General features: G+C 38.2%; 1 protein-coding gene across 12 annotated transcripts; it reads right to left on the bottom strand.

Annotated features, from left to right (window-relative positions):
* Window positions 1-33,045: 33,045 nt before the first annotated feature.
* Window positions 33,046-106,719, bottom strand: LOC125399186 (solute carrier organic anion transporter family member 1A5-like). Of its 12 annotated transcripts, none has more exons than XM_087903986.1 (16): window positions 106,615-106,719; window positions 96,188-96,368; window positions 94,690-94,795; window positions 90,575-90,716; window positions 85,267-85,399; window positions 79,788-79,894; window positions 75,825-75,971; window positions 71,638-71,736; window positions 68,998-69,216; window positions 60,187-60,351; window positions 56,079-56,280; window positions 53,867-54,032; window positions 48,941-49,113; window positions 38,667-38,731; window positions 37,508-37,625; window positions 33,046-34,427 (listed from the first exon to the last, which is right to left on the bottom strand). In XM_087903986.1, exons 3-16 carry the CDS (start codon window positions 94,747-94,749, stop codon window positions 34,208-34,210), a joined length of 2,016 nt encoding a protein of 671 aa, XP_087760112.1. In that variant the 5' UTR covers window positions 94,750-94,795; window positions 96,188-96,368; window positions 106,615-106,719; the 3' UTR covers window positions 33,046-34,207. The 12 variants fall into 12 exon arrangements, with proteins under 12 accessions (XP_087760112.1, XP_087760113.1, XP_087760115.1 ...); XM_087903987.1 differs by having other exon boundaries at window positions 94,690-94,798; window positions 96,192-96,368; XM_087903989.1 differs by lacking the exon at window positions 96,188-96,368 and having other exon boundaries at window positions 68,998-69,097; window positions 69,182-69,216; window positions 106,611-106,715.
* Window positions 106,720-144,179: the final 37,460 nt, after the last annotated feature.

Raw genomic sequence — 144,179 nt, 5'->3', positions numbered from 1 at the left:
AAGCTATTCAATAAGAAGCTAGAGCTAATAGGTCAAGCAGTCATTTAATTAATACAGTTTCTGTGTGTTTATTTTGGGAGGCTGGGCAGTCAGGAAACAAACAAGTGGCCTTACTACAACAAATTTCTCTTTGTATATTTTGCTGTCCTGGATCTCACTATGTACACCAGGCCAGCCTCAAACTTACAGAGACCTACATGCATCTACCTCCCAAGTGCTGGGATTAAAGGCTTATGCCACCACTGCCTGGTCCATAAGACTGACCAGGGAGGTTGCTTTACTCTCTGATCTTCAGGCAAACCTAATTTATTAATAAACAAATAAAATATCACTACATTTTCCATTTTGTCTAATATAAAGAAGAATAGTATAACTAATATAAGAAAAACTAGATACAATAAGTACAGTAACTCTATACAATAAATACAGACAATAAATACATCAACAATATCTAGCCCATTTGCCTTTGACAAATTCAAATAAAATACTCCATATCTATCCTATCTTGGTGAGTCCAAAGTCTTATGCCTAATTTATTTTCTATCATAACTTTCTTTCTGTGTCATATAAACAAGGAAAACTATATGTAGTCTTCAACTCAGAGACCCATGAAAGAAATGGACAGACCACTCAGTTTCTCTGTCTACAAATGAAATCAGAATCTATAGTTCTTAAAATACAGGTAAGAAAGTAGAATTTATGACAAATGCCAAAAGAATTTATTGTGGGAAAAACAGTCACAAAGGCATAAAAGTTAAAAAGAAAGTTAAAGGCCTTGTCAGAAAGGGAAAGGGCTGAGATGCACAGGCTGGAGTCCATAAGGTCAGTAAACCACCACCGGAAGCTAAGAAAGCCCTGGCATTTCTTCCTTATCAACAATACCAGTCTCACACAAATATTTCCCAATAACCCAACCTAAAAGTCTTATGAACAGGGATACTTAGTCTTCACTCTGGGATACAGGCTGGACAGAGCATGGGAGAGAATGGATGTGTATCCAGATGAACACTAATAAAAAAAATAATAACCCTCACTGCCAAATAAATATGCTTAATTCATATTATAAAATGGGCACACAAGTAAAAGTCAACCAATGGTAACTACTTGCTGCTGCAGACTAGACGTAAGTATTTTGCTGTTCTAACTGGATCAGGAGACAGTTCCTTGAATATTTTAGCAGTTCTCACTTCCTATACTCACATCTCTGAGCCACACTAAACCCAAGATTTGCCATCAAGTCAACTGAATCTTTTATTGACTAGAATGCATGAATTTATGCCTTTTCCATCACTACAAAAAGAGCCAGAGTCACCAGATCTCCAAAGACCATGCTGTGTTCACAAAAAAAGGCCAACTACTTGTAGGTATACTGACAGGAAATCCACTTGTCAACAGAGACAAGCTACCACATTATGAAAAGCCAGCTTATTTAGTGCTCAAAGTGACATTTTGTACTCCATGTGTGATGTGTTTTTCAGTTGAGTGACAACACATAAATAAAGTTTAAAAGTTCCTGAAGAACTGTTTCTACATTGCAAGATGCAAATATGATCTCATTTAGATAATAGATTATCCTGATAAACCTGAATATCATGGGAAATTATAGGTAATAAATAATAAACATTCACCTGAAATACTCTTCACAAATTTTAAGCATCACTCTGGAAAATTTGCCACATCAGTATATTATTCAAGTCTCATAACGCCCCATGACATGAGTACCATTAGCCAAAATTTAAAAGTACAGAGGAGTCAAACAGTTGTCTAAGGTCATATATGTCATAAGTGACAAAGTCAATTTGTCCCTTCTCAAGTATATGTGTCATTGTGTAAAATCTAAACCTTAATCTTCTGAATGGATTTACAAAAGAATTTGCTTTAACTCTCCATTGTTAATTTCCATACTGTTTGTGTAAGTATTATTGGAATTATTTCATAGTGAAAAATTGTAGATAAGATAGAGGTAATACTTAGTAGCACTTGCTGGTTGGCTAGAAAAATGGACATTAGACCCTAGCATCCGTATCAGGTAGCAATCAAACCACTGGAACTCTAGCAAGGGATACCAAAATACCAAGTACTGGCTGTAATTTCATCAAGAATATTCATGTGGATCCCAGCTTCTATCCAGAGGGCCTTCGGAGTGGTGAGTTGATTCCGGTCCCCGCGGGCCCAGCGAGGGGGAGCTAGGACTCTCCCCGACCCCATAGACTCCCAGGTCAGCCTGCTCTGCTGGCTCCACCCTGCTAGCTTCCCCGCCAGCCATCCCAGCTTCCATCCAGAGGGCCTTCGGAGTGGTGAGTTGAATCGGGCCCGCGACAGGGGCCCGGCGAGGGGAAGCTAGGACTCTCCCCGACCCCATAGACGCCCAGGTCAGCCTGCTCTGCTGGCTCCACCCTGCTAGCTTCCCCGCCAGCCATCCCAGCTTCTATCCAGAGGGCCTTCGGAGTGGTGAGTTGATTCGGGTCCCCGCGGGCCCAGCGAGAGGGAGCTAGGACTCTCCCGGACCCCATAGACTCCCAGGTCAGCCTGCTCTGCTGGCTCCACCCTGCTAGCTTCCCCGCCAGCCATCCCAGCTTCCATCCAGAGGGCCTTCGGAGTGGTGAGTTGATTCGAGCCCTCGCGGGCCCAGCGAGGGGGAGCTAGGACTCTCCCCGACCCCATAGACTCCCAGGTCAGCCTGCTCTGCTGGCTCCACCCTGCTAGCTTCCCCGCCAGCCATCCCAGCTTCTATCCAGAGGGCCTTCGGAGTGGTGAGTTGATTCGGGTCCCCGCGGGTCCAGCGAGGGGGAGCTAGGACTCTCCCCGACCCCATAGACTCCCAGGTCAGCCTGCAGTGCTGTTTCCACCCTGCTAGGCTCTCCCACCTGCCATCCCAGCTTCCATCCAGGTACAAATTTCTATATTTCTCCCCTCCCACTGAGCCCATAAAATTTCCCCAGCTCAGCTGCCTTGCACACGGGCCTGCTCTATAGGGGCATCCCGGAAAGAGGCAGTGCCTGTGGTTCAATACCCTGCTTGGGGAAAGGTAGGCATTCTATCAGTGAACTCCCTGCCCAACAAGGGAACCTGACCCGATACCAGAAGTTCCAATAGAGAGCATTTGATCGAAGAGATGGGCAGACGCCAAGGCAAGACCTCCTCCAACAATCTGAAAAACCACATGAAAATATCAGATCCCAATGACCCTACAACAGAAGGATTTGAACACTCTAACCCAGATGAAGTGGAAAAAGGTGCCATTATGAAAGCAATAGAGTCCCTTAAACAGGATATGAATAACTCCCTTAAGGAACTGGTCGAGAAGTATAACAAAAAGTTTGAAGAAATGAGTATAGAAATGGATGAGAAATATAACAAAAAGTTTGAAGAAATAAGTAAATCCGTGAGTGATACCCTGAGAAACCAAGAAAAAACAATCAAACAAGTAAAGGAAACAGTCCAAGAATTGAAAACTGAAATGGAGGCAATGAAGAAAACACAAAACGAGAACCGGCTGGATATGGAAAACCTAGGTAAACGAGCGGAGACTACAGAATCAAGCATAACCAATAGAATACAAGAGATAGAAGAACGAATCTCAGATTCTGAAGATACCATAGAGAAAATAAATGCTCTGGTCAGAGAAAACGGCAAATCCAACAAATTCTCTTCACAAAACATTCAGGAAATCTGGGACACAATAAAAAAACCAAATCTAAGAATAATAGGGATTGAAGAAGGAGAAGAACTGCAGATCAAAGGCCCAGAAAATATATTCAACAAAATTATAGAAGAAAACTTTCCCAACCTAAAGAACGATATTCCTATGAAGGTTCAAGAAGCATACAGAACACCGAATAGATTGGATCAGAAAAAAACATCCCCGCGCCATATAATAATCAAAACACAAAACATAAATATTAAAGAAAAAATTTTAAGAGCTGCAAAGGAAAAAGGTCAAGTAACTTATAAAGGTAAACCTATCAGGCTTACACCGGATTTCTCTATGGAAACCATGAAAGCCAGAAGATCCTGGATAGAGGTACTGCAGAAACTAAGAGACCATGGATGCAAACCCAGACTACTATACCCAGCCAAGCTATTGTTCACTATCAACGGAGAAAACAAAATATTCAAGGATAAAAACAAATTTAAACAATACGTAGCTACTAATCCAGCCTTACAGAGAATATTAGAAGGAAAATCACTACCAAAGGAATCCAACATTCCCAACACGATCTACAATAACTCGAACATCTAGCGACCATTCACAAGCACAAATCAAAGAAGAAAAACACATACACTCTACTACTTAAAAAAAAAATGACCGGAGTCAACAACCACTGGTCATTAATATCACTTAATATCAATGGACTCAATTCACCTATAAAGAGGCACAGACTTAGAGATTGGATACGAAAACAGGATCCAACATTCTGCTGTTTACAAGAAACACACCTCAACCACAAAGACAGACACTTACTCAGAGTAAAGGGTTGGGAAAAGGTTTTCCAAGCAAATGGACCTAAGAAACAAGCGGGCGTGGCCATTCTAATATCTAACAAAATCGACTTCAAACTAAAATCAATCAGAAGAAATGGAGATGGACATTTCATACTCATAACTGGAACAATTCATCAGGAGGAAGTCTCAATCCTGAATATCTATGCTCCTAATATAAAGGCACCCACATATGTAAAAGAAACTCTTCTAGAACTCAAGGCGGTCATCAAACCACACACATTAATAGTAGGAGACTTCAACACTCCTCTCTCACCAATGGACAGGTCAATCAGACAGAAACCAAACAGAGAATTGAGAGACCTATTGGAGGTATTGAATCAAATGGACTTAACAGACATCTATAGAACACTCCACCCAAATAGGAAAGAATATACCTTTTTCTCTGCAGCTCATGGAACCTTCTCGAAAATTGACCACATACTCGGTAACAAAGCAAACTTCCACAGATACAGAAAAATATTAGTAACTACCTGTGTCTTGTCAGATCACCATGGACTAAAATTAGAATTCAACAACAATGCTCCCCCCAGGAAGCCAACAAACTCATGGAAACTGAACAGTCAACTACTAAATCACCCCTGGGTCAAGGAAGAAATAAAGAAAGAAATTAATCTCTTCCTTGAATTTAATGAAAACAAAGACACAACATACTCAAACCTATGGGACACTATGAAAGCAGTGCTAAGAGGAAAGTTCATAGCACTAAGTGCCCAATTAAAGAAAGCGGAGAAAGCACACATTGGAGACTTAACAGCACACTTGAAAGATCTAGAAAAAAAAGAAGCTGATTCACCCAGGAGGTCTAGAAGACTGGAAATAATCAAACTGAGGGCTGAAATCAACAAAATAGAAACAGAGAAAACAATCCAAAGAATCAATGAATCAAAAAGCTGGTTCTTGGAGAAAATCAACAAGATTAACAAACCCCTATCCAAGTTAATCAAACGGCAGAGAGAGAACATGCAAATTAATAAGATCAGAAATGAAAAGGGGGACATAACCACAGACACAGAGGAAATTCAGAGAATCATTAGATCTTAGTATGAAAGTTTATATGCCACAAAGTTGGAAAATGTAAAAGAAATGGACATTTTCTTAGATAAATACCATATACCAAAGTTGAACCAAGAACAGGTGAACAATCTAAATAGACCTGTTAGTCGCGAAGAGTTAGAAGCTGTTATCAAAAATCTCCCTACCAAAAAAAGCTCAGGACCAGATGGTTTCAATGCAGAATTCTACCAGAACTTCCAGGAAGAGCTAATACCTATACTCCTTAACGTATTCCACAATATAGAAACAGAAGAGTCACTGCCTAACTCCTTTTATGAAGCTACAGTTACCCTAATACCAAAACCACACAAAGACACAACCAAGAAAGAGAATTACAGGCCAATCTCACTCATGAACATCGACGCGAAAATTCTCAATAAAATACTGGCAAACCGAATCCAAGAGCACATTAGAAAAATTATCCATTATGATCAAGTCGGCTTCATTCCAGAGATGCAGGGCTGGTTCAACATACGCAAATCTATCAATGTAATCCATCATATAAATAAACTGAAAGAAAAAAACCATATGATCATCTCACTAGATGCTGAAAAAGCATTTGACAAAATTCAACACCCATTTATGATAAAGGTGTTGGAGAGAATGGGGATACAAGGATCATACCTAAATATAATAAAAGCAATATACACCAAGCCGACAGCTAACATCAAACTGAATGGAGAGAAACTCAAAGCATTTCCACTAAAATCAGGAACGCGACAAGGCTGTCCACTCTCTCCATACCTCTTCAATATAGTGCTTGAAGTTCTAGCAATAGCAATAAGACAACATAAGGGGATCAAGGGGATTCGAATTGGAAAGGATGAAGTTAAACTTTCGTTATTCGCTGACGATATGAGTACATAAGCGACTCCAAAAACTCTACCAAAGAACTCCTACAGCTGATAAACACCTTTAGTAACGTGGCAGGATACAAGATCAAGTCCAAAAAATCAGTGGCCCTCCTATACACAAAGGATAAAGAAGCAGAGAGGGAAATCAGAGAAGCATCACCTTTCATGATAGCCACAAATAGCATAAAATATCTTGGGGTTACTCTAACCAAGGAAGTGAAAGACCTATTTGACAAAAACTTTAAGTCTTTGAAGAAAGAAATTGAGGAGGATACCAGAAAATGGAAAGACCTCCCCTGCTCTTGGATTGGGAGAATCAACATAGTAAAAATGGCAATTCTACCAAAAGCAATCTATAGATTCAATGCAATCCCCATCAAAATCCCATCAAACTTCTTCACAGACCTTGAGAGAACAATAATCAAGTTTATATGGCAAAACAAAAAACCCAGGATAGCCAAAACAATCTTATACAATAAAAGAACTTCTGGAGGCATTACCATCCCTGACTTCAAACTCTATTATAGAGCTACAGTATTGAAAACAGCTTGGTATTGGCATAAGAACAGAGAAGTCGACCTATGGAATCGAATAGAAGACCCAGATATTAACCCACAAACTTATGAACACCTAATTTTCGACAAGGGAGCTAAAGGTATACAATGGAAGAAGGAAAGCATCTTTAACAAATGGTGCTGGCATAACTGGATGTCAACCTGTAAAAAAATGAAAGTAGATCCATATCTATCACCATGCACAAAAATCAAGTCCAAATGGATTAAAGTCATCAACATTAATCCGTCCACTTTGAACCTGATAGAAGAGAAAGTGGGAAGTAGTCTACAAGATTTAGGCACAGGAGGCCTCTTCCTAAGTAGGACCCCAGCAGCACAGACAATAAGAGAAACAATGAATAAATGGGATCTACTGAAACTGGGAAGCTTCTGTAAAGCAAAGGACACTGTCAGTAGGACAAAAAGAATGCCTTCTGACTGGGAGAAGATCTTCACCAACCCCTCATCAGACAAAGGTCTGATCTCCAAAATATACAAAGAACTCAAGAAACTAGGCACTAAAACTCTAATTAACCCAATTAAAAAATGGGGTACTGAACTTAACAGAGAATTCACAACAGATGAACTTCGAATGGCCAGAAGACACTTAAGGTCATGCTCAACCTCCTTAGCGATCAGGGAAATGCAAGTCAAAACCACTTTGAGATACCATCTTACACCTGTCAGAATAGCTAAAGTCAAAAACACCAACGATAGCCTATGCTGGAGAGGATGTGGGGTGAGGGGAACACTCATCCATTGTTGGTGGGAATGCAAACTCGTGCAGCCACTGTGGAAATCAGTGTGGCGGTTTCTCAGGAAACTGGGAGTCAACCTCCCTCAGGACCCAGCAATACCACTCTTGGGAATATACCCTAAAGATTCCCTAACATACTACAAAAGCATTTGTTCAACTATGTTCATAGCTGCACTATTTGTAATAGCCAGAACATGGAAACAACTTAGGTGCCCCTCAATAGAAGAATGGTTAAAAAAGGTGTGGAACATATATACATTAGAGTTTTACTCGGCGGTTAAAAACAATGACATCTTGAATTTTGCATGCAAATGGATGGAGATAGAAAACGCTTTACTGAGTGAGGTAAGCCAGACCCAAAAAGAGGAACACGGTATGTATTCACTCATAAGTGGATTCTAACCATAATTAAAGGTCTTTGAGCCTATTATTCGTGATCCTAAAGAAGCTAAATAAGAAGATGAACCTGATGAAGATTATTTAGCTATCCACCAGGAGGTAGGAAATAGACAAGAGTCCCAGGTAACCTCGGGTGCATGGGGGGGTGGGAGGGTCGATGGAGGGGGAGAGGGCTAGAGAGAAGGGAGTAGGGGAGGAACGGGGAAAGCTTGGTGGCCGGGGATGGGGGGGGGGGAAGGAGGTAGGATGAATATGGGATCAGGGAACAATATATTTCAACTAAGGGAGCCATTTTAGGGTTTACAGGAGACTTGATTATATATGGGATCCCAGGTCCAAGGAGAAATCCCCCAGATTGCTCTCTGGACAGAGGAGAGGGTGCCTGAATCGGCCGTGGCCCATGACCATACTGATGTATATTTTGCTTATCACCATAGATCCTTCGTCTGGCGAAGGACGGCTATGCAGTCGGAGGCCCACATTGGAGCAACGGATTGAGCCCCCCGAGGTCCGGAGGGGGAGCGGAAGGAGGAGGAACATGAAAGACGAAATCAGTACTGCGAGGGATGCTATCACCCACTGATACAAGGGAACGGATCTGATGAGAATTTACCAGGGCCAGTCGGACTGGGACTGAACGAGGACGTGATCTAGCCAGATTCTCGGAATTTGGCCGGATTCTCTGACTGTGGCTGGCCCGGGGTCTTTCTGAAAAGCCATTGACTATGACACTGGGACCTGTTTCCTCTGCATATGCTGGATTTTGGGGATCCAGTCTGTTTGGACGCTCGCCTTCCTGGACCTGGAGGGAGGGGGAGGGAGCTGGAGCTTCCCACAGGGCAGGAAACCCTGACTGCCCTGGGGGACGGAGGGGAAGGAGGGGGGAGTGGGGGGAGTGGGAGGGTGTTGGGAGGGGGGGCGGAAATGGAAACTTTTATAATTTAATAAAATTTACAAAAAAAAAAGAATATTCATGTGGCTTTTATAATAATGTCTTTTCCTCATCTTTGGTTGTATGTACGTATATGTGTTCATGTATGTGCACATGTGTATGTGTACATATAAACATATCTTTGTGTTTGTACATGTATGTGTGGTGCATGTGCATGCGTGAATGTATGTGCTTGTGTGTGTACATAGGAGCATGCATCTGTTTCTTAGCACACAAATATGAACACATGCAAATGTACACACCCATTTATACTGGTATACATGTGAAGGTCAGAGGATAACCTTGGGTATTATTCCTCACATGTCACTTGGTTGAGACAGGGATCCTCTTTGCTGCTCCCTTCTGAGGTTAACCTGTTTGTGAGCTTTTGAGATTTCTTCTAGCTCTTTCTCCCATCTCTCTGTGGGAATGCTATGATTTCAAACACATCCAGCTATACTTGGGTTCTGGGGATCTGAACTCAGATCATTATACTTTCATGGCAAGCACACTGCTCTCTAAGCAGTTGCCCCAGCTTCTCATCTTAGAGCTGCTTGCAGCATAGGCTCATGTGATATATTGTAAACTCCATCATCAGAGCTGGTTTTCTTCTGGAAAATATGTTCTGTTGCTAAAACATTGTTACTAGAGGGTACCCATCCTCCAGAGCTCCACTGTGGATCACAGTGGGAACAAATATCTCTGTCCCTCTCCATTTTGCAATTACCACAGTTTTGAGATTCCTTAATACATTACTAATTGGGGGGCATTTGTACTCAGATATCCCTGGTGATGATTTTCTCTGCTGTTAACATAATAAGTAGACTCTAATGCATCTGAGTTCAGATGATAAATGCATTGCATGTCATGAATGCATGATGTGTATAAGAGTACTGTTGATTAATTTTACATTTGTGAAATCTTTCCTCATGTTTAATTACAAGATATTTGGTGCAAGAGAATTGTCTGTATTCTGTCAATCATGTATTTTAATAAAACGCTGATTGGCCAGGCAAGAAGTATAGGTGGGTCAACCAGACAGGAAGTAGAGGCGGGGTGATGAGAACAGGAATATTCTGGGAAGCAGGAAGCTCCCTCAGCCACTTCTGCCCAGATCACTGAAGAAGCAACATGTGAGCTGACAGCTGAAAAAGGTACCAAGCCATATGGCTAACATAGATCAGAATAACAGTTAATATAAACTACAAGAGTTAACAAGAAGCCTGAGCTAATGGGCCAATCAGTTTTATAATCTTATGGAGTCCTCTGCATAATTTTCTTTGGGGCTTGCTGGTTGTGGGGTACTGGGCGAGACAGATACCCCATCAAGCCGGCCCCTCATGTTACAGATATTCGATCAGCAGAAGCAACAGTCTCTTCTCAATGCATCATCAACACATATTCCAAGTCCAAAATACAATGGCTTCTTTATAGTTTTTTTAAACTATTATTCTAAGAACAATTTTAATCTTTGACACTGTGTTTAGATTGTTATCTTTGGTAGTTTCTTTGGATAATGACCAGTTTCTTGGTTTTATTTGTGAAGAGGGGAATTTTTGACCATTTACAGAGAACATGATGGGGCTGAGAGATGGTTTATTTGTTAAGAGCACTTGCTGCTTTTCCAAGAATACACATCAGCTGGTTCAGAACCACCTGTAACTCCATTTCCAGAGGATCTAATACCTGCTTCTAGCCTCCACTGGCACCAACACTCATGTTGCAGACACATATACTTACATTAAAAAAATTTTATTTAAAATTTTCTAAGAATGGCAGCTATTCAAAATACCTCTCAATAAAAATGTGTCTAAAGTCCCATCATGTTAAGGTTCTCATTACATAGAGTAGAAATGCTATGGAAATAATGCCTTCCCAATGTACCCAAATACATGATGCTTATTTGTCCCACTATTGGTGAAGTGGACTTTGGTTATGTGGTCCATGTGTATCTTCCAGTTCTCTTAGTATCACGGTATTTCTCCATTTTAATCATAGGACATTTGTGTGGACATCTATAGATCACACAGTCTCTTGTCTATACATAATTCACCAGTTTTAACATCCAGTAACAATTTAAAACTTCATTATTTGTGTTAAGTGCAGCAGCTGCTTTTCTGTGTTAGGATAGAGTTTCCCTTCTTCCTCAATATTTAGTAATTCAAATCATAATGAACTTACAGAGTTTTATTCTACAAAATGGGTTACAGTCTACTCCCTTGATCACTGCATTAATTACCTTTTCTGTTTCTGAGACAAACTATCTGACAGAATGTTGTGGAATATTACTTTAACCATGTAAAGGCGTGTTGCCTTTGTTTAACTATGTAAGCATGTGTTCTTTTGCCTACCTAAAGTGCCTGATTTGCCTAATAAAAATCTAAACTGCCAATAACTAGACAACAGAGGGATAGGCATGGCTGGCAGGAAGAGAGAATAAGTAGGAGGAGTAATCTAAGCAACGAAGTATAGAATGGGGAAAAAGAGGCAGATATACCCTGGCTCAACCAGTCAGTCAGACATGGAGGAAAGAGGTAAGTAGGATATACAGAATGAAGGAACAATAAAATGCCCCAAGGCAAAAAGTAAATGAAAAACAGGATAATATAAGTTATAAGAGATAGTTGGAAACACATACAATAAGGCCAAGAATTTATAATTAATAATAAGTCTCCATGCCATTATTTGAGTGCTAGCAGTTCTAGAAAGCCTGCTACATTTGACACTGAACATGTAGTACAAATTTCCACATAGGTCCTGAGAAAGCTGTAAAAGAAAGAAAAAAATGTGTGTTTCTTCCTTAAGAGGTTCTGTCATACTGCAGCTGCCACATTAAATAGAAACAGTGAGCTAAGTAAAAGTAGCTGCCATAGATGAGCATCAACTTTCCAGAGCTGGAGTAGTTGCATGTAACTCCTACTTATAAGCACCTCCCAGTTGAATGCAACACACTAACAGGGTAGAGTCAGCCACCATCACAAAGCTGCACAGCTAAGGTTGGGTTCACACAGTTAGAAGAGGTTAAATACATGCAGTAAAGGCCTGTGAAGATTAAAAAAGAAAACTCTAAAGATGTTATAGTGTGTTTAAAAATGTACGGTATTAAGAAAGAAAAGAAAATGGGTATGGACAATCACAGGAAACAATAGTTTAAAAAGGCAGGGGGAAGGGAATTGGGGGGAGTGGGAGTGAAAGGGGAAGAAGGGAGGAGGTGGAAATTATATATATATATATATATTAAAGAAGAACTAAGAAAATTAAGTCTTTAAAAACAAAGCACAAAGCAATGTAGCCAGGTGGTGGTGGTGCACATCTTTAATCCCAGCACTCAGGAGGGAGGCAGAGGCAGACAGATCTCTATGAGTTTGAGGCCACAGCCTGGTCTAAAAGTGCTAGTTCCAGGACAGGCACCAAAGCTACAGAGAAACCTTGTCTTGAAAAAAAACAAAAACACAAAAAGGAAAAGAAAAAGAAAAAGAAAAAGTAGTATAAAGGAGAAAAGCTGCATAAAGACAGGGGTCTGGATCCTGTATAGTGTAGTGTAACTGTCGATTTTCGAGTGCTAATGTGTAAATGCGAGCTATTCAGAGACAAAGAATTGTAAAAGGAACTTCTGATTTAAATCTGCCTGGATACCTTAGGAATGTCTTAACTTTAAAATGAAAATTCAGAAAATGTATTTTGTTAGGAGAGTTTCCATAGGAAACCAAAGGCTGTGAATTCCTTCAAGGTTAATAGAGATCAGGCTTGGGTGAGGGAGATTGCCTGAAAATCTTGACTATAGACAACAAAAAATAAATCAGGAAAAACTACAAGACAAAGACATATATACTGATACCTCTGCATGGGAACAGTTCTGAGACTGCACTACAAATATTACAACTAGTATTCCCAGGACTTAACTATTGTTTTAGAGTCCCCTGGAGATGCTGTAACCCACAGACAACAGGAAGTAGTCTAGAGAGCACAACATTCATAAGAGGTGGGGTGAGTGGCTTTTGTTCTCATTCAGTGGGTTATAGATGTTTGTCATTATTTAGCAGGGATACATAATATGGGATAAAAAGACAAGTATTAACATCAAATATTTTACATTGGTATGTATTTTGTATATTGATACAAATTTAAAGTTATATTTGTTATACTGTATGTATGTTTCTACTTTTGTTTGGGGTATTGTGCTTATGTAACTCATTCATTTAAAAATGTATTATATAATTAAGAAATTCAAGTTAGCAATAAGTCATCTGTAATAATCAAACTTGTTGTACTATTAGGTATGTTTTCTAGGTTAAACAGCTATATTTTGACAGATATATGATCTTCTAATGCTTCAGAGACCTATAGATATGGTATTTAAAATATTTAAGAACCTAAGGGTTTACAGGACAGTTAGAAGTGTCTTCTCCTGGAACCACCAATCTACTTCATAAAAGGATGATGGAGGAGGGGCATCTGTTTATGTGTTACTTTCATTGGTTAATAAAGAAACTGCCTTGGCCCTTTGATAGGACAGAAAATTAGGTAGGTGGAGTAAACAGAACAGAATTCTGGGAAGAAGGCAATGAGGCAGATGCCATAGCTCTCCTCTCCAAGATGGACACAGGTTAAGAATCCTCCCGGTAAGCCACCACCTCATGGTGCTACACAGATTATTAGAAATGAGTTAATCAAGATGTGAGAGTTAGCCAATAAGAGGCTGAAACTAATGGGCCAAGCAATGTTTAAAAGAATACAGTTTCTGTGTAATTATTTCGGGGGTAAGCTAGCTGGGATTCAGGCAGGAATGCAGCCCGCTCCTTCCTTTTACAAAAGGATGATGGGCATCAAAAAAAAAACTCTATATGGACTGATGTCGTAGTCCCCTCTGTGTGCTGTGATTACCCTTAATGAATAAAGAAACTGCTTTGGACCTATAGCAAGACAGAACTTAGGCAGACAGGGAAAAATAAACAAAATGCTAGGAGAAAGAAGGGCAGAGCCAGAGGGATGCCAGGGAGCTGCTACCAGAGTCAGACATGCCAAAACTTTAGCTGGTAAGCCACAGCCATGTGGAAACACACAGACTAATAGAAATTGGTTAAATTAGGGATGCAAGAGTAAGCCAATAAGAAATTACAGCTAATGGGCCAAGCAGTGATTTAATTAATGCAATTTCTCTGTGATTATTTCAGTTCTGGGTGGCTAGGACAAACAAGCAGCTCCTCCCACTAAAATGGAATTTTCTTTAATGGTGAAAAAAACTATCCTTTTGCGCAAAACCCTGTCCTTGCCTAGGTTAATGACAGTATTTCATCCAAACTGGATAAGTAGGACACAAAGTAAAAAGATAGTGGAGCTTTTCCGAGAAAAGGTAGGAGAGTTTTTCAAAATATCTGCTTCATAGAAGAGCCTGGCAAATATGCTAGGCCTGTGTACCAAAGATGAGTGCCCCAATATTGCAAAGGAAACTTGGATGACTCCCCATGCAACCAGATGCCTCTGTCATTTCTATGGTTTCAGAAGAGGTGTGTACTGTACTTTCAGTTTACTCAGGCAATGTTTTATTCAGATAATAAAGCATAAATTTTTAGGTATAGGGTACAATGTATACTCCTGTGCAGTTCACAGTCCTCTCAAAGTATAGAACATTTACCTCCTGACAGAAAGGATTATCATAGACAATATGTGTTTGAATGCTTATATCATTTGACACTTTAGTTCAGATTTAAATAATATGTAAGAATGAATTATCTTATCACTTTAAAAAAGCAAAAGTAACCTAAGAATGACAGAATACGGAATTATGATCTGAGTTTGATCCCCAGAACTCACATAACTGTGAAAGGAGAGAATTCACTCCAAATAGTTGCCCCTCAGCACACACGCACACACACATACACACAAACACACACACACACACACACACACACATTTATATACATTCATTTTCCCTGTGCATTACACATCATGTAACACACACTGCACTGCATACCACACATTGTACATATCGGTGCCATCAAATACAATAAATAGAATAATTTTTAAAAAAAGGTATAACACAGTAAAAAGCACACATTCAATTTTACAGAAAAGAGTAAAATGCTGAGGAAGAGTCAAGTTCTTAGACAATGCACCTTAAAATATTTATATTCTTTGGTCCTCATGGACGTGACTGTTAGCCTGTTTTTAATATTTATCTTCCTTCATGCCAATCTACACTAAAATAGTCTTTTCTGCATTACAAAAAATATTTCTTATTTATTATCAAATTTGTGTAACTTTTAAAGACTTGGCTTACTTCAATATCTGCCTTATCATCAATACATATGATGGAAATATAAAACAGGGCTGAATTATTATTGCCACATCTACCAAGAAGTATGTGACCTCTCTGAGTTCATTGAAGTAAACCTGAACTTGTGTCTGACATTTTGCCACATTTTTAAACAATTCTTTGCCAAGGATAGGGCTTATCAGTGTTTGCCATTGCCTTGGCATTTGATTCTGTTTATTCCCTCTGAGAACTTTGACCTCTGACTGATTGCTTCTGTGTTCACTCAAATATAGCAAAGGAAAAGTATATTTTAACTTATTGCTTGATGTTGTTTTAATTGTTTTTTTTTTGGTCATGTTTTCCTATTTGCATTTGTCCAGAACTTTAGCTAGATTGAGTTCAATAAAACACTGCTCTTCCATTTAGTAGAAAAATGGAGATTCTTATATCCCCACAGTCAGAAGCACACATGGATAGTTTACTATTTATCTCTTTCAACTTTTAGTAAGACATGACACATATATACATTTCTTTAATGGTTCATATGCCTAGTGATTATAGTGGGCTATGTTCTTGTAGTGGCTATGTCAAAGAAAGAAAAGGTGTGGGCTACAAAGATGAGTTAGTGCTTAAGAGTTTACCTGTGCTTGCAGAGGACACATGTTCAGTTCCCAATGCAACAATTCATAAATCAAATGGCAAAGAGAGAACATGCAAATTAATAATATCAGAAATGAAAAGGGGGACATAACCACAGACACAGAGGAAATTCAGAGAATCATTAGGTCTTACTACAAAAGCCTGTATGCCACAAAACTGGAAAATGTAAAAGAAACAGACATTTTTTTTAGATAAGTACCATATACCAAAGTTGAACCAAGAACAGGTGAACAATCTAAATAGACCTGTTAATCACGAAGAATTAGAAGCTGTTATCTGAAATCTCCCTACCAAAAAAAGCCCAGGACCAGATGGTTTCAATGCAGAATTCTACCAGAACTTCCAGGAAGAGCTAATACCTATACTCCTTAATGTATTCCACAGCATAGAAACAGAAGAGTCATTGCCAAACTCCTTTAATGAAGCTATAGTTACTCTGATACCAAAGCCACACAAAGACACAACCAAGAAAGAGAATTACAGGCCAATCTCACTCATGAACATCGACGCGAAAATTCTCAATAAAATACTGGCAAACAGAATCCAAGAACACATTAGAAAAATTATCCATTATGATCAAATAGGCTTCATCCCAGAGATGCAGGGCTGGTTCAACATACGCAAATCTATCAATGTAATTCATCATATAAATAAACTGAAAGAAAAAACCATATGATCATTTCATTGGATGCTGAAAAAGCATTTGACAAAATTCAACACCCATTTATGATAAAGGTGTTGGAGAGAATGGGGATACAAGGATCATACCTAAATATAATAAAAGCAATATACAGCAAGCCAACAGCTAACATCAAATTGAATGGAGAGAAACTCAAAGCCTTTCCACTAAAATCAGGAACACGACAAGGCTGTCCACTCTCTCCATACCTCTTCAATATAGTGCTTGAAGTTCTAGCAAGAGCAATAAGACAACATAAAGGGATTAAGGAGATACGAATTGGAAAGGATGAAGTTAAACTTTCGTTATTTGCAGACAATATGATAGTGTACATAAGCAACCCCAAAAACTCTACCAAAGAACTCCTACAGCTGATAAACACCTTTAGTAATGTGGCAGGATACAAGATCAACTCCAAAAAATCGGTTGCCCTCCTATACACAAAGGATAAAGAAGCAGAGAGGGAAATCAGATAAATAATATTTTTTAAAAGAACACTAAGGAAAAACCAAAGAAATTTTGTATTAAACAGATGTAGTAGAACATGCATATAGCTATAATTCTTTTATTTAAGGGAACAAAGAGATGTACAGAAGTCAAAGTGATCAAGGTATCATGGACTGCCCAAGTAAAATAAAATACTAACCATAATTACAATGAAGATTAAATATGCAAATGAGTGAGGAATAAGTAAATTCAACTGATTTTCTAGACTGATAATATGGATTAGGGGTGTTTTCAAAAATGATAACCAAGAGCTGAAAATGAGCAGGAAGTGTTTTGTTGACTGGAAAGGAGAACACAAATACAGGTGTCACCTCAAACCACAAGCTGACAATTTTGCTTTAAAATATACATACAGTGTGAAAAAAAATCTTTACCTGGACCATTAAGAAAATTTTAGATATGGATGGTGAAGTCAACACTTAATGCACAATGGAAAGAATAATTAAAGTAGTTTTAATTAAAAAAAACGAAAACCTCAGGTATGTTGACTGAGGTTTCCGTCCTATATGGTACCATAGCCATTCAGTCCCAAAGAAACACACAGAGGCCTACATTTTTATAAACTAGTTGACCTATTAATTCATGCTTTTTATTAATTAACTCTTACATTAACCCACAGTTCTTGTCTGTGTTTGTCATGTGGCTTGGTACCTCCTCTCAGTGAGACATTCTCATCTTGCTTCCTCTGGGTCTGGGTGATGATTGTAAATTGAAACTTTCCTCATCCTAGAATTCTCCTAGTCTGGTCACCCCACCTATACTTCCTACCTGGCTACTGGACAATCAGTGTTTCAGTAAACTAATACAGTGACATATCTTCACAGGATACAAGGCCATTGTACCTCAGTACTTGCCTTTCTTTTATTTTTTTTAAGCAAGAACTCTGAAATTAATCTCCTTTGTTTAGCTTTTTACCTGACCATTATCCATATAAACTTGTAACCAACACTCTAAACAAAGACAAACATCTATAATCCATTTTGGGGGAGTGTGGGCATAGTTTTATAGGCTACTTCCTGCTGATTAGGAGTGCTAATTTAGGATTATGATCAAGTATTGATTGGAATATTGCTGTGGGAGGTCCTTCTGTCTATGTGTTGATTTCATTGGTTAATATAGAAACTGTCCTGGCCTGTCGATAGGGCAGAACTTAGGTAGGTGGAAAGATGGAACTGAATTCTGGGAGAAAGAAGGGAGAGCCAGGGAGACACCATGGATCCACCACCAGAGTAAGACATGCTGCTGAAACTAAGCTGGCAAGTTACTGCAACATGATGATGCACAGATTAATAGAAATGGGTTAAACTAGGATGTAAGAGTTAGCCAATAAGAAGTTTGAGCTAATAGGCCAAGCAGTGTTTTAATTAATGGAGTTTCTGTGTGATTATTTAGTTCTGGGTGGCCAGGACAAACAAACATCCCTCTTCTTGCAACAATTGGTGCCAACATGATGGACTAAATCCACTTAAAAACCCGAGAAAGCTTAATTCTAGGCACAAAAATATAGAGCTGTTTGCTGTTTGCTGGCTACATGCTGCAGTTCCTTTGAGAGAGATGTTCTTGTTCCAGCCATTGCAGAAAAAAAAAGCCACAGCCATTTTAAAATGCCAGCTTTCTGGGCCAGGCTGCCAGCACAGCCTCTGATTCTTTCAGGCAGAAGGTCTGGCTACAAAGCATTTGATTTTGGTTTGTGAGTAGAGTTCTCTGGCTTGCTTGATGACAACATGGACTCACTGTGTGCCTGGAAGTGGGGCAGTGCCCCACTCAAAACTCAGAGGCACAAGAAGCTCAGAGGCCAAGAGGCTCCACCATTGCTGGACTGGGCAGGGCAGGCAAACACTACCATATTTGACCTAACAATGAAGTAGCTTAAGGATTTAAGAAGTACTTAGCATTTAAGAAGTGATCCTGGACAGTAAAGAATTACAGATTCACAATATAACACATTCAGGCATAAAAGACCTCTAAATGGGTTACAGTGTTGGATAAATGTATGTAGACTTGGAAGAGAGAAGAAAAAGAGTATAGAGAGTCATAAAATAAAATCAATGCTTTTTTTTTAAAAAAAGGGCACAGCATTTAAAGAGACACAGTACAGATAGTCATAGGTTAAAAAAAGTAAAGAATAATAAGCTACATAAAGATGGAAAAATTCACAGAGAGTCTATATCATGTATATTATTGTGTTTTATTTGAAGTTTTTGATTGTGAATGAGCTAAGAACAGAGAGACATTTCATTGTATGGGCTGCTAAGCTAAACCAGCATGTATATTGTAAAGGTATCTTGACTTCAGAATTTGTGTCTAAGGATGTGGTGCTTTGGAAAAGGGGTTCTTCTTTTGTTTTCACAGAAGATGAGAACCTATGGATTGCTTATTGACCAAAATGATTTCATGGGACAAGACCTCCTGAAAGATTGCTGGAAACATCCCCAAATATCACTTCACCCAACTGCTGACTGAGATGAACCTAGTATACAGAATACCCCATGAAAGACCTGATTTATAGCACCCCCAAACAGCATGAAGAGGTATGGACAAATCTATGCCCATATACCCAAATATTGTTTGTAAATATTTGTTTACATTTAAAGGGAGATATGATATAGATATGAATAATTTGCATTGGTATGGATCTTGGTTTATTGATACAAATTTAAGGTCAAATTTGTTATAAGTATATTTCTGCTCTTGATTAAGGTATTGTGATTGTGTAATTTATTTAAAAATGTAATGTATAACTAAGAGATATAGACTAATAGATAATCCTCTATATAATTGACAAGTTTGTATTTATATTTGTTAAGTTTGTATTTGTTAGTTAGATTTTCTAGATATACCCAGAAGTATTTCAGATGGGTAGGGATTCTTCAAATCTTTCAGAGACCTTCAGAATATGACACTTAAAATGTTTATGAATTTAGGACTTTTCATGACAATGAGATACATCTACTCCTAGCAGCAACAATCTACCTCAAGAGGAAGATGGGCATCAAAGAGACTCCTTATGAAGTCGGTTAACCATTTGAGCAAGAAACAGCTCTTGCCTGGACTGTTGCATAAAATGGACATACAGGACCTACAGAGTAATAGCTGCTGAACTTTCTTAAAGGTGAGACAATCCTTTGGGGTTCCTGCTTCATGAAAGAGTATGCAAGATATTCTGCAGAACACAGAAGAAAGTGACTGACAAACTGCCAATATATGGGGAACCGTTTCTGAGATTTCCTGCTTCATGGAAAAGTCTGCTAGATACTATAGGGATGTAGGCTGAAGATGGATGTCCCAATGGTACAGGAGAACTTTGGGTGACTGTCCAGGCAGTGAGATGTCTCTATCAATTCTAGAGTTTTGGAAGTTGTTTATAATGCATTTTCTGTTTACTTAGGTAATATTATATTCTTCTGGAGTCTTTGATGGAATTGAAGAATTTATAGTTATAGTTTTCCTTAATTGTGGTAAAAGATAAAGTAGATATAAATATTGTAACTGCAATTCTTGCTTGATTACTGTTTTGTTATATGTAATTTTACTATATCAAAACATTCCTTTTTCTTTAAACAGAAAATGGGAAATTGTGTGTGGTCCTTCTGTCTATGTGTTGTTTCATTGGTTAATGAATAAAGTAAGTGCCCAGGCCTGTTGATAGGGCAGAACTATTTAGGCAGTAAGATGGAACTGAATTCTGGGAGAAAGAAGGCAGATCCAGGGAGATACCATGGATCCATTGCCAGAGAAAGACATGCTGCCAACACTTAGCTGGTAAACCACGACCACATGGAAATACACAGATTAACAGAAATGGATTAAACTAAGATGTAAGTTAGTCAATAAGAAATTAGAGCTAATGGGTCAAACAGTGTTTTGATTAATAGAGTTTCTGTGTGATTATTTCATTTCTGAGAGGCTGGGATGAACAAGTAGCCCTCTCCTAGCAACAGAATATTCAGTGAGGCTTGATCATCTCAACCAGCACTCTCGAGGCTTTTCTGGATATAGAACTCAGAGAAAACTACTACAGAGGTTCTCTTAAATGTTGGATCATCTGGGCCATCTGCTGCTCTTGGAGATTTTTCAGGGGATCTTCCTTGATCCAATCTAATTTTTCTTAATTCTCATTTCCTGTAGAAATGAAAACAAAGCCTCTTCTCCAAAGTAACACATCTTTTTGCTTAAATTTTGCAGTCAAGGCATTTTCAAAATATATATGTTGAATTAATCCAGCAGCATTTACAATCAAATATATGTTAGCAGCTGTTGTTTCTTTCTCAGTCATTAAACAATTCTAGGACAACACAATGACATTCAGTATCTAGATTCTGTGTTTATTTTACATCTGTACATGGCTTTATTTTAAACTCTATTTCTTTTTTATTTATTTTTATTTTTCTTTTTGAGATAAGGTTTCTTTGTGTATCTTTGGCTGTCTTAAAACTCACACTGTAGACTAGGCATCTCTTGAACTCTTAGAGAACTATTTGCCTCTGCCTCCCAAGTTCTCGGATTAAAGATGTATGCCACCAAACCCATCTACTCTCTTTCTTGCTTTTTTAAGGTCTTTATCCCTTTTCTTTTTTCCCCAGAGTCTACATATATTTTTAAACATACTGTAAACCATCTAAAAGTTTTTTTGTCTGAATTATTTAAGTATATCTTTTATTCTGACCACATCAGTTTTTAATTTGCTAAGCAATGTGGCTAGGATTAAAGTCATGGTCTGATGGCTGGATCTATCCCATTCCTTAGATTTCTGAGAGTTCAGCTTCATGGTAGAGGTACTTGCAGGGGCCATGTTTATGGTCACAACTCTGTGAAGTTTCATTATTCCTGCCATCACCAAGAAGCATGATGTTGGCTATTCATCAACAGCATTTTAGTGTTTTGTGATATAAAGTGCATCAAGTTTTTTGTAGCTAAAGCTGTATCAGAAAGCCTCCCTTAAATGAGTCATGCTTGCTTCTAGCAAAAAGAGCTCACCCAAGAAAATGCTGCTATCAAGATGCCATGCTTAATTCTGTCCTTCTATGCTTAGAATTACTTATTGAGTCTTTTCAGGTTTTATCTGGATGTAGTACCCCACATTGGGATCTGGAGCCCATGTGAATCTCAATTCCCCTCCTACTGGGACATGTCTAAAAAGCCCAAAAGATCTGTGGCCTAGAATGTCTCCCATTATGTAATATGGAGGAGGTGCAGCAGGCTGTGTCCCACTGCCCATCTAGCTTAATCCCTGAAATAATCTCACAGAAATCTATATCAATCAAATTGCTGTCTGGCCCATAAACTCTTAAAATTTGTTGTAACCCATTTCTATTAAATCTGCATATCACTGATGTAGGAGTGTCTTCTCTTTTGTGTTGATTTCATTGGTTAAATAAAGAAACCACCTTGTATTTTTGATAGGGCAGAAAAGTAGATAGGTAGAGTAAACAGAACAGAATGCTGGGAGACCAAAGCAGAGTCATGCAGATGCCATGAATCTCCAGCCCGAGAAGGACATAGGTTAGAATCTTCCTGGTAAGCCACAACCCCGTGGTGATATACAGATTACAAGATATGGGTTAAAGCAAGATGTGAGAGTCAGCAAAGAAGAGAATAGATATAATGGGCCAGGCAGTGTTTAAATGAATACAATTTGTCTGTTGTTATTTCAGGGTATAAGCCAGCTAGCCAGGCAGCTGGGAGTCAGGTGGTGGAAAGCAGCCTGCTGCTCCTTTTACAAGTGGCTGCCCAATGTGGTAACTAACTCCATGTAAAACCTAAGAGGGCTTAAAAAGGAATTCTAGACACAAATACAGAGTTTAACACAGCTTTTTGCTGTTTTCTGGTCAGGAGCGACAGAGAAATTTCCCTAACTCAGCAGCCTTCACAGAGAAAAAGGCTGCGCAGTTTCAAAAAGCAGCTTCCTGGGCCCTGCCATCAGTGCAAATCTGGGTATGGTGTAATCATGGGTCCTGATGTTTGTGTGTCTGCTTGGGATAAGGAAGAAAGTACTCTGAGACCATGCCAATGGCTCAACGCTCCTCGCCCACACCTGGGCAGATGGTGGGATCAGGCTTAGACAGGCAGGATGTCTGCATGGCAGATTTCTGCAGTCATACAGAGAGATTATTCCAGGCTGTGCTGTGCTCTGCATGTCCGATTTGGCTGTAACTTGGATGAAAAGAGTTTCTGTGCTCAGTCTCAGAGTTAAAGTGTTGAGTGTGGCTCCTACCTGGAGAATCCAGAGCTAGCAGAAAATGGTACGTCCTCCATTTGAAAACTGGAGAGAGGTGGAACAAACATCCAGAGCAGCTTGCAGCTCTACAGCTCAGAGACGCAACTGATTCAGTCACAAGCAGCCCTGCCACATTGGACTGGGTGGGGCAAGCCCACAGTACCTGTTTTTGACCTAGGAATGTTACAGCTTAGATTCTTAAGTGCTCAGATTTAAAAGCACAAATCAAAAATGTTCCTGGACAGTAAATAAGTTACAGGCAACACAATAGGACAGATTTAGACATAAAAACCTCTAAATGGGTCATAGTGTTAGACATAAGTAGACTTGGGAGAGAGAAGAGAAAGAATATAAAGAATAAAGTTAATGCTTTAAAAGGGGGTAAAGTCTTTAAAGAGACAGTACAGATAGTTATAGATTAAAAGAAATAAAGAAATATAAGCCACATAAAAATGGAAAATTCACAGAGTCTGAATTCTATATATTGCATTTTCTTTGAATTTTTTTGACTGCGAAGGAGCTAAATACAGAGAGACATTTTATTGTATAGTCTGCTAAAATAATCCAACATGTATATTATAAAGATATCTTGACTTCAGAATTTGGGTCTAAGGATGCAATGCTTTGGAAAAGAGGTTCTTTTGTTTTCACAGAGGATAAGACCCTGTGGATTCCTTCTATCCCAATATGGTATGATAGACCATGTACTCCTGAAAGGTTGCTGTGAACACCCTCAAAAAATTACTTCACTCAACTGTTGACTGAGAGGAACCTAGCACACAGGTTATAATATGAAAGACCTGATTAACAGTGCCCCTATACAGCAGGAAGAAGTTTGGAGAGAAATAACTACAACCATATTCCCAGATATTGATTATAAATGCTCTTTTATACTTAAAGGGGATATGATATATATTATATATTTATATATGATATATATTATATATGACATAAATTGTATATATTCATATACATATGAATAATTTGCATTGGTATAGATTTTCCTTTATTGATAGAACTATAAGGTCAATTTTGTTATATGTATATGTATTTCTGATCTTGATTAAAGTATTGTGATTGTGTAGTACATTTTAAAAATATAATGTATAATTAGGAAATATTGGTTGTTAATGGATAATTATTAATAATAGTCAAGCTTATAGTCATGTTAGTTAGATTTTCTAGATATATAGAGATATATTTCAGTTAGATAGGCATTCTTCATATCTTTCAAAGACTACAGAATATGGCATTTAATATTTTAAAGACTTAGGGCTGTTCATGACAGTGAGACACATCTGGTCCTGGCAGCACCAATCTACTTCAAAAGGAAGATGGGCATTGAAGAGGCTCCTTATGGAGTTGGTTAGCCATTTGGGCTAGAAACTTCTCTTGCCTGGACTGTTGCATAAACTGGACACAAAGAACCCATAGAGAGAGGACTGCTGAACTTGCCTAAAGGTGAGATGTTTCTTCAGGGTTCCTGATTCATGAAAGAATCTGTGAGACATTCTACAGGACACAGAAAAAGTGACTGAACAGTATTTTAAAGATCCTGGTTCATAGAAAAGTCTGTTGGATACTTTGGGCTTGTAAGCAAAAGATGGATGCCCCAACAGTACAGAGGAACTTTGGGTGACTATCCAGGCAGCGAGATGTCTCTATCATTTCTAGAGTTTTGGGATTTGCTTACTTCTTATTTACTTTGGTAATATAATATCCTTCTGGAGTCTTTGATAGAGTTGAAGAATGGTTAGTTATAGTTATAGTTTTCCTTAATATGATAAAAGATAAAATGAATATAAATATTGTAACTGTAATTCTTACTTGATAACTGTTTTCTTATATGTAATTTTACTATGTTAAAGTTAAAGCCTTCCTTTCTGTTTAAACAGAAAAAGGGGAAATGATATAGAAGTGTCTTCTCTTTTGTGTTAATTTCATTGGTTAAATAAAGAAACCACCTTGGATTTTTGATAGGGCAGAAAATTAGATAGGTGGAGTAGATAGAACAGAATGCTGAGAGAAAGAAGCAGAGTCAGGCAGATGCCATGAAGCTGCAGCCTGAGATGAATGTAGGTTAGAATCTTCCTGGTAAGCCACAACCCCATGGTGATACACAGGTTACAAGACATGGGTTAAAGCAAGATGTGAGAGTTAGTTAGGAAGAGGATAGATATAATGGTCCAGGCAGTGTTTAAATGAATACAATTTATGTGTTGTTATTTTGGCATATAAGCTAGCTAGCCAGGTGGCTGGGAGCCGGGTGGTGGAAGCAGCCTGCTGTTCCTTTTACGTATTACCACATGACTGTGGCTTACTGGTAAGAGTATAACCTATGTCCATCTCAGTCAGATAATTCATGGCATCTGCCACACTGCCCTTCTTCCCAGCATCCTGTTCTGTCTACTCCACCCACCTAAGGACTGCCCTATCAAATGGCCAAGACAGTCTCTTTATTCAACCAATGAAAGCAACACACAAACAGAAGAACCTCCTTGTAGGGAGCCGTCCTGAGAAATCGCCATTACAAGATGGCACCGGCGTTCCTGCAGCTTGGAGGTAATCAAGTCCTTATTTGGTATTGCTGCGTGGGGCTGAGCGCCCTTTGCCTGCACATGCGCAATTGAGCCTTGTCACTGACCAATCCCAAGGCTCTGGGCATCAGTAGACTTGTATTTACCAATCAGGGAGGTACCCGAGTCCCCTCACCCTATTTAAGCAGATGCCACTTGACTCTTGCTCTCTCTCACTTTCTCTTTCTCTTCTTGTTCTCTTTTGTTTCTTGCTCTCTCTCGCTTCCTGCTCTCCCTTTAACCAAGAGGCTCCAATAAAGTGTGATGTGAGAAGAATCCTCGACTCGTGGTCATTCTTCCTTGCTGGTCAAGGGGTTCGCCACACCTCCTATACCAACACCCCTGCCCTCCTGACTTGTTTTCACCTACTAAGCAGTTTTCTGTTTATTTTTTGTTTTTTGGGTTTTTTTGTTTTTGTTTTTGTTTTTGTCAAAGCAATGACTTGTCAATATTCCAGCCTGGCCCCTGCTTCCCCTACCCTGCTGCTTTCGTTGCAGTGAAGTGACTTGTACAGCTTCTGGTTTGTGTTCCCTGCTCTTGTACTCTGGGTTTCTTGATATTCTGACAAACAAAAGACTCTCTCTCTGTACAGGATTGCCTCACTTGCTCTTAATTTGTGAAGCAAAGCATATATTTCAGTCTTTAAGCAAGCTCCAAAGAAGGACCAAGTGGAACTACTCGCACCCCTGTTGATCATTTCTCTTTACCACTGGTCATGTTTCTCAGCTATGCAACTGCAACATGCTGGCCAATAAATATTATTACACCTGTAATAATTTACTGACATCTCATAACAGAAGTAACATTATTTGATTAATAAATAAATCAATAAATTTGAAAGTTATATAATTGCAGATAATATTATTATCTAGGGGTTTAGTAATCTTTTTGATTATACTATGTATGGCATTCTGCAAGTGTAGATGGTTTTTCTGTTATATCCATTTTTAGGTATTGGGACTTAGCTTTGATTTTCATAATGTATGCTTAAGAAAATGGTTTGATAACAGAGCCAAAAATGAGGCACTTTTAGAAATGATACAGTCTTTACAGACTAACAGTGACCAGCTAGCTGACAGAATTAATACTATCAAAAATAAAAAAATTAGCTGAAAAATTAATACCATTAAAAATGGTAATATTAATTTGACAAACAAAATTCAATCCATGTCAAAGGGTGCTGAGAAATTATTTGAAAGAATTCATACTGTTGAATAATCATTTGTTCATATCAATATCATATCAAATAATAACTTGTTGATAATCAAAATCTGTTAAAATGTTATGATAGGTTAGCAGATAGAGTATAACTCCAGGAAGGCAATCATCATGCCATCCGAATAATATCCAAGAATAACAAGCTAACCTTAATGGTTAAGCTACATACCTTTGGGATTACATGTGTAGAATGAAAACCAGGGGTTATGTGAGTCAATGAGACCACTAGAGTTATATATAGGTCAAGGGATTTGGGATTTATAAAAGACAGTCGTGATAAAATTTTAAATGATTGAGAAAATTATAGGAACTGATGAGCAGTAAGAAGAGGTACAAGGATTTAATTTAGCCTTGTTAGTACATGTCAGAGGCAGAGATGATTTACCCAGGCATTTAGCATCCTACCCTGTAGTCACCTCTGAAAAACCATCAAGTTCTATAAATGCCCAAAAGGATCCAAGAAATGTTGATGAAAATCTACAGGTATGAACAATCTAAAAAAAAAAAAATTAAGCACGCAGTTGTATCTTATGACTTGCATTCACCATTTGTTAGAAAATGGTAATGATATGGGCTTCTGGCAATAAGGCTATTGTAGGTACCCAGATCTTTTTCCCTTTTCTTCCTTGGCATTTTGCAGGGCTGTTTGACCTCTGGACCCTGGAGATTCTGCACTAGCACTGGCTTGAGGGTAGCTTAGAAAGAACTTGGCTGTCTTTGTTATGGTAATTCCACCTGTAAACAAGGTTGCAGCTATGGGCCCTACATGCCTCCCATGCCTGCCTCCCCTGTAGCTGATTCTGCCTGAGGCGCTGGGAATGTATCAATCTATTCTACTGCTCCTGATAGGAGGGGGCCATGCCCTTTTGAACCCTCTTGCCTCCTGGTATAAATACCCAACTTGAGTTTAATAAAGGGTTTTTTTACTCTTTGGCAAGCAAGCAGGTCTCTTGTGTTTGTCTGTTTAAACCCTTAGGACAATCGTCCATTCTCGTGGCCCTGGTTCAGGAAAGCGTGCTCCTTGATTAGGCCTGGGTATCCACAGAAAGTGAGGAGGCTTACAGGCTACCCCATATAATTGGTTTTAACTAGTTTCAGTTTTCCTGAAGATGGCCACAACTACTGTGCTAATACTATTGTTGAGAAGACACAAACATTTTAGAACAATGGGGAAAAGCAAAAGGATTTGAGGCTTCCCATGATCAAATTCTTGAAGGGGTCAGTTATGCTGACCCACAGGATGGAACTTTTTACAATGAACACATCTTGCCACACAGCAGTCTTAAATGCTTTTAACAGGATTCAAGAACCAGGAAAAATAATTGAATTGTATATTAGGGCTAAACAAAACCAAAAATAACCTTTTAGTGACTTTTTACAAAGAAAAAATAAGGTTGTATACATTGGAGTAACAGACCTAGAATCTAGGTGACTACTTATTGAATCTCTACTTTTGAAATTGCCAAAATAGAGTGGAAAAAGATACTTGGACCTTTAAAAGTTAGATCAGCAACAATGGATGAATGGATTCTGCATACAATGAACATTGAGACATTTGACTATAATACTGAGACTTGGATAATATTTATTTTCAAAGTTATAAGGAGATATCAAAATGCCAAATGCTTTAATTTTGGTAGAACAGGAGATCTGAGAAGAGGTTGTAGAAAAGGAATTCCTAGAAATAATGCCTACTTTGAAAATAACAAAGATAGAATGTGTCAGTCTTTTAGACTATGCAGAAGATGTGGCAAAGGCCTAAATTGGCCCAATGAATGTAGTTAAACAAAAGGCAGACAAGGCAACCTGATATCATCAAGGAAATCTTTGAAAGACCTCTCGAGTCTTTCATGTCAAACATGGTCCAGTCATTTCCGGTTACTGTGGAGAACATTTCTCACTAGCAAAATTAAAAATCCAGTGCCTGCTGCAAAAAAACCACACTGTTCTAGATGATAGGATAGATATGGGGTATGAATCAAAACTCCAGTAGGAAATAGGAAATATATGTTTGGCAAAATTCTATAAATGATCAAAGACCAAAGCTAACAATGCATATACATAACATTGTAATTGAAAGATTATTGGACATAGGTGTGGGAAGCATGCTGTTCTTTTCTTTGAAAGAAAATACTCATGTAGTAGCAAGTGGGGTACCTTGTTTGTCCCAACCACCTGGTTAGCTTATACCCAAAATAACCACACAGAAACTGTATTCATTTAAACACTGCCTGGCCAATTATCTCTAGCCTCTTATTGGCTGACTCTCACATATCAGTTTAATTCATCTCCATGAATGTGGATTGTCACTTGACTGTGGCTTACCGGCATGAGTCTAACCAGTGTCCATCTTGGGCAGGAGAACCATATCATCTGCCACACTGCCCTTCTTCCCAGAATCCTGTTCTGTCTTCCCTCTCTACCTGAGTTCTGCCCTATCAACTAGGTCAAGACAGTTTCTTTAATAACCAATACACACAAATACACAAGGACCTTCTATACCATTTCCCCCTTTCTGTTTAAACAAAAAAGGCTTTAACTTTAACAGTAAAATTACATATAACAAAAGAGTTATGAAGCAAGAATTATAGTTACAATATTTATGTCTACTTTATCTTTTATCATAACAAAGAAAAACTATAACTATAACTCTCTATCTATTCTTCAAATCTATCTAAGACTCCAGAAGGATATAATATTACCTAGTAAACAGGAAGTACATTGTAAGCAACTTCCAAAACTCTAGAAATGACAGAGACATCTTGCTACCTGGACAGTAGCCAAAGTTCTTCTGAACCATTGGGGCATCCATCTTCAGCCTACAAGTCCATAGTATCTTGCAGACATTTCCATGAAGCAGGAAATTTTAAAGACAGTTCAGTCCCTTTTTTCTGTGTCCTGTAGAGTGTCTTGCATTCTTTCATGAAACAGGAACCTAGAGGGATCATCTCTCCTTTAGGCAAATTTAGCACTCATCTCTCTGTGGGTTCTTTGTGCCCAGTTTATGCAACAGTTCAGGCAAGGGCAGTTTCTAGCCCAAATGGCTAACCAACTCCATAAGGAGCCTCTTAATGCCCATCTTCCTTTTGAAGTAGCTGTTGCTGCCAGGAGCAGACATTTCCCATTGTCATGAAAAACCCTAAGTTATTAAAACATTTTAAATGTCATATTCTGTAGTCTTTGAAAGATATGAAGAATGCCTATCTAATTGAAATATATCCCTATATATTTAGAAAATCCAATTAACATGGCTATAAGCTTGACTATTACTGATGATTATCCATTAACAACCTATAGTTCCTAATTATACATTACATTTTTAAATGAACTACATAATCACAGTACCTTAATCAAGATTAGAAATACATATATATATATAACAAAATTGACCTTATATTTCTATCAATAAAGGAAAATCTACACCAAAGCAAATTATTCATATCTATACCATATTCCCCTTTAAATGTAAAAGAACATTTATAAACAATATTTGGGATTATGGCCATAGTTATTTCTCTCCAAACTTCTTCCTGCTGTATGGCGGCACTGTTAATCATGTCTTTTATGGTATATCATGTGTGCTAGGTTAATCTCAGTCTACATTTGAGTGAAGTAATTTTCTGAGGGTGTTTACTACAACCTTTCAGGAGTGCATGGCCTATCAAAACATTTTGGTATAGAACCAATCTACAGGGTCTCATCCTCTGTGAAAACAAAAGAACCTCTTTTCCAAAGCATCATATCCTTAGACCCAAATTCTGAAGTCAAGATAGCTTTATAATATACATGTTGGATTAGCTTAACAGCCCATACAATGAAAAGTTTCTCTGTTCTTAGCTTCTTCGCAGTCAAAAAATTCAAAGAAAACACAAAAATATATAGAATCCAGACTCTGTGAATTTTCCATTTTTATGTGGCTTATTTTTCTTTATTTTTCTAATCTATGATTCTCTGTGCACTGTCTCTTGAATGACTTTATCTGTTTTTTGAAGCATTAACTTTATTTTATGACTCTATATACTCTTTTAGTTTTGTCTCCTAAGACTACTTACTTAATCTAACACTATGATTCATTTAAACGTCTTTAACATCTGAATCTGTCTTATTGCATTGTCTTTAATTTTCTTCTTAAATTGGGCATCCAAATGTGTGACTGTTCACTCACTTCTTAAATATTTTCAGTATTGGATCAAGCTGTGTTTCAAAGTTCCTCTGAGATTGCAGGAGGATAGGCAGGTTTGGTGGCAGGGTGTGGCTAGTAGGCTGGATAAGTTTACGATTTGGGGCAGGCTGGAAGAAGGGAACTCTTTGCTGGCTAGTTAGGAAAGCCAAGGGAGTTAGGGGAGGGGTCTGTAGTTTTGTCTCACTAGGGAGGACCTAGAGAGTGGAGCTTCCCACTGTGTGGGTGTTCACTCACTTCTTAAGTCCCCCCATTATTGGAGCAAGTTGTGTTTCAGAGTTTCACCAAGGTTGTAGGAGGAGATGAAGCTAAGACACTTTTTAAGACATTCAGGTTGATGTACTGTACCAGTTTCTTTCAATCCATGTCTCTCAGCAACTGACTTATCACTTACCTTCTCCTAATGCTGCCATCAGGTAACTTACAGTCAGATCACACATTTTTTATATCCATATAAGCAAAAGCAAAATCTGTCACACAGTGCTTGACTGATTAGTTTCTTTCTGCCAAGGCCTGTATGAGACTGCCAAAACCCACCACCCACTGCATAGCTTAGCTCATATCAGATGTCAGCCAGCTCCATCATGAATGCCATATAGATATTTGAGCATTTCATGTTGGTATACCATTTGTAGCTTTAAGTTTCTCATTCTATCCAGTCCCACAGTCACTTTTAAAATAACCACTCTGAGGCTCAATAATAATTGCAAACTGTTTGGTCCATTAGCTCAAGCTTATTATTAACTAGTTCTTACAAATTAAATAAATCCATTTCTATTTTCCCATATTTTACCATGAGTCTCCTGGTTTGTTGTCTCACATCTTACTTCTGTGGGGGCTGCTGGTATATCCCAGACTCCACCTTCCTTTTCCTTTATCTTTACTTGGATTTCCCCCAGCTATTGACCAAATCAGATCTTTATTAACCAATGGTAATAAAGCATATTCACACAATACAGAAGGACATACCACATCAGGTAATGGAAGCATCAAGGAAGAGGTACAGAGGGAGGAAGTTTGGTGGAAAACATGGGGAAGAGATCCTAGGCCCTTTGCTCCTTACATACATCTCTGTTTGATTCCCAGTTGAAGTGATGCCAACAAATTCCTTTCTACGATTTACCTCCCCAATGTGCTGCATAGACACAGCTCCAAACAGCAGGGCCAAGAGACCTAAGACCTCTGAGAGAATGAACAACATAAGCCTTTCTTTCATGGAAATGGATTGGCCTCAGTTCAAGTAATGAAACTGTAAACTGTAAACTTAACTTTGAGGGAACGACTGGTTCCTTCAAAGAGTTGTAAGATTGTGCCTTCCTTTATTCTTCTCTCGCATGTAGATATTCTCACTGTATATAAACAAACACACTATATTGACCTCCACTCCTCAACTTTCCTAATTTCAACCTCATTGGGTTTAGGGATTAACTCACTTGTTCAACAAAAGCACAAAGCAGAGAGTGAACAGAAAGTAGACAATGCTTTTAACTCTCAACATCCAGCTCAAGAATGCACTTCCTTCATTAAGGATGGACCCCTAGTTACTCACTCACAGTTATCAACTGAAATGCCGATGTCTAATTGTTTGAGCCTAGGATGGACATTTCTCCCTCAAAATACCACAACTTTATTTTGTTTTTAATCTGTACTTTCAATATTGTTAATTCCTGTTTCATAAAATAAGTCACTCTTTAAACATTTATAAATTTCTTTCATCTTTTTATTAATTTATTTATTTATAGGTGGAGCATGTACACCAGAGTACAGGAGTAGATGACATAGGACAACTTTCAAGTCATGGTTCTCTCTTTTCACCACGTGGATTTCTGGGATCAAACCCATCTTGTTAGGTTTTGTGGCAAACATTTCTTTCCACTGAACCATCTAACTGATCTAAGAATGATCTCTAAGACTATTTTGAAAATAAATGTGTCTAAGGACACATTTGTAAAATGAATTCTGGGTCTAAGGGGCCACCTGAATATGAGATACTAGTCTTTTAAGAACATCTGATACTGCATCCAGCCTTTATTTATTTCATTATCAGTAATTTGCTCTACTTCAATGTTGAACCCAGAACCTCACACATACTAGACAATCACTGTACCACTGACACACAACCCCTTCTCTATGAAGACCTATGAAAGTACAGGCTTCCTCAAATTCTTCCTTTTAAGAGTAAGTTTTATGAACAGCTTTGAAATGCTAGGAAAAAATGTTCCAAATATCTTTGCTTCATGATTTTTAAAAAATATGATTAAAATTTTCAGTGCTCTAAGTTGTCAAATATGTGACATGTGTAATGAAACAGGAGATTGATAGCAACAGATGACATTTAATAAGAAGTCTAATTTTAGAAGCATCATACCTAGAATAAAAAAGAGAATTAAGAACTCCTAGCTAGACAAAGAAGTATGCTAATATTTTGCATATAGAAATGATAAATTTGAACAAATAATTTCAATGTAACATAACCAAGATGAAAATGTTTCACTCTAAATAAATATAACATCAAAGCATAATTCCATGAAATTTAATAGTGTTTGGACATGGGAAAGTCTTAAGGCTCTTTGCAGATATGTAAGAAAGGTGCACTTGCTCTGATTGAGTTAAAGAGAAAATGCTGTTTGACAATGAAGGCAGCTCTGAAGTTCATTGTGGTGGGGTCACCATAGTCTTCCCTGGGAAAATGTTAAGTGTCACTCTAATGCTTCTGAAATATAAGTAAATATTTTTATCATGATTAAAAATAAATTTGGGTTCCTCAAGCACAAGAAAATAGCTTCCACAGTACTTCCCATAATTCAAAAGAACCATATGCACACTGTTCATGCTCTTTTGCAGGTCAATAGAAATCTCATTACAGCCTCGTTTTCAGTTCTCTGTCGTTATCAGATTCAGGACTTCTCTGCATATCCATATACTCGCTTTTCTTCTCTGTGAGCTTCATCTCTGTAAACTCAGTCTCTGAAGAGTCAGTTTCCTCAGGGAGTTGGAACTTCCTCAAAAGTATCAGAATACAGATTGTTGGGAGGAAGCTTGATCCTCTTAGTGCTGCTGGCAACCCAATGAAAATACTCCTATAGAAAACAACTAATCTGCATTAAACTTAATATGATCAGTGAAATATAATTTTGTATACTCTTACAGATCATTTATTCTTCAAATAAAAACATTAGGCGATTATTTTGTCCATGTACTTTATAAAAGTTACCTTACTCAGTTATTAATACTTTTAATTTTAACATTTTGTTAAAATGTTAAAAAAAACAACATAAAAGTTTGAATGTATTTCTTCAGTTTGGTGATGCCTAGTTTCCTTGACTAAACTTGACTGGATTTAGGATCATTATTGAAAGACATCTCTTGATGCCCTATGAGGATGATTTTTTATAAATGTGTAGCTGAGGATGAAGTTCCTTATACCATGGACTGGGCTTGTAGCCCTCAACACTTCCTGTCAGAGACAGTAACATGACCAGCCTCCTAGTCAAACCATGTCTGCAATTACCTCACACTAAGTCACTATGCTTTCCCTGCCATTATTGCCTGTTTTCTTAAATATTGAAAAAATAATATCCCTGTTAGTTTAAGAGAGATCTTCTGTCTTGTTTGCTCAGAGTTTGATCACACATAAACAAAAAAATGAAAAAGTCACTTTTCAAGGTTTCTCTCCTACTAAGTATTTGTATGTGTGTTATACATGGAAATTTTTGTATAACTAAAATATGTCCTATTAGTCACTTTATACATTAATAGCTTCAAATTGTTAATTTTCATGCATAATTTTGCATGTATAAAGATCAATTTATTTTTTTATTGTTTAACTATATGAATGTGTTGGGTCTCCCTGTGTGCATTTGTCCAGGAGTCTTGGATGCCTTGCAGTTGGAGTAACAGGAAGTTTTGAGCTGCATAATGTGGGTTATGGGAAATGAACTCATGTGTTTTGCAAGAACAATATGTGCTCTTATCCCATAAGCTATATCTTTATCCCCAAATTCTTTTCATTTGCTGAACATATTCAGTTTAAGCATGAAGACTATGGATGCTTCCTAAAATAAATGAGGTAATTTTCCTTTTCACCATTTCTGAGAATAACTTTTATACTATCATAAGCATTTTTCTTTATAAACTTGATGAAATATACATTAAGATTTCTAGACTTCATGTGGATTAAAAATAGGCATTTTATATGTATATTTCTAAACAACTATGAAAATATTCTTTCATATTCTCAACATATTTGTAGGAAAATCTGGTGTGATGGATAGTGTTGTCAACTTAATACAATCTAGAATCTCCTGAGAAGGAAGTTTCAGTGAAAGTCTGTGTGGATTTTGTTGACCTGTGAATAGAGTCATGGTATGGGATCATTGTTTAGACAGGATACCCGGGACCACAAAAAAATTGAGACATTAATCTTACCTACTTCTGCAGTGTTGAAACATAAAAATAGTATATATGTGTAGATGCCAAAGACTTCAGATATAACAATTCAGAAATATTTTTCAAAAGAGATAATAGATTTAAAAGTATCAGTTTATGTTTCTTTCACTTTTTTGAAAGACCCTAATAAATATCAACTTAAAGGTAAAAGGAGTTAATTTAGTTCACAAATATAGGTTATACATCACTATTATGGGATACCAAGGCAAAGGAACTGTAATCCACACAGATACACTGACAAAAATAGTTGAGATCTTCCACACTCTTAGGGTGGATACACTGGCCTGAGAATGGCTGTCAGCTGATTACAGTATGAAGACATAAGTCACAAACAGTCCCACACCAGTTTGGAATTATGATTAATAGAATGGTTATTTATTCAAAGGGAAAAAACTTACAGATTACCGTCCTGGACAACAGCCCCTCTGCGCTATCAGGAAAGGAGTCTATGAGCCAGAAGTGGAGCTGGAAGCCAGAGAGAGAATGGCGGATAGCCGCTGCTTTTTTAAAGAGAGCGAGAGAGACCATGCCCCTATGGGCTGGTATCTCAGCAGCTATTGGCTGAAGGAGCAGAAGGAGCTCCCACAGCACCTCTCCCTTTTGTTTAAGTAAGAAAGTTCTAAGTCTACTATGAAATTATATACAATAAGTACAAACTTATGAAATTATATACAATAAGTACAAATATCCCATTCTAACTAGCTTAATTCTTGTATAATACATAACTTGGCCAAGTCGTGAGAGGAAAGTAACTACATTTATATAATCTTCAACCCCATTGAAGATCTGAGAAGGGGAAGAATGTTACCGGAGTAATTGGAAAGTGCAGTCAAACAATTTCCAGAACATGCAACATATCACAGAGACAACTGGCTACCTGGGCAAACACCCAAAGTCATGTTTGCAGCATTGAAGCAACCAACTTTGGCTAAGGCCTAACATAACTGACATACCATTTCCAAAGGCAAGAAACTTTTAAAAACTATCTTATCCTGTATTGGCAGGATGTGACAGTAATGTTTTATCCACTTATGGATACTCTGTATCTGGGCGCCAGATGAAGGCATAAGTCACAAACAATACCACACCAGTTTGGAATTATGATTAATAGAATGGTTATTTATTCAAAGGGGAAAAACTTATAGATTACCGTCCTGGACTACAGCCCCTCTGCGTGATCAGGAAAGAAGTCTAGAAACCAGAAGTGGAGCCAGAAGCCAGAAGCCAGAGAGAGAATGGAGGACAGCCACTGCTTTTTTTAAAGAGAGAGAGACCATGTCCCAATGGATTGGTATCTCAGCAGCCTTTGGCTGAAGGAGCAGAAGGAACTCCCGCAGCACATCGAGAGAATGTTGAGCACCAAAGACACTCCACCTGGAGCCTTTCTTCTTATCAGAACTGGCCTTTGAGTAAAGAAATGTCCATACCTCAACTACTGACAGAGTTACAAAGTATCCCCTACTGCTTCAGAGTGTCCACATAGATACCCTGTTCCCTTTTGAAAGTATTCAGAAGGGTTAGGTTAGAAGCCCACTCACATTTATATGAATCGACTACTTTAGGAATAATTGGAATATCAAAATACATAAATAGGATGGTATACCATTCACGTGCATTCTAAAAATGAAAAAAGTATCATCTTACCACTCAAAATGTTAGATATGAATAGAAACTTTTGTACTAAAATCATATGTCACAAAATTATTATTACCTGAAGTAATTTATATCATACATCCTGCAAGCCCCTGGCTTCCCACATTTCTGATTTCCCCAGTGTAAACAGGTTCTGTCTATCAAGGCACCAAAGTAAATAGGAGCTGGAATGCCCGCTGGAAATAAATGAGAAAGAAAAACAGTTTATTTAAAATGAGAAAGCAAAGAGAAATATGTTATTTGAAAGTATTCTGTTTCCCTATTTAAAAAATAAAAATAATTAATAAAAGTCTCTATGCTTACTTTTAGGAATTATCAGTTATTGTAAAATTTTTACATCAAAAAATTAAAATTATGTATAAAATGTTAAAGACGTAATCAATGAATTCATGATTATGAACCTCATTTATTTTCTGAAATGTCTTTTTCAGTTTTCTCTACATCTACCTAACAAAACTGTTTTTTTCTTATACTATTATTGAAGTTGCTGAAAGATGAAAAATGTAATTAAGGTCAAATAAGTTCTTTAAAGACAAGGGGAAACATTTTTCATCTCTGAAGTTACTTCATCCTCAGACAAATTAACAGTAGCCATTTCTAACCACAGGGGCTTCAAAATGAAAATCAGAGTAACATGGGCAGAACACACCTATGTTAAAGATGCCATGAGGTCTTTGGAGCTCCCTTGAGGTGGATAGCTGGGATAGTACAGATCCAGAGACAAATTTCCTTTTTCTCTCCTTTTTTTGTCATTTATTGTTCCCTCCCTGTGTCTGACCATATATCCATTTTCTATCACATGATGAAGCCTTTGTGGATATGTTAACTGGATGCTATTCTCCACTTACCCAAACACTAAGGATGCTGTCAAACAGCATCTGAGACTGCAGTAGGGAATTCCTTTCTATGCTGTCACCAACCTTCTGGACATCCCCCTAGATGTGTTTGAGAAGCTCCTTATTCATGACTCCTGATATTCTCCAACTATAAACATCACTAACAGTCATCATGTTGAAACTTGATACTTAGACGGTCTAAATCTCTGTTGCCTTCATGGTGATTCTTGTTTGATTCCAAATTAAAGCCTTTTATTCCCTTTAGGATGAGTGTTCTGTTTTGACTTAACAATATATTTGCTGTCTGTTTTCTTCAGAAAAATTTAATTGGTTTACTAAGCATTTGATATTGATCTAATATGTTGAGAAAATTGTTCATACCAAATACTCTTATGAAAAATGCATGTAATCCAACTCCAAGTGACTTCTCTTCAGACTTGATACACCTGAAAAATCATACTCATATAAATAAAAGTACATCATGCAAACAAATATCTGTCCTAGCATCCTTTCAATGACAATTATAATTCATGAACCTAAGGGTTAAGCTTATAAGCATGAAGAAAGACCATGCAGCTCTATCTCTGTTAAGCATGCACAAAGGGAGGAGAGTAATGACTGCTGATAGCTCTCCTGTGACATCCACACATCTGATTCTGGGTGAAACCCTTTAACAGTTGGACACTGACTGCAAACCTAGTTAACCTAGGTTACCATGGTGACCACCATGCAGTACCCTTATACCCAAATCAATGGATACAAACCTTTAAGACCACAAACCAAATAAATCTTGTTTTCTCTTAAGTTGTTTGGCAGGATTTTGTCTTGATGATGAAAAAAAAACTAACACATGTTATATAAAAATTCAAGATATAGTAAAAACAATCCCACAGATAAACAGAGAAAGACTTCATTATGTAGGCTGTGACATTAAGATAAGGCTTTTGTTATATGGAGGTAAAAATATTAGATACTTGTCTTTCCTGTCCCACCCACAAAATTAGATAAGTTGGTTTTGAGAATTACATATAGAGAGGAAGCTTATAAAGCAGATATGATAAAATCTGAAAAATATTCTTATAAATTACGAACACAGAAGTCCTTCTAAACTGCTGTCTTTCCTCATCAAATACACCTTTGTGTATGAAATGCAGATGCTAGGATTTCATTTTGGAAGTGATTCCGTGGAAGAATTCAAGAAAACATAACAGAAGAGTAACAATAGTGTACAAATATTAGTACTATGCCAGATATTATTTACATTGCAAAATGGAGCAAAGAAGTATGAAAAATTTTATTTGAGTAGACATTAACCCCATTACATCAAGAAGCCACACATTAGGGTATACAAGATTGCTCAGTGGGTACCATCAAGATTGTAAAACCGAGTTCAATAACAGAAATCAATATAGTGGCAAGAGAACCAACTCCTGCAAGGTATACTCTCATTTCAACATGCATGGCATGTCATAGCATACAAACACACACATGCACAAATACATAAATATACACACATGCAAAGAGAGAGACCAAAAATGTTTTTTAAAAAATCATACACTGAAGCATCAATGGGAGCCAGGCATTGGTGACCCACACTTTAATCCCAGCACTCACTCAGGAGGAAGAGGCAGGCGGATCTTTGTTAGTTTGAGGCCAGCCTGGTCACAAGAGATAGTTCCAAACAGGATCAAAAGCTACAGAGAAACCCTGTCTCAAAAAACCAACACACACACACACACACACACACACACACACACACACACACACACCAATGAGACACAGTTTATAATCCATTTGAAGAGTCAACTTGAGAAATGAGGGCTATAGAAAAAGTGAGTGGGACATGAAAGTGAGAACCGGGAATGTTTTTAGAAGATCCAACAGGATAGTTCAGCTACCAATATTCCCTTTACCTAGGGCCATCCTCCTCTATGAAAATACTTATCCTTATCAACTGAGCATGATACTTTAGAACAGAGGCACCTGGAGTATTGAGGAAGAATGGAGACACTGTGCAGCCACATCAGCTGAATCAGCCTGAAACATGATGGGGTGACAGGTGCCACAGCCAAATCTCGCTCACTAGCAACAATAAGTCTATAAAACTAGTAATATTTGGTGCATTTATCTGTCTATGAACTAAAACAAGTCATATACCACATCTCCACTTGTGTGAATATAAAAACATGACATCTCACCATGGAAAATGAATATATAAGAACATATATCTAGCCTATTTCAGTGAGTGCTATGGTGGGTAGAATTAGAGGGAAAGAAGAACCATATCAAGTGGCTCTACCCTGCTAAGTTCTCCCGCCTGTCATCCCAGCTTCCATCCAGGTACAAATTCCTGTATTTCTCCCTTCCCCCTGGGGCCATAAAATTTCCCCAGCTCAGCTGCCTTGCGTGCTGGGCCAGGGCTGTAGGCACATCCCGCAGGAGGCAGTTCCTGTGTCTTAAAACCCTCCCTGAGGACAGGTGGGCCCAGTGTCAGCTCAGCGACATTCCTGACCAGCAAGGGGCCCTGACTTCTAGCAGAGGGCCATCGGAGGGGTGAGTTTGCTTCTGGCCCGCGGCAGGGCAGGGTCCCGGCGAGGAGGAGCTTGGACTTTCCCCGACCCCATAGACTCCCAGGTCACCCTGCAGTGCTAGCTCTACCCTGCTAAGCTCTCCTGCCTGCCATCCCAGCTTCCATCCAGAGGGCCATCGGAGGGGTGAGTTTGCTTCTGGCCCGCAGCAGGGCAGGGGCCTGGCGAGGAGGAACTCGGACTTTCCCCGACCCCATAGACTCCCAGGTCACCATGCAGTGCTAGCTCTACCCTGCTAAGCTCTCCTGCCTGCCATCCCAGCTTCCATCCAGGTACAAATTCCTATATTTCTCCCTTCCCTCTGGGGCCATAAAATTTCCCCAGCTCAGCTGCCTTGCCTGCTGGGCCTGGACTGTAGGTGCATCCCGGAAGTAGGGAGTGTCTGTGCTTCAATAGCCTGCTGGAGGAAAGGTGGGCACTCTGTCAGTGAAGTCCCTGCCCAACAAGGGAACCTGACCCAGTACCAGAAGATCCAATAGAGAGCATTTGAAGGAAGAGATGGGCAGACGCCAAGGCAAGACCTCCTCCAACAATCTGAAAAACAGCATGAAAACACCAGATCCCAACGACTCTACAATAGAAGGACTTGAACACCTTAATCCAGAAGAAGTGGAAAAAAGTGCCATTATGAAAGCAATAGAGTCCCTTAAACAGGATATGAATAACTCCCTTAAAGAATTGGATGAGAAGTATAACAAAAAGTTTAAAGAAATGAGTATAGAAATGGATGAGAAGTATAACAAAAAGTTTGAAGAAATAAGTAAATCCGTGAGTGATACCCTGAGAAACCAAGAAAAAACAATCAAACAGGTAAAGGAAACAGTTCAAGAATTGAAAACGGAAATGGAGGCAATGAAGGAAACATAAACCAAGAACCGGCTGGATATGGAAAACTCAGGTAAATGAAAAGAGACTACAGAATCAAGCATAACCAATAGAATACATGAGATAGAAGAACGAATCTCAGATTCTGAAGATACCATAGAGAAAATAAACGCTCTGGTCAGAGAAAACGGCAAATCCAACAAATTCTCTTCACAAAACATTCAAGAAATCTGGGACACAATAAAAAAACCAAATCTAAAAATAATAGGGATTGAAGAAGGAGAAGAACTGCAGATCAAAGGCACAGAAAATATATTCAACAAAATTATAGAAGAAAACTTTCCCAATCTAAAGAACGATATTCCTATGAAAGTTCAAGAAGCATACAGAACACCGAATAGACTGGATCAAAAAAAATCCCCTCGCCATATAATAATCAAAACACAAAACATACAGACTAAAGAAAGAATATTAAGAGCTGCAAAGGAAAAAGGTCTAGTAACTTATAAAGGTAAACTTATCAGGCTTACACTGGACTTCTCTATGGAAACCATGAAAGCCAGAAGGTAGAGGTACTGCAGAAACTAAGAGACCATGGATGCAAGCCCAGACTACTATACCCAGCCAAGCTATCGTTCACTATCAACGGAGAAAACAAAATATTCCAGGATAAAAATAAATTTAAACAATTCGTAGCCACAAATCCAACCTAACAGAAAGTAATAGAAGGAAAATTGCAACCCAAGGAATCCAACATTCCCAACACTGCCTACAATAACCCAGACATCTACTGACCCTTCACAACCACAACTCAAAGAATAGAAACACACAAACTCTACTACACACACACACACACACACACACACACACACACACACACACACAAAATAATAACCGGAGTCAACAACCACTGGTCATTTGGTCATTAATATCACTTAATATCAATGGACTCAACTCACCTATAAAAAGGCACAGACTAAGAGATTGGATACAAAAACAGTTGGAAAATGTAAAAGAAATGGATTGGTTTTTATATAAATACCATTTACCGAAGTTAAATCAAGACCAGGTGAACAATCTGTTAGTCGTGAAGAATTAGAAGCTGTTATCAAAAACCTCCCGACCAAAAAAAGGTTTTCCAAGCAAACGGACCTGATAAACAAGCGGGTGTGGCCATTCTAATATCTAACAAAATTGACTTCAAACTAAAATCAATCAGAAGAGATGGAGATGGACATTTCATACTCATAACAGGAACAATTCATCAGGAGGAAGTCTAAATCCTGAATATCTATGCCCCTAATATAAAAGCACCCACTTATGTAAAAAAAACTTTTAGAACTCAAGGCAGTCATCAAACCACACACACTAATAGTAGGAAACTTCAACACACCTCTCTCACCAATGGACAGATCAACCAAACAGAAACTCAACAGAGAAATAAGAGAATTACTAGAGATAATGAATCAAATGGACTTAACAGATATCTATAGAACATTTCACCCAAATAGGAAAGAATATACCTTCTTCTTTGCAGCTCATGGAACCTTCTCGAAAATTGACCACATACTCGGTAACAAAGCGAACTTCCACAGATACAAAAAAATATTAGTAACCACCTGTGTCTTGCCGGATCACCACGGAATAAAGTTAGAATTCAATAACAATTCGAACACCAGAGAGCCTACAAATGCGTGGAAGTTGAACAGTCAACTACTGAATCATCACTGGGTCAAGGAAGAAATAAAGAAAGAAATTAAAGTCTTCTTTGAATTTAATGAAAATAAAGACACAACATACTCAAACCTATGGGACACAATGAAAGCAGTGCTAAGATGAAAGTTCATAGCACTAAGTGCCCAATTAAAGAAAATGGAGAAAGCACATATTGGAGACTTAACAGCACACCTGAAAGCTCTGGAAAAAAAAGAAGTAGACTCTCCCAGGAGGAGTAGAAGGCTGGAAATAATCAAACTGAGGGCTGAAATCAACAAAATAGAAACACGGAAACCAATCCAAAAAATCAACGAAACAAAAAGTTGGTTCTTGGAGAAAATCAACAAGATTGACAAACCCCTAACCAAACTAATCAAAAGGCAGAGAGAGAACACTCAAATTAATAAGATCAGAAATGAAAAGGGGGACATAACAACAGACACAGAGGAAATTCAGAGAATCATTAGATCTCACTACGAAAGTTTATATGCCACAAAGTTGGAAAATGTACAAGAAATGGATTGGTTTTTAGATAAATACCATTTACCAAAGTTAAATCAAGACAAGGTGAACAGTCTAAATAGACCTGTTAGTCGCAAAGAATTAGAAGCTGTTATCAAAAACCTCCCAACCAAAAACAGCCCAGGGCCAGATGGTTTCAATGCAGTATTCTACCAGAACTTCCAAGAAGAGCTGATACCTATACTCCTTAATGTATTCTACAATATAGAAACAGAAGAGTCATTGCCAAACTCTTTTTATGAAGCTACAGGTACCCTGATACCAAAACCACATAAAGACACAACCAAGAAAGAGAATTACAGGCCAATCTCACTCATGAACATTGACCAAAAATTCTCAACAAAATCCTGGCAAACCGATTCCAAGAACACATTAGAAAAATTATCCATTATGATCAAGTAGGCTTCATTCTAGAGATGCAGGGCTGGTTCAACATATGCAAATCTATCAGTGTAATCATCATATAAATAAACTGAAAGAAAAAACCATATGATCATCTCATTAGATGCTGAAAAAGCATTTGACAAAATCCAACATCCCTTTATGATAAAGGTGTTGAAGAGATTGGGGATACAAGGACCACACCTAAATATATTAAAAGCTATTTACAGCAAGACGACAGCTAACATCAAACTGAACGGAGAGAAACTCAAAGCCATTCAATTGAAATCAGGAACAAGACAAGGCTGTCCACTCTCCCCATACCTCTTCAATATAGTGCTAGAAGTTCTAGCAATAGCAATATGACAACATAAGGGGATGAAGGGGATTCGAATTGTAAAAGGAAGAAGTTAAACTCTCGTTATTTGCAGACGATATGATAGTGTACATGAGCGACCCCAAAAACTCTACCAAAGAACTCCTACAGCTGATAAACACCTTTAGTAACGTGGTAGGATACAAGATCAACTCCAAAAAAATCAGTTGCCCTCCTATACACAAAGGATAAAGAAGCAGGGGGGAAATCAGAGAAACTTCACCTTTCACGATAGCCACAAATAGCATAAAATATCTTGGGATAACTCTGACCAAGGAAGTGAAAGACCTATTTGACAAGAACTTTAAGTCTTTGAAGGAAGAAATTGAGGAGGATACCAGAAAATGGAAAGATCTCCCTTGCTCTTGGATTGGGAGGATCAACATAGTAAAAAATGGCAGTTCTACCAAAAGCAATCTATAGAGTCAATGCAATCCCCATCAAAATCCCATCAAACTTCTTCACAGACCTTGAGAGAATAATAATTAATTTTATATGGAAAAACAAAAAACCCAGGATAGCCAAAACAATCTTATATAACAAAGGAACTTCTGGAGGTATAACCATCCCTGACTTCAAACTGTATTACAGAGCTACAGTATTGAAAACAGCTTGGTACTGGCATAAGAACAGAGAAGTCGACCTATGGAATTGAATAGAAGACCCGGATATTAACCCACAAACCTATGAACACTTGATTTTCGACAAGGGGGCTAAAGGTATGCAATGGAAGAAGGAAAGCATCTTTAAAAAATCGTGCTGGCATAACTGGATGTCAACCTGTAGAAGAATGAAAGTAGATTCATATCTATCAACATGCACAAAAATCAAGTCCAAATGGATTAAAGACCTCAACATTAATCTGACCACTTTGAACCAGATAGAAGAGAAAGTGGGAAGTGTCTACAAGATGTGTCCTACAAGGCACAGGAGACCACTTCCTAGGTAGAACCCCAGTAGCACAGACAATAAGAGAATCAATGAATATATGGGACCTCCTGAAACTGAGAGGCTTCTGTAAAGCAAAGGACACCATCAGTAAGACAAAAAGGCTACCTTTTGACTGGGAGAAGATCTTCACCAACCCCTCATCAGATAAAGGCCTGATCTCCAAAATATACAAAGAACTCAAGAAACTAGACACTAAAACTCTAATTAACCCAATTAAAAAATGGGGTGCTGATCTGAACAGAGAATTCTCAACAGAAGAACTTCGAATGGCCAAAAGACACTTAAGGTCATGCTCAACATCCTTAGCGATCAGGGAAATGCAAATCAAAACAACTATGAGATACCATTTTACACTGGTCAGATTAGCTAAAGTCAAAAACACCAATGATAGCTTATGATGGAGAGGATGTGGAGAGAGGGGAACTCTCATCCATTGTTGGTGGGAATGCAAACTTGTGCAGCCACTGTGGAAATCAGTGTGGCGGTTTCTCAGGAAACTGGGAGTCAACCTCCCTCAAGACTCAGCAATTCCACTCTTGGGAATATACCCAAGAGATGCCCTATCATACCACAAAAGCATTTGTTCAACTATGTTCATAGCAGCACTATTTGTAATAGCCAGAACCTGAAAACAATCTAGGTGCCCCTCAATAGAAGAATGGTTAAAGAAGGTATGGAACATATATACATTAGAGTTTTACTCAGCGGTAAAAAACAATGACATCTTGAATTTTGCATGCAAATGGATGGACATAGAAAACGCTTTACTGAGTGAGGTAAGCCAGACCCAAAAAGAGGAATATGGTATGTATTCACTCATAAGTGGATTCTAACCATAATTAAAGGTCTTTGAGCCTATTATTCGTGATCCTAGAGAAGCTAAATAAGAAGGTGAACCTGAAGAAAATCATGTAGTTATCCTCCTGGAGATTGGAAATAAACAAGAGTCCCAGGTAACCTCGGGTGCATGGTGGGGGAGGGTTGATGAAAGGGGAGAGGGTTAGAGAGAAGGAAGTAGGGGAGGAATGGGGAAAGCTCGGGGGACTGGGATGGGGGGGGAGGGAGGAAGGATGGATATGAGATCAGGGAAGAATATATCTCAACTAAGGGAGTCATTTTAGGGTTTACAAGTGACTTGATTATAAATGGGATCCCAGGTCCAAGAAGAGATCCCCAGATTGTTCTCTGGACAGAGGAGAGGGTGCCTGAACCGGCCTTGGCCCATAACCATACTGATGAATATTTTGCTTATCACCATAGAACCTTCATCTGGTGATGGATAGAGATAGAGACAGAGACCCACATTGGAACACTGGACTTAACTCCCTAGGTCCAAACGAGAAGCAGAAGGAAAGAGAAAGTAAGCAAAGAAGGCAAGACCAGAGGGAACCTTCATCCGACGATGGATGGCGATACAGACAGAGACCCACATTGGAGCACCGGACTGAGCCCCCCAAGGTCCAAATGAGGAGTAGAAGGAGGAAGAACATGAAAAAGGAAATCAGGAACGCGAGGGGTGCGATCACCCACTGATACAAGGGGACTGATCTAATGAGAGTTCACCAAGGCCAGTAGGACTGGGACTGAACGAGCACGTGATCCAGCCAGATTCTCTGAATGTGGCCATATTCTCTGAATGTGGCTGGCGTGGGGTCTTTCTGAAAAGCCATTGACAATGACTCTGGGACTTGTTTCCTCTGCATATACTGGATTTTTGGGATCCAGTCTGTTTGGATACTCACCTTCCTGGACCTGGAGGGAGGGGGGAGGAACTTGAACTTCCCACAGGGCAGGAAACCCTGACTGCTCTTAGGGATGGAGAGGGATGAGGAGAGGGAGCCGGGGGAGTGGGAGGGTGTTGGGAGGAGGGGCGGAAATGGAAACTTTTATAATTTAATAAACTTTGAAAAAAATAAGAGGAACCATATCAAAGAGTGGAAAGTTAGAGGAGAGGGGGAAGGGAGAAAATCAAGGAAGAGGAGAAGAGAGAAGACCAGAAGAGAGGAGGAGAGGACAGGAGAGCAGAGGAGAGGAATGAAGAAGAGAGGAGAGGAGAGGCATCATGAGAGAAGAGGAACGAAGTGAGGGAAAAGTAATGGGAAAGGAATTTGGAAAAGGAAGAGAAGGAGGAGGGGAGGGGATGAAAAGGGAATGTGGACAAGGAAACAGAAAAGTATAGTTTCCCATAAGGGGAAATTGAGAACATTGGTCCATTCTATTGGGAAAAAATATTTTGAATGACATATTGTACTTAACAACTTTGCTTCTGAATTCTATTGAGACAAGAAAACGGTTACAGTCTCCCCATTGTTGGTGTCTATTAAGTTTGCTAGACTAGTAAGAACATGTGGAAGAAGAAAATAACTTGAAACTTGACTTTCAGCTTCCTCACTTTATATTAGAGATTAGAGTATCTGCTTTTATATTCTTATATCTTCTCATTAGAGAGTATCTACTACTGTATTCATGTGCCTCTTGGTCAGATAATATTATTGAATTTATGTTTTTTACAAAGACAGATTGAGTTCAGGATGTCAAGGGAGCCTGGTCACTTTTACACATAGAGTTTTACATATTGCCAGTCACTTAGCTGAGCAAAGGAAATGGGTGGAGGTAAATACTATCTTCCTCCAAAACAAGATGTCCCTTAATTTAGGCTCAAGACATAAAGGGAGAAAATAGAAAAGGACCAGAAGAAAAATTTCAGCAAACTTTACTCTTAATGTATCAATGCTATTTTTGTATTAAGAGTCTTGATAAAGGTAACTCAAAACATTGAAGTTCTGGGAACCATTACTCCAAGGGTCTTTCTTTGGAAAACAAATTTTAATAAATGAACAAAAAAAATCTAAATGGCTTTGGTAGGGTATTCTTTGTGTAAATGTGCTTGCCACAAAGGCTTGATGACCTAAGTTCAACAACCAGAACCCAGAGATGTATAAGAAAAAAAAAATACAGAAGCCTAAGTCGGTGACATGCTTCTGTAAATTCAGCATTCCTATAGTAAAATAGGAGAAAACAGAATTAGTTAGATCTTGAAGACCAGGTATTCAGTAGAAATAAAAGAGACCCTGACTCAGAAGTAAGATAAATAGAGAGAACTGATTCCCAACATTGTCTTTTGATCTCACCCTGCTCTCAGTGGCACACAGAAACCCAGCAGCCAGTCACACACGCGCACACACACACACACACACACACACACACACACACACACACACACACTCATACACTCATGTAAGCACACAATGCTATGAGGACGAGAAACAAAGATAAATGAACAAGTTACTAATTACCTCAGAAGAACCATATACCCAGGTAGAGCTGCTAGTGAGTAGATAAAACTGCAAATTACTACCATGATGAAAAAGTAATGCAGCTTTATAGTACAATCAGGGCCTTTCTTGCACAGCCCGAGGACTGCAGATGAGTTTCCTGAAGACTGAATGCAGCTGCAATTTTGAAACACCTGTAAAAAAAACAAAACAAAATCAAAATGAAACAAACAAATAAACAAAAAACAATGTCTTATTTGCAGAAGAAAACTATGGGGCATAAATGTTCAGTATTTGCTACATAGCCAATTAGAGAAAACTGGAAAGTGTTGAAGACAATAGTACAACTCAGAGGAAGAGCACTGATCTATCATGAATGAGAAGGAGCAAGAATACCATTAAATAAATACTAAACAAGTAAAATGGAGGTTATTTTCCCCTTTATTAACATCTCTGTTTTGGCATTTGAGAATTTTATCTTAAAATATAAAGGGGGAGATTTTTTTTTAAAGAATTGGTATTTTTTTCTAAATACATGAAGTAAATTTGCAAAAATTCAATTATCCTGAATGCACACTTATTTGCTTTTTTCTTTGTTTTTATTCTATGTGTGTCTACATATGTGTGTGTGCATTTTTGTATGTACCTGCCTATGTATGTGTGTGTTTATGGGTGAACATGAATATGCCATGGCATCCATGTAGAAATCAGGGGTAAGTTATGGGACTTGGTTCTCTTCTTCTCTCATATGGGGCCCCAGGATGTAGCTCTGGTGGTATTGTTTGGTGACAAATATCTTGACCCACTGAACGAACATTTAACCTGCACATACTTTTGTAAAAAAGTAAACAAATACTGTTTTGTTTTGGCCCAGTAATAAGTACAAAAACAAAATGTGTTTCAGAATGATAATAGAATACTAACAAGTTACATGCTTACTACTGAAGTCCTCAAGAAGACAAGTTTATTTTAAGAATAAAGTTGGTTCTTTTTTGAATTATGTTTCTGGGCATGAGTAAGAATCAAAAGTTATATTTTATTTTGACTACCAACCAACTCTGTAAGTATTATAATATGTTGAAGGCAAGGAAAAATACTTAAATCTTCATCTGCTGAGCTATGTGGGCTGCAGAGATGGTACAGTCTGTATAGTCCTGCACAGGCATGAGGACCTGAGTTCAGATCTCCAGCACACATGTGAAAGATGCATGTGTAGAAAAGGTGCTCACAACACTGGTGCTCTAAAAGACTAAACAGGTGACTCCCTGGGGCTCACTTTCCAGGCAGCCTAACAGAATCAGCAAATTTCAGGCAAGATAAAGCTAAAGCAAGCTAAAGCTAAAGCAAGCTAAAGCTAAAGCTAAAGCACAAAGTGGATGGGACCTGAGAGTCCACAGAAGAGGTTGTCTTCTGATCTCCATATGCACATGCAGCTCTTCACACACACACACACACACACACACACACACACACACACACACACAGAGTCTGTGAGGTCCTTCTGTCTATCTGTTGCTTTTATTGGTGAATGAATAAATAAATACCTTAGCCTGTTGATAGGGCAGAACTTAGGTAGGCAGGGAAAACTTGAATGAATGCTGGGAGAAGGAAGACAGAGAGAGAGGCAATGGAATTGCTGAAGAAGATAGATATGCAGAAACTTTGCTGGTAGGCCACGATCTCGTGACAATATACAGGTTAATAGAAATGGGTTAAATTAATATAAGAGTTTGCCAATAAGAACCTAGACCTAATGGACCAAGCAGTGTTTTAATTAATATAGTTTCTGTGTGGTTATTTTTGTTCTGGGAGACTGGGATGAACAAGCAGCCTCACTCCTCCAACATATTGGCGCCAACTTCGGTTACTTCTTCCATGCAAAACCTGAGAAAGCATAAAAAGAAATTCTAGACACAAAAGAACAGAGTTAAGCATAGTTTGGTTGCAGCATTTTCTTGGGTGGGCTCTGTTTGATAGAAGTAAGAAGAGGCAGGGCTCCTTTTAGAGAGGATTTCCTGATTCAGTAGTAGCAAAAGAAAAAAAGCCATGCCATTTTGAAATACAGTCTTTCTGGGACCTGCTGCAGCATGACCTATGGCTCTTTCAGGAGATCAAGTATTTGTATGTGGTTTGTGAGAAGCGTGCTATGGCTTGCTTGGTGGCAGTGTGCACTGACTATGTGCATGGAAGTGGGGCGGTGGGTGTGCCTGCTGTAAGCAGCGAGTAGTGCACAACTTGAAATGGGTACAGCAAGCAGGAAATACCCAATGTAGCTTAGTAATGTCACAGCTTATATTCATAAGCACTTAGCATTTTCAGAAGCACTTCTGGTCAGAAAATAATTACAAATACATAAAGACAAATCCAGATAAGTCATAGTGTTGTATAAATGTATGTAGGCTTGGAAGAGAGAAGAAAAATAGTATAGAGATTCATAAAATAAAATTAATGCTTTAAAAAAAGGGAAAAGTCTTTAAAAAGACAGAGTACAGATAGACATAGATTAAAAGGAGTGAAAAATATAGCCACATAAAACAGAAAATCCACAGAGAGTATGGATTATGTATATTATTGTGTTTTCTTTGAATATTTTGACTGTGAAGAAGCTAAATACAGAGAGATATTTCATTGAATGGGCTGCTAAGTTAAACCAACATAAAGGTATCTTGATTCCAAAAGTTGAGTCTAAGGATATGTTGTTTAGGAAAAGAGCTTTTTACTGTTATCACTGATGATGAGAACCTGTGGATCACTTCCAGACAAGTATGGTTTGATATAGCATGAGCCTCTGAAAGGCTGCTGTGAACACCCTCAAAAAATTACTTCCCCCAACTGCAAACTGAGATGAACCTAGCACACAGGATACACTATTGAAAGACCTGATTAACAGGACCCCGAAACAGCTATAAGCAGTATGGACAGAACTACACCCATATTCCCAAATATTGTTTATAATTGTTTGTTTACATTTAAAGTGGGATATGCTATAGAGATGAATAATTTGCATTGGTATGGATCTTGGTTTATTGATACAAATTTAATGTCAATTTTGTTATATGTATATGTATTTCTGGCCTTGATTAAGGTATTGTGTTTGTGTAGCTCATTTAAAAATATAGTGTATAATTAAGAAATATAGGTTACTAGATACTCATCTCTTATAGTCAAACTTGAAATCATGTAAGTTAGATTTTCTAGATGGATAGAGATATATTTCTGTTAGCTAGGTATTCAAATTTTTCAGAGACCTTCAGAATATAGCATTTAAAATGAATGAGAACTTAAGATTTTCATGACAGTGAGACACATCTGCTCCTGGCAGCACCAGCTACTTCAAGAGGATGATGGGCATTCAAGAGGTTTCTTATGGAATTTTCTATCCATTTGGGCAAGAAACTGCTCCTGCCTGGACTGCTGAACTGGGCATGCAGGACCCACAGAGAAATGACTGCTGAACTTGCCTAAAGGTGAGAAAATCCTTTGGGGTTCCTGCTCCATGAAAAAAATCTGCTAGATATTCTGTAGGACACAGAAAAAAGTTACTGACAAACTGCCTTTATAGGTGGAACTGTCTTTAAAATGTCCTGCATCAATGAAAATGTCTGCTGGATACTATGGGCTTGTAGACTGAAGATTGATGCCCCAATGGTACAAAAGAACTTTGGGTGACTGTACAGGTTGCGAGATATCTCTGTCAATTCTCTAGTTTTGAAAGTTTCTTGCAATGCACTGCCTGTTTACTTAGGTAATATTTTATCCTTCTAGAGTCTTTGATGAAGTTAAAGAGTAGATATACTTCTGCTTAATTATGATAAAAGAAAATATATACATAAATAATGTAACTGTATTTCTTGCTTGATAACTGTTTTGTTTATGTAATTTTACTATGTTAATGCTTTCCTTTTTGTGTAAACAGAAAAAGGGAAATGGTATTGGAAGTCCTTCTGTCTATGTGTTGCTTTTATTGGTTAATGAATAAAGAAATTGCCTTGGCCTGGTAATAGGGCAGAACTTAGTAGGTGGGGAAAACTGGTCTAAATGATGGGAGAAGGAAGGAGGAAAGAGAGAGACACCATTGAACTGGTGCCAGATAGAGACATGCTGGAATTTTGCTGGTAGGCCACGACCTCACGGCAATATACAAATTAATAAATGTGTTAAATTAATATAAGAGTTAGCCAATAAGAAGCTAGAACTAATGGGCCAAGCAGTGTTTTAATTAATATAGTTTCTGTGTGAGTATTTTGGTTCTGGGTGGCCAGGACAAACAAATGACCTCAGTCTTCCAACACACACACACACACACACACACACACACACACACACACACAACTACAATAAATAAATAAATAAAATAAGTTTGTAATATAAAAAATAAGTTTTCTGCCTGCCTCTAATGCACAATTTGTTTGAGTCTGACTCAACTTTATGAGTCTCTATCACAAAAAGGTCAGACTTTGTCCAAAGCATTTTAAAATTTTAATTTTAGTGTTTATGTGTGTGCTTCTGTATCTCTGTATCTTAAAGCAGGTGTATGTGATGCCTGAGGAAGGTCAGATTGAGTGTAGATTGCCTGGAGCTGGAGTTGTGAGCTGTTCCTATTGGTGCTGGGAGCCAAACAAGTGTACTGAATGAGCAGCAAGTGTTCTTACTGCTAAGCTAGCTCTACCACCCATTCTGAGGATTTTAACTCTAATACTTTGAAAAATCGTCTCAATTGCTTTTAAATTACAAAATAATTCCCAGACTCTGTCAAGGCTTTACATAACATCTGGAACTGTAAGGTCAAATATGCATATACACAGTAAAATCAGTTGTTCACAAAAATATTCATATCTATATTAAGCATGAACTAATTTTTGCCTTTTAGAAGATGTAGGCTTAGATCATAGCACTTATTAATGCAGTGAACAAAACATCAGCCTCCAACACTGAGAAGATGCTTACCATGTTAATTCCTGTTCCAACAGATTTCTCACAGCCTGCAAGGCAGGCTGACATGTATGCTATTCCATTGTCTCCACACACTGGATCCCATGTTTTGGTTAAACAGTTACACCTTGTGTTGCAGTTAGCAAGAATCTTTTTCTCCACATATAATGGCTGCTGAATTCTGAAATGATTTAAAATAATGTTACAGATAGTGAAGAACCACCATGCTATTTATCTTCTTCTCTTTATCTCAGCTTGTGTGTGTGCAAACATAGAAAATGAAACAGGATGAATCAGTAAATTTGCAAAATAATGTTTTCAATAATACCAAAGTAGAATTGTACAGAGTAACTCTGTCTCCAGTCGTGATGACTTCACACAAGGTTTGAGTGACAGGATTTGAACTCAGCTTCTAGAATCCTATGTTACCCCTTTCCAAACCCATTAAAAAATTTGGGGCATGTGTTTTCTATTGCAGAAGATGATGCCTGATTACTCAAACCACTGTTTTGTGGGTTTAAATGAAGCATCTATTTTATAAATGGAAATTACTGATGTTGCTCAAGCTAGTCCTTTTTCATTTTTTCCCACTGTGCAAATTAATAACAAATTACACTCCTCATTTTTAGTTCTAATAGTACAGCATTTTCTTACATGGTTGGTAATTAATATTTATTTTTGAAATAATTGAAAAACCAGCCATATAGATGACTTGTGTGCCAATGAAATAGTCCAGAGATCACAAACTGATATTTGGGTGTTTTCTGTTTTTGCTGTGGAGGAGGAGATGAATTGTGTTTCTTTCCCTCCACCCAATTTCTCTATCCTCCCTTCCTGAGTCTCTCTCTCTCTCTCTCTCTCTCTCTATACCTCTCTTGTCTCTCTCTCTCTGTGTGTGTGTGTGTGCGTGTGTGTGTATGTAAGCACATGTATAATAACATGCATGTGAAGAGCAGAAGACAAACTTCCATCTTGTTAGATATAGAGTCCTCTGTTGCTCACTGATGCATATGCCAAACTAACAGGCCTATGATCTTTCAGGTTTTTCTGACCATGCCTCTCAGCTCACAGTAGGAATGCTGGGATTACAGATATCATGACAAGCTATACATGCATTCTGGGGATCTAAACTTAGGTATTTCTGCCTATCCGGTAAATATTACAAATGAGTTGTCTCCCCAGAACCTTGAAAGGAATGCTCATGTATATGTTTTATTTCATTTTGGTTGATTGGATGATATATAACTCTGCCCTAAACTAAGCTTTACATTTTTTATGCTAATACAGAATATGATCAGGTAATCCTTAAAATACAAAGTCTAAGACTACAAAGTATATGAGATATAATTATATTGTTGACATAAATAAATATGCACACATATTGACTTGCCATGTATTAGACTCAACTGTGCTAAATTTGTGCCCATTGTAGAAATCTATGAAGGTTTCTTGGCCTGTATAGCTGAGTTTTAAAACTATCTGTTGTTATATTAAACATTTTAAGTGATCTGGAATATAAAATACATGGATAATTTAGGCTACAAATATCTAGATTATTTTCTTCACTATACTTCAAAGCAGACTAGGATATCATTTTGGCAACTACTCATATGTACATAGAATTATAAATTTACTCATTGGTAGTCCCTAGGCATCTTTAATAGGCTCACATTTGTATATGATTGATGGGTGAAAGAAAAATACAGGATAACTATGTATGATTGTCTTTATGTTGTAATAAAATAACATGGTCATATTCAGTGCTTGAAGAAAAATGACTTAACATTAGTGAAAATATTATGACCTTGGTGTGAGACAATTCTATATTCTGTCAATTATATTTTAACTAAATGGTGATTGGCCGGTAGCCAGGCAGGATGTATAGGTGGGACAACGAGACAGGAATTCAAGGCTGAGCAATAAGAACTGGAGTATTTTTGGAAGAAAGAAGCTCTCTCCAGTCCTGTCTCAACCACCAAAGAAGAAAGACCTGACCTGCCCTACTGAAAAAGGTACTCAGCCATGTGGCTAACATAGATGAGAATAATGGGCTAGGATATGTTATAAGAGCTAATATGAAACCTGAGCTAATTGGACAATCAGTTTATAACTTATAAAGACCTCTGTGTGATTTTCTCTGGGACTAAATGGCTGGGGGACTGGGTGGGACAAAAACCCCAACAAGCAGGCCCTCATGTTACATGACTGTACTTAGGAAACAACATACCGTTCGTGTTCATAAGATGTAGTTAAGCCAGCAACTGGGAAATTATCACAGGTCCACATAAAGTTTAATAAAAATAGAAGCCACTCAGTCAGGGATAAGCAGAAAGCTACATATGCAGCTTTCTTGACAGTAAACTTGAACTTTTTCATAACCAATCCGCCAATTAAATATCCAGTAATTACTGGAGGTAAGTTATAGATACCTATAAATGAAAATAGAATAGTATTTATAAAACACAGCAGAAAAATAAATGTTATCAATTTTTAAAAACATCGTACTTAGGAAATTACTTAACTCAAGTATACATTATCATAACCCCTACTCATTCACATATTTCAATTGTCCCATAATGTCACTTTAAAAAGAGAATTGGCATTTACCTAATGATTTAAAACAAGTTATAAACACATTGTAACCCTCACACAGACAGACACACAAACTCGCATACACACAATTAAGTATTTTAAGTACTTTTTTTTTACTTTGAAATTTTGAAGGTCACCACTGAACCCATGCTTATCACATATAGAGCATTCTGTGCACTGCTTATGTTGCACAGAAATCTTTCTTCCTGACTCTAATTCCACTGCTTAAAAAACATTAAATGGAAGTAATAAGCCTGACCTTTTGACTGAGCATTTACTATTAATATAAGCCTCAGTGAGTTTATTTGAGAGCACAAAAGGGTAGTCAGGAGCAACTTATTGGTAACTGCCTTTTTTCCAGTGACTTCTGCTTGCTAGCAATGAGCAGAGGTGTGACTCCTTTAGGAGACAGCTACCTGGCATGGCAAAAAATGGGCAGTTCTCTTGAGAAGCTCTGCTACTAAATTCTTAAGTGGTGTATATGAATGGTGGATGATATGCTATTTGGTGACTTTGTACACCCAGAAAGTTCCTAAAGTTAGGGCGATAACATAGCTTCCAGAGCTGGTGGTAAACATACCTTAGCAATGAGACTGGGGTCTCATGGAACCAAGCAGTTGGAACCTGCCACAAGATCTGCCAGTGAAAAGCCATTTAGCAGTTTAAAGGTTGACTTGTGTGGTCAGAAAAGGATAAAGATACAAAATAAAAGGAGAATCAGATTGGAAAAAAAATGTCTAAATATTCCATGGTGTTTAAAAATATATATAAGCTTAAGAAAGAAAACAAACTGAGTACCGAAAGTCACAGAAAGAATAGTTTAAAGTTATAAAGTCTTTAAAAAGAGAAGTACAATAAAAAAAACGATTAAGCCATGCAGAGATGAGGAATACACAGGGAGTCTAAATAAGGTATGTTATTGTATTAATTTTGAATTTTTTTTAAATTATAATGATCAAAAGACAGTTGCTAGGGGACATGGAATTGTCAGTAGGATGGCAAATTTTAAAATTTGGGCTATCTTAAATTTAAAAATGAAATAAAAATATACTTGTCAAATAAAAATCAAAAATGTTTTGGAGAAGAGTATTTGCTTTTGTTTCCACAAGAAACAAGAATCTGTGAATTCCTTCAGGAATAATATTTGTCAGGTTTGATCATGGAAGACCTCATGAATCTTTCAGATTATATCTATAAGTTTACTGCTTATCTTCCTAGCACTTGGTCATTATCTCAAATTATCTCAGGCACCCTAAAGATGCCTTCACCAATTTGAAGAACATAATGCCATATTTCCAAGAGGTGCAGGGGAGGCTTTGGTTATTTGGTGGCCTATGGATGTTTGCTATCAATTAGGGGAATATCATATGTTGATGTAAATTTAAGTGAATTTTGTGTCATGGCATACATGTTTCTACAGTTGTTTAAGTTGCTATACCTTTGTAGTTCATTAAAAAAATAAAAGCTGAAGTTCTGGTTTTTAAAAGTTACTGTAAAATATTTAGGGTAATCAACAAGTACAAGTTGTAGTTAGTCTCACGACAATCATATTTGTAGACATGTTAGGCTTGTTTTCAAGATCATGTAGAGATATATTTTAGATAGATAAATGATTTTCAAGCACTCCAAATATCTACAGAATATGACACATGAAATGTGCTGATAACATTAGGTTTTTCATGACAATGAGACACATCTTCTCCTGGTATCACCAATTTACTTCAGAGAAGGTAATAAGCATTAATTCAACTCTGTAGGCATTTGCTTTTTTGGAGCAAGATTTGAAATTTTAACCAGAAACTACTTTTGCCTTGACTACTTGACTGCATACTCTATAATCTGGACATGCCAGATCCATAGGAAAAAGATTGCTGAACTTAGCCGAAACAAGGCAGGTCAGTCTTTCAAGATTCTTGCTTCATAGAAATGTTTGCCAGACATTTTGCAGGACACATAGGAAAATGTCTGCTGAACTTTTCCAATACAAGGCATGATAGTCCTTTGAGATTCCTCCTTCATGAAAGAATCTGTCAGACATTCTGCAGGACACAAAGGAAAACAATGATGAACTTTGCTAATATAAGACAGGTAGGTCACTCAAATTTCCTGCATCACAGAAAAGTCTGCCAGATACTGTAAGATGGTGGAATTAAGATGGATGCCCTCCAATGTTACAGAGAAACTTGACTACTGTTCAGGCAGCAAGATGTATGTCCTGTCATTAAGTAACATATCATTCTTCTGGGGCCTTTGATAGAGTTGTAGATTAGTCAGTCATAATTATAACTTTCCTCAGTTACAATGAATAAATTAAGTATAAAATTTAGAATCACTGAGATAAGATAGATGACAGAATATTTTATATAATTTTGCCAAATACAAATTTACTAGATATTGTACCTGTAATTCTTAATAACTGTTTTTGTTGTTTATAATCTTACTATGTTAAAGTTAAAACCTTCCATTTTAATTAGACAAAAAGTGAGAAATGCTGTGGAATAATCATTTTGTACACTGTAAATATGTATTACCCTCATTGATTTAATACAATTGATTGGCTAATAGCTGAACAGGATTGAAATAGGTGGGAGAGTGAAACTAAGAATGAGTAAAAGAAGGGTAGAGTCAGAGGAGTCACCAGCAGAAACTGAGGGAGCAGGAGACAAATGTGTAATGTTAATAAAGTTGCCACCATGTGGCTGTAGTGAAAGGAACAGTGGGCTATGTTCCCACTGGGATCCCGGCTCCCCAGCTAGTTTACACCCAAAATAATTACATGGAAACTGTATTCATTTAAACACTCCCTAACCCGTTAGTTCTAGTCTCTTATTGGCTGATTCTCACATCTTAATTAACATATTTCTAATAATCTGTGTAGCACCATGAAGTGGTGGATTACTGGGAAAGATCCAGCATGTCTGACCTGGTGGCTTGCTCCATGGCATCTGCCTGACTCTGCTTTTCTTTCTCCCAGCGTACTCCACCCACCTATGTTCTGACCTCTCAGGACAAGCAGTTTATTAATTAACCAATGAAAGCTACACATAGAAAGAAGACCCACCTACATCATGTGGCTGAATATAATTAACAATTATGAGTTAATTTAAAATGTTTGATCTGGTTAGCAATAAACATGAGCTATTGATTGAGGATTTGTAATTAGTATAAGCCTTGGTGTGTTTATTTGGGAGTTTCTGGAAGGACTGAAACTTCAATCTATATAAATGAAACTAGGAAAAATTCAAAGTTAGGTAGGATCCCTAGGTTTACTGTACTAACAAGAAAAGCAGATGTGACTACACAAACCCCACAAACCTCCAGAGGACTTAGTGACTGAATTAGGAATAATGTGGAAGGCAAGAATTGAAACTCAGAAGTAAAACCTGGGAATAAGATATAGAATCCCAGTTAGTTAAATCTATATTCCTCTTTGAATTAATATGTTGCCTATCTAAAAATTGACTAATATGAACATCCCTAAAGATTTCCATAATGATGATGATTTCATTATGATTAGAGAGAGAACAGAGAGGATATTTTTGGCCTTTTCCTTTCTTTATCAATTTTTGATTTATTTTCCTGGAGATTAGAAAGAAGAAATTTACAAATGTGCTAACAGACATCAATTTTCTTGTAGTTTCCAAGTCACATTATCATGTTGTTTTGTATGTCTTTGGAGACAATTTTTATCATGTACTTGAGGAAAGGGAAAGTGATACTAAAGAAATAATAAAATTACATACCTATAAGAAAGACTATCTCTGCAGTTGATTTTCCATATTGCAGTTCCAGGTACTTAGGAAGGAAGACAAATGTTGTGGTAAATGAATTGATCTGAAGCACACTTACAAGGACAAAAAGCACATAAATCGGATTGCTGAAGAGGCTCTTCATGAATGGAAAGAAATCTGAAACAAGAGAGCGTCAAGACCATCAAGATAGCCCAGTCTTGGTTTTTGTGTCTGCTAAACTGAAATCTTTTCACAGATTCTGTTTGTTACACAAATGCATTTAATAAATCTTTACCCTTCTGGGCTAAAGTTCTTTATCATCGTTTAAGGAGATTTTGAAAGATAGTAACTAAACTTGCTTTATAAGAATCAGAACCCAATTGTGCCATCAAGCACAATCTATAAGGAGATTATATCATATCTATGGTCATACCTTTTATTTTTTTTTACTTTCCCTTTTACTTATATCCTGCATTCACTAGAGAGTGACTAGTCTGTACTCTGGAAACTTCAAGGGACCCTCTTTGATGAAGTTTGAGCTCAGATACTGATGTTAGCACACCATTGTGGAAAAATAGAGAAGCAAAAAACTTAGGAAGACTCCAAGAAGCTTGCTGTGACTCAGCCAACCTCAGCATCCCTGCAGCACTTCCATTTATTAGAGAAATTAGTGATATTTTTAAATTTCTCAACACAAGGGTCTCACTGCAAGGGATGCTAACTCACTTAGTGTAGACCTTCCAACTGACTTTACCAGAATCTTTTCCTGTTTAGCTGGCTGTGACTCAAGTTTGTAGCCTCTTTCTGCTAAATAGATGAAACCTTACAAAGATAATTTCACTGACCTCTACACTAAATAATCTCTTTTCTTCTCCTCATGTTTTCTAATTGCATTTCTAATTCCATACTATCCTTAATAAATTGTCTAAAGTTTTAAGAGAGCAAAATACCAAAAAAAATTTTAGCACATTAGGAAGAGCAAATAGTGGCAAAATCCATCTTTATGAATGTGAGGGATGCAACCGGAACTCCCAGAAGGTTTTGAACTCACCCATGTTTGTGGACATCCCTGTTCTCCTAAATGAGTCTCCACATTTTACATTGATTTTTCTATGTGTCTTATACTATGCTAAGTTCTTTCCTACTCTTGAATATCAGGTTGACCTAGCAGACCACACAATCACACATAACAATCAGTATTATTCCTTTTAGGAGAATCATTAACATGACCACAATTCTAAGAGTGTTTAAGCCTCAAAAGTTCATCCTGATGTAACTGTCTGCCAAGTTGTGGTTAACAGTGTATAAGGTAGATGTGTGTCATTCAGTGCATGATGGTTTTAAAAGTTATGAGTGACAAAAAAAATAGGTACATCATTAATAAAGTTCTCCTCACAGTACTCTGGACAAGGATAGTACAGAAACGCAAGAATGTAATGTGATTTTCTTTTCATTTTACAGGTAAATAAATAGTGCCTTCCTATCTTCCAACTATAAACTTTCAAAATTTCAGAGCCCAAGTCTTGCTCCCCACACAATTATGAAGTTTATGCTAAGATTTAATAATAAGTAGTCTTTAGTCTCTAGACCCTAGGCCCCAAGGCAAAACCCTGGGCCCCTTCCCCATCTGACTCAGTTGCACTTCCTGCATGCAGGTTGCTTTAGAAACCCTCATCAAACCCAGTTCCACTATGCTCCCAAACCCACCCTACAACCATGACCTCAGTGACTCCCTGAGACACACACATGGACTCTACAAACAGATTAAGAACAGCTCCCTGACACAGAAAGCAATTGCATCAGTTCAAGACAGGATCCCAGAGACACAGACACCACCTACAAGAACTGGACCAAGAGGCAAAGATACTGCCTGAATGAATTACAAGACGAGATGGATAGGTACCAATGAAAGAAGACATTCAATACATTCAATATTTGTTGCAATGTGGCAACAACAAAACCTAGTATCCTAATACAGAAGAAGCAGAAAAATATAACTTTATGAAGACGGTAGAGACTCTTAAAGAGGAAATGAAAAAAATCCCTTAAAAATATGGAGGAAAAAAACAAAAGTTGAAAGAAATCAATAAATCTCTTATGGAAAACCAAGAAAAAAAAACAATTAAAAAGGTGGAGCGAACAGTTAAAGACTCAAAAATTGAAATAGTGGCAATAAAGAAAACACAAAATGAGGGAATTCTGGAAACCAAAATCTGGGTAACTAAATAGGAGCTAAAGATACAGCAAAAACAAAAGAATACAAAAGATGAAAGATAGAATCTCAGGAACTGAAGATGTGATACATGAAATAGATTCATCAGTCAAAGAAAATATAAATTCAACATTTTTTGACAAAAACATACAGGAAATTGGGACAAAATGAAAATATCAAACCTAAGAATAATTGAGATAGAAAGAGAAGTACTCAAGCTCAAAAACACAAAAAATTTATTCAACAAAATTATAGAAAAAAAAACTTCCCCAATCTAAAGGTAGGATATGCCTATGAAGGTAGAGAAAGCTTACAGAACACCGAATAAACTGGAAAAAAGTCCTGTTGTCATATAATAATCAAAACACTAAACATACAGAATAAAGAGAGAATATTAAGAGCTGCTAGGCAGACGGTCATGTAACATATGAAGGCAGACCTATCAGAATTAAAACCAATTTTTAATGGAAATTCTAGAAGCCAGAATGTCATAGACAGATATGCTTAAGACACTAAGAAACCATGGATTTAAACCCTAGCTATTATACTCTGCAAAGCTTTCAATCACCATTGTTGAAAAAAAAAACCCAAGATAGTCTATGACAAAAACAGATTTAAATAACACCTATCCACAAATCCAGCCTTACAGAAAATACTTTAAGAAAAACTCCAATAAAAGGAATTTAGCTCTACCCACAAAAATGCTGACAACAAATGATCTCACATCAGCAAATCCCTAAGACGGGAAATGTAATGCCCTGTCTTCCCTGTTCCTTGAGGCCAAAGCACAGGATGCAAGAAATGTTTATGCTAACCAGCTTAGCTTCCCCTGCTCAATTCTGCCAGCTGGAGGGGATTAGTTCAGAACCTTGTTTCTGTCTTTGCTATGGTAATTTCACCTGCTAAATAGGGTTCTCACAGGTGCCCTGAATCTCCTCCTATCTGTCTGTCAGTGTTCCCAGCCTGGCACCCCCTACCTGAAACTTGGTGCCAGGCGCTCAACACCGTGATCTCACACCTGGCTGGGAGGGAGCTCTCCACTTCTGGGGCAAAAGTATTTAACCCTGGATTAAGTTGAATAAAATTGGGCATTCTCCCTGAGAATGACTCAAACTCTCTGTCTGTGTCGTGTCCGTCTTGTGTTCAACCCCTAGGACACTATAGAGCTCGTGAAAAGTATGGAATCCCGGTCCATACTGGGTGGGTGGTGATGCAAGACCCCGTGTCATGGAAAGACCGCCACAGGGAAACACACAAATACTACCACTGAAAAATAACAGGAGTTAACAATCACTGCTCATTAATATCCCTTAATATCAATGGACTCGATTCACCTATAGTAAGACATAGGCTAATAGAATAGATACAAAACAGGACCCATCCTTCTGCTACATAGAAGAAATACACCTCAACCTCAAAAAGAGATATTACCTTAGAGTAAATGGTTGGGAATAGAATTTCCAATGGAAAGGACTTAAGAAACAAGCTTGTGTAACTATCTTAACATTAAAAAAAATACTTCAAACTAAAAGCAATCAAAAGAGATGGAGAAAGATACTACATACTCATCTCAGGAAATCGATCAAAATTAAATCTCAAATATGAATATCTATGCCCCAATTACAAGAGCACCCACATAAGTAAAAAAAAAAAATATTTACTAAAGCTTAAATTGCACACCAAATCCCACACACTAATAGTAGAGGACCTCAACACCCCACTCTCACCATTGGATATGTCTGCCAGATGGAAACTTAACAGATAATAAGAGAACTAATAGATGTCATTATTCAAATGTACTTAACAGACATCTACAGCACATTTGACCCAAACACAGAAGAATATATTTTCTTCTTAATACCTCATGGAACCTTCTTTAAAATAGACCACATAGTCAAGAACAAAGCAAACCTCAACAGATACAAAATAATTGGAATAACCACCTCTATCTTATCAGATCATCATGGCTTAAAGTCAGAATTCAACAACAACACTAATTTCAGAAAACCTACAGATTCATTGAAATTGAACAATGCTCAACTAAGTAAACCCTAGATAAAGGAAGAACTAAAGAAAGAAATTAAACTTCCTAAAATTCAACAAAAATGAATACACAACATACCCAACCCATGGCACACTGTGAAAGCAGTTGTAAATGGAAAGTGCATTGCACTCAGTGCCTACATAAAGAAAGAGAAGAAATCTCATACTAGTGACTTAACACCACACTTGATGGTTATATGACAAAAAGAAGCATTCTCACCCAGGAGGAGTAAAATGGCAAGAAATAATAAAATTGAGGGCTGAAATCAATAAAATAGAAATAAAGAAAACAACACAAAATATCAATGAAACAAAGAACTGGTTCAAAAAAAAACAACAAAATAGACAAACATTTATCGAAATGAACCAAAGGCAGAGAAAGAATATCAAAATTTTAAAAATCAGAAATGAAAGGGGGAATATAACAACAGACACTGAGGAAATCCAGAAAATCATTAGCTCATAATTTGAAAACCTATGATCCACAAAATTTGAAAAAAATATAGAAAAAATAAAAAATTTTCTGAATAGGTACCAGAAATCAAGGACACATAAACAATTTAAATAGACCTATAACCCCTAAAGAAATAGAAGCTCTCATCAAAAATCTCTCCCTCTCTCCACCCCCAAAAAGCTCAGGACTGATTGGTCTCAATGTAGAATTCTGTCAGAACTTCAAAAAAGAGCTAATACCTATACTCCTTCAATTTTTCCACACAATAAAAACAAAAGGAACATTACCAAACACTTTTATACAAGGCTACAGTTACCCTAATACCCATGCCACACTCAATAAGAAAGAGAATTACATACCAATCTCTCTCATGTACAATGATGCAAAAATGCTCAAGAAAATACTAGCAAACTGAACCCTCAAACACATCATGAAATCATACCAAAACTCAAGGTAGCTTCTTCCCAGAGATGCAGGGATGGTTTGCCTTTTAAAGATCTGTCAATGTAATCCACCACATAAATAAATTGAAATGTAAAAATGATCATCTCATTAGATACTGAAAAAAACTTTTGATAAAATCCTACAGCCCTTCATGATAAAGGCCTTGGAGAAATCAGGGATGCAAGGAACTTACCTAACATAATAAAAGCAATATACGGCAAGTCGACAGCCAACATCAAATTGAATGGAAAGAAATTCAAAGTGATTACACTAAAATAAGGAATAAGACAAGGCTGTCCACTCTCTTCTTATCTATTCAATATACTACTTGCAGTTTTAGCTAGAGCAATTAGACAACAAAAAAAGATCAAGGAAAACAAATTAGAAAGGAAGAAGTCAAACTTTCATTATTTGCAGATGATAAAATAGTAGACATAAGTCATCCCAAAAATACAACCTGTAACTCCTACTGATAAATACCATCAGTAATGTGGCAGAATACAGGTAAACTCAAATAATTAGTATTGCTCCTATATAAAAATGACAAATGAAACGAACTGAGAAAGAAACAAGAGAAACATCACCCTTTACAGTAGCCACAAGTAACAAAAAATTTCTTGGGTAATGCTAAACAAAGAACAGAAGAATCTGTATGAAAAGAACTTTAAATATCTAAAGAAAGAAACTGAAAAAAAATACCAGAAAATGGAAAGATCTTTCATGCTCTTAGATAGGAGATCAACCTCAAAATATGGCAATCTTACTAAAAGAAATCTACAGATTCCATGCAATCCCCGTCAAAATCCCAACACACTTCTTCATAGAACTTGAAAGAGCAATATTCAAGTTCATATGGAAAAACAACAAACCCAGGATAGTCAAAACAATCCTTCACAGGAAAAAACCTTCTGGAGGCATCATCATCCCTGACTTCAAGCTCTACTATAGAGCTATAGCAATAAAAACAGCTTGGTATTGGCATAAAAATTGGCATGAGTAACAATGAAATCAAATTTAAGATCTGGATATTAATCAATACACTTATGAAAACCTGATATTTTAACAAAGAAGCTAAATTTATACAATTAAAAAAAAGAATGCATCTTCAACAAATGATGCTGGCATAACTAGATGTTGGCATGTAGGACACAAATAAATCTATATCTACTTCATGCACAAAACTCAAGTCCAAATGCATCGAATGCCTCAACATAAATCCAGCCCCACTGATCATCACATAATAGAAATAGGGAAGTAGCTTTGAATGCATCAGCACAAAAGACCACTTCCTAATCCGACATCAGTAGTGCGGACACTGAGAGCAACAATCAATAAATGGGACCTCCTAAAACAGAAGTTTCTCAAAGGCAAAAGACACAGTCAAAAAGACAAAACAGCAGCCTACAGAATGGGAAAAGATCTTCACCAAGGAATTGCTCAACATCCTTAGCCATCAGGGAAAAGCAAATCAAAACGACTCTTATTATACCACCTTATACCAGTCAAAGAGGCTAAGATCAAAAACACCGATGATAGCTTATGCTGGAGAGGATGTGGAGTAAGGGGAACACTTTTCCATTGCTGTTGGGAGTGCAAACTTGTACAACCACTTTGGAAATCAGAATGGCAGTTTCTCAGAAAATTGAGAATCAATCTACCTCAAGACCCACCAATACCACTCTTGGGCATAAACCCAAAGGATTCATACTCATACCACAAGGATATTTGTTCAGTTGGGTTCACAGCAGCATTATTCATAATAGGCAGAACCTGGAAGCAACCTAGATGTCCCTCCACCAAAGAATAGAAAAAAAATGTGGTACATTTACACAATGGAGTACTACTCAGCAATAGAAAACAATATCATCTTGAAATTTGCAGGCAAATGGATGGAACCAAAAAAAATCCATAAATTTGTTACCCCACTCAGGTAACCCAGATCCAGGAAGACAAATGTGGTATGTTCTCACTCATAAGGGGCTACTGAATGTAGAGAAAAGGAAAACGAACCCATAGTACATCACCCCAGAGAAACTAGGTAACAAGAACCCTAAGAGAGACATACATGAATCCCCCTAGGAAGGGAAAATAGACAGGATCTCCTGAGGAAATAGGTGAGGTCTCCTGGGTAAACTGGGAGTAGACGGGGCAGTAGAGGAAAGCAGATGAGGGATGAGAACATACAGGAAGGGTATGGTTGAGTTGGGGGAAGGGTGGATAGAGAGCAAAATGAAAGAACACGGGGAGGTAGAAGGATAAAGGGGAAGAGAAGAACCTGAGGGACTGTAATGGTCAAAACGGAAGCCAGAGAGGTAAAGCAAGAAGAGTTGTCTTGATTGAGGGAGCCACTAGCAGGAAACCTCGCAGTAGGGAAATTCCCAGGAATTCATATGGTTGAACTCAGCTAAGATCCTAAGCAATGGTGGAGAGGATGCCTGAACTGTCGTTTCCTTGTACTTAGATTGATGACTATGTTAATTGTCATCATAGAACTTTCATCCAGCAACTGATGGAAGCAGATGCAGAGATCCACAGGGAAGCACTAGGCTGAGCTCTGAGAGTCCAGGTGAAGAGACAGATGAGCAACAATATGAGCCAAGAGGTCAAGACCAGAAACAACTGACTTGAGCTAGTGGGAGCTCCCTGACTCTGGACTGGCAGTGGGGGAACCTGCATAGCACCAAAGCAGGCCCTCTGAATGTGGATAACAATTGTGTGGCTTGGGCAGTCTGTGAGGCCACTGGTAGTGGGAGCAGGATTTATCCCTAGTGCTTGCACTTAATTTTTGGAACCCACTCTCTATGAAGGGATACCCTGGTCAACCTAGATATAGGATGAAGGGCCTTGTTCCCGTCTCAACGCGATCACCTTCGTTGATTCTGCATAGGGAACCTTACCCTCTCTGATGAGTGAATTGCGGTTGAGTAGAATAGAGGTCAGGGGTGGAGGAGGAGAGGAGGGATTGGGACGTGTGATTGGCATGTAAAGTAAGAAAGATTGATTCATACATACATACATACACACACCCACACATACATACATACATACACACACACACACATACATACATACATACATACATATAGGCATGGGCAGTCTTCACCACTCAGCTTCTCACAGATGCACCACTGCTCTGCACCAGAGGTTAACATTCCTGCTTGTTTTACAGCAGTCTGCTCCTTAGCGAACAGTTCTCAGGTAATCTATCACACACCTACAAATACAGAGGATTAAGTCACCCCTCAAGTTTTTCTCCTCCAATCTTAACTTCAAGCAGGCTCCTAGCTGAACTGTCATTTATCTTATCACTCTATGGTGTTACCTTAGTACAGGTAATTCTCTCCCATTGTCTTTACCTTGAATTTCTGGTTGTTTTTTTTTTTTTAACTTGGAACAATATTTTCTGTAAAATAGACTTTTAAAAACAGGTGGGAAAAATATATTTGCTCATTGAGTGTCCAGATTGATGAATTTTCCATAAAGTCTGATCTCAGATGTGCTGTTTACAAATTACATAAGTTGTTTCCAAGCGGTAACTTGGGAAGAAGTTTAAGGCATCTGAGTAGGGACCCTTAGTGACAAACCATCTTAACTCAGCACAGCAGACACATGCTCCACTACCTGCAGACCCATCTAAACCAAACACAGGGATTAAGCTTTGTCAATTTGCCTTTAGTGATTCCACGTTTTTCCTTTCTTGCTTTTCCTTGGTGTTTCTCTTTGTCACTTGTAGTCACATCTGCATTATCCTCTAGTCCTTCTTTTGGGAGCTTGTTGGGAAGAAAGAAAAAGGGGATGCTGGTCAGGATATTCACTCCTGCACAGATCAAAAAGCCGACCCACCAAGCACCGACCCAGCGCGTATCAGTGGGAGTTATGGTCAGGTCACCTGTGGAGAAATACAGATATTTTATTAGCTTGATTCATTCTTTCTGGGGTAAATTGTAGAAAATTGTTAAGAATCATAATCCCATCCAACTACAATATTCGTGTATTGTTTGTAAATTATTTACATTTGTTCTTTTTGAAGTTATTTACTGCAGTCCCTGCCTCTATTCCTAAATGCTATGATTACAGATATCTTCTACCCCTTTGGGCAAATTCAGACCTATAGAAAAACTATCTGAGTTTAATCAATTGAGTAGAGATAAAATTATCTAGGAAAGAAAGTTTCTGGATTTCTATAAGGTGTAGTAGTTAAAACTGTATTTCAAAATGACATAAAAATGATTTGAGACATTTAAGGAACCAGTTTTAACCTGACCTGTTTATATCTCAAAGTATCACATTGAGTGAGAAAGGGGCGTGGAGAGAGAGTTCAGTGACTAAGAGTTACTGCTGCTCTTGCAGAGTCTCTGGGTTCTATTCCCAGCACACTCATGGAAACTTACTACTGCCTATAATTCTGATTTTACAACATCTGTATCTCTCTTTCAAACTCATTAGGCACCCATACACATAGTGCACAGATATACACATGTACAAAAATTAAGGTAGTAAAACATCACATGATATGCATTATTTTTGTTTTGTGTATTCTTTAAGAAAATTAAACAGTTTAATCTAGATTTATCTATTGATATATTGCCAGAGGCCATGTCATAAGTGCAGCAGAGAGAAATTAATCTTATGGCATATAGCCCAGAGGATGACAAAAGTACCTGGGTACATACCGGAGAGCCAGAGCCCCTGGAGGATTGTTTCCAGAATACGACTTATATTTTCTGTACATCATTATGTTTACTGCTTCCATGTTTCTGCTGTATTGGCATGGTATAATTTGCATGATAGAACCTCACTGAAACTAGTATACTGTGATTGTTTCTTGAGAAAAATACCACTCCTCACTAGACAATATCTTTGTAGATTGTAATAAAGATGATTTTCAAAAGAGTAATGGTGCTCAGTTGAATCAATGATTAATTGGACTTTCTGAGTTAGCATAAAAGATGCTGGTAGTTAGGACTATTAGTAAAGGTGATTAGGGACAAGATTTAAGCTATTCTGCCAGCTGCTCCAATAAAACATACAAAAAGGGCAAAAAGAGTCTAGTAGCTACCTTGCTTTTTGTTAGATAAGAGATTTTCAGAGGATGGAAAATAAGAGCAGGAAATCTTCATGAATTATAGACCCATGAATTCTCCTGTGTAAAAACAGATGATTAAAGAAAATAATTATTTTACTGCACACGAAGTTAGGCCTGAGTTTCTTGGTAATATAAGTTACAGAATTAGTCACAGGCCCCATATGCATCTTAAAAAAAACAAAGGTATAAAAGGAAATGTATTGACCCTATTGTGTGTAAAGAAAAATAGATAGTTTAGCTGACATCTCATTTAAAGTTTCTCCAGAGCAGAGTTAAAAATGGAAATTTGCTACACTGAACCTGCACACAGGGGTCTGTCAGTACAAAAGAAACTAGCTGAAATATGTTTAACTTGCTTCAATGTTAGTTATTCCATAATAAAAATGCCTTTGCTTTGGGGTGAAGATAATCTGGTAGGAAAATTAATACAAAGAAAATTGTTTAGTTGTGGGCTTCTAAGGAAAACAACTAACTCATGATCTTAATGCAATTTCTTTTTCTGTAAATATTTTACTTTTTTAAAAAATATGTAACATGTGGTTAGTGTGATAATCTTTCCTTACATAGATATCCTTTTTATTATGAGGTATAAAATGTATAACAAAAACATGAGACAAAGGAGAAGGGGACACATAGAAGGAAAAGCATCAGGGAAGAAGCAAAAGTGTAACAGAAGGAAAGATGCAGCAGAAAAACAACTGGAAGAGGAAGTAAAAGAAAAATGATAGGGTAAAAGAACAAAACAGACATAGACTGAATAAGAACAACCAGCAGAGAGCTAAAGAACTAAACTTTGGCTCTCAGATAAAGGGCCCATGAGTGTCTGTGCATATGTCCAGTAGTTCACAGTTTCTCTGATGTTCTGGGGGTTAGGAACCTTGTGGCAATATATTTTCTAGCAGTTAATGAATCTGATACTTAAAACCTTTTAAATTGGTACTTATGACATAACAGAAAGATCTCTTTCATTATCCACAGTGACTGTCTCATGGAGAAAAAATCTATGTGAGTAAATCCACTGATACCAAAGGTGTGGCTTCATTGTGGTGGGAGAATGGTGAATTCTTGATCACACGGTGGAAGTTTATCCTTACCTTTGTTCCTTTTAGGTCTGAAGACCATAAGTAATGATAATATGCCTAACTAAAGATCAAAGGAGGCAGCAGTATAGCAATCTGGAGCAGTCTCCTACACTCTAGACCTTATAAATAAAACGTATTTTACCTGTATTCACAGACCCAATGTCTACATAGATGTTTGCACAAAAAGATGCCAACAAAAGTCCAATCATAGGGCCAGCAATTTTTCCTGCTTCTAAAATCCCTGGTTGCAAAAAAAAAGATAGGAAGTCACACAACCACACAAAAAGTTTACTTGCACAATAAAAAAAGAAGCCTTGAGATTGAATACTTTTTAATATTAGATTTCTTTTACTTGCTTTGTAAAGTTGGTATCAAATCTGGCAAACTTGGTAAGTGCTGTGGGACAATGGTCTTGTACCCTGTAAAGATTTGTCACTTGTATTGCTTTAATAAAGCACTGATTGGCCAGTAGACAGGCAGGAAGTATAGGGGAGGCAAAAAGGCAGGAAATATAAGCAGAGGAACCAGATTAGGAGAATTCTGGGAAGACAAAATGTTCAGTCTTCAGTCATCACCCAGACACAGGAAGCAAGATGAGAATGCCTCACTGACAAATGTACCAAGCCACATGGCTAACACAGACAAGAATTATGGGGTAATTTAGGATGTAAGACTAAGTTAATAAGAACACTGAGCTAAAAGGCCAAACAGTTTATAATTAATGTAAGCCTCTGTGTGTTTCTTTGGGACTGAATGGCTGCAGAACTGGGCAGGATAGATGATGTGAGAGTCCCCTCTTTGTGTTGCTTGTATTGGTTAATGAATAAAGAAAACTGCTTTGACCTGATAGGGCAGAACTTAGGTAGGTGGAGAAGACAGAACTGAATTCTGGGAGGAAGAAAGCAGAAAGATAGAGATGCCATGGATCCTTCACCTTAGACAAACACTGGCTAGAATCTCTCCCAGTAAGCCACTGCCATGTGACAATATACAGATTAATAGAAATGGGTTAAATCAAGATGTGAGAGTTAGCCAATAAGAGGTTAGAACAAATGAGCCAAGCAGTTAATACAATTTCTGTGTGCTTATTTTGGGGCTAAGCTAACTGGGCACCCAGGACACACAAGCAGCCTCTCCCTACAATAGATAGAAACCTCTGTGAACAAGTGGTGCCAATGGGGACAACTACATCCACATAAAACCTGAGAGAGCTTGGGAAGTAATTCTAGACACAAAAGAACATGGTTAAACATGGTTTCTTTGTAGAAACATTTTCTCGGGTTGGCACTGTTTGCTAGAGCCAAGCGCATCTCATTTAAGAGAGGAGGCTTCCTGACTCAGCTTTAGCTGCAAAAACTTTGTAGTCATTTTAAGAGGCCCCACTCTCAAACACTTAAAACGGTGCTTATGAATTGCCAACAGCATGCTTTTTGGTGGTGACAGGGACTTTGAATTTTCATAGGGTTGTAGCAATAAACATGGTTCCAAATGGTACCTCCACCGTGAAGCTAGGCTCTCAGAAAGCTAAGGAATGAGTGGATCCAGCCTTCAAAGCCACAGTTTTAATCCTAGCCATATCACTTAGCAAATTAAATATTCATGTGATCAGAAAGAGAAAGATATACACTAAAGATAGGTTCAGATACACAAACATCCTCTAAACAGTTAACAGTGTGTTTAAAAACTATGTATGTAGGCTTGGCAGAGAAAAGAAAAAGGATAAAGTCCAGAAAGAAAGAAAGAAAGAAAGAAAGAAAGAAAGAAAGAAAGGAAGGAAGGAAGGAAGGAAGGAAGGAAGGAAGGAAGGAAGGAAGGAAGGAAGGAAGGAAGAGTGGTTGGGTTTGGTGGCACATACCTTTAATCATAGGACTTGGGAGGCAGAGGCAGGAGGATCTCTGTGAATTCAAGGACAGCCTAGTCTACAGAGTAAGTTGAAGGAGGGCCAAAGATATACAGAGAAACCCTGTCTCAAAAAAAATAAAATATAAAAAAGAAATAGAGTTTAAAATAAAACCATGTAAAGATGGAAAATACGCAGAGAATCTGGATATTCTGTTATTGTATTATCTTTGAATTGTTTGACGGCTAAGGTTGGGCCAATAGCTGCAAAAAGAAACTTGATTATAAATGCTCCTAGATTAATTCAACATGTGTATGTTGTAAATGCCTTGACTTCAAAATTTAACTAAAAGTCATATTACTTTGGAGAAGAGGTTTTGCTTGTTTTTACAGAAAATGAGAGGCTGTGGATTCATTCTGGGTTGAGAAAAATTAGGTTTGATTAAGAAAGACCCTCTGAAAAATCTCCAATAGAAGCAGATGGCCCAGATGATCAAGCATTTCAGAAGACCTCTGTTGGAGTTTCCTCTGAGTTCTACACCAAGAACAACCTCAAGACTGCTGGCTGAGATGATCAGGTCTCAGAGAATATTCCAGTAAGGTGTTTATATTAATCCTAAATTTTCTTTAGGGCCCCGTAAGCTTTCAGCACCCTCAATCAGCAGAAGGTAGCCTAAAAAACTACACCCACATTCTGCCCCCCACCCTCAGAAATGAATGATGGATGTTTGTCTTTGTTTAGAGTGCTTTGATTTCAAGTTGTTTTGGATAATGATCAGGAAGAATGCTAAACAAAGGAGACTAGATGCAGAGATTTTGTTTTGGAAAAAAAGTGGAAAGATGTTGTGGGACAATGGTCTTATACCCTGTAAATATTTGTCACATATATTGCTTTACTAAAACAATGATTGGCTAGTAGACAGGTAAGAAGTGTAGGTGAGGTGACCAGGTAGGAAGTATAGGCAGGGCAATGAGAATAGGAGAATTCTTGGAAGAGGAAAGGCTCAGTCTTCTGTCATCACCCAGACACAGGAAGCAAGATGAGAATGCCTCACTGATAAAATGTACCAAGCCACATGGCTAACAAAGACAAGAATTATGGGGTAATTTGAGATGTAAGAGTTAGTTAATAAGAAGTCTGAGTTAATAGGCAAACCAATTTATAGTTAATGTAAGCCTTTCTGTATTTCTTTGGGACCAAACTGCTGTAGAACTGGGTGGGGCAGAAATGGCTGTCAACGGGTGAGTTATACCCTATTACTTCAGATATTCTTATATATTCAACATACACAAAATTAAGCTTTGTATGTATGTTATATGTACACATATATGTTAGAAGTACATATGTGTATTGCATTCACAGGCACTGGTTTCTATAATATTGAGAAGGAAGCTACCATTGTTTCAATATAGTGTTTCCCAGAAACTCATGTGTGACAGACTTGTTTTGCAGGGGCACCACTGGAATCTAATGGGATTCTACCAAGGCAGGGAATGGTGTGGGGTCTTCAGGTCATCTTGAGTTTAACCATAGACTTTTACTCATTCTATTTTGCTTCTCGGTCTCAGAATTAATGATTTCACTCTACTCATCCTTCCATCATAATGAGCTGCCTCATGACAGGCTTCTAAAACACATAATCCAGCAGCATAGACCAAAATTTCCAGAGCTGTGAGCCAAATGAATCCTTTCTAATTATCAATCATTATATCAGGGGTTTATTAAAGTTATATAAAAATTGATTGACAAAGAAGTTTTATTACATAAAGCCATATTCCAAATTCTTTTTTATCCTGAGTTAAGGTCAAAGGCATGAACAGTCACACACAGTCCCACCAAAGCCATGATGTTAGCAAGTGCCTTAGAATGCTTCCATAGCCATGCTTTCAAAGGGACTCTGATAGTTATCTTTGATTGTCAACTTGATACAACCTAGAACTCTCTAGAAGAGTCTTAATGAGATATTGTCTATACTGGGTTTACCTGTGGACATGTCCATAGAAGACTGTCTTAATTAAGTTGGTTGATGTGAGAAGACCCAGCCCACTGTGTGCACCACCATTCCCTATGCAGTAGATAATGATTCCTACAAGATCTCCAAGTTCCATTCTTTTTTCCTGCCCTTCACCGTGCTCCTCGACTTCACAACTCTCATTGTGCTCAGATGTTTCCTGATTCTAAGACTTTCTTGGCACCAGTGACATCCAAGAAATATTGGTGAATCTCTCAGGTGTTAGAGATAGTATGGCAGCATCAGAGGACTGTAGAATCAGCAACTAAGAAAGATCTCCAATGTGAAAAGCTGCTTGCTGAAGCAGCTTGTCAGGAACTGATGATTAATTCTTCCATTGAACAATTATACAAGCAATGGTGCCGTAGCATTCTGTGCATGGTTCTAGAAACCACAGGTACTCAAATCAATAACTCTTTTCTACCATCCCAAAACTTGCTTTGTTAGAAATGACCCCAAGTCTGATTTTCAAACTTACCAATGTATAAAGGGGAGTTTTCAGATTTGGCAAAATCTTCTATGTAGGAAATGCCCAAGGGCACAATGGGAGTTTCACCAATTCCACGAATAAGATTTCCTACCAGTACATATATCCACATTAAGGATTTAATTTCTTTTTCACAGTCTACATTAAAACAACAGAAAATTACATGAGCATTTGACAGTCAAGTATTACTGACAGTTAATTCAAATTTGTCTGTTTCTTAAGGCCAAAAGCCTATGATGACCATCAAGTAACTTATATAACTATGCTAGCAGTGAATCATTGAGTCACCCCTATTATGTATTTTGAAGGAATACTTAGCAATGGGATATAACTGCTATGCTAACTACCACTTTATGGGAGAGATGACTTTACATCTCTTTCCAATTCAGTGTTTAGTGACAACACATTGATTGTAAGAATTAACACACACACACACACACACACACACACACACACACACACATATAAAGCAGTAAAATCCAAGATTTTGCTCACCTCTAGGGACTCAGTAATCCACATAGTAGACCCAGTTATTTAATATGTTTACTGCATAATTTCTGCACAACTTTGAGGATGGAAAAGGAAACACACATGGGCATATGTCTCTAACAGTTTATGTTGTACTGATATAATACAGAGAGAATATTGATGGAAGTCTGCATTCCGCACAGCCTCAATTACTTTGTAGAAAATAAATATTTACCTGATTAGTAAACATATATTTCCATATAGATCTTAACTTTTACTATCAACATAATACTCCAACAATTGGTGAGCACTGTAGTAACATAAACAATGCCAAATGGACTTAAAAGGTAAAAGATAAAATCATTGACTCCTTGTATGCACCTTCCAAGTTTGTTTTAGGCTAATGCACTGTCACTCTGTAGGGAAGCTTGCCTTGGTGTTTTCAGGGAGGTAGACAATGTACTCTGTTTTTTGGACTACTCAGTGGAAGCCCGTAAGTGTCCTGAGCACAACTGGGTCCTGAGGTCTAACTCGTACTTATTCCTAATTAAAGTAAAATCTGTTTCCATCTCTGTGTATTCAAATTCTTATCTTTCATGAACACGATGATTTCTGTCTATAGATCACAGGATTACTCTCAACCCTCTTATAGGGCAGAACTAAAAGTATCAGACTTTGGAGGCTCAAGTGATTTCTTGGGGCACTGCACAAAGAAGATTTTAATTTATTTACCAAAATGTAAGGAGCACAATGGATGGATTTTCAAAGGTCAGTTCAAAATGCAAAAATGAGCTAGCATTGGGGTCACTATTTTACCTTGCTTTGCCTAGAAGCTTTCTGTAGCTCAGAGATCCGAGATGCCTACTCTTTGATTCTCAAGTTATTTTGATCTCCACAAACTCCCTGATAAGAGTGGCATTCCATGCCTTGGAAACTGCTGCAAATTCTGTGGCATGGATCTAGTATAAGAGGGAGAAGTTTTGGCCCAAGGCAATCCTGCTGAGACAGTACCAGACTATGTGTCCAGGAGATGTGTTGGGTCCTTTAGCATATATGACTTCAAAAATACTCTTTAAAATGTGTTACCTTAAAGAGAATATGTGCACCAGGTGTGTGCAGATGCCCAAGAAGGACAGAAGAAAACACCCAATTCCAAAGAACTGGAATGACAGGGGTTTCAGAAAAATCTGATGACAGTGCTGGGAACAAATCAGGCTCTCTGTAAGCATGGTGTGGTCCTCTGAATGGAAATGTCCCCCTTCAGAGGCTCAGATATTAAATACTTAGTCTCCAGTAAGTGGTATTTGGGGAAGTGGAGGGAGAATGTCACTGCAGATAGCCTTAAAGAGCTTGGAGCCTCACTTTACTTCCAGTTTGTTCCCTCTCCCTTATATTTATAGTTGAGATGTGAGTTCCTAATTTTATGCTCCTGCTGCCACTTTCCGTGCCATGATTGATTCTCATTTCTCCGGTGATGTGGGAGTCAGCTCAATGTGCTGTCATTACCATTAATGAATAAAGAAACTGCCTTGGCTTATTGATAGGGCAGAACTTAGGTTGGTGAGGAAGACAGAAGTGAATGCTGGGAGAAAGAAGAGTGGAGTCAGAGAGACGCTGTGAAGACGCCAGAGTCAGACATGCCAAATCTTTGCCAACAAGCTACTGCCATGCGGCAATATAAAGCTTAATGGAAATGGGTTAAATTAATATAAGAGTTATCCAATAAGAAGCTAGAGCCAATGGGCCAAGCAGTGTTTTAATGAATATGGTTTCTGTGTGATTATTTTGGTTTTATGCAGCCAGGACAAGCAAGCAGCCTTCCTCTTACACTCTAGATTCTTCACCTCCGATTTGTGACTCTTTTGGGGATGACCCTTTCACAGGGGTGACGACTACTTGACAACATGGATATATATATGATTTATTACTGTAGCAAAATTACAGCTATGAGGGAATAACAAAATAATTTAATGGATTGTAATCTCCATAATTAAAGAGTTAAAGCATCAGGACGATTGAAAACCACTGCTTTAGAATTATAAGCACAAATATATTCTTCTGTGTATAAGGTCCCTTGCCCATGGCAGTCTATCAAAGTAAAAGAAAACTAATTAATAAATGCAATAAGTACTTTAAAATGGCATCTGGCTGTGTCTGTGGGGCATGTATAGAGACAGGTCACAATGCACTGACATATTCATTGGATTGATCTGCTAAAAAAAAGTCATAAGGTCTGTTGATGGAGTCATAAGACTGGCAGTATTGAGAAGGACTGACAGGAAACAGGTGATGTTAATTGAAAGAAGTTGGTCATCGTGTTGGTATGTCTACAGAGGTTATATCTCACCAATTCCTGTATCTTGTTTTCCATTCTTTCTACCCACCAAGAAGTGAAGAACAGCATGAACCAAAGATCATCTCACCATAATATTCTGCACATTAACTTGGGACAAATGACAATGGAATGAACCCTCCAAAACAGTAAGTGAAAACAAATTTGTCCTCCCTTGAGTTTTTTGGGATTTTGATCACAGTGATGTGAAAGTTACTAATACAACTTACAAATGGCAGAAGCCAGGATCACAGTGCATGAGCCCATAGGAAGTAAGGGAACGACTACTGTTTGGTTCAACTGTAAAGCTATGCTTCTCTTAAAGACAGAAAAGGAGACTGAAAGACAAGTTTCTGTGTAATCTATGAGTTGTGAACCTTGACAATGCACCTGCATTTCCATGGTGCTTCAGGCATACAGTACAGATCTGGGAAAGTTTTTGTCAGTAAATCTTATAGTATAATCACTGTGATGGCTAGTTTTTATCAATTTGACACAAGTCTAGAAATACCTGAAAGAAAGTATCTCATTTGAGGAACTGCCTCCATCAGATTGGCTTGTGGGCATGTATATGAGACATTTTCTTCCTGGCTAATTAATGTGAGATTTCACAGAACCCTGTGGGTCATACCATCCTTGTGTAGCTGGGTCTAGGCTATATGAGAGAGGTAGCTGAGGAAGCCAGACAACCTAGCCAGAATGAGGCTCTCCTTAGTGCTCTCTGCTTTGTTATCTCCCTCCAGGTTCCCTCATGATTGGGTAAAATTTGTAACCTTGATTACCTCTTTCCTTCCTGAGTTGGTTTTAGTCCATGTTCTATTACAGCAACAGAAAACCAAACTAGACCAATCACATAGTCTAGATCTGTCCTTATAAGTCATTTTCCCTTGTGGGACTAATTCTTCAATGGTGCTGGATTGGATATCTTTTACTTATTTTTTAAAATAGTCACATTAATAAACAAATGAGTCTTATTGAATAGACTCAAACTCAGGGAGCAGAGTATTTCATGTTATGGCATAGTTCCCTTCCCTGAAGAGGGAAATAAAAATTGTTCATTTGTCCTAGGTGCCTACTTCACATTCAAACTCCTTCATAAATGAGTGTTCAGTGACTGAGTCTCTGAGTAGAAAGCAATAAGAAGTTTGAGTCACCTCCTGGGTCTGGTGTTGGCATTAAGGTCTGGCTTCTATTTTTCAAACATAAGAAGCTGTTTGAAGACAAGTTGCTTGAAGGTGAGATCGTTTTTTCATATTCGTATCTGTGTGGACACAGAAAACATTCAGTTTGAAGACCTGAGGGCAATGAGAGCATCTATAGATCACTGATTCCTGCTTCCGTAAAAACAAAACAAAACAAAACAAAACAAAAACAGTATCCAGAGGCCGCACAGGTATTTCTCCAGACCAGTCATTCTGACCATCATGAATCCCATTTCTGGGCCAGAGAGACGACTCAGCAGGTAAAGAACTGTCTTTACAGCCTAATGACCTGCGTTCATTCATGGAAATCACATAAAGGTGGAGGGGGAGGGGTGACTCCATAAAGTACTCCTCTGATCTCTACATGTGAATATCTATACCCACCATGCATCCTCAGACACAGGAACACAGGCACACACACACACACATACACACACACACACACACACACACACACACACACACATAAATAGAAACAGAAATCTGTCTCGTGAAGATGGACATGCAGTTGTAAGACTGAACTCCATAATGCATTATCAGGGTGTGGTGGTCCTTGCCTGCCACCCTAGCACTGGAGAGGAAGAAGTTCAAGGTTCCCCTCAGCTATGCAGTTAGTTTGAGGAGAGACTGGGCTTTACAAGAGCCTATCTGAAAATAAAAACAAAACATAATAAAAACCAACAAGCAAATAAAAAGCAAAACTCAATATTAAAAACTTGAATGAATAAAAATCATAAATATCATAAAAAGAAATTGATTATCACCAAAAAATTGTCCCTTCTTTATAGTTAGCTCTCAAGCCTCTACATGTAGATGATGTAGTTTTCAGGTTCTCTAATACCAACCTTCTGTGATTTCTAAATGACTGTATCCCAGAAATCAGGGGGGAGAAATAAATAACAAAAGCAAGAATGAGAAAGAGACTCACTAAAGTATCATTGTGAAGATAAAAGCTTTAGAGAAACACAAAACAACACAACAAATCAAGACAGTTGCTCTGCATTTTCTGAGCTGTGGTCATATCCTCCCTTTCTGAGAATTCAAACAATCATTCTCACAATGCACTCGTTAATTTCAACATGAAAAAGAGTTCATGTGTCATGACAAGCGGTGACAGAATCCATCTCGTGACAAGGCGGTGTCATGAGAAAAAAAGTGTTAATGTACTTTAGTCAGAAAATGACAGACTGCAACAGTAGTGTGTTCAGCTAAGACTCTTCCAATTGTATGTATGCTGGATTTCCTTTGTTTCTTTTTATCTATCTATCTGTCTGTCTGTCTGTCTGTCTGTCTGTCTGTCTATCTGTCTGTCTGTCTGTCTATCTATTTATAAGTGTTCAACATTCTAATTTTTAAGCTGCATACTATTGCACAGAAGTCAGAACCACTTCTCCAAGAACTGCTGCCTGGACGTCCCCACAGAAGTTGCCAGTGAAGTGTGGACAAGTATGTGCGTCTCTCTTCTCATGACCCAGTAAGGACAGGCCAGCTTCAAAGAATTACTACCTTTGAAAGAAAGTGGGAAAACTTAATAATAGCCAAATATTTCTTGACATTAATTTGAATAAAATAGAAGTAAAAAATAATTTTAATTCTATGTGCATACTTTCAGTTCCCCGCAAAAACACTGAGACGCCAAAATATCCTTCATTTCACTCATTATCCACTTAACGTGAGGTTGTGCACTCAACATCTATTTATTCCCAACTGACAATAAAAAGGCAGAAAAAGGTCAAAATGAAAAAAGGAATGGCCATATCCTCACAGATAGAGAAATCTAAAGATGTGAATGTTGTTCAGTTGGTACATTAGTGCCGGGCAAACACCAATCCTGGGTTTGATCCTAAGCACTTAATAAAACCAAGCATGATGGACCAGGCCTGTAATTCTAGCACTCAGGAGATGAAACAAAAAAATAAGAAGTTCATGATTGTCCTTAAATACAGAGCAAATTCAAGGCCACTCTGAGCTACATGAGATTTTCTTTCAAAAATGAAGTGTGTGTGTGTGTGTGTGTGTGTGTGTTTGTGACTTGTGAAATACCAGATTCCTCCATGGATGCAGATGCCTGTGTGCAAGCCTGAAAACCTAGATTGCATGTCAAGTCCCACAGAGTAGGCAGAGAGACACTACTCCTGGGAGTTGTTTCCTGACCTCTTATGAAAGCACACACACTGCCCCACCAGAACAAAATAGGTGAAAATAAAAATAAACAAAAAAAAGCAAAAAAAAGTCTGAATGAGGAATTTAAAAATGTGGTCATTTAAGCTCAATAAAATCTTGAGATTGGGATATGGATGTAAGAATGGCCCCTGAATCAGAAGGTAAGGGAAATATAACTATAATGCTTCAGGAAGCAATAGGGAATGTTTCAGGTCTCTACTGAAAACTGCATGAAGAGACTCTGAGCTCAGAGCCCAGCTGAGTACATGAAGCAAAGTCTAAAGTGAGGGGTAAAGTGTACATAAGGAATATAAAGATCCTCAGATTCGTCCTCCGTCACTCCAGATGGAAAAGCTAACAGGTAGGAAAAGATCCAAACTGCTACAATGAGGACACAAAAGACAAGTGAAGAATCACTTTGTTTTAAAACTCCATGCCCTAAAAGATGATGCTCCCATTCCTTGCTCTCTGGTAGCCAAGTTTCTACCTTCCAAAAATGCAAATAATTTCTGCCTAAGGTCACAGCTTACGTTTATGAGATAGCTTAACATCAGCCAGTCCAGCTCATTCACCTGCCAGTCCAACTCAGACAGAACCCGGTCCACCTCAACCACCACTCAGTCCAGATCAGTCACCACCCAGTCCAGATCAGTCACCACCCAGTCCAGATCAATCACCACTCAGTTAATATCAAACACCACCCAGTCCAGATCAGTCACCACCCAGTCCAGATCAATCACCACTCAGTTAATATCAAAAACTGCCCAGTCCTGACCAGTCATCACCCAGTCCAGATCAATCACCACCCTGTCCAACTCTATCACCAGCTAGTCCTGTCTCAATCAGCTGTTCACTCATCCTAATGAAAACTACAAATACTCACATTAACCAAGTCTATTCTATATACAGAATTTCTATTTAGCTTTTTGTTGTTATACTTTCTTAAGTATTTACAAATAATCAAATATCATCTATAGGGGACACTATTACAGTAAGTCAAAGACAAACAAAAGCTACACTTGAAGAAGCCAGAGGCACAAATACAGGAGAAGTGAATTACAGAGGAAAAGATATTGCATTCTTGACAAACTTACAAGATGTTCTCACAGAGGAAATACTCAAGGTAGCGAGGTGTCCCTGACAATAAAAATTTAGAAATAACCTAATGCCAGTGACATGCCCTGGATTGAAGAGCTGGGATGACGAAGCTAAATTTCCCAGAAAGTAGCTAAGAGATTCAAAGACATGGAGCTAGAAATTTGGCAAGATATGAATGGAAGATAGGATTCCAGTGATCAAATAGTGGCTGCAGAAGAGGAGGAGGATGATATCATCAAAGAGGAAAGTGTTACAGGGAGTGGGACCCCTAGTTCCAGCTGCCCGGCTAGCTTACACTAAAAAAAAAAAAAAATCACACAGAAATTCTATTAGCTAAAACAAGGCTTGGCCATTAGCTCTAGCCTTCTATTTCCTACCTCTCACATCTTGATTTAACCCATTTCTATTAATCTATGTTCACCACAGGTTGTCGATTGCCAGGAAAGAGTTCTCATGTCTGACCTGGCATCTCCATGGCAGTTCTCTCACTCTGCTTTCTTCCTCCCAGAATTCAGTTCTGTCTCCCCACCTACCTAAGTTCTGCCCTAACACTAGGCCCAAAGCAGTTTCTTTGTTAATCAATGAAAGCAACACAAAAACAGCAAGACCTCCTACACCAGAAAGAGTACAAAAATATTCTAAAATGTCCCTAACAAAAGCAGCTGGTAGAGTAGAGATGGCAAAAGACTTAAACCAATCATCATCAGTGTCAAACTATGGAAATAAAAGACAAATGAGTCCCAGTATTTAGAATATCAATTCTAATTTCAAGATGCACAAACTTTGAGGCAATGTCTTTAAAGGCTATAGGGAATTTTTTTCTCTACAGAAAAATGTGAAAGAAAGTAAACAGGAAATCAGAGGGTAGGAATTTCCTCTAGTGAGTAATTAAGCATAAGAAAAAGGCAAAGAACATTTGTTGTGATGGTTCATTCTTGTAATGCCAAAACTTGGAAGACTGAATCAAGAAGATCATGAAGAGTTTGAATCCAGCCTAAGCTACATAATGAATTCTAACCTGGACTTCATAACAAGATCTTATCACAAAAAAAAGCAGAGCAACACTAGGGATATGACTCAGTGTTTAAGAGCACTTGTTGCTCTTGAAGAGGATCTAGGTTCATTTTTTAGCACCCACATAGTAGCAGACAATCATCTCTAACTCCAGTTCCTGGGGGAAAATACACACTCTTCTGATCACTGCAGTCACCAAACACACACATGGTATGCAGATGTACATGCAAGTGAAACACTTACACAAAGAAAATTGATTAAAGATCTTTAAAATGAAATTAAAAAGAAAAAAAACAAAAAGAATAGAGGGGAGTCAGGAGGTAAACGAAGATGAGAGAAGGAAGACAAACAAATTCATTAGGAAAAGAGTTTTTGAGAATTACAAGGAAATTGTCCTGAGCTGGCTTAGAGGCTTACAGTTTAGAGGCAAGTGAAACACAGCAGAGAACATCAAAAGGGCATGCTTGGAACAACAATGAAGTCCCTGACTTGTGTTGAAGGTCTTTCATTCTGCCAGTCAATGAGAGGCTTGTGAAATAGTGAAAGACTCAAAGAAACTCAATCAAATTAAGGAAAAATGACTAAATATTAAACCTAGAAAAAAATAGAGTTAAAGTATTAAAAACTTACAAGATACCCAGAAAAGCTAAAACAAAAACAACTAAAACTGAAAACTATCCCTAGAATGCAGAAAACAGGGAAAGAGATAGTTGTACATAACTTAAATTTAAAAATATTCTGTGTAAGACACTTTGCTAAGCATGAAAATAAGAATAAATATTCACGCTAGTTTATCTCTTGCTCATCTGTGCTTATATCAAACAGTAGACTCCTTGTATCTGGAGTGTCTAAACACTCCTGATGAATGATGCAGCACATGTTTAGGCAGACTCAGAGAATCCATTCAGGTGTCTCAACTTTCTGAAAGCAGTGCTTCAAATCCCCACTTAACAGTGGACTGGATTGAACCTTAAGGAGACCAAAGGTCACAAGATTCACAAATCATATTGGTAGAGTGGAGACCATATCTTCTAATTTCCATTTTAGCCTTCTGTACTTTGGAGGAGCATTGCTCTTCCCAGGAAGGAAATTCTGAGCCTCATTTCATGTAGGGATGAGTTGAACCTAAAATATAATCAGAGACTGGAATACTCACCGACCCATCAGGAAATGAGGTACTGATATTAAGAAACACCCTAGGCCCATAACCACACAACCAGCACCAATCATGATAGGCCTGTGCAGTTTTGATCCAAAGTAACTCACGAATATAATCAACAAAAGGTTTCCTAGGAGAGGGGAATGAGAATGTTGGTTCAGTATAGTATTAGCAGACCATAGTCAACAGCCTTTCCATTGCTCCATTGTTTAAATAACCACCTTAAGAATAATATATATATATTCACTCTATATATGTGTGTATACACACACACACACACACACATATATGTCAGTTGTGACCCTGATGAAAAGTTCTCTTCCATTCTGAAGAATATTAAATGCTCTATTTAGGAGTATCCAGCTCTTGGTAAAGCATAAAAATGCAGGTGTTAATCTACACATCATCTCTGACTTCTTTTCTCATGCCTACTCTAATTCTATGCAGAATCAAGTGGATTCATGTTTTTTAAATTAGTAGTCAAAAACTCCTTAATTGTTCAACATGCCCAATCAGCATGTCTGCTTCTACTGCCACATCCGTCCTTAGACCAGGCAATACTGTTAATAGAAAAGTCAGAGACCTAATCCTCCAACTGTGTCTTAGGTCTAGATTGCAGGAGTCAAAAGTTCAAACCAAAAATTTATCTCTGTGGTTTAGGAGAAAATTGGGTTTAAAACTCAGTAGGGAGCCCCATTTTGACTTAGAGGCCTTTGATAAATATGCTTAAGAAATGAAAGAAAAATTGTGTCCTGGTGGCACAGAGCTGCCATCCCCAGTCACAGGGTGCGCTAAGACAGGAAGACTGAAATATCAAAGGTGGCCTCAGTTACAGAGTGAGATCAAGACCAGTCTGAGAATCTTACTGTGAACTCCCTAAAAATAAAAAGTAAATAAAGGGACATAGATTGGTCAAATGTTGTGTCTAATATTTGTGAGACCTCGGTCAATTAATCAGTATTATTCATGGAAAAAAGAGGAATTAGAAAGAAACAAATATATAGAGATCACATACTCTTAGTTTGATGAATATTTACCCTCCTCATACTATATATAAAGGAATATTCAGAAAACTCATGCACACTTCTTTAATGACTTAGAAAATCTCTCAGTCATCTTAAATATTTCAAAGATGTTTGAGGACTGTTTTTCTTCCAATTCTATTTCTCTATAGTCTGCTATCTACATAGAAGAGGTGGTGCATTATTTTAAATCATATGTGCCCCACCTTGTTTGTATAGGTCTCTCAAAGATCTGTCATTAAGATGATTATGCAGAAGGTAATGTCCTCTGAGTATCTTTCTAGTCTATTGATGAACAACCATGAATGCACGGAATCTTGTCTGAAATCTCCATTGTTTGAAAGGAAAATCATCCCTTCTTCATATTAGGCTTAGATGGCCTTTACATTGCCTTGTGATCCCCCTCAAATAATTTGTGGAAAGGTGTATGGGAAAAGGTAAGGTGTTGTCTAGGCTCTAGGAAGGTTGCTTGCAAAATGAACAAAACTACCATTTGGTAGGGAAAAGCTTACAAAATGCAGCATTCACTGGTCAATTATTACATTTAAGACTTCCCTTAAGTCACCTGTCCCTCAGTAGTGGTATTGTCATTTTCTACTTTAATTATGACTTTTTAACCATTAGTTGGAAAACCACAGATTTCACAGAAATTAGAACTTGGGTAGAAATTTTTTTCAATAATTGTTAACTGGATATTAGCATTTGTGTTCATGGTAGTGTAGAAACCAGTAGTCTCTTGAGGAGTCATCATTCTGTCTCCAAAATGCTTATAACCTTGTGGTTGTTGTAAATACTGAAAAAGATCATGCAGTCAATAATTACTAGATAATCAGATGTAGATAATCTTTGCTTTGTTAAAAAGCATGAATATTCCTTCCTGATAAGATGTTTAGATGTTCTGACAATTATAGTTTAGTGTAACTGCATTCCTTTTGACTTATACAATTTGATTTTGTATAACTAAAGCATTATCCTGAATTCACTTGGCATTGGGTTTTCAATATGAGTCCTCAGCATAAAAAGATCAGGACCCTCTTCCAACCCCATTCTTTTTTTCTGCAACCAGAGGGATAAAAGATATACTACAGAGCAAGCTACAGTCTCTACCCATATTTCACCTTTGCACACTTCTCCAGGTTCATGTTCTAACAACTTCCACCTTCCCATAATACAGTGAGGACAGAAGAATTCTGGGAAGTAGGAAGCACATTCCTCTGCAGTTTTGACCTGGCCACAGAAGAAGCAAGACCTGACTGCCTCACTGAAAAAGATACTGAGCCAGTGGCTAACACAGACAAGAAAAATGGGCTAATTTAAGTCATAAGAGTTAATAAGAAGTCTGGGATAATGGGCCAATTAGTTTATAATTCCTGTAGACTTCTGTGTGATTTCTTTGGGACTTAATGACTACAAGAACCAAGGTGGACAGAAACTCCAACAACAAATGGCACCCAACATGGGACAACTGCATCCACATAAAGCCTGACAAAGCTTGGGAAGTAATTCTAGACAGAAAAGAGTAGAGTTAAACATGGCTTATTGACAGCAGCATTTTCTCAGTTGGGCTCCACTTGTTAGAGGCAAGTGCTCTCATTTAAGAGAGGCTTCCTGACTCAGCTTTAGGTGCAACACCTTGCGGCTCTTTAAAGAGGTTCTGCCACAAAACACTTAAATGGTGTTGAGTGTTGATGAAAACTGACCACAAGCTTTCTGTTGGTTTCAGGAACCTTGAAACACCATAGAGTTGTGGCAATAAACATGGCTCCAGCTGGTACCTCAGCCATGAGGCTGGAATCTCAGAAAGCTAAGGAATGGGCTGGATCAAACTGTCAAAGCCATGGCTTTAATCCTAACCATATTGCTTAGCAAATTAAAAACTCAAGTGGTCAGAAAAAGAGAGATACATTCAGTAAAATAGATTCAAAGAAAAAACCCTCTAAATGGTTTACTATGTGTTTAAAAATATATGTAGACTTGGGAGAAAAAAAGAAAAAAGAGAGTAGTTGGGTGTGGTGTTACACACCTTAAATCCAAACTTTGGGAGGCAGAAGTAGACAGACCTCTGCAGGTTCAAGGTGTGCTGGCACACAATCTTTCATCCCAGTGCTTGAAGGCAGAAGCAGACAGATCTCTGTGAATTAAAGGTGTGGTGATACACACATTTAATCCCAGCACTTAGGAGGCAGAGGTAGGAAGATCTCTGTTCAAAGACAGCCTGTGGAGGCTGTCTATGGATGGAGTTCCAGAACAGCCAAAGGCACACAGAGAACCTGTCTCAAAAGCCAAAAATTAAAAGTAAAAATAAAAGAAATAGAGGTTAAAATATAGTCGTGTAAAAATGAAAAATACACAGAGAGTCTGAATACTGTATGTTATTATGTTCTCTTTGAAATTAAAAATGCAGAAGAAAGAGCAACAGCTGTTAAAAGATATTTAATTATAAATGCTGCTGAATTAATCCACGATAGATATTTTGAAAATACCTCGACTTTAAAATTGAAGACAAAAGGTATGTTACTTTGTAGAAGAGGTTTTACTTTTGTTTCCACCAAAAATGAGAGAATATGGATTTATTCTTAGTTAAGAAAAATCAGGGATGATCAAGGAAGACCACCTGAGAAATCTCTGATGGGATCAGATGGTCCAGATGTCTGAGTTCTACACCCAGAACTGATTCAAGACTGCTGCCTGGGAGGATCAGGCTTCAGAGGATACTCGAGTCAGGACTTTATCATCATTGTAAATTTTCTTTAGTTACCCATAAGATTATGAGCACCCCCCAAAAGCAGGACGTTGCCTGGAAAACTACACCCACATTCCCAAAAATGAACTATGGATATTTTCCTTTGTGAAGAATGTTGGTTACAAGTTGTTATGGTTAATGGTCAGGAGAATAGCTAAACAAAGGATATTAGATTCAGAGTTCTTGGATTTTTAAAACAAATGAGGGGAAAGTGATGTGGGAGGATGGTTTTTTTTCTGTCAATGACATTTACAATAATCTCTGATTGGCCAGTAGCCAGGCAGGAAATATATGCAGGACAACCAGATAGGAAGTAGAGGCAGGTCAATGAGGACAGGAGAATTCTGGGAAGAAGGAAGCACATTCCTATGCAGTGTGACCTGGCCACAGAAGAAGCAAGATGTGACTGCCTCGCTGAAAAAGGTATCGAGCCAGTGGATAGCATAGACAAAAATAATGGGCTAATATAAGTTATAAGAGTTAATAAGAAGCCTGAGCTAATGGGCCAATCAGTTTATAACTAATGTAGACTTCTGTATAATTTCTTTGGTACTTTTAATGACTGCAGAAACCAGGCAGGATGGAAACCCCAACAACAATACAGGACTGACTTGATCCTCATGAAAACTCTTTAATGATTCACCCTCTGTACACATCTCCCCTTCACATTTACCTGTCGATTCTATTCCCAGATCACCTTTACCCCTTTAAGAGACTGTCTTCCCTAGCACAATATGTTCTTTAGGACCTTGGATAATTAATGAACAGCACTTGTTCCATCTAACACACTAGAACATGACTGAATCTATGAAAAGTCAGTAATGAGGCATTGATCCTGACTGCACTGGAAAAACCTAGCACACATGTAGGATGTTTTATCCTGAGAGACAAGATGGAACAACCGCAATGTGGGTTAGTTACTTCACAGTCTTGATTTTCATGGCTGTTTTGGTTGAATACATTAAAAACAATTTCACATTGAAGGAAATAAAAACTAAGAACAAAAGGCTTCCAGGTCACCTTGTTTACAGAGAACACCTTACCCTCCTTCATCCTCTTTTTACTGTGATATTCCAGTTCATTACCCTCATTACCCAAATCTTTGGAATTATGTCTGACACAATTCAGAGACAGGAAAGCATCCACATCTTCTTCAGTATCTACGAGTGGAGAGCTGCCAACTTCACAGGCACAGTGGGGGCAGAGAAGCATTTGCTCCTTCCTTCAGAACACCAGTTCCTCCAGGCTCCCACAACAACCTTCTAAAATGCCGTGAAAAAGGCCTTAGTGTCTGCCTGAGTTATCAAGTGATGGAATTAGATATTAATACTCTCAATCTTATTCCAGTTTTCAGAAAAAGAAGCCCTATCAGGGTATATGTCAAAAATATTATAGAGATATTTTAGAAAAATAGTTTCTACACACCCAAATCAGGCCTTTCAATCACATCAGGAAGCATGTAATTCAGTCAGTTTAGAAAATCTTATGCAAGAAATTAAGAGAGAATGTCAATACGCAATAATAAGTAAATGTAACTCACCAATCTCAAAACTCCCATTGATAAATCCAACTATAGATGTCGGGATATTGAATTGTCTCTCTATTTGTGTGAGCATGGAAACCATGTAAACTCCTGATAATGCTTTGGCTAGATATGCCATTGTTAATGCCAACAGAAACATCTAGGAAGAAAAACATTTAAGAAAAAGTGAAAACTTTGTTTTCCAATTATATATCTGCCACCTACTGACAAAACATCCTCTACCATGAGGTTTGTTTCCAAATTAAACAGTCCTTGAACATGGAAGGAACTTTAAACTGCAATCTCCCTTCTACCATAGTATCCTCACTCTGGAAATGCAGTTAGGATAGTAGGTTAACTTCAGTGAGTTTTGTAGAAAGGTATGTCTTTGCTTTTTTATCAGTGTACCTGATTCATACAGAAACACACAGAGATATTCAATGTAAAACACAGTCATTGATGGGTCTACAGCATTATATGGTTATCTCCAAGACAAGTGCTGTTCACTTTAATGAATGTAAGAAATAGAATATAGAATTAAAATAAAGCATATTTCTGCTCATGTTTTCAGGATGTCCTTAATAATAGTGATATTTTGTATGTAATATAATCATAAAGTTTGCCTGAAGACCAGAGTGCAGATTTGATAGAGATAAAAGGTCTCTCTAGTAGCTGGATGCACTGCTTATCTGATCTCTCAGAATTCACCCTCTAGTATCTGACTCAGAAATTTTATTATTAAGAATAATAAGAGTTTGTGCTACATCTGGTGACCAACTTTTGGAGTGAGAATTAGGAAAAAGCTGCTTGCTCATGGATTTGTAGCCAGCAACATAGGCTGCAGCTATACACAACCAGAGTCACCACCTCACTGACTAGGTTTTCCTTTCTTCTCTCTTGGTAGACTTTTCTGCACCCCCTACTCTGACTACTACTGGAACAATTAGATGAAGGGAGGACATGGGAGCTCACTGTCAGTCTGAGGTTTCAGAGAGACAGATACAGTTTGAGGATTCAGTCAGAGGATGAAGTTTGAGGCTTGTAGACAGGGCATTCAGGATCACACTACAGTCTGATGATTTGGTAAAGGTTCTCTCTAGTAGCCAGCTGCACTACTTCTCTGATCTCTCAGTATTCACCCCTTAATAGATCTCTGACTCTGCGTTTTTATTATTAAGAACTATTAGAATTCGTGCTGTCCTTGGCTAGTTCAACAATTTGTCCTCCTTACATTCTTGAGAATGTACAGTCTCACTTCTGGAGGCAATAGTCACAGCAAAGTGACGTGTTTTATTTATTTATTTATTTATTTATCTATTTATTTTTGCTGGGGCAATATTCACTAAACCCTTTATCATAGTAGTCTAAGTGGTGTTCATGGCATATAAACCCAGGGAAGAATATTTTGGGGGTCTCTCAGATGCAGGATAAAATGTGTCTGTTTCTGGAAAAGACTCCTCACTTCTTTCCTGTTACTAATGAACTCATTTTGAATGATGTAGTGAATGAGCTTTCTGTTTCCCTTAACTTATATTCTAACACTAGGTTGTTGGTAATGTCATCATACCAGTTTCTGGAATTTCTGTACTATCTCATCTGAAATAATAGCCAAACCACCCTGTATTAGGTTAGTATTTACTGCTTGGAAAATTTTTTTCACCAGTACCAATTAATCTAAGCAGGATTTACATAAAAAAATGGTAAGAGTGAACACTGAGTTCAGGATACTTTAACAGTGTTCTAGAAGTTTGTCTAACACTAAATAGTATTTGCAGAAATATTCCCTCTTCCCACTACAAATCTTTCAGGGAATGCAATTGATAATTGATCATTTCACATGAATTTCATAATTCAGGTCCTATGCATGATTAAATGTCATTAAGGCATGAGTTCCCCTGTCCTGGGACACTTTAATGATTGTTTCCTAAACTTAAGAAGCAGAAGCTCCACTCTGGCACTGCAGACTGTTTGACCACCCTAACATTCTAGACAGTTCTAAAGTCAGAGAAGTTTAATTCTTTTTAAACAGTCATCTCTAAATTTTGGCTTGTAAACATATGGCTTTAACATTTTCCCATAAAATGCACACCAGTATCTACTGTTGTTAAACTCTGAAGTAACTGTGGTGGCTTGATTAAGAATGCCCCAATATGATCATTGATTTGAATGTCTGGTCACCGAGTAGTGGCTTGAGGAGCTCTGGCTTTGAAGGAGGAACTGTCAATGAGGGTGGCTCTGAGGTTTCAGGAGCTCTAGGTGGGCCCAGTACCACTCTATTCCTGTTGCCTGTTGATCTTGGTGTAGAACATTTGATCCTTCTCAAGAACTGTTTCTCCCTTGGGCTGCCATGCTTTGAACCATGATAGTTATGGACTAAACCTCAAAAGTTGTAAGCCAGCCCCAAATAAATGTTTTCCTTTATAAGTGTTGCAGTGGTTATAGTGTTTCTTCATAGCAATAGAAACCCTGAGACAGTAATCAAAGATGAGCATTGGGAAATGTTTATGATACCTGATGATATTTCACTATAAATGCTACTAATGTTGGTAACTGATCATCAATACCCTTAGCTTTGAAGATGGAGATGTGGCTCAGCAGTCAAGACCACTGGCTGTTCTTTCTGAGGACCTGGGTTCAGTTCTTAGCACCCACATTGTGTTTCAAAAGTACCTCTATCTTCAGTTCCAGGGACTTTAAAAACTTCTTCTGGCCTCCAAGGATACAAGACACACAAGTGGTACACCAACAAAAATGGGGGCAAAAGAGTCACATACTTAAAAAACATAAATTGAAGGTAATTAACATATTTAACAGTGAAAAGGAGGTATAGATCAGTGATAGAGGAATTGCCCATTGGGTTGAGCATCTGGATCTAATCCCCCATACCACTAAAATATGATGGCACCAAATGGTGAGCACTTAAACACATACAGAGATAGACACAGAGAGGGATACACATACAAAGAGGTCTCAGAATTATGGTTCTGTTTTGAATGTAGGACTACCACTATTCTTTTCAGATGAAATACAAACACGTTGCACAAGTAGTCCAATGTGACACATCCAGTAGACATCTTTCAAAGGTTCAGATCCAGGTGCCCTAAGCTCCTCAGAATGTGAGAATTGAAGGATAACTTGAGGGGCTGGGCTTCAATATTCATACATCGCTGCACATAAAAACACTTCCCAGGGCTGAGTCTGAGGCCTCCTCTCTTTTACATTAGTGTATGGAGTCCATTACAGGTGAATAAGGTAAATGAGCTTGTGATAGGATGATTTAGGAGGCAGCAGCTTAGAGAGGAAGTTAGGAGGGGCTCTGCAGAGACTAGGACCATGTTCAGATCCTTGAGTTAATCTAAGCTTGCATTTAGTGATGCCTTTGGAACTGTGAAATGGACAAAACTACTGAAAATCACCCAAACAGTAAAGAGAATAGATATTTTCTCTTACAAAATCATTGGAATATTGTCAAAGCTCATAGAATATATGCATCTGACTAGATCTTTGCATATTAATTAATAAAGCACTTCTACTCGGGGAACCTTTTCCTAGCTGAAACTTGATCTTTTGTCAAAAATCCATGAAAACTGAGCACTGGCTGAACCTCTGACCTCAGGCCACATTCCAGCACAGTATAGTACACATATAAAACATTTTAAGCCTCATGTTCCTTTAAGACTTCCTAAAACAATGATCCTCAACCTTCATAATGATGCACACGTTAATACAGTTCCTGATGTTCAGTGGGACCCAACCATGAAATTATTTTTCTTTGCTACATCATAGCTTCAATTTTCCTACTGTTATGAATTGTAAAGTAAATAGCTGTGCTTTCCAATGATCCTAAGTGACCCCTGTGAAAGGATCTTCAACCCCTAGGAATCTCCAATCACAGGCTGAGAATCTGTCCTCTAAGTTAGTCTAAAAAATCTTTCTATTTAAATAAGCCTAGTTAGAAAACCATAACAATAAAGTCAACTTCTTTCAGGCAATAAATTAAGAATACATTAGGCAAAATAGTTTTTATTTTGGAAGACTTCATATAAGCTGAGCCATGTTCCAATGATTTTCAATGCTTGCTCTAAAAGATTGTCATGCATATATACATGCACATATATCTAAACAATTCATACCTTCATTTTCGAAAAGCATGTCACCCCATGGGTTGCAACCCTTTTCCCAGGATCTCCCATCTTCTTCTGATGGTTTCCAAATGTTTATGTTTTAGATGTGTTACTGCTTCTTTTTCAAAAAAGCAAACAATTGTTAAATTATTTACTGAGCTGTAACGAGTCATTCTAAAAATGACAAATAAAAAATTTCATAGGTCTCTTGGTCATGATTACTATTGTTGTGATAAAATACCAAAACAAAGTCAACTTAAGTGGAAAGGTTTTATTTTAACTTACAAGGTTTCAATGACAGTTCATCACTGTTGGAAGTCAGGGTATAAACTCATGGCAGCACCCTGAATACAGGTGCAGGTGCAGAGCCATGGAGAAACACTGGTTCCTGTTTTTTTCCTCATGGCTAGCACTGCCTGCTTTTTTAGACAACCCACGACTGCCTTCCCAGTCATGGTCCACTCACATTGAGCTGGGCCATCACACATTAATTTTCAATCAAGAAATATACCACAGAAAAGACCATGTCTCCTTGGGACTGTTTTTCAATTAATATTCCCCCTTCCCAAACATCCCTAGTCTGTGTCAAGTTGATATAAAGCTGTTCAGCACAGCCGTGGAGGTGGTTCAGTTTGTAACGTGTTTGAGTTCTATGGCTGAGGACCTCAGTTTAAATTCTTAGCAATCAGCAGAACTTCTGGTCAACTACCTGGAAGGACCCAGATGGCAAGATCACTGTAGTGTGCCAATCTGGTACTCTAACCAAATGAACAATCGACAAATTTGTGAAAAAACTCCATTATAAAACCTAAGGTAGAGGAAAGCATTCAGTATTGACTCATCTGCACCTGCACACATACCTACATATACATACATATCAATATGTATATATTCACTGCATTCACATACATGTACAGATAACCATTTGAGTAGGAAAAATGTAACTAATACCTTGAATATTATACCATTAACTTGGAAATTTTTTATTTTGATTGATCTTGAAAATAATGTTATAAGATATGTTTTGGTTTGCTGTGGGACCATCTTCAGCCTTTAAGATACCAGCCCACTTGGTCATGGTCTCTTATCCTATAAATACAGCCATAATTCATTCATTCATTCTCTCATTCTCTTTCATTCTCTCTCTCTCTCTCTCTCTCTCTCTCTCTCTCTCTCTCTCTCTCTCTTTCTCTCTCTCTCTCTCTCTTTCTCTATCAGCTGCTGGATTCATTTCCTATTCCCTGCTTGTGCAGTGGACTGTGATCTGTGAGTCTATACCTTTTTTATATTCAACTCTGAGCTAGTGTGGGACTATTTTATAGTCTCAATCTACAGTTTGTTGATTTCTAATGAAAAATCAATGCAAATTTCTTTAATTAGACTTTGGTGTTATTAAAGCATGTCTCAGAGCTTGTTAGGCTCTGCTGTTAAGCTAATGACAATGTTGTAAAAAAAAATTTCCAATTCTTTAGCAAAGCAAAATAAACCCAGATGATGCCCTTTGAACTTACTTGAAGGCTGCTGCCTTTAAGAACTTGAAGATATCTTTTGTGTTTGTTCTCAACCTCTGCCTAACTGAGTTCACAAAGTCTATTTTCCAGGCTTCCTTCTTGAGGTTTTTACATTCCCCTCTTTCCTTGAGTCTCAATATGAGAAAAACTATTTGAGGCACTTTGGCTCACAGAAACCTAGGGAGACATAAAACTTTACTCAAAAAAATTATGTATATAAACAGATACATCTAAAAGTTCAAAGTGTAGCCACAGGGCGATTGGGAATGAAAAGTCCCCAGACTATCTTGATACAAAATATACAGCTTTAATAAACAGAAGTAAGACTTACAACAGCTTACACCAGAATCCAAACGATCTGTCTGCTTGCAGGAGCCAAGCGGAAAAGCTTGCTAGGTTTATAGGCAGGCTTTTGCCTGAGGGCGGCATGCCCCCAAAACAGAATGTGATTGGCTGAACTCCCCTATCATCAAAGTTTCAAAATGTAGAGATATGAAAATACCAGAAACCCAAAGATACATCTTACATGGTTGTTTATCACCTGCATCTTAAGTATGGACAAACATGTACCTCTCTGTATAGGTTTTATATGGGTGCAAGTATTAATATACAATGCAGAAAGGTGACTTGAGGTCTATTTAACTGTATCAGCCTCATCAAACTATTTTGTTTCTTGGAAGTAGGATATTTTCATCACTATTTTAATTTTACCCCTATTCTAGAAAGCTCATTTCAACATACCAGTATTATTTCTCACCCATGTCAACAAAACTAATTTATGAAAGTCCTCTAAAAAGCATTCATTCAGCATGGAATTCAGAATGATTTTAAATTTATCAAACATTTAAACCATTTGCCAGAGTTTCAAATCCCATTCACAACAGAATAATTATGTATAGCACTAGTACTTTTTAATACCTTGAAGTTATATCAAATATTTACTGAAAATGTACTATTCATGAAGCATCAAGCTTGAACAAAGAACAAGACAAACTTGCTATTCTATAGAGGAGTGAAGTTGTTTGAGACAATTCAATTACCAGAGTAAATTGTTAGTCTCAAATCCCTAAGAACCTAGGCTTCTTCTGAAAAAGATACAACTTCTTTCTTTTTTTTTTAAAAAAAAAATAGAGATCCACTTGGATAGAATGGGGTCACATAGGCTGAGGTACATCTTCCTTACTATTTAAATAAGAAAGAAAATTCATAAGATCTAGAAGAAAATTATAGCGACTGTCTCGGCAGTTATGATCAGACATAGAAATGAAATCTTAGATTGAAGGCTCCCACATAAAATTTCAGGTCCATTAACTTCCTGAGAGGACCTAATACTGATTGATAAAAAAATGGTAGATAGTGGCAATATTCAGTAGAGAAAATATTCATGATTTAAATCTACACCAAAGACAGATGAAACATCAATCTCTGGACTCTCCTCCCTGCCTCTCCTCCTCATCCTTAATGCAGTCTCTTATCAGTCTTTTCTAGCTTCTCATCCTTCTTGCCCTTCCTAATTCCAGAAAGGCCTCCCTGCACATCCCTAAAAAAAGCTTACTCCTCTCCCATATCAAAGCTGTCTTCTTCTTCCTTAGTGTCTCAAAATGTAACTTATCTCAATATCTTCCTTTCAATTTTTAGCCAAGAGGAACTGGAGTTGTCATCCAGATCTTTGGATGGCTTTTCCCATGCACACTAAGTAATCATCTAGATATTTGTTTTATCACCACCTTGAGATTCCTTTCCAAATGCTTTTGCTCTATCAGAGAAGTCTTACAAACAAGTGTCTTGACTGTAAATAAAGTGTGCATAGCCAAGCTCTTGAAAACAGATTCAGTGTAAATAGACTAACACACACCTTCCTCTACTGTGCCAATGCTGTCTGTGAAAAATATTGTGTCTTTTCAGATGCATTTTCAAAATGTCCATAGAAGAAATGAGGCAAAAATCCTACAAAACCAAATACTGAATCATGTCACAATCCCCTGTTGTGTACATTGTACCAAAATGAGAAATGTGCACTGAGTAAGTGGCAGTCACATGAACAGTGTGCCTTTGTTAGCTCAGCATTGTGCTCATGAAAATAGAATGTTACACTTTTATTAAACAAAGAACACTGTTAAGTCTCCCCTTCTTTAGCACCCAAATGAAGCATAGGAACACACTACTGTTGTTCTCACGAAAAAGAGTCTACAGCTTTGAATGATTTTGCACTGTTTGTTTCATTCTAAAATGTATGACTTAATGCCTGCTCTCTAAAACATTTTAAGAGCACAATGCTGAATTGCTAAGTCAGTAGAAGAACATACTACATAGCAGATCTCTAGAACAGTAACTACCTTGCCGTACTGACACTGTATACACACTGAACAGAAACCCTAGTAGTGGGAACTCTTTGCTTGATGGTCTTTAATGGCATCTGTATCCCAGGAGAATACAACTCTGTACAAGGTGAATAAACACACCCACTCATGCTCAGTATCCAAACAGTTTGTGATTATCAGTACATATATTCTGTTTTTCCACTTTACTCTCTACTATTAAATAAATGAATCAAATGATTAGTTTTACTATGGCAAAGCAAATAATACATTCTTGAAGAAGCCATAGGAGATGGCCTTCTCCCTGGTGAGGAAAATAAAAAAGTCACAACAGCCAAAATCTTGTGAAAATCACCTTTTTCTGAAATCCCCAAACTGCCTCTAACTGCTAGAGAGAGCCTATTGGGTATCTTCAGCTGAAATGCTTTCAACTAATACCAAACGAAAGGGCATGAAGAATCAACAATGATTTGTTTGAGTCTAGGAAAAATATTTTACCTTGGTCAGCTTTTCTAGTCAGATTTATAGTAAAACAATATTGAATTCCTATTATTGAGCCTGACATATACAGGTACATTTTTATATCCTACATTGAAGATATCTGGAATGTACTGCTCTAGAGAAACCTTAACATCAAGCACATTTCCCATTCATGTGTTTCTGCCATGCAAAAGAAGTCTGAAACACAGACAAACACTTCACAAACAATCATGCCAGTTTGTGACTTTGGATGTGTTCTAAGACTGAGAAACAGAATTAGAAATTCAAAACTGCCTTTAGCTCTGCCTTTATCAGAGCCAGTTTTGAATGCCATCAGTGTCACTTCCTGAAGGAAACATATCAAGAGAATGAAGAGATGATTGCAGGAATTTGTATCCACACTTGCTTTGATCTAGGTCTTATCAGGCAGCTTCAAGTTCTCTAAGACACAGCCCTGTGGAACCTTGAGCTTTCCATTTAAGGTAGGAATCAGGCCACGTCACTGTACAAAGTGCTCTCTTTATTTAACATTGCATTTTAAATGATTCTCTGAGAGTTTCACATCATGCACCCCATCACAATCCCTTACCAGTTTTCCCATGATCACACTCCCATTGTGACACCCCCAAAAGGAATTAAAAATAAGAAAAAGAAAAAAGTCCACTTTGTGTTACCTATATGCTCAGTGGAACATGGTCAAATTAAATAGAACTGAGCTGTGTCCCTCTCCTAGTGAAGGGAGGCCATTTGGTTCCTGGCTGCCTGGCTAGCTCAGACTGGGAGACTCTTAATCTCAGGGTCATGGATCAAGCCCCACATTGGGCGCCATTTTGTTCGAGGAAGCCGCTTGTTGGTTCTTGGCTTCCCCAAAATAATCACACAGAAACTGAATGATTTAAAACATTGCTTGGCCCATTAGCTCTAGATTGTTATTGGCTAACCCTTACATCTTAGTTTAACCCATTTATATAATCTGTGTGTCTCCACATGGCTGTGGCTCACTGGGTAAAGTGCTTTCCAGATCCAGTGGGGCTACATGGTGTCTATCTTACTCTGCTTTCTTTCTCCCAGCATTTCATTTAGTTTTCCCCACCTAAATCTGTTCTACTCTATCAGGCCAAGCTAGTTTCTTTATTGATTAACCAATAAAAGTAATACCTAGACAGAAGGACCTCCCACACCATCCCTCCAAACCTCTGACAGAATCCTTCAATTGTGGGAAACTATCCTTCAACATCTCCATCACACTTTTCAAAAGTTCTCTTGGGTGCTTCCTGTCTAGGTTGTAACTTTTGGGAGGTGCAGTTAGGGGGCTACAGATTGTCACAGAAGCCTTCCATGTCTCTCCCTCTCAACTGCGCATCTGTAGTCATCAATATCATATAACAATACTCTCCTCACTGTTCAGTCAGTGAGAACACAGATCATGGGCCTCCACCTGGTTTTTGTCTACAACATAAACCATGAACATGGTCCCTAGCCTTAGTAAGCTCACAGACCTACACAATGCTCTTGAAATCTGTCCATATCATGGACACAAACATGACTTCAGAAGGCAGAGATGGCTACATACATCAACATGGCTTCCATGGTGGCAGCATGGCCTATAGACATCAACATGGTTTCCGGCTGCAGCTCAATCATGGACATCCCCATGGCCTATTGCGACAATGCATACCATGGACATAAATCAGAGTTCAACCCCAGGAGGACCTGGACACAGCTCTCTGCAGCAGTAAAGCCCCAGACATCACCATGACCTTAGCTGGCAGTTCTGATCACTCAGATCAGTATGGTGTCTGGAGACAGAATGGCCCACAGACACTATGTGGAATGAAGGTGCAGTACAGACCAAGGACTTTTTCCTGACCCTTATAGGAAGTGTGTACAAAAGGCATCATCCAAGCCCCCATCTGCACACAACTGGGTGTCATGGAGGAGTCATGAACCCTGGCTCTTTGAACACACACACACACACACACACACACACACACACACACACACACACACACACACATCTGTTTTATATAATATCAGATATCCACTTGCTTCTATGGTCAATTATTGCCTCCCATCTTCATCACCATTAAGGATTGTCTTAACACCCACTAAAGCAGCTGGCATGATGTTTCCTCTTGATGGCATCCCTCCACCCTCCTTGTCTGTGAGTCCCCACTGATTTTCACTTAATCCCGAACTGTACCCAGTCTAGACTGAAGCATTTCCTGCAGTTACTGCAGTTCCTGAAGAAAGTTTGCCTTACTCTGCTCACTATCCGATGCTGGTTTTTCTCAGAGAGCAATGCAATGGAAATTATAATGTTTATATGATCTAAATTATTCTACTTTTTAATCTTCACAGGCAAAGTTTGAGGAACAAAAGTAGATATCTTAATCTTGTGGAAGAAAATAGTTGAACTTCTTTTTCTCGTAATAAAAAAAGAGTTTACATCTTTCCATGTACCCCTCATATCTGGAAATACAGCAAAACCCCAGGGTTTCCCCCTAATCCATTTATGTGTGCATTTTCTCATTCACATCCTAAAAAGGAGGAGACAGCTGGTGAGTGCCACATGTGAGACACCATTGTGACTTTAATCCCAGATATGTTGACTTGCCTATACAAATTTTTTGCCTGTTTATATTGAAGCACAAGAATATTTGTGTCTATCATGCAAGACTGTTATGAAGAATGAACTGTTCATTTCCCATCAACACCCTGACTTGGGGCTGGAATTAAACAGTCACCTTATCAATGGCAGTGAATATTATTAATTCATTCTCCAAATATTTATTAAGTGTTTACTAAATTCTCAGCACAGTTGTAGGTGTTAGGGATCTAAAGATGAAGAAGATGAACCTTGTGCTTACTCTCAAGAGGTCTCAGAAGCTATGGGACAGACAGACCATTAACTGGTAAAGGGTAGCTATTGCCATGATGCAGTCAGTGTCAGAGGGAAAAGAATAATGAGAGCCATTCTCATGCCTGTATCAACTGGGTGCAGTATAATAGTTTAGCTGCTCATGCTTTAAAATAATTATAAGTTTAAAGATCTGTTTGCAAGCTGTCCACATACTTGTGAAAGACCAGCCTGTTTCTCTAAACACAAATAAAAACAGCATCTATTGTCCTCAAAGTACAGAGAAGAAAACAGAGTTTATAAACAAAACCAAAAGAATTTAATGTGAGAAGACAGTCACAAAGGCACAAGAAGAGTTAGAAAGTGAAACTGGGAAGCAGGTTAAATCAGGAAGTGAAGGAACTGAGATGCACAGGCTGGAGTCCTCAATGTCAGGAAGCCACCACTGGAAACTAGGGAAGCCCTGGCATTTCCCACTTCTCCACAATGCAAGGTCACACAAATATTTACCAGTAACACATACTAACAGAGTCTGATAGACAGGAAACCTTAATCTTCAGTCTGGGATATAGAATAAATAGAGCATGGGAGTTAACAGATGTGAAAACTGATGAACACTAACCAAAATAACCATAATCCTCACTGCCAAATCAAACATCTTAACACATATTATAAAAGGACCACACAAACAAGAGTCAGAAAATGGTAGTTGTTTGCTGCTGCAGAATAGATTTAAAGTCTACAGTGCTGTTCCAACTGGGTCAGGAAACAGTTCCTTGAATATTTCAGCAGTCCTCACTTCCTGTACTCAAGTCTCTGAGCCACAGCAAACACAAGGCTTGCCATCAAGTCAACTGACTTCTTTATTGACTCAAATACATGGGCTTATCCCTTCTCCATCACTGTAAAAAGAGCCGTAATCTCTAGGTCTTCACAGAGTATGTTGTGTCCACAAGGAGATGACCAACTATTTGAGACTTACTGATAGGACGTCCATTTTCCAACTGAGACAAGCCACCACATTCTGAAATATCTGCTTATTTAGTGCTCAGAGGTATTTTGGACTCCATGTGTGATATGTGTTGTTCAGTTGAGTGACAGCACATAAGAAAAGTTTTAAAGAATCTTTGCTTCTCATTTTTATTATAGCAGTAGTCTTAACAAGCAATCATGTAGTCATCCCAGGCATCTATCATGGATGGATAGATGGGACATATGTAACATATGTACATCATAGAATATTTCTTCAGCTATTGGAAGACTATATACCAAAATAGAGTTTGAACAGAAGTACTTTGAATCTGTTGACAGTGTTGACTGTAGAAAACATGGCTTATTACATAAAACTATCAATGTCAGGCACTGGTTAATTCCTTGTAAGTTATTTTTGAATGAAATCTCAGTAACATTAAAAAACCCAAAAGCTATTTCTATTACTCTTGGTGGCCACTCATAACTAGCTGGTAACTGTACTGTTGAAAAAAATTACAACTTGGTTAAAGTACACAGAGAAAAATTAATCTTGACCTGACCAAACATCTCTTTCTTCCTGGCTACTTTTAATAGTTCTGGAAGGTATTATGTAGCCTTCTAGAGGAGAAAAGGCACTAAAAGTCATAGTCTGTACTAAATCATGCGTGCTACAACACTGACCCACTATTTAAGAAGTTGCATATGTGCAATAGTTATATGACTATTTTGGGTATAACCAGAACTTTTGGGCTGTATTTATGGCTTGCTCCATAGAAAGGAATTTATGTCTGATATGTAACTGACTAATATACCTGACTAATAACTGTGTCTAAGATAGCCCTAAGTTATAGGAGGGAGCCAATTGTTGCTCTTTTTTTATTTATAAACGTTTATTAATTTATAAAAGTTTCCATTTCCGCCCCTCCTCCCAACACCTCTCCTCCTCCCTCTCCATCCCTAAGAGCAGTTGCTTGTTAAGACTACTGCTATAATAAAAATGAGAAGTAAAAATCTGTCCTCCACACGCTAATTTTAATCCCTTTGAGAATATGTGAAGTAGTGGGATTGCTGGACCATGTATGGTAGCTCTGTTTCAAGTTGTATTTTTTAAGGAGCCCTCATATCATACTGCTTTGTAATAAAGACTGCCATTCCACATTAAAAAAAAAAGAAAATCTTTGTTCCTGAAGAACTGCTACTACAATGGAAGATACAGCCCTGGTACCATTTAGATAACATGTTATCCTGAGAAAATTGAATATCATGGGAGACTACAGACAATAAATAATAAACATCCTCCTGAAGTACTCTTCACAGATTTTAACCATTGTTCCTGGAAACCTGTCACATTAGTGTATTCAGTTCTGATAAAATCCTGTAGCAAAAGTACTGTCATCCCACCTTTAGAGGTACAGGATTCAAAGTAAAGGGGAATCAAACAACTATTTTGTTGATATCTAAGGTCACAGAGGTCAGAAGTGGTAAAATTACTATTTATGCTTGTAGATGCTTGTCAATTGCAGCCAGTTGCCCCTTTTAGGTGCATGTGTCTCTGTGTAAGACCTGTGTCAGAATCTTCTGAATGAGTTTACAACAGAGTTTGTTTTTAAAATCCTATGTTAATTTCTTTACTGCTTCTATAAGTATCATTGGAGATAATTTTCTATTAAAAATAGAAAATGAACTAGAAAGCTACTGTTAGGAGCACTTGCTCACTGGGTAGAGGACACTGGGTACATTGAACCCTAGCACCCAGAGTAGACAGCCGTCAAATTCCTGGAAGCCTAGCAAGGGATGCCAAAATACCAAGAAGTGGCAGTAACTTGATCAGAAATGTTCATATGACTTTTATGCTAATGCCTTTTCTTCATCTTTGGTTTTGTGTTTGTGCGTATATACATGAATGTGCACATGTCTGTGTGTGAGAACACATGTACACATGTGGGTGCATATCTGTGTAGTGTATGTGCATGTGTGATGTGGGTGTGGGTGCACGCATGTGTGTGTGTGTGTTTGCACACAGATATGCATGCATGCAAGTGCACATACCCATTTATGCAGGTACACATGTGGAAGTCCGAGGAAAACCTCAAGTATTGCTCCTCACCATTCACTTAATTGAGACAGGGATCCTTCTCTTTGCTGCTCCCTTCTGATGTCAACTGTTTTGTGAGCTTTCCAGGTTTCGTCTGGCTCTGCCTCCCATTTCTTTGTGGGAATGCTAGGATTTCAGCTGCTTACAGCTATACTTGGGCTCTGGGGATCTGAACTCAGATCCTTATACTTTCATGGCAAGCACACTGCTCTCTAAGCAGTTGCCCCAGCTTCTCATCTTAGAGCTTCTTGCAGCATAGGCTTATGTGATATATTGTAAACTCCATCACCAGAGCTGGTTTTCTTCTGGAAATATATTCTGTTGCTAGAACATCATTACCAGAGGGTACCCAGCATCCACAGCTCCACTGTGAATCACATGGGGGACAAATATCTCTGACCCTCTCTATTTTGCAATTGCTACAGTTTTGAGATTATTTAATACATTACTAATTTAGGGGGCATTTGTACTCAGGTATCCCTGGTAATGATTTTCTCTGCTGTCATCATAATAAGCAGACTCGAATGCATCTGAGCTGATATGATAAATGCATTGCATATCATGAAGGCACGATGTGTATATGAGTACTGTTGATTAATTTTGTGATTCTGGCATCTTTCCCTGTATTTAATTACAAAACATTCAAGCAGCTGAATCAATAGTCTCATCTCAATGCATCGTCAGCACATACTTGAAGTCCAAAATCCAAATTGGAAGTTCCTTTGAAAGCTACCACAAAACAATAACCCATAAGCCCCTAACTGAATGTCCTTTAAGACACAAAGTTGAAAGTCAAACTCAATTATTGGACTCAATGCATCTAGCTCTTTTGAAATGACAAGCTTTAAGAACAAAAAAAATTGACAGCATTTATCCAATTACAATCTCTTTTTTTGTAACACTGAAGCACCAATACTGTACTAGTCCTTGCATACAGAGGCCTACTAGAGCGTTCCAACACACACGTTAAAAACTAAAATTTCTGATCTTTTTGGAAGTGCATATATTCACTATCTGGCTGAATGCTTGCCTTTATGCCTGTTTACATAAGACAATTTGGCACAGAAAACTTTGTGAACACAGAATTTATATAAAGAGCTCTATTTAAACTGTTTTAGAAACCAGTGTTGTTTCATAATTTTTTATTTCTTTCATTCAAATCTTAGATTTAACATCAATTTAATAACAAATACATGACAAACTTTTTATATACCATTTAGAACCACTGTACTAAAAATACTTTTTAGAGTTTTTGGAATAAATCCTCACAGTTATTAATTTTGTGTGTGCATATGTGTGTGTGTGTGTGTGTGTGTGTGTGTGTGTGTGTGTGTTGAATTTGTGCTGTAGCACACATGCGTAGGTCAGAGGAAATCTTGCAGGAGTCAGTACTCTCCTTCCACCACATGGGTTTTGGGGATGTGATGCAGGTACAGGTCCATGGCAACAACTGACTTTTACCCACTGAATCATTGAAAAGGCTACTTCATAAGTTTTCTAGCACTGTCCCAAGACCCAATCCTTGTTGGAGGCTACTTGCTCATTTCCAGACTGCCCTCACTTTAAATAATCACACAGAAAATATATTATTTGCATTACTGTTTGGCCAATAGCTTAAGCATATTTCTGGCTTACTCGTATATATTAAATTAACCCATTTGCATTATTTCATATTTTACTATGAGGCTTGTGACCTACCAGCAAGGTTCCAGTTAGCAGTTCGTGTCTTTCCCCTCTGATGGCTCCATGATTTCTCACAACTCTGCCTTCTGTCTCTCCGTATTGAGTTTAGTTTTCCCTGCCTAGCTGTACTCTGTCCTATCATAGGCCAAGCCAGATTCTTTATTCATTAACCAATATAAACAACACATATACATAAGGAATTCCTGCACCACAAATCCAATCTCAGACATTGTGTTTAGGTGATTATCTGTAGTTTATAGATAAGAACCAGTGTCTTGACCTTTTCTTGTAAAGAGGAGGATTCTTAACCATTTAAAGAGAACATCATGGGGCTGAGAGATGACTTGTTGGTTAAGAGCACTTGCTATTCTTCCCAGAGCACACATCAGGTGGTTCAGAACTACCTGTAACTCCAGCTCAAGGAAATTCAACACCCTCTTCTTGCCTCTTTTGACAACAAAACCCATGTGACAGACGCACATACTCACACACATCAATTTTTCATTAAAATTTCTAAGAATGTCAGCTGCTCAAAATACCTGCCAATACTAATATATCTAAAGTCCCTTCATGATAAGGCTGTCATTACACTGCTAGTGTGGGAATATTGTGGGAATGATATGATGCCTTTTCAATGTGTCCTGGTACATAATACTCATTTGTTCCAGTATTGGTAAAGGGAGCTTTGATTATGAGTCCATGTGTATCTTCCAGGTCTCTTAGTATCAAGGTATTTTCCCTCATTTTAATCATAGTATGTTTGTGTAGAGTTCTATAGATCACACAGTCTCTTGTATATCATTAATTCACTAGTTTTAGCACTCAGTTGCAATTTAAAACTCCATCATTTGTGTTAAATGCCCCAGCTGATATTCTGTGCTAGGAGACTGTTTCCCTTTTTTCTCAATATTTACTAACTCAAATCAGTATGGACTTAGAGATTTTTATTACACTAAATTGGTTAAGGTCTACGTCCTCAATCATTGCATTAGCTGCCTTTTCCATTTCTGAGACAAAATATCTGACAGAAAATATTGTGGAATATTACTTTAACTATGTAAAGTTAAGTTGCATTTGTATATGTTCCAGACTGTCACTTCAACGATGTAAGGTCTGTTGAAATTTTATGCTGCATTTAACTATTAAAAGAGTTACATTTGTTTATGTTTCAATTTAAATGATGAAAAATTGTGTTCCTTCACCTGCCTAAAGCACCTGCTTGGCCTAATAAAAATTTGTTTAGCTAATAGCTAAGCAGTAGAGCCATAGGTGAGGATGGTGAACAAAGTGACTAAGTAAGAGAATGAATCTAAGCAAAAGGGGAGATAATGAGGGAGAAGCCCTGGGCCAGAGAGACAGACAGGCAGCAACCACACAGACACACCCAGAGGAAGCAGAGAAGTAGGACATACAGAATGAAAGGAAGGTAAAATGTCCCCAGGCAAAATGTAGATAAAGAGAAACAGGAAGTTAAAAGAGTTAATGAAACAAGCATAATTTAAGGTTGCACATTCATAATTAATAACAAGTCTTCATGCCATGATTTGGGGGCTGGCAGTTCTAGAAAGCCTACCACATTTGATACCCAATTTCTACATGGGGCCTAAGAAAGCTTACAAAAGAAAGACAAATGGATACAGCTCCTTTAAAAGACTCTGCCAAACAAGTTATCGAGCAGCTGGTACATTAGGTAGAAACAGTGAACTAAGTAAAAATGCTCAGAGAGGAGTACAAACTTTCTAGAGCTTAGGGCAGTAGAATGGAGCTCCTGGTGAGAAGCAGCTCCCAGTCAATGCACCTCTTCATCAGGGAAGAACAAGTCACCAACATAAAGCTGTGCTGCTAAGGTTTGGCTGAGGCAGTCAGAAAAGAATCGAGACATGCAGTAACAGGTTACAGTGATTTTGCAGAATCAAACAGAGGTAAACTAGACCAATTTACTAAGGGTTTCCAATGGAAAGGAATGAACTTACAAATACAGAGAAAGGGCTGAAATTGCCACTGATCTTGTGCTATCTCTCTGTCGTCTTATGTCTCTCCTCACACTAAGCAAGACAGTGAGCATATTTGTTCATGCATCTTATAGAGCATACATAGCCCATCAGACTATGCCAAAGGTCCGGTATTCCAAAAGGTAAATGACTGAATGAATTCCGACAATGTAGTGTGTTTAAAAATGTGCATTGGTTTAAGAAAGAAAAGAAAATGGATATAAACATTCACAGGGAAAAATATATAGTATAAAGATAATAAAGTCTTTAAAGAAATAGTAGAAAAAAATAAAGTAAAAAAGACATGTAAAGATGGGAAATACATAGGGAGTCTGGATCCTGTATGTATATTGTGTTGACTTTGAGTCTTTTGAATGCTGAGTAAACAACAGTTTCTGAGAGACATGTGATTGTAAAAGGGAATGCTGAATTAAACCAGCCTAGGTACCTTAGCAATGCCTTAACTTTAAAATGGAATTCAAGAAATGTAATTGCATTAGGAGAGAGGTTATGCCTTCTTTCCTGTGGAAACAAAAGCCTGTGGATTCCTTAAAGGTTAACAAAGATCAGATTTGATCAGAGGAGACCTGCTGAAAATCTTGACTACAGACATCAAGAAATAAAAAACAAAAACTATAAGAAAGGTGACTCATCCCTCAAGATGTGAAGACTTTTCAGACTGGACAACAAAGTTTACAACTACTTTTCCCAGGACTTCACCATTGTCTTCATTTTCTCATGGTCCCCTGGAGATGCTGTCACCCACAGACAACAGGAAGCAGTCTAGAGAACACAAGGTTCACTTTCCCAAGCGGGGAGGTTGGTGGGTTTTAGTCATTTGATGTGTTACGGATGTTTGTCATCACTTTGGGATATGTGGATATAATATGTAAAAATAACTATTAATGTCAAAAATTTTACATTGGTAAGGGTTTTTGTATATTGATAAAAATTTAAAGCTATTTTTGTTATGTAGAAGTTGTATGTATGTTACTACTGTTGTTTGGGGTATTGTGTATATTAGGTTCATTTAAATATGGAATGTATAATTCGGAAAAACAGATTATTAGTAAGTAAACTATATAATTTTGGTTATATAATAATCAAATTTATAGTTTTATTAGGTACATTTTCAAGGTTAAACAGATATGTTTTACACAAATAGGTGACTGTCAAATGCATCAGAGACCTACAGAATATAACATTTAAAATGTTCAATAACCTAAGGCTTTTTATATCAGTGAGAATTATCTGCTCCTGGAAGCACCAATCTACTACATAAAACGATGATAGACATCAAAGAAACTCCATGGAGAGTTTGCTTTCATTGTGGCAAAGCTATCTGTTTGGGCAAGAATCTGTCCTTGCTTTAACTGGTGACAGTATTCCATCCAAACTGGAAAAGCAGGATACAAGCGAAAAAAGCATCAGAACTTTACCAGACAGGTGGGACAGTCATTTAAAATTCATGCTTCATAGAAAATTCTGCCAGATATGCTTGGCTTGTATGGCGAAGTTGGATATCCCAATATTACAAAGAAGTTTGGTTGGCACTCCAGGTGGCAAGATGTCTCTGTCATTTCTACAGTTTTGGAAATGGCAGTGACTTGCTCTGTACTTCCTATTTACTCAAGTAATATAAATCTTCTTGGGGTATTTTATTAAGTTGAAAACTAGATAGTTATCTATACAGTTTCCCTTAGTTATAATAGGTGATAAACTAGGTACAGTACTAATCAAGATAGAATAAAGAATAAAGTGTTTTCTCTCTGAACTTGTCATATACATATGTACTAGATATTATAAATGAAATTCTTGATAATTGTTCTTATTGTATATTGTCTTTCTATGTTAAAGCTGAAATCTTTTTTTATTTAGACAAAAAGGAATATTACTTTAACTATACAAAAATGTGTTGCATTTGTTTATGTTGTGGAATATTACTTTAACTTTGTAAAGCTGTATTGAATTTATCTATGAAAAGATTGCTACATTTGTTTATGTTTCATTTGTTTAATGATGTAAATATGTGTTGCTTTGCTGTCTAAAGCACCTTCTCAGTGAAGTAAGAAGTTGAATAATAAATAGCAAGGCAATTGAGGGATATTCAGGGTTGTTGGAAGGGAGAATAAGTAGAAGGAAGAATTTAGACTGAAAGAGAAGAGAGACAGAGGGAGAAAGAGAGGGAGACACCTGGTTCCAGCCAAACAAGCAGCCAAACAAACATAATAAGCAGGAAAAATAGGACATACAGAATAGAAGAAAAGTAAAAAGCCCTGAAGCAAAACATAGATGAAGAGGAAGAGGTTAATGTAAGATATAAGAGCTAGTGGGAAACTAAGATAAGACTGAACATTCACAATGAATAAAAAAGTCTCTGTGTTATGATTTGGCGGTGAACAGTTCAAGATCCTGCTATGACCGATATAAGCTATATAAGAAAGAAACTATTTTGTCTCATACCTTGAGTGTGCAGTCCATCATGGTAGAGAGGGAAGGATAAGAGGGTTGAGAGGTGTCTTATTGCAGTCACTATTGAAAAGCAAGTGTTAGCTCACTTTTCTCTTTTTGACTTTGTCTGGGAGACCCTAGTCCATAAGGTAGTTCCATCCATACTTTTCCCACCTCATTTAAACTTTCTGCAAATTGTCCCATAGGTACATGTTTCCATGGAATTTTTAAATCCAATCAAGTTGACAATGAAACTTAACCATTACTATACCAAAGTCTTGTTCAATTTTTTTCTAGTAGAAGTTGTGTCAATTTCAGTCCTGCATGTAAAGGAGCCCTTGTGAATGATGCTGGCCATTCAAATATTATATCATTTTGAAAGTTGCTATTACTATCCACTTGTTTATTCTTTGTTCCTATTAATGGCTACTTCTTCATTATCTGTCACAACCCTGGTAACTTCTTCACTTCATGAGATGATCTAGGTTTATTTATTTATTCTTACGTTCCCCAGCAGATCTCTCAAGACAAACTTTCCTCCAGAAAATTGATTTCCATTGCTAAAAATTAATATATAGTAACCAAGATGTAGACAGAGATATAGAGAAGGTCATACATAGATAAGAAATAGATGTATGTGTCCATATATACTTACATAAAAATAAAAATAATAAAAGTGAGGACACACTGATGCTTCTAGTTCTGTTCCAGCAATGGTCTTTATTTCTGTACTTGTAGACTTCATTTTCGTCAGAGTAAATAAATACCCATTATCAACAATCTTTATGCTTATCTATTCCAGCATAGGAAAACAGGTAAGAATTTTCAGAATTGCTGGTAAACATCATTTTAAGTAGCTAACCTACTAAGAATTCAACATTTGCTTGTAGCTTATCACGTAATGAAACATAAATTAAGTATAGCATCCAATGAAATACACCTTTGCAGCTCACAGTCCTCTCAATGTATAGAAAATTTACCTTTTGAGAGACAGATTTCCTGTGGACAATCTTATTTTGAGTGATAATATCATTTTCATCTTAGTGCATATCTTAAATAATATGAGGAGAATTAATTACCACTTTAGAAAGCAAAAATAAGCTAAGAATGACTGTATATGGCATTGTGGTCTGAGTTTGAGACCCAGAACCCACATAAAGACAGGAGAGAATCTACTCCAAACAGTTGCCCCCAACCCACATACTCTCACTCATACCATGTATCACATACCATGTAACACACACAAAACAAACCACACACAATATATGTCAGTACCCTTCAACATGATAAACATAATAAATTTTAAAGAAAGGCATAGCACACTACAAAGTACACATTCAATTAGTTGTAAACTGTTTAAAAGACTAAGATGGCAATTTCACAGAAAGAAGTAGAGTATTAGTAACTCTAAGACTGTTTCACTCATCTATCTGTCTCCATGAATCACAATGATCTGCATTAAAAATTATTTCTTTGCATTAGAGAAAATATTTTCTATTTATTATCAAACTTTTAAAAATCTGACTAACTTCAATATCTTAATTTTTTCTAATGTGTTTGACTGAAATCTAAAACAGTGCCAGATGATGATGATGATGATGATGATGATGATGATGATGTGTTTATCACCATGTAGCAGTTGCTTACCAGCAAAATTTCAGCATGTTTGACTCTGACAGAGGCTCTATTGCTTCTTTCCCTCTGCCTTCTTTCTCCCAGAATTCAGTCCAGTTCTCCCTGCCTACCTAAGTCCTGTTCTATCAACAGTCCAAGGCAGATTCTTTTTTTGGAGGGTGTGCGTTCTCACATTTATTTTATATATATATTTATTTATTAAAAACTTCCACCTCCTCCAATCCTCCCATTTCCCTCCCACTCTTCCTCCTCTCCCTCCCTGTCCCCCTTGCTCTCCAGTCCAAAGAGATGTCAGGGTGCCCTGCCTGTGAGAGGTACAAGGCACGCCCCCCTCCATTCAGGTCTAGGAATGTGTGCATCCAAACAGACTAGGCTCCCAAAAAGCCAGTATATGGAGTAGAATCAAAACCCGGTGTCATTATCCTTGGCTTCTCAGTCCGCCCTCAGTATCAGACACATTCAGAGAGTCCAGTTTGATCACATGCTCATTCAGTCCCAGTCCAGCTGGCTTTGGTGAACACCCATTGGATTAGTCACACCATCTCCATGAGTAGATGCACCCCTCGCGGTCCTGACTTCCTTGCTAATCTTCTCCCTCCTTTTGCTCTTCATCTGGGCCTTGGGGGGGCTCAGTCCAGTGCTCCAGTGTGGGTCTCTGTCTATATCTCCATCCATTGCCAGATGAAGGTTCTATGGTGATATGCAAGATATTCATCAGAATGGCTATGGGATAAGGCCAGTTCAGGCACCCTCTCCTCTGCTGTCAAAGGACCTAGCTGGGGAAATTCCCTTGGATACCTGGGAACCCCTCTAGAGCCAAGTCTCTTACCAACCTAAAAAAGCTCCCTTAGTTAAAATGTCTTCTTCCCTGCCCCATTTCTACCCTTCCTCCATCTCAACCATCCCATTCCCCCAAGCTCTTCCCAACGCTTCCCTTCTCCCTTCTCTCTCCCCATCTCCCCTTACCCCAACCCACCCCCACCCCCTTGCTCTCAACTTTTGCCCAGCAATCTTGTCTACTTCCAATATCTGTGAGGATAAATATATGTTTTTCTTTGGGTTCACCTTCTTATTTAGTTTCTCAAGGATCATGAATTATAGGCTCAATGTGCTTTGTTTATGGCTAGAATCCACTTATGAGTGAGTACATACCATATTTATCTTTTGGGGTCTGGGTTAGCTTACTCAGTAAAGTATTTTCTATTTCCATCCATTTGCATGCAAAATTTAAGAAGTCATTGTTTTTATACCACTGAGTAGAATTTTAACTTTTATATGTGCCACACCTTCTTTATCCATTCTTCTATTGAGGGGCACCTAGGTGGTTTCCAGGTTCCAGATATTACAAATAGTGCTGCTATGAACATATCTGAACAAATGTTTTTGTAGTATGATTGGGCAACTCTTGGGTATATTCCCAAGAGTGGAATTGCTGGGTCCTGAGGGAGGTTGACTCCCAGTTTCCTGAGAAACCACCACACTGATTTGCAAAGTGGTTGCACAAGTTTGCATTCCCACCAACAATGGATGTGTGTTCCCCTCACTCCACATCCTCTCCAGCATAAGGAATCATTGGTGTTTTGGATTTTAGCCATTCTGACAGGTGTAAGATGGTATCTCAAAGTTGTTTAGATATGCATTTCCCTGATCACTAAGGAGGTTGAGCATGACCTAAAGTGTCTTTTGGTCATTGGAACTTCTGTTGAGAATTCTCTGTTCAGCTCAGTACCCCATTTTTTTATCAAATTAAGTGATATAATTTTTTATAAAAGTTTATTAATTCATAAAAATTTCCATTTCCGCCCCTTCTCCCAACACCCTCCCACTCCCCCCACTCCCTTTCCTCCTCCCTCTCCATCCTTAGGAGCAGTCAGGGTTTCCTGCCCTGTGGGAAGTTCAAGTTCCTCCCCCCCTCCCTCCAGGTCCAGGAAGGTGAGCGTCCAAACAGACTGGATCCCAAAAATCCAGTATATGCAGAGGAAACAAGTCCCAGTGTCACTGTCAATGGCATTTCAGAAAGACCCCGTGCCAGCCACATTCAGAGAATCCGGCCACATTCAGAGAATCTGGTTGTATCACGTGCTCGTTCAGTCCCAGTCCAACTGGCCTTGGTGAACTCTCATTAGATCAGTCCCCTTGTATCAGTGGGTGAACGCACTCCTCGCGGTCCTGCCTTTCTTGTTCATGTTCTCCCTCCTTCTTCTCCTCATTTAGACCTTGGGGGCTCAGTCCAGTGCTCCAATGTGTGTCTCTGTCTCAATCTCCATCCATCAACGGGTGAAGGTTCCCTCTGGTCTTTGCTTCTTTGCTCACATTCTCTTTCCTTCTGCTTCTCGTTTGGACCTAGGGAGTTAAGTCCAGTGTTCCAATGTGGGTCTCTGTCTCAATCTCCAACCATCGCCAGATGAAGGTTCTATGGTGATATGCAAAATAGAACACAGAACTGCACCACAGCATTGCTCCTGAAGCAAGCCTCTTATGTTCTCTCCAAAGGAATGACAGGTCTCTGGGTATCTTTGACCAGTTCAAGCCTTTGTCCACTTTGTCTACATTCCTGAGAAAAAATAAACCACGTTCTCACTACTGGGATCAATAGTTACAGTAAAGTGACCTGTCTTGTTTTTCTTTCTGAGTCCATAGGTCCTATAACCCTTTACCTCAGTAGTCCAAGTGGAGTTTGTGGCATGTAAACCCAGGACAGAACATTTTGGGGTCCCTCCTGTGCAGGATAAAATGTGGCTATATACCAATAAGACTCCTCATCACCAGCCTGTGACTAATATCCTTAAATTGAATGATGTAGTGAATGAGATTACTGTTTCCCTTAACTTATCTTCCTGCAGTAGGTTGATGACAAATGTCATCATCCCAGCTTCTGAAACTTCTGTACAATCACATCTAAACTAATAGGCAGATCATCCTGTGTTAGGTTAGGATATACTGTTTATAAAATAATTGTCACTACTACCAATTAATTTGGATAAACTGAAGCAAAAAATATATGCAAAATGAAGAACTAGGAAATATGAACACCAACTTCAGTATAGCTCAAAAGTACTCTATGACTTTAAAATAATGCAGTTTCAGCTTGAGTTAGAAGCTTGTCTTCTAACTCTAAATGACATTGGCAGAGACGTTTCCCCTTCCCACTGCAAATCTTTGAGAGGATGTAATTGATACGTGATTATTTTCTCATGAGTTTCATAATTCAGGTCCTATATTTTAAAGCAAGGTCTACAAAATTAAAAAGAAAATAATCAGGCTTGGGGGATCATTTATTTGATTTAAGATTTAAAGAAGAAAACTAAGCAGGTAATGAACAAATTTCTCTTTCTCTAAAGTACTCGATTGTGGACAGAAAGTAAAAGAAATCAGTGTCCACGTGGCTCTAGTCTACTGCTACATAATGTCTGCATTTATAAAGCCAACCCTGCTGACTGTTCACCTCAGCGTGCTAGAGTCTGAAGCAAATGCTCCTAGAGCAGTCCTTTCCTTCCTCTGAAGGGAGTTCTTTTTTGTATTTTCTTTCATTTCTTTGTGTAAGTGTGTGTATGCTTGTGAGGGATGAGTTTATGTATGTATATGCACATGAGGAGACAGAAGACAAGTGTAGGTGCAATTCCTCAATCTTTGTAAATACTTTTAGTAACAGGGACTCTCACCTGCCTAGAATTCAGCCAGGTGGCAAGGCTGGGTATCAGGGACCACCAAGTATCTGCTGAGTCCATCTCCCCCACATTGGAATTGCAGGTAGTGTCACCGTGCCTAGGTTATATGTCAGCTTGGGGAATGAACTCAGGTCCTCCTGCTTCTTAGGCAAGCACTTTACTGATTGAGATATCTCCCCACCCCCTTGAGAAAATTTCCTTTGTTTTCATTAATAAATTTTATTGACTAAGTCACTGCTTGGTGATTTTCTATATACATGGTCCATTTTGATGATTACTTTCCTACTCTCTTCGCCCTCTCCACCAACACCTTCATTACTTGCAGTCCTTTTCTAAGGTTCATGAGGTTAGGGTTGTTTTTTTTTTGTTGTTGTTGTTCCATATACATTAACTAGGGTCATCTGTGGAGCCACTGGGTTAGAACTAACCACTGGAATCTAATGAGGTCGCCAGTGTGTGCATGATCAAAGTCTATGAGGGCCATGGTTTACCCTGGCTAGGAACATCTTTGTTAATGATTTTATTTCTAACTTTAGGAAGCAGAGCTTCCAATTTGGCACTATAGAATATTTGACTACCCTAGCATTTAAGATAGTTCTAAAGAGAGAAAACTATTTTTGAACTATTACCTCTAGATTTTGTGCTGTAAAGTCATGATTTTAATTTTTTTTCATAACCTTCACACCAATACCTACTATAGTTAATCTCCAAAGTAACAGTGGTAGTTTTTTTTAATAGCAATAACTTCCTGACCTCCAGGGAGTGGCATTATCAAGAGGTTTAGCATTGTTGGAGAAAGTGTCACTGGGCATGGGATTTCAGGTTTCAGACAATCAAGCCGGGCCTAATATCACTTACTTCCTGAAAAGTTCTTAAAAGGATATAGAATCTTGGCTCCTTCTCCAGAGCTATATCTGCCTACAGGCTGCCTTGCCTCCTGCCATGACAATAATGGACTAAACCTCTGACCCTGTAAGCCAGCTCCAATTAAATGTTTTCCTTTATAAGACTTGTAGTGGTCATGGTGTGTCTTCAAAGCAATAGAAACCCTAAGAAAGTAACCAAGGTGAAATTTGAGAACCAATATTTATAATGATAAGTGGTGACTTTTCTCTATAAATACTATTAATTCTAGCAATTAATAATCATAATGTTTATCATTAGCCTTAGCTTTTTGAAGTTGTAGTTGGGGCTGAGCAATTAAGATCACTCTCTACTCTTGCTGAGGACCTGGATTCAATTCCTATCACCCACACAGTGGTTCAAAACAATCTGTAACTCCAGTTCCAGGGAATCCAGCACTTTCTTCTAGCCTCCAATGACAGCAGACCCACAGATAAATAAAACAGCAATTTAAAGAAATTAATACATCTTAAAGTAGAACAGGAAGCATAGAACAGGGATAGAGGAATTGCCTGGTGTATATGAGCATCTGGGTCTAATCCCTCAGACCAGTTATATAGGATAGCACTGAATGGTGGCCACACACACACACACACACAGAGAGAGAGAGAGAGAGAGAGAGAGAGAGAGAGAGAGAGAGAGAGAGAGAGGGAGGGAGGGAGGGAGGGAGGGAGGTTTTATCTTAAAACGTAGGATAACATTATCTTTTTCAGATAAAATATACTGAATCAAAAACATGCTGCACAAGTTGTCCAAAGTGACACATCAAGTACTCATCTGGAAAAGGCCAGCATCTAAGGGCCCTGGGCTCCTCAGAATGTGAGAACTGAAGGAGAACTTGAGGGGTTGGGTGTCAGTATTTCATGCATCACTGCAGGTAAAAACACTTCCCAGGGCTGAGTCTGAGTCCTCCTCTCTTTTACATTAGTGTATTGAGTCCACTACAGGTGAATACGGTAAGTGAGCTTGTGATTGGATGATTTAGGAGGCAGAAGTTTAGAAAGGAGCCCCTGGGAGGGGCTCTGCAGAGATTAGGGCAGTGCTCAGATTCCCTGGATTAATGCACATTCACATTTGGTGATGCAAAGATGCTTTTAGAGCTATGAGTGTGACAATCTGTCTCTGAAATACTGAAAATCATCAGCTAACAAGCTATACTATTTTATATTACAAAACAAGGATTATAGTATTGCCAAAACTTGCAGAAAATATTTGTCTGATTAGGTCATGAAGTCATCTTTGCATATCAATTAATAGAGTACTTGTAACCTCTGACCTTCTATCAAGAACCTCTGAGGACTGGGCTCTGGGATTCTCACCTCTGAACTCAGACTAAAATCCACAACTTAATACACACCTAAACATTTGAAACACCATCTTCCTTTGAGATCCTCTAAATCATCCTGGATGGATTATCCTGGTCAGACATCCCTAATTATAAATCCAAGTTCTTTAAAGCAAGAAATTAACAACAAATTGGGTAAAATGGCTCTTCTGCTAGAAAATGTCATGTAAGCTGAGCAATGTAGCAATGTTACAAGAACTATCAAGGATTGCATGCATACGTACATGCATGCATCCAAATACTCCATACCTTGATCTTGGAAAAGCTTCTTGCCCCATGAGTTGCAATCCTATTCCCAGGTTTGACCATGTTGTTCTTCTGATGGTTTCCAGATGCTTATGCATTGAGTATCTTACTGCTGTCTTTCCAAGGTAACAGAGAGTTGTTAATTAAATTATTTACTGAATCATAATAAGTCATTTTTTTAGACTTCTGAGCTTGAATTGTTTTTCTTTCTTTTTTCTCTCTTACATTATAACCTGACTGCAGTTTCCCCTCCCTCCACTCATAATAGACCCTCCGCCCACCTCCCCTTCCCCCAGATCCATGTCTTTTCCATTTCCTTTAAGAAAAAAAAAATAAAAGAGCTGCTATTCCAGGAATATAAACTAAATGTGGCATAATAAATCACAAAAAATAGACACAAACCCGCATATGCTCTACAAGGCAACCTAGTAGTAAGATGGTTGTTAAATATTAAAACATTGAAACAGACAGGTTTTTAACTATTTACTGAACTGCAGCAAGGCATGCTTATGAAAAGCCTCTCTTAGGGCTGGGGAGTCTTACTCAGGGCTTCTACGGCTGTGATAAAATACCAGGGCTGAAAGCAATTCAGAGGATAAAGAGTTTATTTCCGCTCACAGTTCTTTATATGTCATGGTTCATTGCTGATGGAAGTCAGGGCAGAAACCCATGGCAGCAACCTGGATGCAGGAGCGGATGCGGAGGTCTTGAAGCTGCTTGCTGCTTTGCTCCACATGGCTTGCACTGCCTGCTTTCTTAAACAACCCAGGAAGGGTATATTCACAGTGAGCTGGGCCCCCCAATAGCAGGCATCAATCAAGAAACTGCAACACAGCCTAGACCATCAGTCAGTCTCCTTGGGACATTTTCTCAGTTGAGGTTCCCTCTCCCCAAATGATGATAGCCTGGTGTCAAGTTGATACAAAACTGTTCAACACAGCTGTGGAGGTGGTTCAGTGGGGAACATGTTTGATTCCTAGGCTTGTGGCATTCAGTTTGGATGCTTAGTAACCACGTGAAAATGTGAACTTCTCTGCACCTGCTTGTAACCCAACACTGGGAGGACCCAGAAAACAGTGTGCCAACCTGGTACACTAACCAAATGAACAACTGACAAGTTCATTGAAGAGGATTCATTATAAAACCTAAGGTGGAGCACTCCAGAGGAAGACATTCAGTATTGACTATGGACTCCATAATATACACACCTGCATTTGTACACCTGTACCTGCACACATAACATTGTATATACACAAATGTATATATACACTGCATACACACATACACACAAGTACTTGAATAGGAATAATTTAACCAGTACTATGAATATTATAAAATTATCTAGGAAGTATTTTACTATGAAAGATCTTGAAAATAAGGCCTTAAGAAAAGATTTGCTTTGTTTTATTTCTATTGAAAAACCCAATGCAAATAACTATACTGAATCTTTGATGATATGAAAGATAGTCTCAAAGCTTGTTAGGTTCCAACCTTAAATTAAGGATAGTGTAATTAAAATAAAGCTTTCCAATTCTTTACCGAAGCAAATGAGACCCAGGTGATGCCTTTTGAACTCACTTGAAGGTTGTTGCCTTCAAGAACATGCAGACATCCGTTATTTTTGTCCTCAACCTCTGCCTCATGGAGGCCACAAAGGCTGTTGGACCAGGTTTCCTTATTGAGTTCTTTACATTCTAAGAGTTCCCAGAAGTTTCAAGAAGAGAAACACTTACAAGGGCACTGACAGTTTACAGAAAGCTGTGAAGACATGGAGCTTTAATTAAGAAAGTAACTTGTCAGTTCTGGCATCATGACTCAGACCTGGGTCAGCCTGGGGCAATCTGCTTTAATACCTCACCTGTGATACCTGCCTCCTAATCATTGTTATTACACCATAAAATCTCAGCAGCCACCAGGAGAGTGACTCTGCCTGCTGGCAAATAAAGATTATCACACCTACAACAATTTTCTGAGGATTTCTATGGCAAATTGTTTGACAACTAAATATAGATTGATAAATGAATTAATAAACAAATTTTCCAAACCATTAGTGAATAATATTGTTGTATAAGGCCACTTGTTCACAACCATGGTTGACTAAAATCCACTTAAAACCTGAGAGAGCATGGGAAGGAATTCCAGGCAAAAATTTAAAAAAAAAAAAAGAGTTGAGCACAATTTAACGTCATGGCTCCTTTAAGAGAGATTTTCCTAATTTAGTGATAACAGAAAAAAACTACCTAAAACGGCAGCTTTCTGGGCCATTCTGCCAGGTCTAACTCTGGTTAATCAGGAAGCCAAACATTTCAATGGATTTGTAAGCAGTGTGTTACAAACTGATTAGTGTGTCTTGACATAAAAGCAGTTCTGGTCATAAAAAGATTACAGATGCACAATAAAGACAAATTCAGATGAAAACGACCTCTAAATGGGTCTCAATGTGAGATAAATGCACACAGGCTTGGGAGAGAGAAGAAAAATAGTATAGAGAATTGTTTAAAAGAAGTAAATTTTTTTTAAAAAAAAAAGTCTTTAAAGAGACAGAGTACAAACAGTCATATATTTAAAGGAATAAAGAAAAAGAAGTCACATAAACACATAAAGATGGAATATACACAGAGAGCCTGGATTATATATTATTGTATTTTCTTTGAATTTTTTGACTGTGAAGGAGCTAAGTACAGAGAGACATTTCATTGTATGGACTGCTAAGCTAAACCAGCATGTATATTATAAAGGTATCTTAATTCCAGAATTTGGGTCTAAGGACATGTTGCTTTGGAAAAGAAGATCTTCTTTTGTTTCCACAGAGGATAAGAACCTGTGGAATCCTTCCAGGCCAATGTGGTTTGATGGACCAAGATCCCCTGAAAGGCCCCCATGAACACCCCCAAAAAATTACTTCACCCAAGAAAAATCAGAAAGCAGTTTGGAGAGAATGACACCTAGATTTGCAAATATTGTTTATAAATATTTGTTTACATTTAAAGAAGATACGCTATAGAGATTTGCATTGGTGTGGATCTTGATTTATTGATAGAAATTTAAGATAAGTTTTGTTATATATGTATATTTCTGCTCTTGATTAAGGTATTGCGTTTGTGTAGCTCACTTAAAAATGTAATGTATAATTAAGAAACATAGATTAATAGAGAGTCATCTATAATAGTCAAGCTTGAAGTCATATTAGTTAGGTTTTCTAGGTATGTAGAGATATATTTCAGCTAAATAGATATTCTTCAAATATTTCAGAGACCTTCAGAATATGTCATTAAAAATGTTTTAAGAACTTAGGACTTTTCATGACAATGAGACACATCTGCTCCTGGCAACACCAATGAACTTCAAGAGGATGATGGGCATTGAAGAGGCTCCTTATAAAGTTGGTTAACCACTGGCTAGAAACTGCTCTTGCCTGGACTGCTTGATGAGCTGGACCCATAGAGAAATGACTGCTAAAGTTACCTAAAGAAGGTGAGACAGTCCTTCAGGGTTCCTGCTTCATGAAAAAGTCTGCAAGACATTCTGCAGGACACAGAAAAAAGTGACTGACAAACTGCCAATATAGATGGAACTGTCTTCGAAATTTCCTGCTTTATGGAAAAGTCTGCAAGACACTATGGGCCCTATGGGCCTGTAGACTGAAGATGGATTCTCCAATGAAACAAAAGAACTTTGAATGACTGTCCAGGCAGTGAGATGTCTCTGACATTTCCAGAGTTTTGGAAGTTGCTTATAATGCACTTCCTTTTTACTTAAGTAATATTATATCCTTCTGGAGTCTTTCATGGAGTTGAAGAATAGATAATTATAATTATAGTTCTCCTTAGTTACGATAAAAGAAAAAGGAGATATGAATATTGTACCTATAATTTTGCTTGATAACTGTTTTATTATATGTGATTTTACTATGTTAAAGTTAAAACCTTCATTTTTATAAACAGAAAGGGAAGGTAATGTGGGATTTCCCTCTGTATGCTGTGAATTCCATTGGTTAATAAAGAAATTATCTTTACCTATAGTAGGGCAAAGTATTAGAGCTAGGAAGGGAAAAATAAACTGAATGCTGGGAGAAAGAAGGCAGGGTTTAGAGAGAAGTCATGTTGTCCCGCTAGAGACAGATACCAGAACTTTATCCAGTAAGCCACAGCCTTATGGCAATACACAGATTAATGGAGATGGGTTAATTTAAGATATGAGTTAGCCAGAAATTCGCTTAAGCTATTGGCCAAACGGTATTGCAAATACTATGGTTTCTGTGTGATGATTTGGGGGCTGAACAGCCAGGAACAAACAAGCCTAGAACATAATGTCACCATTTAGGAATTTAAAAACATTGTTTCTGCTATGGATAGAATTTTAGAAGAGATACATGACCTACTTGAGACATATACATTTTTAACTTTAGTTGCTTTAGAACAGCTGATTCAGAAGCAGCTAAGTGCTGGACATATTGAAGAATATACCAGTCCTTGGAGTTATCCTGTATTCATTATTAAAAAGAAATCTAGAAAATGGAGAAAGGGGACAAACTTGGGAGCCATAAGTAAAGCAATTCAGGTGATGGGATCTCGATGGCCTAGAATATGTTTGCCTTCTCTGTTACCTAAAGAATGCACTATTATAGTTATTAATTTAAAAGACTGTTTCTTCATTATACCTTTACAAGAAAAATATAGGGAAAATTTTGCCTTCCGTGTGCCTACTTGTAATAACACGCGGTTGATTAAGAGATATCAATGGAAAGTCTTATAATCCAGATTTAGGACTTCAGAGGGAGAGGCAGAATGATGGTTGTTAAGTTCAAAGTGAGCCTTGTCTTCATGGTGTACTCTAAAAAAAATAATTTGAAGACAGTTGTAAGATTAATCAGAATTACTGGAATTGACCCTTTAGTATTAACCAGAATACTATGCACTTCTGAGCCAGACTAATGTTATATTGTAACTATTTTGTTAATTATTATCTAAATATTTTTTTACTCAGTATATCCGTTCAGTTTCCTCATTTGCTCCCTTCTTTTGCTTTATATAGATTTGAGTATAATGAGGCAGTCCAAGGCCATCCTAAATTTCTAAGCAGACACTGAATGATCAAGAGGTGCCCTGAATCACCACTCAGAATGCCCTCCTGGCTGCCTGTGTTAGAGGTGGCAAACAGTCTTCCAGAACAGCATCAATTCACCTGGTCATCTGCTTGATATGTAAAGACAAGTGGTCCCACTGAGTGTAACTCTAGGGCAGTATCAATGCTGAAGATTCATAAGCAGCAATGGAAGAGCTCAAGGGATGCATTAGCATGCATGGCCCATATCCAATTCTATCATCATTAGCTTGTCTTCCCCATACTTTTCCATCCCAGTGGAACATTTTGTTTTTTGGTCTGCAGACACTGACACCTCAATGTCAAATACATGTACATGGGTGTGTTTGTGTGTGCGTGTGTGTTTGTGTGTGGATGTATATATGTGTGTGTGCATGCACACAGGAGACCAGCTGAATATACATCAGGTTCTAAGCTTTTGTTTTGTTTTGTATGTGTTTTTAGATGTAAGATTATTCGTTACTATTTCATTCTAATTAATTCACTTTGGCTTTGCATGATTGCACTGAGGATCAAACCTAGACCCTTGTGCCTGAGAGGCAAGTACTCTATCTCTGAGCTATCTTCAGTCTTCAATCTATTTAAATTAAATTTTGGTGAGTCGATTGTTTTTAGAAATTTATTCATTTCTCTCTTTCCAGTGTTTTAGTGTGCAATTTCTTATAATCTTTTGTATTCCTGTGAGATTACTATAATTATAGTGAAAAGACATAGTGTTGAGAATTCAAGGCAGCCCATCACATCACACTCTCAGTCAGGAAGAGGAAGTAATAAAGATTAACATTCAGCTCACTTCCTCCTATTTTATTCTGTTCAGGACTACAGCCAATGGAATGAGGCTGCCCATATTCAGGATGGGTCTTTGATCAGTTAACAGCCAACAAGATTCAAGTCTGTATATGGACACATGGATTTCTACATGTTTACAAATGAGCAAACATGAATTATAATATGAACACCACAAGTTAATAACCCAAGTTTCATAGTCTAAGCTATCCTCCATGAGTCAATGGTTTCTGAAACCAACAAGCAAGTGACCTTGCAGCCTCTCACTGGGGTCATTTGTTGGTGTTGACAAAACCAGAGAACTTATTTGTGCCACCCAGTTGAGGGTAACACTATTAGGAATGGATAAATGAGTCAACAAAGACCAATGAATACCCCCAAATAAGGGAAATAGGTCCAACCAGAATGGCAGTGCTTAGCTTCTGAGGAAGCCAAATGAAAATTAAACAGCAACAGAAAAATTCCTCTGAAACACTTTTTAACTTTTATTCATTCTTTGAGATCCTCACATCATGCATTCTGATCCCACTTATCTCACCCATCACCTTGCAATCACCCTCTGCCCTTGCAACCTTCACCCCCAACCAAAACCAAATTTAAAAACCAAAAACCAAACCAAAAAAAAGAAACAACAAACAACAAAAACAAAAAAAAAGAATCTTGTTACAGAAGCTGTAGTGTGATCCATTGAGTCACACAGTATGCCCTTTAGTTCATTCATCTTTACTAGCAAGTGTTGTCATGAGTCATTGGTTTGACTCTAAACCTCTGGTTTCTGGTATACGACCAATAATGGGTTCTTACTGGGGCTCCTCTTAAATAACGTGTAGTTGTCCTATGTCATGGAGATACTGCTGTTTAGTATCTGTAAGTTTACATGCTTCAATAGTTCCTAGATTTGGTGAAGGTTGCGCTGGGCCAACTCATAGCCCTGGTTCTGAGCCTGGGTGGTAGCTGTGTTGGTCAGCCCACCAGCTTTCCCTAATATTCACTTCCCCTGCAACTTGTCCAGCACTGCCGTGGCTAGCTCACTCAATGTAGTCTACAGCAAGGAGGAGGGCCAGTTCTCCTGATCTCAGATCTTCAGATCTAAGTCTCCCACACTCATATCACCAGAGCCAGCTCTACTCTTTTGCCCAGGCAAGGTACAGGGCCTTATCTCATGATTATTGCAGGGGGCATATGAGGGTAGGGGTATGGTCAGCTGTCCTACTCTTACACCCGCAGTGCTGACTCACCAGCAGTCCTGGCAACAACATCAACTCTAGTGTGCTGTGCAGATGAAGTACACATCTGTGCTGAGGGGTGGGACTGTCTTTCCCTAGTGTAGGAGTGAATTATCCTTCTGTAGTATCATAATTGGATGATGGGATAATAGATTGGTACTTGTGAGTTATTGTTTTTAGACAAATATATTGGTATCGATTCTTGTATATTGATACAAAGTTAAATTATATTGACTATTGTATGCATGAACGCTTCTACCTCTGTTTAAAACATTATTTATGTATTGATATATATTATATTGATATATGTATATTTATCATATTGCAGTGTACATTTCTACCTCTGATTAAGATACTTATATATTGTTTATGTATTGATATATATATATTTACCATATTGCAATGTATACTTGTACATTGTTTACATTTGGAGGTCATATTTTCCTCATTTATTGCACAGTTGTTTATTGTCTTAGTCTTTAAGTTAGATATGTATTGAGAATTATATAGATCAATAGTCATCTGTTTGTCATTTATAATTAGACTAATCAGGTTCTTTAGATGCATAGAGATTATATTCAGTATAGATAGATAATCTTCAACCTCTTCAAAGAGCTGTAGAAAATGACCTTTAATCTAACTCAGAGTTCCGTGGTAGTGAGACACAATCGCTCCTGGCAACACCGATCTTTTCCCAAGAGAATGTTGAGCACCAAAGACACCACACCTGGAGCTTTTCTTCTTGGCAGAACTGACCTTTGGGTAAAGAAATGCACATACTTCAACCATTGTCTGAGATATAGAGTATCCGTAAATGGATAAAACAGAACTGTCATATCCTGCCAAGACAGGGTAAGATAGTTTTGAAAAGTTTCTTGCCTTTGAAAATGGTATGTCAGTTACATTAGGCCTTAGCCAAAGTTGGTTGCTTCAACGCTGCAAACGTGACTTTGGGTGGTTGCCCAGGTAGCCAGTTGTCTGTGATTTGTTGCATGTTTTGGAAGTTGTTTGATTGCACTTCCTAATTATTCAGGTAACATTATTTCCCTTCTCAGATCTTCGATGGGGTTGAAGACTAAATGTAGTTACTTTCCTCTCATGACTTGGCCAAGTTACTTATTATACAAGACTTAAGCTAGTTCGAATAGGATATTTGTACTTATTGTTTATAATTTCGTAGTAGGCTTAGAACTCTCTTACTTAAATAAAAGGGGGAGGTGCTGCGGGAGCTCCTTCCACTCCTTCAGCTAATAGCCGCTGATATACCAGCCCATTGGGGCGTGGTCTCTCTCTTTAAGAAAAAAAAAAAGCAGCAGCTGTCCTCCGTTCTCTCTCTGGCTTCTGGCTCCACTTCCGGCTCCTAGACTCCTAGACAGAGGGGCTGCTGTCTGGAACGGTGATCTGTAAGTTTTTCCCCTTTGAATAAATAACTATTCTATTAATCATAATTCCAAACTGGTGTGGGATTGTTTGTGACTTACGCCTTCATCAGGTGAAGGACAGGACAATCTATATCAGAGCCAGTGAAACATGGTGCTGGCTCAGCACAACATGGCTCCAATGACCCCCTGTGATATAACATGGGTCATGGACATTATCATAGACCCCAGCTACAGCAGAACCATGAACATAGTCCCTGGCAGGAGCTAGGGTCCTGATGTCACCACAACCCCAGCAGTAGCACAGGCCACCCACCCAGATCAGTATGCGCTGGATGTCAGCAGCGCCCTCAGGCACCTGATCTCTGGTGGCTGAAAACACCCTGGGCATCTGCAGAGGCATCTTTAGTGACAGGAGTCATAGATACCACCCCAGATCCCTGCCACTGCAGGGGTCATGGTCCTAGACATTACCCTAGGTAGCAGCCCATGCCCATATGCCTCTGTGGCTCCAGGGGGCAGCACTGGCCAACAGATCAGTATGATCCCAGCAGCCGCACAGTCCTTGGACACCAGCATGGCCTGAGATGGCGGACTAGACGCCAGTCATCTTCACAGCCCTCATTAGTAACAGGAGCTCTAGACATCAACTCAGACCCTGGTTGCTATAGAGCCATGGACCAAGACAGGGACTTTGGTCGCAGCCCTGGTCTGGATAACATTATGGTCCAAGGGGAGGACCACACAGATCACCGTGTCTCTGGTGACAGCACAACTCTGGGACACTCTCATGACTCCCAGTTTCGGCTCAGATCCCAGGTATATCTGTGGTCTTTTGTGGCAACATAGGCAAGAGACATCAAGGTGGGACTGCAGGCTACTCAGACTGGCTTGACCCTGGGAGAGTGTGGTCCTCAGATATCAACATGGCTCTGCATGGCCTTCCATGTTCTCAGGAGCTGCCAACATCAACTCAAACCCTGGGTGCAGCAGCTCCACAGACCCAGACATAGCCCTTAGCCACAGCCCTGGTCCGGATGATACCCTGACCCCATTTGACGTCATTGGCCACCTAACTCATCCTGATCACAGTGTAACACTATCAGCATGATCATCGATTGCTGCCCAGATCTGAAGCAATCACAAGGCCCTTGACAGAAAAACGGGTCAGGAACATCAATACAGACGGTGACTGTGGCAGGACTATGGACTCAGAAATGCTCCTTGGCAGAAGCCCAGACCAGAATGTCACTATGCCCCTAGGTGGTCATTCACACCATCCAGATCGGCAAGGTTTCAGCAGCAGCAAGGTTCTTGGATTCGAATGTGATCCCAGTTGGTGGCCCAGACCACAGGGATCTGCAGATACCAAGAAGCCAAAGGAACCACAATCATCAACACAGGGCCCCTCAGATGCTCCAGGACCCCAGACCAAGACCTGGTCCCTAGTCACTAGCCAAAACCCAGGCCCAGCATCCCTCTGGATCAGGTGACCAGCTGGCAATTCCTGTCAGTCCATTCTCTCATCACCCTCACCTCTCCAGATCTACCTCTCTCCCCAACCCATAAACCATTCTGTCACCCCCTTCCTTCCTTTTACTTCCACACTCTATACTCTGGTACCACAATGGTGCCCAACAGGCCTGCACCAGTTGGGCTTCTGGTTGATTGTTAACCCACAGATTAAAAAAGTATCTGGGGAGGGGGCTGCCATCTGTGTCCTACACTAATTCAGGCCTCCATCTGAAACATTTAAACCAGCTGTTTTTGCCAATAGTTTGTAGGTAGTTACCATCTTTCTTTAACTTTGAGAGTGAATTGAATTGATATCAGTATACCAAACAGTTACAACACCATTGTTAGACCCCATTCTGGGATGCTAACTCCTCAGGAGGATCGCCCCAAGAAACCACTCACCAGTCCAGTTGATGCAAAAGCAAAAGGAATTTTTTTCTCAGCCCCACTAGCATAGGCTGCTTTTAAAGGCAAAAACCACATTTTCAAGGAGGGGGTTGTTTGTCAAAAGCAGGGATTGGCTCATTTTAAGGGCATTTACTATGATTGGTTATGTCAAAGGCCTGGGTTGAAAGACAGGGAAGCACCTGCAGGCTGTTGGAAATCACCTGTTGTTCTAGTCAACAGGCAGGGTGGGATCACTAGTTCTCTAGTTTGCAAAACCATGTTTTCTTCATTCCCTCCTCACACTTTTCACTGTCATCATCACCAAATTTGGTGAGGCAATTGGAAATTCTTTAAGAGGGATTAGTGTAAAAGAGAGGGAGAGAGAGAGTTTTGCCACATTAAAAAAATGGGAAACACTCTTACAATGGAGGGAGTTAGGTCTCTTTACGATTACACAATGAATGGTTTAAAAATGGATCAATTAAATGAGGGGATAATTAACTTATATGGATTAGCATAATGTCATTTATAAACACTATCAATTTGATCACTCTTGCTTTATTCCTAAAAGTAGCTTGTTGATATGAGTGCCAAGATACAAATCTTAGAAAAACTTATTGAAGTAGACCATAGGGATATTTAGATCCAAAAAGAGAAATTTAAAAAGCAAACCAATCTCAACACTACATCATAAAGTTAAGGAGGAACAGCTCAAGGTTTTCAAACAACCAAACTTAATTTTCCCAGTCACCTCACAGGAACTCCCAAATGACAGGTATCTTCAAGGCTAAGCAGGAGCTGACCAGACTCCTAGGGAAATGTTAGATTTGAGGAGACTTAAGGATGTGATAGTCTCATATGGTATGCATTTACCTTTTGTGGGGCAGATGATAAATTTATGATCAATTAGGAATAGAATTATTCAACAAGACTGGAAAGACTTAGTTACAGCAGTATTGAAGCCTGGTAATCAATTTCCATAGAGGACCTGGTGAAAAGATGAACAGTAGGGCTGGAGGTATTGAAATCTCTCAAGACCTACTTCTTGGAAAGGGAGAGTATGCTGTCTGCAAAGACAGTCTATAGGGGCCCAAAAGAAGTATTCACTGATATTTTTACAAAGATTGTCTTCAGCAGTGAATAGAATGAAACCAAATTCAGAAACTAGGCAAATAATAATTGAATCCCTTGCTTTTGAAAATGCTAATTCACAGTGATAAAGGATAGTTAGGCCTTTAAAGGCAAGATCACTACCCATAAGTGAATGAATCCAAGATACAGTCAATATTGAATCTTATAACCATTTTAATGCTTGGATAGGAGAGCTGATTTCCAGAGACTTGAAGAAAAATAAAAATATTAGGAGTTTTAATTGCAGTAAACAAGTCAACTAAAAAGGGACTATAGATAGGGTACTCCTACAAACAATGATTTCTAGGAATAATCCAATCTCAAATTCTCCATTCTGGAGTATGCAGAAGGTATGGAATAGCAGGTATTGGATCAATAAATTTAGGTTAATAAAGGACAGACAAAGTAAGTCTTTGCAATTGAGAAATGTCTTTGGGCATTTCTTGCAAACCTTGCATCAAATTTGGTTCTCATTCTCTGAAATTAAGGGATTAAACTCCTTCTCTGATCTATTAAAGAACCTAATGCCAATTTAAAAAAAAAAAAACCTATACTTCTCTTGATGTTAGAACAGCTTTAAAAGATTAAAAAAAATGGGAGAAACCATAATGTATATATTTTGGTAAGCTTCTATAAATGATCAAAGATAAAATTTAAAATACAAATAAATGACATTGACATCGAAATTATTGCAGACATGGGTACAGATGCAAAGATAATTGCACCAGAATCTTGACATCTAAATTGGATGTCCTCAGAAGATAAATGTTCAAATTTTAGGGACTGGAACTTTCTCTCAGGTAAAACAAAGCATGAAATGGGTGTGATATATAGGGCCAGAATGACAGAGAGGAAAATTAAAACCATATGTGGCTGAAATAGCAGTAAGTTTATAGGGACATAATTTATTGCAGCTATGGAATACCCAGATTAACATTTCTCCAACCTCAGAACCATTATTAATAATACATTAAAAACCATAAACTAATGTGTGTTTCTAGGGAAATATTAAAATGTATTAAAAACCACAGTCACTGACCAAGTTGTACAAGAACAGAGCATAACAGCTGATGATCTTTCAAAGGTGTCAACAGCCCTACCTTTAAAATGGTTGACAGAAAAACCTGTTTGGGTTGTGTAATGGGTTTTCACATCAGAGAAATTACAGGACTTAGAATAGCTGGCACAGAAGCAACTAAATGCTCAGCATATTGAAGAATCAACCAGTCCTTGGAATTCTCCTGTATTTGTTATTAAAAAGAAAACTAGAAAATAGAGAATATTAATAAATCTAAGAGTTGTCAATAAGGTGACTCAGCCAATGGGCTCTCTACAGCCTGGAATTCTCAACTTGTGTTTTCTTTATTGTCTCTATTTCAGTTTTCAGGTCTTGAATAGTTTCTTTCGTATGTTTGATTGGTTTTACTTGGTTTTCTTTAAGGGATTTGCTGATGTCTTCCAGTATTTTGTTTGTCTTTTCCTCCATTTCTTTGAGGGAATTTCTCATTTCCTCTTTAAGAGTTTCTAACATTCTTCTGAAGTGATTTTTAGGTCATTTTCTTCCACTCCATCTATATTTGGTTGTTCAAGTCTTAACTGCTGTAGGGTCTTTAGGTTTTATTGGTGTTGTGTTGCTTTTTGTGATGTTGCGTGTTTCTACTCATCCTTTCCTCTAATAAGTGTATTTGGGGTTGTCGGTGAGTCTGTTGATTAATCTTCTAGGTGCTAGTGAATCCAATGCTCAGATGTTTGTTCCTCGTGGTATAGTTAGTGCCACAGTTCTAGTTACCCCTTTGGTCACTCCGTGTTCCTGGAGGTCACTCAGCTTTCCAGGGCTTTGCCTCATTCCCTTGGAGTTTGCTGTCTCAGGCCTGATCTAGCCTAGGTTGACAGCTTTGACCTGTTTCTGCAAATCCTGGTCTATGTACACTCTTGCATAAGTCCCTGACTTGGAGTTGGACCTACAAAGGTCTCTGGCTCAGGCCTACTCCCTAGGAGGTCCCAGATTCACACCCAGATCTGCAGGAGACCTGACTCAGGCCTAGTTCCTAGAAGTCCTAGGCTCACGCTGAGACCCACAGGGGTCCTGGCTTGGCTCTACTCCCTTGAAGGTCCCAGATTCACATATGTACCCTCAGCGGTCTCTAGCTCTGGTTCACTCGCTCAGCAGTTGCTCCTCTGTACCTGTTCCTGTGAAGTTCACTGTCTCAGGTTGCTCTGGCCCATGTCACTGGCTCAGTCCGGCTCTGCCAATGTCCCTAAAGTGGATGATAAAACAGTTCTTGTCATGGTATTACAAACTATTTCTCAGTGTCCATGGCATTGGGAGAGTGGGTCATCTGCCCTTGGCTACAATTCCTTCATAAGTCACTTCTTTACCATTATACTTAGTTGTTGAAAATTTAACTTGTATTTCACAAAAATGGAAACTCTGAACTTCTACTGGCCCTGGCACACCATTTATACCACATCATTGCTCAGTATGTGCTCTGTTAATATTTACCCAAGTGTGAATGTGATAGTAACCCTCTTGTTCCAGCTGCCTTTGAAACACTTTCTAGCTACAGGTTGGAAATCAGTGATAGATTCACCAAAGTGACAGAGCTAAGCAAAGCACAGAATATATATTAAAAAAAAAAAACTTTTCAGTTACCAAGCCATGCATGAAGACTTGCACTGTGGTTCCTGAAGTTTCTGGCTGTCAAGGCATTTTCTGATATTGTTGACGCTTAAAGGTAAACAACATGCTATGGTTGGAAAGACATTACTTAGTAAAAGAAAAGAAATCTCTATCTTACTTGTTGGACTTATTTCAGGGAAAGTGTAAAATGTTATAATAGAAATTTTCATGTTATTTTTAAAAAAGGAAATTGAAGATTTTGAAAGTCAAACATGACACGCATCACTAAAAGAAGAAAGAGATCCGTGTAAAATACGCTATAAGATTTCTTTGAAGGTTCTAATTTAAAACAGCATCAATCAGAGCTGAATGAGGTAGCTTGACTTCAATGCTGTTTTCTTTTCAGCAAACTCGAGAAGCGGTTCACATCTCCGAGCTGCCAACTGCTCGCCTCATCCTCCCTGTGGCATTAAACCACGTGAGAGCGACACCTGTCAGAAGGCTGGTCACCTGAACATCTCTACTTCATTTGAAAAGGGTGGGGAAATTAGAACTGAGCACTGCTATGTGACTAATTACCCTTACACTTTCAGTTTCTAGGAAAATGCAGTCATGTGCAGTACTTGAAGCTTAATGTTTTCCTTATTCTGCATTCTTTAAAAACAAAGTCAGTGATTGATGATTGACTGGAAGGACTTCTTTTTTTTATTTACTTATTTATTTATTTATTAAAAATTTCTGCCTCCTCCCCACTTCCCTTTTCCCTCCCCAACCCCACCTCCCCCTCCCTCTCTAGTCCTAAGAGCAGTCAGGGTTCCCTGCCCCTGGGAAGTCCAAGGTCCTCCCCCCTCCATCCAGGTCTATAAAGGTGAGCATCCAAACAAACCAGGCTCACACAAAGTCAATCCATGCAGTAGAATCAACACCCAGTGCCATTATCCTTGGCTTCGCAGTCAGCCTTCATTGCTAGCCACATTCAGAGAGTGCGGTTTGATCACATGCTCCATCATTCCCAGTCCAGCTGGCCTTGTTGAGCTCCCATTAGATCAGTCCCACCATCTCAGTGGGTGGATGCACCACTCGTGGTCCTGACTTCCTTGCTCATGTTCTCCCTCCTGCTGCTCCTCATTTGGACCTTGGAAGCTCAGTCCAGTGCTCCCTCCTGCTGTTCCTCATTTGGACCTTGGGAGCTCAGTCCAGTGCTCCAATGTGGGTCTCTGTCTCTATCTTCATCCATCACCAGATGAAGGTTCAATGGTGATATGCAAAATATTCATCAGTGTGGCTATGGGACAAGGCCAGTTCAGGTACCCTCTCCTCTGCTGCCCAAGGAAAAATCTGGGGACCTTTCCTTGGACCTGGGAACTCCTCTAGAGTCAAGTCTCTTGCAAACCCTAAAATAGCTCCCTTAATTAAGATATTTACTTCTCTGCTCCCATATCCACCCATCCTCCATCCCACCCATTCCATACCCCCAAGCTCTCCTGAATCCTCCCCTTCTCTCTACCCATCTCCCCTTACATCCACCCCCTACACCCCTGTGCACCCAATTTTTGCCTGGCAATCTTGTCTACTTCAAATATCCAGGAGGATAACTATATGATTTTCTTTGGGTTCAACTTCTGGAAGAACTTCTTAAAGATGGGCATGGATGGTGGCGTTTTTCTGGAAACTCATTAGATTTTACAGGGGTAAAATCTGGCAAAAGCCAGGAAAACTGACAGGCAGGCAGTCCTACAGTTTGAGCCCAGTACTGAAAGAAATGGAAGGGACTGACAAAACAATGGTTTTCATGTACGCTGGAATTTTGGTGCACAGTTTCAGGGGTGTTTGTTTGTTCTTCTTTAGAAGATATGTGAAATACCCAACTTCTGCATCTCCTTCTGGAAATTGAAACTATAAAATGGGAGGCAAATAAAAGATTTTAAGAAGTTAAACTTCAGAATTAGTTTAAAAGTCATTTGCTATTTGAAGGTCATTCCCATGTCATGGCTATACAGAATTATAAGATGTTATTTCACACAAGATGACTCTGGGTATCTGTGGATGTAAATTAGTAATACCTGAAATATTGCCAGTGTATAGATTGTTCATATATATCATCATAATTTCTGAGGAAGGCTTATTGGAGCCATCAAAGGTAAACAAAAAAATTAAATGATGATTTGAGGAAATATATGGTAAAGACAGCTGACAGAATAGTAATAATTACAACTCTCAGAGGGAAACCACTAAAAACTGTAATTCTCCATCTATTTAATAGATTTTTGAGACCAAATCCTGAATCTGATTTAAATTATGTAATGAAAATTTGTGCCTAAATCAGTTTTGTTCAATATATTCTAGGAGAACAAACTTACCCACTCTTGGACAACACAAAGAATTAAATATACTTTTGAAAATGCATGTGATTTAATCTCTCATTGGAAGTATCATCATCATCTCTTTTTATTCTCTGGAATATGTGTTCTTGACTGAAGGTCTGTGTCAGTGCACAGACATTTCTATAGCACCAGTTGTGATTAATAGCAGGAATCATCAGAAAGTGACTTTTGTCATTTTAAGACTTAATGGTTTCAAACATTGTTCTCTGAACTAACTGTAATTTTCAATAGGAATTTTAATGGCTAAAGATAACTGTAAAACTAATATGAAGTTTCTAAGAAGCAGAACAATTGAATCATGACAGAATACTTAACAGCATTACCTAATGTGTCTGCTAGTATCATGATTTTTCTTCCTTCCAGTACATCAGAGAGATTGCCTTAGCACCTCTACTGAGTTTGTCTGTGGATGCTCACATTTTATACAGTGAACTTTAAAATAGAATAATTCACAATTATTATCTGTCATATTATTTTTGTGTTTTCTCATAATTATTTGTCTTGTGCATACTCACAAGAAAACTGTAGAATGTCAGTTAATGCATTTCTTTATATCGGTATCCTCATTGGTGATGGGGAATGTTGACAGAGATTTCTGTCCCACCTGACCCCACAGTCATTCAGTCTCAAAGAAACACACAGAGGCCTACATTAATTAGAAACTGGTTGGCCTATTAGTTCAGGCTTTCTTATTAACTAATTCTTATGTCTAACATTAACCCATAATTCTTGTCTGTGTTAGCCATGTGGCTTGGTATGTTTTATCAGTAAGTCTTTCTCGTCTTGTATCCTCTGCATCTGGGTGATGACTGCAGACTGATCCTGTCCTCTTCCCGGGATTTTCCTGTTCTCATCACCCTGCCTCTACTTCCTACCTGATCACCCCACATATAAAAACAGAAAGGGATGGAAAATGCCCCCAGAAATGATTGCATAATACTTTATTAACCTTAAATTTTCTTAACCCTAATGAAAAGGAACAATGGCAGCAGAGAGACATTTGATAATAGAAAAAAACTTTTGAATTAAATCAGCCACTGTAGTTCAAGGATTTGTTGACTTCACAATGGAAACCAGGACATGTGCTATGTTGGGGAAAGGGTTTTGTTCTTGTTTCCACAAGAGAAAAAAACTATGGATGCCATTAAGATTAGTAAAGATTCGGTTTGAAAAAGTTAAACCTCTTGAGAAAGAAAAATGACAGCTCTTCCACAGAGGTGACACCCATACAAGTGGTAAGAAAGCCTCATAAGGGTTGTGGCAGGGTTCTGTTTTTGTCATTGCAGGAAAATTTTAATCCAAAGAGATCTTGGATATCTAGATGCCTAAAGATGAAAAGATAGTTACCCAGAAAAAATCAACAAGCAAAGAGAAATCTGACTTATGATACTGTATTATCTACATGGTAAAATTTGATTATTTGGACATGTATATATCTCTACTTAAAAATAAAAGCTGGCTTTGGAGTTGGATAATGGCTATCCTTCTCTAAATCCAAGTTTGTTGTTAAAAGAAAAATTCAGAATTTCTGTCTCATGTCAGGAGCCATCTGGTATAGGACATAGAGAAGATAAGTTTTAAGGAAATATTTTACTTTTCTCCAAGCACATTTTGTCTGTATTGTATTTTTCATTGAATATATGTCTATATGAATAATGTTTAAGTTTTCAACAATGAGCAGTAGATTTTCCTGCAGTAATCTTTAAAGCTTCCAGGAAAAAGATGGCGCCCTACAACATTGACTCCACCTGGTTGATATGATGTCATGATAGTGATGGCACTACTATGAGATCAGTTTTTGGACACGAACTGTAGAAATGATACACCTTCTTACAACGTTCTGTGTTCTCACCAGAACTTGAAAAACAAACAAACAAAAAAACTATCAACTATTCAGAGACCATTTTGCAATTATACAAAACAGCTAAACTGTAATCTTGAAATCTAACCATTAGTTTACTTTTATAGGTTCCCATATAAAAAGACATTATCCCCATGACAGCAGGAAGCAATTCTAGAAGATGATGTCCGCACTCTAAACAAATTTTGTCCTCATGGTTAGGGACACCATTAGTTGTTGATTATTACTTGCATAGAGTCAGTGGTTGGGGTGGAAATTATGTAATCCTAGAGATCAAAAAAGGAGGAGAAACTGAATGGAATAATAGGTAGATTAGTGTGAACTTATTCATTCTAATAATAATAATTGTTGGTATAGTTATTTGTGCTTGTTATACTTTAGTCAGACTAATTAGGTTCTTTAAATACAGAGAGATTGTATCATGCATATAATGTGGAATTCCCCTCTGTACACTGTAAATATGATTGGTCAATTGGTCAATAATAACAAAAACTGCATTGTCCTGTTGATGGGGCAGACCTTAGATAGGTGGGGAAAACTAAACAGAATACTGGGAGAAGGAATGCAGAGTCAGAGAGAAGCCATGGATCTGCTGCTGGAGATGATGTGCTGAAACTTTGCTGGTAAGCTAAGACTTCATGGTGGTGCACAGATTAATGAAGATTGGTTAAATTAAGAAGTAAGAGTGAGCTAATAAGAAGCTAGAGCTAATGGGCCAAGCAGTGATTTAAATAACACAATTTCTGTGTGATTATTTCAGGGCTAAGTGGCTGGAAACTAACTAGTGTCCTTCTTATTACATGCATAAATAGGTAATCTTCAACCACTTCAAAGATCTGTAGAATATGGCATTTTAAAAAACTGAGGATTCTGTTGGTGTGAGACATTATTGCTCCTGGAAGCACTGATCTATATCTGAGAGTATTGAGCACCAAAGACACTCCACTTGGGGGTTTGTCTTAGCACAACTGGCCTCGACCACTGACAAATTGCACAATGTCTGGACTGAACAAGCAGGATACATAAAAAAAGACTGTCAAATGTTTCCAAGACAGGGTAATATGGTTTTGAAATTTTTTCCTGTCTCTGAAAATGGTCTGTCAGTTACTCTAGGCTTTAGCCAAAGTTGGTTGCTTCAACATTTCAAATGAGACTTTGAGTGATTACTCAGGCAGCCAGTTGTGTCTGTCATCTACTGTACATTTTAAAAGCTGCTTGACTGCACATTCTACCTACTCATGTAATATTATCTCCCTTCTCAGGCCTTCGAATGGGTTGAAGATTAGATAGTTACCATTTTCATATGATCTAGCCAAGCCATTTCCAATAGAAGACTTAGACTCTTTAGGATAGGATGTTTATTAAAACATTTAGCATATGTTCCTTGCTTAATATTGTTTATGCTGGTTGTAATTCTAATCCATTTTTTAATTTTTTGTATTTATTAAAAATTTCCACCTCCTCCCATTTCCCTCCCACTCTGCCCATTTCCCCTACCCCTTCCTCTCCAGTCCTAAGAGCAGTCAGAGTAAACTGCCCTGTGGGAAGTCCAAGGTCCTCCCAACTCCTTCTAGGTCTAGGAAGTGAGCATTCTAAAAGACTAGGCTCCCACAAACCCAGTACATGCAGGAGAATCAAAACCCAATTGCCATTGTCCTTGGCTTCATAGTCAGCCTTCATTGTCAGCCACATTCAGAGAGTCCGGTTTGATCACATGCTTGTTAAGTCCCATTCTAGCTGGCCTTGGTAAGCTCCCATTAGATCAGTGCCACCACCTCAATGGGTGGATGCACCCCTCATGGTCCTGACTTCCTTACTCATGTTCTCCCTCCTTCTGCTCTTCATTTTGACCTTGGGAGCTCAATCCAATGCTCCAATGTTGGTCTCTGTCTCTATCTCCAGATAAAGATTCTATGGTGAAATGCAAGATATTCATCAGTGTGGCTATGGGACAAGGCCATTTCAGGCACCCTCTCCTCTGCTGCCCAATGAAGAAGCTGAGGACATCTCCTTGAATACCTGGGAACCTCTTTAGAGTCAAGGTTCTTGCCAACCATAAAATGTCTCTCTTAATTAAGATATCTATTTCCCTGTTCCCATATTCACCCTTCCTCCATCTCAATCATCCCATTCCTCCAAGCTCAACCCAATTCTCCCCTTCTCCCTTCTCTCTCCCCATCTCCCTTTACCACCACCCCAACCCCACCTCCGTGCTCCAAACTTTTGACTGGTAATCTTGTCTACTTCCAATATCCAGGAGGATAACTATATGTTTTGAGAGGGTTCATCTTCTTATTTAGCTTCTCTAGGATCAGGAATTATATGCTCAATGTCCTTTGTTTATGGCTAGAATCCACTTATGAGTGAGTACATACCATATTCATCTTTTAGGGTTTGGGTTATCTCACTCAGTAAAGTGTTTTCTATTTCCATCCATTTGCATGCAAAATTCAAAATGTCCTTGTTTTTTACCGCTGAGTAGAACTCTAAAGTGTATATTGCCACACCTTCTTTATCCATTCTTCTATTGAGGGGCACCTAGGTTGTTTCCAGGTTCTGGCTATTACAAATAGTGCTGCTAAGAACATAGTTGAACAAATGCTTTAGTAGTATGATCGGGCAACTCTTGGGTATATTCCCAAGATTGGAATTGCTGGGTCCTGAGGGAGGTTGACTCCCAGTTTCCTGAGAAACCACCACACTGATTTGCAAAGTGGTTGCACAAGTTTGCATTCCTACCAACAATGGATGAGTGTTCCCCTCACTCCACATCCTCTCCAGCATAGGCTATCATTGGTGTTTTTGATTGTAGCTATTCTGACAGGTGTAAGATCATACCTCAAAGTTGTTTTGATTTGCATTTCTCTGATTGCTAAGGAGGTTGAGCATGACCTAAATTGTCTTTTGGCCTTTTGAACTTCTTCTGTTGAGAATTCTCTGTTCAGTTCAGTACCCCATTTTTTAATTGAGTTAATTAGAGTTTTAATGTCTAGTTTCTTTAATTCTTCACGTAATTTGGAGATCAGACATTTGTTTGATGCAGGCTTGGTAAAGATCTTCTACCATTCAGTAGGTTGCCTTTTTGTCTTAATGACAGTGTCCTTTGCATTACAGAAGCTTCTCAGTTTCAGGAGGTCCCATTTATTCATTGTTGCTCTTATTGTCTGTGCTACTGAGGTTATATGTAGGAAGTGGTCTCTTGTGCCCGTGCAGTTGCAGACTACTTCTCACTTTCTCTTCTGTCAGGTTCAGTGTGGTCAGATTTATACTGGGGACTTTAATCTATTTGGATTTGTGTTTTGTGCATGGTGATAGATGTGTATCTATTTTCATTCATCTACAGGTTGACATCCAGTTATTCCAGCACGATTTGCTAAAGATGCTTTCTTTCTTCCATTGCATAATTTTAGCTCCTTTGTCAAAAATCAGGTGTTCATAGGTTTGTGGGTTAATATCGGGGTCTTTGATTTGATTCCATTGGTCATCATCTCTGTTTCTGTGCCAATACCAAGCTGTTTTCAATACTGTAGTTCTGTAATATAGTTTGAAGTCAGGGATGGTAATGCCTCCGGAAGTACTTTTATTGCATGGGATTGTTTTGGCTATCCTGGGGTTTTTTTTTCCATATAAAGTTGATTGTTGTTCTCTCAAGATCTGTGAAGAATTTTGTTGGAATTTTGTTGGGGATTGCATTAAATCTATAGATTGCTTTTGGTAGAATTGCCATTTTTACTATGTTGATCCTCCTAATCCAAGAACATGGGAGATCCTTCCATTTTCTCGTATCCTCTTCAATTTCTTTCTTCAAAAACTTAAAGTTTTTGTCAAATAGATCTTTTACTTCCTTGGTTAGAGTACCCCAAGATACTTTATGCTATTTGTGGCTATCGTGAAAGGTGATGTTTCTCCGATTTCCCTCTCTGCTTTTTTGTTCTTTGTGTAGAGGAGGGCATCTGATTTTTTGGAGTTGATCTTGTATCCTGCCACATTACTAAAGGTGTTTATCAGCCATAGGAGTTCTTTGGTAGAGTTTTTGGGGTCGTTTATGTACAGTATCATATCATCTGCAAACAACAAAAGTTTGACTTCTTCCTTTCCAATTTGATACCCCTTGATCTCCTTATGTTGTCTTATTGCTATTGCTAGAACTTCAGGCACTATATTGAAGATGTTTGGAGAGAGTGGACAGCTTTGTCTTGTTCCTTATTTTAGTCGAATGGTTTTGAGTTTCTCTTCATTAAATTTGATGTTAGCTGTCGTTTTGCTTTATTTTCTTTTATTATATTTAGGGATGAACTTTTACCACTAATCTATCCAAGACCTTTATCACAAAGGGGTGCTGAAATTTCTCAAATGCTTTTTCAGCAACTAATGATATACTAGGGTTAGGCAGGGACAAGGAGAACCCTATACTGACTTTTTGCAAAGCATAATTAAGGCTCTAAACACAGGAGTAACAGACCCAGGAGCTAGACAACTCATTCTTGAATCGCTGGCTTTTGAAAATGCAAACTTAGACTACAGAAAGATAATTGGGCCTTTAATATCTAGATCAGCACCTAAGGATGAATGAATCCAGCATACCATGAATTTTCAGACCTTTAATCACAATGACAAATCTTGGGTAGGAGAAGCGATTTCCGAAGTGATATGGGGACATCAACATGCCAAATGTTTTAATTGTGGTAAATTTGGACATCTAAAAAGGGATTGCGGGCAAGGTATATTTAGCAACAACACTTCATCTGGGAATGGCAGGAATAGGAAACCTTGGCCTTCAGTTATATGTAGGAGGTGTGGGAAAGGATGATATTGGACGAATGAATGTAGATCAACAACAGACAGACAAGGCAACCCGATACCATTGGGAAACTCCCTGAGGGGCCTCTCGCAGGCCTCAAAGCCAAAAGATGCCCAGTCATTCCCAGTAACCATGGAGGACGTGTAGCACCAGGAAAATTAAAAACTCTAGATGATTCTGTACAAGATCATAAAGTTCTAAATGATGCAAATTTGGAGGCTAAGTCAGAAATATAATTAGGAAATAAGAAGCGTATATTTTGGCAAACCTCTATAAATGATCAGAGACCAAAGCTGAGAGTACATATAAATGGAATTGTGATTGTTGGCTTGATAGACACAGGAGCAGATGTGAGTATCCATACAGATAGTTCATCACTCCAGAACTTGACATACAAATTGGCCTCTTCAAGAAGCAGATGTTCAATTACTAGGAATTGGAACCATATCTCGAGCTAAACAAAGCACAAGATGGGTTGACTGTATTGAGCCAGAAGGTCAAAGAGGAAAGCTAAGCCCATATGTAGCTGATATTGCAATAAATTTATGGGGTTGAGACCAGCTACAACAAAGAAATACCCAGATTAGCATTTCTGCAGCCCCAGTAACTTGTAATTCTGGGAAGGATGTAATAAAGTACTATGCACAAAGGTCACCAGACATTCAGGCTGTACAAGAACATATAGCAACTAACTAAATTTTAGAGGTACCAACAGCTCTAGCTTTAAAATGGCTAACTGAAAAGTCAATATGGGTTAAACAGTGGCTTTTAGCTGAAGATAAATTGCAGGCTTCAGAACAATTGGTACATGAGCTCCTAGATGCTTGACATATTGAGGTGTCAACTAGCCCTTGGAATTCTCCTGTGCTTGTTGTAAAAATGAAATATGGCAAATGGAGAATGGTGACAGATCCAAGGGCTGTCAACAAGGTAATTTAACCTATGGGCTCTTTACAGTCTGAACTTCCTCTGCCTTCTCTGTTACCCAAAGGATGGCCTCTTATAGTTATTGACTTGAAGGACTGCTTCTTCACCATACCATTACAAGAAAGGGATCGAGAATAATTTGCCTTCACAGTGCCTACTTATAATAACTCCCAGCCTAGTAGGAGATACCAGTGGACTATCCTCCAACAGGGAATGCTCAATAGCCCCATCCTGTGTCAATACTTTGTAAGTCAGCCATTGGAAATAATATGTAAGCAATTCCCTAAATCTATAATATACCATTACATGGATGACATTTTGCTATCCGATTCAAACATAGATACTTTAGAAAAAATGTTTGAGGATGTAAAGATAATTTTGCCTAAATGGGGATTACAAATTGCTCCTGAAAAGATTCAAAGAGGAGATTCTGTTAATTACCTAGGTTACAGAATAGATTTACAAAAAAAAGGACACAAAATACACAAATTAGGAGAGACTGGTTATGAATTCTTAATGACTTTCAAAGATTGTTAGGAGACATTTTCAGTCTATGACCGGCTGTTGGAATAACACCTGATCTAATAATTCATTTGAACAAAAACTTAGATGGTGACAAAGATTTGAATAGTCCCAGAGAGTTAACAGCTGAAGCAGAAAAGGTACTGATGATAGTTGAGGAAAAATTACAGGAGACACATGTGAATAGGGTGGATCCAAATCTTAGTTGTATTCTAGTCATATTGCCTTCCAGAATTTCTCCTACAGGGATTTTAATGCAGAGGGAAGATACTATTTTAGAATGGATCTTTTTACCACACAAACCAAGTAAAAAATTGAAAACTTATGTAGAAAAGGTCTCTGAATTAATTAAAAAAGGTATACTGAGACTTCATCAACTAGCAGGTATAGACCCAGCAGAAATTAAAGTGTCTTTCACTAATGATGAAATAAAAAAGTTATGGGAAGACAATGAACCGTGGCAAAGAGCTTGCACTAATTTTGGGGGAGAAATTAATAGCAACTATCCCAAAAGCGGTAGACTTAACCTCATAAAGAGAACTTCTTGGATTCTTCCTCGAATAGTACATGATGCTTCAATAACTGGAGCCCATACGTTTTATACTGATGCTAATAAATCAGGGAAGGCTGGTTACAAATCAGATGAATTGAGTAAGGTGGAACAATGCCCTTATACTTCTGTCCAGAAGGCAAAATTAT

The sequence above is a fragment of the Myodes glareolus genome, chromosome 3 (genome assembly GCF_982192425.1).
Source record: "Myodes glareolus chromosome 3, mMyoGla1.1, whole genome shotgun sequence".
NCBI lineage: Eukaryota > Metazoa > Chordata > Mammalia > Rodentia > Cricetidae > Myodes > Myodes glareolus.
The sequence above is the reverse complement of the archived record's forward strand: the minus strand, read 5'-3'. Positions and strand labels throughout refer to the sequence as shown.

Excerpts from the sequence above, each read along its gene's own strand:
- LOC125399186 (XM_087903986.1), bottom strand. The coding sequence starts at position 94,749 with ATGGGAGATCCTGGGAAAAGGGTTGCAACCCATGGGGTGACATGCTTT. Across the intron at positions 69,217-71,637 it reads CATTGGGTCTGTGAATACAG|GTGACCTGACCATAACTCCC; the intron begins GTAAAATACGTT and ends ATTTCTCCACAG. Across the intron at positions 34,428-37,507 it reads TATGATATAAATTACTTCAG|GAGTATTTTCATTGGGTTGC; the intron begins GTAATAATAATT and ends TGTTTTCTATAG.